General features: G+C 43.1%; 5 protein-coding genes across 7 annotated transcripts; 3 read left to right on the top strand and 2 right to left on the bottom strand.

The window, feature by feature from the left end:
• Nucleotides 1–913: 913 nt before the first annotated feature.
• On the bottom strand, nt 914–67,072 carry LOC311110634 (TATA-binding protein-associated factor 172-like). The gene is made up of 39 exons (XM_084153170.1): nt 66,699–67,072; nt 65,275–65,398; nt 64,488–64,602; nt 63,691–63,834; nt 62,220–62,434; nt 52,304–52,437; nt 51,940–52,069; nt 51,691–51,759; nt 46,608–46,697; nt 46,404–46,499; nt 44,955–45,131; nt 44,319–44,459; nt 38,241–38,365; nt 37,779–37,899; nt 37,400–37,504; nt 34,694–34,843; nt 34,328–34,473; nt 27,691–27,865; nt 27,210–27,413; nt 25,598–25,774; nt 23,781–24,024; nt 23,384–23,568; nt 23,137–23,293; nt 22,778–22,887; nt 22,155–22,356; nt 21,731–21,879; nt 20,821–20,973; nt 12,412–12,533; nt 6,181–6,348; nt 5,960–6,037; nt 5,741–5,870; nt 5,075–5,216; nt 4,719–4,849; nt 4,235–4,357; nt 3,456–3,608; nt 2,983–3,191; nt 2,474–2,633; nt 2,052–2,222; nt 914–1,914 (listed from the first exon to the last, which is right to left on the bottom strand). Exons 1-39 carry the CDS (start codon nt 66,710–66,712, stop codon nt 1,768–1,770), a joined length of 5,586 nt encoding a protein of 1,861 aa, XP_084009296.1. The 5' UTR covers nt 66,713–67,072; the 3' UTR covers nt 914–1,767.
• On the top strand, nt 66,371–74,743 carry LOC311110632 (protein CC2D2B-like). The gene is made up of 12 exons (XM_084153166.1): nt 66,371–66,434; nt 68,316–68,462; nt 68,560–68,633; nt 68,718–68,795; nt 68,968–69,060; nt 70,364–70,487; nt 70,647–70,783; nt 71,257–71,385; nt 71,569–71,778; nt 71,889–71,980; nt 72,071–72,211; nt 74,629–74,743. The coding sequence occupies exons 2-12, from the start codon at nt 68,402–68,404 to the stop codon at nt 74,723–74,725; spliced, it is 1,236 nt and encodes a 411-aa protein (XP_084009292.1). The 5' UTR covers nt 66,371–66,434; nt 68,316–68,401; the 3' UTR covers nt 74,726–74,743.
• A 202-nt stretch (nt 74,744–74,945) lies between these two features.
• LOC311110554 (protein CC2D2B-like) lies at nt 74,946–88,742 on the top strand. The gene is made up of 23 exons (XM_084153061.1): nt 74,946–75,018; nt 75,198–75,375; nt 75,559–75,712; nt 75,943–76,087; nt 76,283–76,385; nt 76,588–76,791; nt 77,047–77,133; nt 77,304–77,398; nt 77,930–78,091; nt 78,538–78,654; nt 78,870–78,893; nt 79,128–79,224; nt 79,385–79,483; nt 81,107–81,283; nt 81,566–81,592; nt 81,701–81,910; nt 84,338–84,427; nt 84,619–84,732; nt 86,068–86,202; nt 86,672–86,785; nt 87,021–87,079; nt 87,214–87,391; nt 88,083–88,742. Exons 1-23 carry the CDS (start codon nt 74,981–74,983, stop codon nt 88,305–88,307), a joined length of 2,832 nt encoding a protein of 943 aa, XP_084009187.1. The 5' UTR covers nt 74,946–74,980; the 3' UTR covers nt 88,308–88,742.
• Nucleotides 88,743–88,790: 48 nt separating this feature from the next.
• On the bottom strand, nt 88,791–104,647 carry LOC311110633 (cyclin-J-like). 3 transcript variants are annotated; one of them, XM_084153167.1, is made up of 6 exons: nt 104,475–104,647; nt 103,489–103,579; nt 98,397–98,607; nt 97,989–98,288; nt 90,160–90,319; nt 88,791–89,869 (listed from the first exon to the last, which is right to left on the bottom strand). In XM_084153167.1, exons 2-6 carry the CDS (start codon nt 103,555–103,557, stop codon nt 89,521–89,523), a joined length of 1,089 nt encoding a protein of 362 aa, XP_084009293.1. In that variant the 5' UTR covers nt 103,558–103,579; nt 104,475–104,647; the 3' UTR covers nt 88,791–89,520. The 3 variants fall into 3 exon arrangements, with proteins under 3 accessions (XP_084009293.1, XP_084009295.1, XP_084009294.1); XM_084153169.1 differs by having other exon boundaries at nt 98,530–98,607; nt 104,475–104,563; XM_084153168.1 differs by having other exon boundaries at nt 103,489–104,567.
• Nucleotides 104,648–112,487: 7,840 nt separating this feature from the next.
• LOC311110734 (zinc finger protein 518A-like) lies at nt 112,488–118,713 on the top strand. The gene is made up of 3 exons (XM_084153294.1): nt 112,488–112,622; nt 113,766–116,381; nt 116,595–118,713. Exons 2-3 carry the CDS (start codon nt 113,780–113,782, stop codon nt 117,356–117,358), a joined length of 3,366 nt encoding a protein of 1,121 aa, XP_084009420.1. The 5' UTR covers nt 112,488–112,622; nt 113,766–113,779; the 3' UTR covers nt 117,359–118,713.
• Nucleotides 118,714–119,415: the final 702 nt, after the last annotated feature.

Here is a 119,415-nt window from a genome sequence, read left to right as displayed (position 1 = left end):
GCAGTTGACAGTGAGAGGACGTTTCTTTTTTTGCTAAGTTTAGGTGTCTGAGGAAAGGTACCACACCCAACCTGCTTCAACAGATAAATCATTGAGAAGTACAGCCTTATTCCCTTGCAGGTAAGGGGCTGATGCAGCAACTGAAGCCCTGTTTATACCTGGTGACAAGCGTCCTTTTTCCTGATCTTGTCCACATTTTGAGACAGGTGTAGACGATTAAAATACGTTGATCTGATCTTCATGACACCCTCCGGATGTAGTCGGGATGCATTGTGTCTGGATATCTTACAAGCGTAGATGGATCTGGGCCCGGTTTCCCAAAAGCATATTTAGGCTAAACTCATCGTTCGAACCGTCGTAGGAACATTGTTAAATCTCCGAGCTGTTTCCCAAAACCATCGTTACTAAAGTTTCACTTGAAAAAGCTTGTTTACTGCCTCAGACCACTCATGGAACAGCTAAGTGCGTCGTTAGATGCTTTCTTGCACTTCCGCGTCACTTTCGTCAAGTTTGTATTTGCCCTCTAAAAAGTAAGGTTATGATGCAGATGATATGGCCTATGGTGCCTTTTGAGAGTAAAGGGAATCTGGATTCACAAGGTAGTTTGTTCTCCCTACCAGATGTGTAGCAGCAATGTGTCTGAAAGGTTTGGGAGTCAGTAGTTAATGTAAGCAATTGCACTAGTTTGCCCATCACCTGCTCAGACTAAAGCTCTACTATTATTGACAGTGTATAGTCATCTTTACTTTGTCCCGATAAACTGTTCATTCAGAGCTAATCTCAGTGCCATCATTCCTAAATGCAAGTACACACCCTCTACTGGCCATGTTCAAAGTTATAGACAGTGTTCTTCAATCAACATAGGAATGCAGTCTATGGGGACAACAGAGTACGCACAAAACAGGACGCCCACTGAAAGGTCTAGAATTTAATATAACTATCAGTTTAAACAAGAAGTAACAATTAAAGAAATATTTACAGGTCTGCATTTTCTTAAAACTCTGACAAGTCCCCTTGGGGGGCCAGTTTCAGTTTGGCCCCACGGTATAAGTCCCTGTGAGGCTGCTTCAGTGCAGTGCCATTTAGAGTAACATTTCACAAGGTTGGGGAGGAGCAGCACTGGCCATGGCCACAGCTTTTCCAATCCTGTGCCAGACCAGCCAACTGATCGATACAGAGTTCTGTGGCGAGAAAGGTCAAGTGAATGTGCTTACACAGGACATGTGTGGGGGATGAGTCATCTATAGTCACAGGTATAAAACCCAAAACACCCCTACTAGCCGGTAGCAACAGTACAATCCAGTAACCAGCTATAAAGAGCCAGCACACTAGTGTGTGTGTGTGTGTGTTCCTATAGGATGGCTTACAACCATCCTTGCCCCCCCCCCGTTCTTTCTTTCTTTCAGTCACACATCTTGTTTTTGGCTATAATGTCAATATAACACTGGTAGTCCTCTAAAAGTGGGTGTGGGAGTGCTTTAAGACTTCAGTTTAGAAGGCGGACCACCACAGGGCTGGAGTGGTCTCTGGGTAGTCCCAGCTTGCTGCTCCACTGTACAGGCAATCTCAATGAGAGACTAGAGGACCCTGCTCCACTGTCCCCCTGGGACAGGAGGGCACACATGACTAAAGGTGGGAAGGCTGTCTAGTAAGTGGGCTTTGGGGTAGGAGAATACTGAGGGAGCCATAGGGATAACCAGCATCAGACTGGCAGATGGCACTGAACCCTGGATGGTTTAGTCTGGCTAGGTAAGAGGGGCTAGGAGGTTAGTGGAGCGAGTGCATGAAGCTGTCCAGGTTGTATTCGGTTTCGTACTGCTGCTGGTCCCACAGGTCCCCCAGGCCGTCCAGCACGTTCTTAATGGAGGCTTTCCCTCCGGAGGATGACGACTCGCCCTTATCATCCTTACCATCCTAGACGGAGAGAGACAGGTTGGAGAGATCGAAACATACACACAGTAGAAGTAGAATGGCTAAGAAGACAAAGAGAAATAAATAATGCACGTGTATAAGTGTGTGTGTGTGTGTGTATCCAAGTGAGTGCTACTGACCTTGTCCAGGGTGAAGAGGTTGAGGAGCTGGTCGGTGCCCATACTCTGCAGACTGGCGTTCTCCTGGCTGATGACCGTGTTGGCGATGCTCATCTTGAACTTCTGCAGGCCCATGATCTTCTCCTCCAGGGTGCCACGCGTGATCAGACGATACACGTTCACCACGCGTTTCTGCAAGAAGAGACACACCATTACAAAATGTGGCACTTCTCACTACGTTGACTGCCAACCGCCAAGCCTGTGCGCGTTTGAGATGAACTACGTTGCAGTTGGATGAGTGATTCTGCGCCTCTGCTTACTCAAAACTGATCCACTCAAACATGCTATTGCCTGATTCCCACTATAGGGCTGAACCAAACCACACTGCGCTGGCCTGGATATTTGATTTGACATTGTGTGTCCATGCAGAGGCACTAGAGTACCTGTCCTATCCTGTGGGCGCGGTCCATGGCCTGTAGGTCTCTCATGGGGTTCCAGTCATGTTCCACAAACACCACCGTGTCGGCGCCGGTCAGGTTCAGACCCAGACCACCCACATGGGTGGTGAGCAGCAGCACATCAATAGAGGGGTCGTTGTTGAACCTGAGAGCGAGCGTGACGGAGCACAGTAGAGAGACAGCGACAGAAGGGCAGTGCCATTACATTCAGATGAGATTTGTGAGTGACATTTCAGCAAAGAACGCACTGACTGTGCCGGAGTCTGGTGCCCCTGACTACACATACCCCCTGGTGACGTTGGTTCAAGCCTCAGCTCAGCCTACTATCTATGCCCAGTAGCTCCCGATCTCCTTTAAACACAACTTTTTAAAAAACACGGACTGCTGGCGTCACTACTAATGACAGTATTCCAGGCTTGATTGACACCAACGCCATTTATTTGCATTGTCACACACAGGACCCAAAGACTCCCTCCATGCTCCTCCCTTCTCACCTGGAGACGATGGCGTGGCGCTGGCCCGCCGGGACGCTGCCGTCCAGACGCAGGTAGGCGACGGTGGGCAGCTGGGGCTTGAGGAGGTCGTGCTCCACGATGTCCAGCATGCTCTTCAGCTGACAGAAGATCAGCACTCTGTGCGGGGCCACCACCGCCTCTGTGCCCTCCGCTGAGCCGCCGCTGCCCAGACCGCAGTCCAACAACAACTGGTCGAGGGGGGGGGAAGAAAAAAAGCTCAGTATAACAATTTACTCACTGGGTGTTTTTATCTGTAAGGGTTGAGTAGTATGGACCTCACTACTATCCCAATAACCGCCACTTCTGAAGCAGAGAAGATTGAGGGATAGTAATAGAATGGTACGTGAAGGCAGAGCGGGGATCGGGGTGGTGCGTGGCTGAGATTGGGTTTAGTGTGTAAGGAATGGGGAATGAGTGGCACCCAGAGGTGGGGTATAGGGGTAGAGTGGTACCTGTTTGAGAGCTGAGAGTTTGGGCGAGTGCTGGATGTCTCGGAGGCTGGAGTGTTGGGCTGCCAGCTGGTCTGTGATGCGCTTGTACTCTGGGTGCTGTGGCAGCAGTACCAGGCTTGGGTGGTTACACAGCTTCCTCAAGTACTGCAGAGCCTGGAGAGGGAAGAGGATGTAGATAACAAATTCCAAGTATGGTGTATACGCACAAATGTATATTGTGTCCTATTTCACACATGTACGTTATACGCATGTGTGAATTGGAAATGTGTGCCGAGGCGGTGCAGCAGTCTAAGGCAGTGTTTCCCAAACTTGGTCCTTGGGCCCCCATAGGCGCATGTTTTGGTTTTTGCCCTAGCACTATACAGTGGATTCAAATAACTAACTCATCATCAAGCTTTGATTATTCCCCCGAGACACCCTCGGAGAGTGGGGTCACGGTCAGAGTCTGCCATTATCAACAGCGACCCTGGAGAAATTATGGTTAAGTTCCTTGCTCAAGTGCACAGACAGATTTTCCCCCTTGTCGGCTCTGGAATTCGAACTAGCAACCTTTCGGTCACTGACCCAACACTAACCGCTAGGCTACCTGCCGCCCTCTAGATATACCATATCAACCGGATCATGCATGACATATTGTTTCGATGCAGGTCACATGTGAGAAAAGTGGCAAAAAAGGCCCCAGAGACAATCCCAAAACTAAAAAGAAAGCAGTTACATACATTGACGTGTGTGTGTGTGTGTGTGTGTGTGTGTGTGTGTGTGTGTGTGTGTGTGTGTACCTGGAACACGTGGCCCGTGGCCTTCAACTTGGGCTTCTCCTCCTCGTGGATGGAGGCTGTAGAGATGGTGTCCTCCACACTGACCTTGGCCCGGGACTTGGCAAAGTCCTCATACAGCTGAACCTGCAGACAGAGAGGGAGAGAGAGAGAGACACGTGTGTTTGAGGGGATCAGTTTGAGCAAGGTAAGGCGCAGAATTGCTCATCTTAAATCATATAATGAGTAGTTATTATGTGATCAGTGATTTCTGTCTGCAATGTAGTCAATCGCAAAATCGCACACAGATCAGGCTTTCATTTCATGGATTGTAACATGAACATTTGTTGCAGCAGCCTCAGATTTACTTGATATGGTGACTAGATATTGGAATAAACCCAGGGTAGGCCATCACAACAGACATAAGCTAATGCTGTCCTCTTCATATTAAAAGGCCATCTACATGACGTTCTAACAGTGTTTCAGAGGTGGGTCCTCCATGGTGTACCTGTAGAGGGCTGAGGTTGCAGTAGTAGTCCTGGATGATCTTGGGGGGCAGGTCCTGCAGCACGTCCTTCTTCATTCTCCTCAAGAGGAAAGGCAGCACCTGGCGATGCAGCGCCTCCATGGCCAGCACCCCTGGAGTGGAGGAGCGCAACACCGTCGCCACAAGAAACAAAAACACCGTCAGATTTTTGTATTTATTTTTTTGCCGTGAAAAATCATAGTGTCGCAATATCGTCAGACTGGTATTGTCACAACCCTAGTGCCAAATGAACAAGACCCAGCTTCCGTGCAATCATTGTTAGGCCCTCGTGGCTGGTGACTACACCAACATCAGAACAGAGGAACATCCGATCTTACCGGCCTCTTGCTCGCGTGACGAGCTCTTGGCGTCACGGCTGGCCAGGATGGGCTTGCCGTAGCGGGCAGCAAACTGGCGCTCTGTGCCCAGGAAGCCGGGCATGAGGAAGTCAAAGAGCGACCACAGCTCCAGAACATTATTCTGAGGAGAGGTGGTAGAGGGAGAGAAAGAAAGTGAGAGAGTTGTGTTAGACTGAAATAAATGCTGCGACTTGGAAGTGGTCTGACTGCTTGGACTGAACTCATCTATAAAAAGAAGTCTACAGCGGCAGACTGGACAATAGGCATTCACTGAATCTTAAGTACATCACTATTAATGTCACAGGCTTGGCATAATGTCCTTATTTCATTTCATCCACTAATACACCCATCAATGTAAAGACAATACTGCCAACCGCCCCACAGAGTGGAGGAACGAATCATTAGGCCAGAACAGATAAATGATTAGGCAACATTGATTTGATGCAGTGAGCACAGAACATTAACAGGCTCAAGAGGATCATGGTCTTACATTAAAGTTTAGTACAAAAGTGTCAAAACAAACACACACACTGCAACATATGCATTTCCACTGCAGATGCCTTTGTACATTTTAGTCCGTAAAAAAATTAGCAAAGTTTCACTCAGGAAAAAAGGCTCCTTATCGGCTGAAGAAAATGCCCCCACCTGGATGGGCGTTCCTGATAGGATGACTCGGAAGTTGGCTGCCAACTGCTTGATGGCCTTGGAGAGCTTGGTCTTCCCGTTCTTGATCACATGGCCCTCGTCAAGGATACAGTAGTTGAATTTTACATTCCTGAAAATGTAATATATTATTTATAAAATGACATCCACTATTCCAAATGAGAGATGGAGAAAACACATTTCTTTTTTTTAAATAATCACCTAAAAAAGTCAATGTCGTTTCGTACAACATCGTACGAGGCAACTATTAGGTTGTGCTTTTTCACTTGATGCTGTAACCTGCAATAGAAAAAACAAGAACTCATGTATTATTTTAACCTCATAATAATTTAAACAAATGATGCTGTGTTCTCCTACGCAACCTCTCTGTGGTGGAATAACGTGTATGTTTGGGTGGGTAAGGGTCAGTCTAGGGGTCTTACCGTGCTCGCTCGTTGGGGGGTCCTGTGTAGTGCAGGGGGTTCAGGTACTCTTTGGTGCAGAACTTGCCCACCTCGTCCACCCAGTGGCCCGTCAGGGTGGGGGGGCACACCACCAGAGAGGGCAGGGGGGTGCTGTCTGCTGCCTTGGTCTTGGCATACTCCTGCGCCCTGCACACAATTAATATAACTCCTTCAACAACAGATGTGCTGACGGTGTATAGTTTAAAGTCAAAACAGTGGACACGTTCCAGGACGACTACATTGCAGTTGCCTGCCAGATTTCACAACGCCTGGATAGGTATTTAATCCAATCAAGCTTTATTTATATAGCACATTTCAGGCATGGATGCAACGCGCTTCACAGAAAAACAAAGGGAAAACATAACTATTTACTACATACACCTTTTTTTAATGAAAGACTAAAAACCACCTTAAGGAAAAGCAGCGCTAAAAAGGTGCGTTTTAAGATGCCTTTTAAATATGTCCACAGTTTCTGACCCCCTCAGGTTCTCTGGCAGACTATTCCAGAGGCTAGGGGCATAGTAACTAAAGGCTGCCTCTCCATGCCCTTGGCTTTGGGATAGTTAAAAGGCCAGTGCCAGAGGACCTGAGGGACCTACTGGGTACATAACTAAAAAGCATGTCTGACATGTATTGGGGTTCCACAAATGTGGATTGATTTAAAAACCAATAGAAGAATCTTAATTTATTCTAAAACCTACAGGCAGCCAGTGCAGACACATTAAAACCGGTGTAATGTGTGCTCTCCATCTGGTCTTGGTCAGTACCGGTGCTGCAACATTCTGTATGTTTTGCAGTTGACAAATGGCTTTCTTGGGTTGACCAGACAGGAGAGCATTACAGTAGTCAAGCCTGCTTGTAATTAAAGCATGGATGAGTCTTTCTGTATCAGCCTGAGAGAGAAACGGCCGCAACTTGGCAATGTTCCTCAGGTGGTAAAAAGCTATCTTGGTCACTCACACACGTGTGATTTGAAATAGAGTTCAGAATCTAAAGTTACACCTAGGTTTTTTACCTTTACTGTCCTGAATTAGAATGTGCGGCCAGATTCTCTCTCTATGCTTTGGCTCCAAGAATAAGTGCCTCGGTATTGTCTTGATTTAGCTGGAGGAGGTTGTGAGCCATCCAAGTATTTAAAATCACCAATACAGTCTAATAATTTATCTATGGAGCTAAAATCCACAGAAACTTAAATTTGTGTATCGTCTGCATAGCAGTGGTGGCAATGCTGTGCTTTCTGATAATGTTGCTAAGGGGTAACATACAGTGCATTCAGAAAGTATTCAGACCTTAACTTTTTCCACATTTTCTTACGTTACCTTATTCTAAAATGTATTAAATTATTTATTTGTATCAATCTACACACAAGACCCCATAATGACAAAGCGAAAACAGGTTTAGAAATGTTTGCAAGTGTGTGTGTGTGTGTGTAATATATATACAACAAAACAAACAGAAATACCTTATTTACATAAGTATTCAGAACCTTTGCTATGAGACTCGAAATTGAGCTCAGGTGCACCCTGTTTCCATTGATCACCCTTGAGATGTTTCTACAACTTGATTGGAGTCCACCTGTGGTAAATTCAATTGATTGGACATGATTTGGAAAGGCACACACTTGTCTATATAAGGTCCCACAGTTGACAGTGCATGTCAGAGCAAAAACCAAGCCATGAGGTCGAAGGAATTGTCTGTAGAGCTCCGAGACAGGATTGTGTCGAGGCACAGATCTGGGGAACGGTACCAAAAAATGTCTGCAGCATTGAAGGTCCCCAAGAACAGTGGCCTCCATCATTCTTAAATGGAAGACGTTTGGAACCACCAAGACTCTTCCTAGAGCTGGCCGCCCGGCCAAACTGAACAATCGGGGGAGAAGGGCCTTGGTCAGGGAAGTGACCAAGAACCGGATGGCCACTCTGACAGAGCTCCTCTGTGGAGATGGGAGAACCTTCCAGAACGACAACCATCTCTGCAGCACTCCACCAATCAGGCCTTTATGGTAGAGTGGCCAGACTGAAGCCACTGCCCAGTAAAAAGGCACATGACAGCCCTCTTGGAGTTTGCCAAAAGGCACCTAAAGGACTCTGACCATGAGAAACAGGATTTTCTGGTCTGATGAAACCAAGATTGAACACTTTGGCCTGAATGCCAAGTGTCACGTCTGGAGGAAATCTGGAACCATCCCTACGGTGAAGCATGGTGGTGGCAGCATCATGCTGTGGGGATGTTTTTCAGCGGCAGGGATTGGGAGACTAGTCAGGATCGAGGCAAAGATGAGCGAAGCAAAGTACAGAGAGATCCTTGATGAAAACCTGCTCCAGAGCGCTCAGGACATCAGACTGGGGCGAAGGTTCACCTTCCTACAGGACAATTACCCTAAGCACACAGCAAAGACACTGCAGGAGTGGCTTCGGGACAAGTCTCAATGTCCTTGAGTGGCCCAGCCAGAGCCCGGACCTGAACCCAATCGAACATCTCTGGAGAGACCACAAAATAGCTGTGCAGCGACGCTCCCCATCCAACCTGACAGAGCTTGAGAGGCTCTGCAGAGAAGAATGGGAGAAACTCCCCAAATACAGGTGTGGCAAGCTTGTAGTGTCATACCCAAGACGACTCGAGGCTGTCGTCGCTGCCAAAGGTGCTTCAACAAAGTATTGAGTAAAGGGTCTGAATACTTATGTAAATGTATTTTCATTTGACTTATTTTTACATTTGCAAAAACATTTTAAAAACAGTTTTTGCTTTGTTATTATGGGGTATCGTGTGTAGATTCATGAGGGGAAAAAACAACTTGATCTATTTTAGAATAAGGCTGTAACGTAACAAAATGTTAAAAGAGGTCAAGGGATCTGAATACTTTCCGAATGCACTGTATATCAAAACTCATCAGGTCTTGCTTGACTGATACCCAGCCTAATGTTTGTGATCTTATCTCAAACTCATCACACTTAAGATGTGGAGGAAAGTTCAGAGACTTGCGGGGGTAGGATTTATCAGGCCATCAATGGTAGAGAAGAACACTCAAATTTTTCTGATTATTAGTGATCAAGTTAGAAAAATGTACCCGTCTGGCATTTCTAATTGCCTTGGTATATATGCCAAGTTGCACTCTCAGAATATCATAATTGAACAGAAACTTTGACTTTCTCCACTTCCGCTCTGCAATTTCTTATTGATTAGTTTCCTCACTCATCCAATGGGCTCTCTGTTTGGATGTGGCCTTTTTCAACCTTACTGGAGCTATGGCATCAATGGTTGCCCTTCATTTGCTATTAAAGTTAACTAAATCACCACAAGAGGAAAGCAGAATAGGTGATGGTGTATTGTTCATACACACAAAATCTGTAGCAACTTCAGAGGTAAGATAGCGTTTCTTAATAAGGTATTCAGTATTACTGGGCAGTGTAAGGGGCAACAAGGCAGTAAAAAATACACAGTGGTGATCAGATAAAGCAACATCAACAATAGAGGATATGTCAATAGAAAGCCTCTTGGTAATAACCAGGTCCAGAGTATGGCCACGGTTATGGGTGGGTCCAGTAGCATGTTGGATAATAATAATAATAAGCCATTTAGCAGACGCTTTTATCCAAAGCGACTTAGTCATATGTGCATACATTTTTACGTATGGGTGGTCCCGGGGATCGAACCCCCTACCCTGGCGTTACAAGCGCCATGCTCTACCAGCTGAGCTACAGAGGACCACTTCAGAGGATAAAGTCCATAGAGCTCAAAAGATTCATCAATTCAATGGCCTTGGAGTCAGCCTCTGTCAACATGAATATTAAAAATCACCCAACAATGATTTGATCATAGTTCAAGGACAATAGACTATAGTTCAAAGAAATCAGTAAATAAAGTGGGGCAGTGCTTTGATGGCCAATGCAGGCTTATAGCCAGCACTGGTGGCTGACATTTAAACAGCAGAGCATGATGCTCAAAATACTTAGTCGCCAAACGACATGTCTTTACAGCTGAGAGCATTAGTAAAAATAGAGGCTGTCACCCCACCCTTTCCCCCTTTTCTGATAGAGTATGAAAAGCTGTAGTCCGGGGGGGGCCTTCAGTAAGAGTAGCACTACAATCTGAAGCAGCCATGTTTCAGTGAGAAACATTTACATTTTAGTCATTTAGCAGACGCTCTTATCCTTACAGTTAAGTGAGTGCATACATTTTTTTAAATATTTATTTTTCATACTGGCCCCCCGTGGGAATCGAACGCACAACCCTGGCGTTGCAAGCGCCATGCTCTACCAACTGAGCTACACGGGGCCCAAAAACATGCAATCAACTTTGTGCTCTGTAATGAGGTCATTCACGAGAAAGGTTTTACTAGTGATTGCTCTAACATTTAAAAGCGGCATATTCAATGAGTGTGGGCCTCTCTGCCCCTGGGGCATCAGCCTCGAGGTAACCAATGGAACAACCACCAAATGATTAACGTTACAACCAGGTTTTCTGACAGTCTCCAATTTATCAGAATGGTAGGAGATGACAGTTTGTATAAACTCACTAGAAGGCAGCGTTAGAGGAACATAAATTAGGTTACTCACAATAACCATAGTGCCATTTCTATAGGAGTTGATATGGTTTCCAAGTCCTCTGTTGCTTATTCTGACAGGGAGGACTGGAGTACTACCAGACCCTGTCCGTCAGTCTAAAACAGTTCGCGATATTGCTGGAAATAATCCTATAACCCCTGCGGTTAGGGTGAATCCAGTCTTTTAAAAGTGCTTGTTGCTCCCACAGCAAATCAAAGTTGTCACAAAAGGAGACATTCCTGTCCTTGCAAAGTTTCTTCAGGTACTCATTTAGGGCAACGAGTCGGCTGAAACGCTCCGAACCCCTTCGATAGAACGGGAGGGGGCCAGAATTAATTATTCTCTTCCCTGTGCTAGCGAGGGTGTTACAATTTATTTTGTAGTACTCCCTCAGATCGCCTAAACGAAGGTAATTAAACCCTATGCGAGTGACGATGTCGAATAACAGCGTAGTTGGCCAGAACCGTAGGCAGGAGGGAGTTAATGTTATGGAAACAGGCTCCTGGGTGACAATGGTCTTTGGGTTGGTCCACAGACTGTAGGCAGGCCAAAATCTCTCACCGTCGAGCTGCCCACAATGATGGTGGTCGTGATGGAATCCGATGGTTAAGGAAGAGGGGGAGTGGGATGGGACTGCCTCAGGCAGGGGGGGATGGAGACTTCGAGCCAGGCTAGCCTGATTCTTCGCACCAGCAACAGCGGATTGCGTCGGAAATCCCAGGAATGTGGTGGCTGGCCCGAGACCCTTCTGTCGTCTTGGGTCAGCAACCTGCTGAACTGTGGTGGCCATGTGGGAGGGTGCCACTGGGCGGCCACTGGCTGTTGGTATATTCCCATGATCCGTGCTGACTCCCGGGGCTGGTAGAACTGTCTCAAGCGGGGCAAAGCTGTTTGATAGCTGAATCGGATCTTCTCGGATAGATGAAGGGTGGCCAGACTGCCTCCCCGATCTCCTACGCCTTGCGAGATCCAGTCGCCCATGGGCCGCGGAGTTGAGCTTAACATCTGTCCGTTGGATTGGGACAGATCAACGCTGCCCGACTCAACGACAGCTTTGCTATAGGCATTTAAAACAGATTCGGTTTGCCTGGGCTACAGTAAGGTTGGTGTACTTAGAAAATAGGTAATCCTTTTCTCATAGCCAGAGGATCTCTTCCCTAAGCTGCTTGATGGTGGTGCATTTAGGGCAGACAAATCCCTGTCCATTTTTCAGTTCCACAATCTTGTGATTGTGTGGAAATCATCAAAACACCTAAAGCATTTGTGACCAGCCCTGGGAAAAAACATCAGTGGGCTTGCACTGCTAGCGTTAGCCTGCTCTGTTTTCATGACGGCTAGCAGCTAACTGCTACTTAAGAGGAATCCGGGACGCAAACTTGCAGTCCCAGTCGTAAAGGCTAAACGCATTGCAGAATCCAATAATAAAAAATAACTAGGATAAAGAAATATTTAATGAAAACGATTTCATAAAAAATGAACCGAGTGTAGACTGTAGACCGTTCTGTTGCGTGCTCGGATGACGTCTGGTAACCACATATGCTATAGCAATCTGATGCTCGACTGCAGTCGATGACATGGCATGCAACCATTGGATGATGCAAACAGCGCAACTGCAATATAGTCGGCCTGGAACACGACCAGTGTGTGTGGTCATGCAGTTAAGTACCTGAGGTAGTGGTCCCCAGCAAGGATGCAGATGGACTGCAGGGTCTTGCCCAGGCCCATGTCGTCACACAGGATACCATGCAGCTTGTACTTGTTCAGGAAGGACAGCCAGTTCACTCCGTCCTGGAAAGATCAAAGTTATTGAAACGGTCCATCAAATTATTCATTTTAATAACCTTGTCAAACATTTTACATACTAGCTCTGGCAGAGAGGGACAATGATGTGATGCAAATGAGCTGTTGCACTGCATTTTATGCCACACCTTGTGAAGTGATGAGTGAAAGGATTCATACACAAACATTGTCACTGTGCTGATATTTTGCATATGACTACATCGCAGGCAGAATCACTGATCTACAAATCACTTTTCCATTAGAGAGAGATGGAGGTTGGGGACATAGCCCATCCATTTCACCACTTTAAAATGTGTTCTGTCCTAAAGCCATTTGTCAGCAGCAGCCGCCCTCCCTGCAACATTTAAAGCAAACCCTATTTGTAGAGGCTGGCAGAAGACAATGAGACCGAAGATGAAGTGGAAAGTGCTGAATTGCTTGCAGAGTTCTTTAACTAGTTAGAGACAAGGCCATCCCTCATCCTTTAGTCCTGGAGCATATCTGAGGAGCAGTGGATGTCACACACATGCTTTCCAACCCTGTTCCTGGAGAGCTAGGCGTTACTCTTGACCCTGATCTCTCTTTTGACGAACATATCAAGACTGTTTCAAGGACAGCTTTTTTCCATCTACGTAACATTGCAAAAATCAGAAATTTTCTGTCCAAAAATGATGCAGAAAAATTAATCCATGCATTTGTTACTTCTAGGTTAGACTACTGCAATGCTCTATTTTCCGGCTACCCGGATAAAGCACTAAATAAACTTCAGTTAGTGCTAAATACGGCTGCTAGAATCCTGACTAGAACCAAGAAATTTGATCATATTACTCCAGTGCTAGCTTCCCTACACTGGCTTCCTGTTAAGGCAAGGGCTGATTTCAAGGTTTTACTGTTAACCTATAAAGCGTTACATGGGCTTGCTCCTACCTATCTTTCCGAGTTGGTCCTGCCGTACATACCAATACGTACGCTACGGTCACAAGACGCAGGCCTCCTAATTGTCCCTAGAATTTCTAAGCAAACAGCGGGAGGCAGGGCTTTCTCCTATAGATCTCCATTTTTATGGAACAGTCTGCCTACCCATGTGAGAGACGCAGACTCGGTCTCAACCTTTAAGTCTTTACTGAAGACTTATCTCTTCAGTAGGTCATATGATTGAGTGTAGTCTGGCCCAGGAGTGTGAAGGTGAACGGAAAGGCTGGAGCAACGAACAGCCCTTGCTGTCTCTGCCAGGCCGGTTCCCCTCTCCACTGGGGTTCTCTGCCTCTAACCCTGTTGCAGGGGCTGAGTCACTGGCTTGCTGGTGCTCTTTCATGCCGTCCCTGGGAGGGGTGCGTCACTTGAGTGGGTTGAGTTACTGACGTGATCTTCCTGTCTGGGTTGGCGCCCCCCCCTTGGTTTGTGCTGTGGTGGAGACCTCTGTGGGCTATACTCGGCCTTGTCTCAGGATTGTAAGTTGGTGGTTGGGGATATCCCTCTAGTGGTGCGGGGGCTGTGCTTTGGCGGAGTGGGTGGGGTTATATCCTTCCTGTTTGGCCCTGTCCGGGGGTTTCTTCGGATGGGGCCACAGTGTCTCCGGACCGCTCCTGTCTCAGCCTCCAGTATTTATGCTGCAGTAGTTTATGTGTCGGGGGGCTGGGGTTAGTTGGTTATACCTGGAGTACTTCTCCTGTCTTATCCAGTGTCCTGTGTGAATTTAAGTATGCTCTCTCTAATTCTCTCGTTCTCTCTTTCTCTCTGAGAACCTGAGCCCTAGGACCATACGTCAGGACTACCGGGCATGATGACACCTTGCTGTCCCCAGTCCGCCTGGCCTTGCTGCTATTCCAGTTTCAACTGTTCTGCCTGCGGCTACGAAACCCCTACCTGTCCCAGACCTGCTGTTTTCAACTCTTAATGATCGGCTATGAAAAGCCAACTGAGAGACCTGAGCCCTAGGACCATACGTCGGGACTACCGGCCGTGGTGACTCCTTGCTGTCCCCAGTCCGCCTGGCCTTGCTGCTATTCCAGTTTCAACTGTTCTGCCTGCGGTTATGGAACCCCTACCTGTCCCAGACCTGCTGTTTTCAACTCTTAATGATCGGCTATGAAAAGCCAACTGAGATTTATTCCTGATTATTATTTGACCATGCTTGTCACTTATGAACATTTTTGAACATCTTGGCATGGTTCTGTTATAATCTCCACCCGGCACAGCCAGAAGAGGACTGGCCACCCCTCATAGCCTGGTTCCTCTCTAGGTTTCTTCCTAGGTTTTGCCTTTCTAGGGAGTTTTTCCTAGCCACCGTGCTTCTACACCTGCATTACTAGCTGTTTGGGGTTTTAGGCTGGGTTTCTGTACAGCACTTCGAGATATTAGCTGATGTAAGAAGGGCTATATAAAATAAAATTGATTGATTGATTGAGCTACTGTTCTGTAGATTTTCACTCCAACCCTAATCTACCGCTGCTGAATGCCTCTTGATTAGAGTTTAACCAAGAGGCATTCAGCCATGGCATTGTAAACATTCTTGTTTGGTTAGCTAGCTGCTAGCTAATGTTAGCATAACTAGCTAGCTCCTTCTGTGCAAATGATGTTTTTGCTGTTATCTAAAGAAACGCCCTGGAAATGTGTTTATGGTTGAACTTTATGTAAGTTTTCCTTCAAAATTGTTGCTCAAAGCTACACGCATAATGGTTGTTTAAGCACCACAAGAGATAGACTGCTCTACACAGCTGCTAGCTGCTGAGACCGAGAGCACACTGCACAGCAGGGTTGTCACTAGTTACCACAGCCACAAAGTCAAAATTGGCTATATAGTAAAAATTCATGAAAACAAAAAATCCCTTTTTGGTCTTAATTTAAGGTTAGGCATAATGTTAGCAGTGTGGTTAAGGTTAGGGTTAAAATCAGATTAAGAAATTATAGAAATAGCCAAAAAATATATATAACTAAACCAAGATATACCACAGCCTGTCGTTTCCAATTGGAACAAATGAGTCATAGTGGGCAGAACAAGCAAGGAGGTTGGCAGAGCCAAGCACGAGCTAGCGAGATCCTATTGGTGCGTTCTAGCATGCATCTGCATATTTCCGTTAGGGAACACCTCCTCCGTGAAGTGCACGTGTACAAATATCGGTGAAATATCGGTCTCATTGTTCTATCTGTGGATAAGCCATAATTATTACTTTGTGCTTGTGGTAACTAGTGACAACCGCACAGCAGAGCTCGTTGTGTGTTGCGCTTAAAAGGGTCTGTGCAGAAACACTGACTTTCTGGTAAAGAAATTGAATTGTTTTAAGATGGTTATACCATGGATCCTTTAGCTATTTGACTTTGAATTTTAATGACCTCTTCAGGTATAAAAAAAATTATATATATTTTAAATAAAATAAAATATTGAATTTGGCCTACTACTATAGCCCATAGAAACGCATTGAATAACACATTCCTAAATGGCATAAAATAGTCCAAATAACTCATAAGGAATGCGATTTAAGCGTCTGTTCTATATCTAGGAGATATAAGAGAGCTCAGGAAATATTTTAGTTTTTTGGACACATATTTAACCCCTTATTTTTGTTGGCACAGAACTACCTCCATCCGTTTGTATGGGTTACCTTCAGACGAGTCCTGTGACACTTGTGGGGGTCGTAGAGCAAAACAGAGAACCCCATGACGTTTGTGAGAGTCCCCCCTTTCCATAGAGTCAAACCGTTCGGACACTACAGTTTGTGAGAAGACTAATTTTCGGGATGTCTCATGGTCTGACAAACACTGCTGTAGTTCTGCCACCTTCCATCGCAGATGTGGAAGGCCGACATCCCTAGCTCAAATATATATCTCTAGCTTAAACTGACGGATTTTGATGGGGATTTTTTTATTATTATGTTAAACAGGTGCGTCAATAGACTTAAGGATTAACCGTTAGTCCCCACAAAATTATCGGTCTATAGGTTCATTTGTATAATTTTGTGGAATTAAATTGTGTCAGAATATAACAAATCTCGTCACTCAAAAAACTGGAACAGTGTTGGATACGACCAGAATTATTATTTTGACTAAAATTGTAATGTACAGTGAGTTTGAGTTAGAAAGTAGCTTGCGTAACGTCAACTAATGCTCAGTCTCTAGTCAGAGCGCGCTGCGAGCAGAAACCTGTTGCTAGGCAACTCAGACAGGCTGAAGCAGGGTGCAATGGAGCAGAGACAGAAAGGAGAAGCATTCTAGTTGTTGCATGTTTAGATTTCCCCTCTTTCTACATTAACAGAGATATTCATCTCTGTCACATGAAACCATCTTTACATGGTCTGCTTCCTTACAGAAGTTGTACGTTCAATAATATGAGACGATCGGCTTCCTATTGTCCATGTTTTTAAAGCTCTTAATTTCCATTCCTTGTACCCATGCTAGGGTGTTAGGTCACGTGACAATCTTGACTGAGAATGCTGTTTCACTCTGGTGCTCACTTTATAAATCATATTTTGATCAACTGTGAATTTAAATAAATGTAAATCTTCCTTAATATGTTATGAATAATGTGTAAATGTCAATTGCTCCATCAGTGGGGCCAGAGCGGTTTTACGCTTCTTCTGACAACCACTGTTCGCGTTCTCCTGAAAATACTGCTTTCACATTCGTCCATTTTGGGAGGTGTTATCTTGTCCAATCATAAACGAGTTAAGTACCAACTCGAAGTATACAAGTTGACTGACGTCGAAGGAGGTTTGTAGAGAAAGCTAAAAAAATGCTTGAGTGAGAAGGAAGCAAGCTTTTATCTACACTGTTTGACCATATAGATCAGATTCTTGGGAACATTTTGCTATGCTGCGGTCAAGATTTCATGCAATCTTACAATATCACCTTTGCTAGAGTAGCTATCAGGAAGGTTAGCCACCGCACACAGTTTTAGAGCAGGTGGGCAGAAGAAAAATAAGACGTTGAGTCAAATTACTGTTTCTGTTACAAGCACACTAAAACCCTAAAGGTATGACCTCTGGTTAGTACTGTAGCATATGTGTGTGACTAATTGCATTAGTAGGTCAAAATAAATAACTTAAGTGGAAAAATACTAATTGGTCAATGATTCATTGCATGCAACATGAAATGTATACATGTGCATACCGTAACACTTCTGTAGCTCAGCTGGTAGAGCACGGCGCTTATAACGCCAAGGTAGTGGGTTCGATCCCCGGGACCACCCCATACACAAAAAAAAAATGTATGCACGCATGACTGTAAGTCGCTTTGGATAAAAGCGTCTGCTAAATGGCATATTATATTATATTATTATAATTAATAGCCCAGGCTTTAATTTGCTTCAATCACTGGACACAACAGGCGCTTTCTAGAGACAGACTTCTATATTTCCTTAATGTACACAGCTTTTGTTCATTTGCATAGTTAATTGTTTATTTCCAGCATTCACTACCAGCATTTTAATCAATTTCTTCATTTCCTGCACTAATGTGTAATGATTTACACACTGTCACGTTTTTTTTTTTGTCTTAGTATGCTTTAAAAAAAAAAAAAAAAAAAAAGACAGAGTAATTATCCTGACTGTGCATTTGTCAGTTCTTACTTTCACCACTAGACGGCGATCAGACGATTTCTTGGGGTCTGTATTCCCGAAGTTGTGTTTTTGTGCTTGCCAGTTAGCTAGCAGCCAAAAGCTAACAGTTACTTACTGCTGATAAAAATGGCTGATTGCCATAACTATTCCAAGTCACTACTGAATTATGTAATGTAACAAATTAAACATTCAACCTTGTAAACAATTAATGGTAACCTAATCACCATTTAATTTAGACAGGGCGTTGATTTAAAACAGGTGTTTACTTGCTGAAATGTGTGCCGTTGCCAGGCTACTGAAAAGGAACAGGTGGCTATTTGTGTTTAATTGAAGTTTTCCGGTATGTATACAGTGCATTCGGAAAGTATTCAGACCCATTGACTTTTTCCACATTTTACAGCCTTATTCTAAAATTGATTAAATACTTCCCTCAATCTACACACAATACCCCATAATGACAAAGTGAACTGGTTTTTAGAAATTTTTGCACAAGTATTCAGACCCATTGCTATGAGAAATTGAGCTCAGGTGCATCCTGTTTCCATTGATCATCCTTGAGATGTTTCTACAACTTGATTGGAGTCCACCTGTGGTAAATTCAATTGATTGGACATGATTTGGAAAGGCACACACCTGTCTATATAAAGGTCCCACAGTTGACAGTGCATGTCAGAGCAAAAACCAAGCCATGAGTTCGAAGGAATTGTCCAAAGAGCTCAGAGACAGGATTGTGTCGAGGCACAGATCTGGGGAAGGCTACCAAAAAATGTCTGCAGCATTGAAGGTCCAAGAACACAGTGGCCTCCATTCTTAAATGGAAGAAGTTTGGAAGCACCAAGACTCTTCCTAGAGCTGGCTGCCCGGACAATCTGAGCAATTGGGGGAGAAGGGCCTTGGTCTGGGAGGTGACCAAGAACCCGATGGCTCCAGAGTTTCTCTGTGGAGATGGGAAAATCTTCCAGAAGGACAACCATCTCTGCAGCACCACCAATCAAGCCTTCATGGTAGAGTGGCCAGATGGAAGCCACTCCTCAGTAAAAGGCAGATGACAGCCCGCTTGCAGTTTGCCAAAAGGCACCTAAAGGACTCAGACCATGAGAAACAAGATTCTCTGGTCTGATGAAACACATATTTAACTCTTTGGCCTGAATGCCAAGCGTCACATCTGGAGGAAACCTGGCACCATCCCTATGGTGAAGCATGGTGGAGGCAGCATCTGGCTGTGGGGATGTTATTCAGCGGCAGGGACTGGGAGACTAGTCAGGATCGAGGGAAAAATGAATGGAGCAAAGTACAGACAGATCCTTGATGAAAACCTGCTCCAGAGCGCTCAGGACCTCAGACTGGAGCGAAGGACAACGCCCCTAAGCACACAGCCAAGATAACACAGGAGTGGCTTCGGGACAAGTCTCTGAATGTCCTTGAACCCGATCGAACATTTCTGGAGAGACCTGAAAATAGCTGCGCAGCGACGCTCCCCATCCAACCTGACAGAGCTTGAGAGGATCTGCAGAGAAGAATGGGAGAAACTCCCCAAATACAGGTGTGCCAAGCTTGTAGTGTCATACCCAAGAAGACTCGAGGCTGTAATCGCTGCCAAAGGTGCTTCAACAAAGTACTGGGTAAAGGGTCTGAATACTTACGTAAATGTGATATTTACGTTTTTCATAAATGTCTAAAAACCTGTTTTTGCTTTGTCATTATGGGGTATTGTGTGTAGGTTGATGAGGGAAAAAAACGATTGAATCAATTTTAGAATAAAGCTGTAACGTAACAATGTGGAAATAGTCAAGGGGTCTGAATACTTTCCAAATGCACTGTACATATTTAATTTTAACATGCTCATAATATGTATAACCCCTGAAAATGTCATGTTGATAGAACTTTCCTATCTTGAGATATTTTAGTTTCTGTATGTTAATCTGAATCTACCGGTGTCATTTTGGTGCCATTTTTGGAAAAGGCTTTGCCATTGACCGGTGCATTATCTCCTGCGACCTTTCGACCCAGAATTCGGTTACACAAATTGTAATATCTCAGCAATGGTAATGCCCACAGATATTAAACAAAGTGCACTGTGCTGAGAGTTGTATCATTTGGTATGCTCAGTTCAGCAATGTTATTTTACCCTCCTAACACCCTACCCATGCATAGTACTTTGTTGTTCACCTCATTTTACTGTTTGGAACAAATGTAACCGTTTGTTAACCGATTAATGGAGGATGGTTTGTCGGCTGCAAAATTGACTGATATTTGCATCCCTACTTTAGCTGTAAGCTAGCTAGCAAAGTTAGCTTTATGTGAATGCTGAATGTTATTTTGCTAGCTACTAGCTAGCTAACGGTATCTTTCTTTGTGAAGTGCTCTAGCCTGTATGGACATTGCTTTTCCGAACTGTAAATTAATTTAGAGTTCAACATTTCTGCATTATTGAAGTGTGATAAATTATGTGCAGCATGAGTGGGTAGCAAGATCCAGCCTATAGGTTCCTCGATGAAAGGCTTAGTAGCAATGAGTGAGTTGTGCCGGCTGTAGCTTGCAGCAGTTTGACACAAGAGGCACAGTGCGCTCGCGCTATAAAGGGGATATCGGCTGCACCTATAGCCAAGGACTGTTAGCCGATAAGACTATGAAAGGGCTAATATCGGCCGAAAAATATCGGCCCGACCAATTGTTGGTAGAATTCTAACACCCACAAAATGTAAATGCACAAAGAAAAAAAAAGGCCATGTAAACACACACCTGCTGATACTTGCGGAGCTCAGCCTTGATGGGCACAGGGATCTTGTAGTTCTCCAACTTCCTGCTGTCCAGCAGCTGCTCCATGAAGTGACGCTCTCTGGCCTTCTGGCGAATCAGATCATCCGACATGGTGGGAGGATCCGGGATACCCGCCTGAAAAAATAAAAAGTTCAGACTCAAAACTCATACCCTTTTCACATCACTAAGCTGAACCAAGCCCAGCTGTACTTTGCTGGCCTGGTTTCACATCCACCATAGTTGCTGGAACCTTGCTGGAAATAATGAGAAAATAAAATATCTGAGCTCAATACAATTGGGGTTTGCATGATAGTGTGAAAAGGGTGTAAGACATCCAAACAAACATTACCAGCTGCAAAAGCCAAGCCTCCTAAATGTTTTATATGGGAGTCAACTGTGCGTGTCTCCGTCTGGGAGGTAATTTGGCTGACATTGAGCCGTCCCGGTTCTGCAATGCGCCGATTTCATTACTCCCACTTAATCTTTCTGATTGAAGTGAACAAATGAACTGACAACACTTAACCGCTGACAGATGTCAATGTCGCCATCAATAAAAAATGCCCAACTTCATTAGAGCACACACACCCTCCAAATGACCATCACATAAAACAGCCCCGCTATTCAGCATAGGAAAACAGTGAGATACTGCCCTCTACTGGGCAAAAGGCAAATAACCATATTGCACAGTAGGAAGTAACACTGCAGATAGCATGTATATGGCAGATATAGCGAGTGTTTGAAATCGACTACACTGCAGTCGGACTGCGCAGAATCACAGATCTACAAATTACCTGGCACCCAAAAAAGACTAAACTACACCCAAATAACTACTTGCTCAAACAAATCTCCTTAAAATATACTGACTGTGCTGTATTGTTGTGTGTGTGTTTACCTCAAGTGGCAGCAGGCGGATGAGGGTGGCGAAGCACTGCGTGGCCATGAAACGGACACTGTCACTGGGGTCACTCATGCGGCCCAGCACCGGCACCACCAGCAGCACAATGTACGGCACGATGTCCACATCCAACTGCTCCATCACACCTGGGGGGGGTTAAGGGGTCAAGGACAACCAACCACACGACACCCACTCCCCTGGTTTCATTATTACACCCATTCTTTCAGTTACATCAGGTCTTGTGGGGTTATGGGTTCGATTCCCGCTGGGGTCACATATACAACAAATTCATTCATGCACTCAATGTACTGTTGGATAAAAGTGTCTACTCCATGGCATGTCATTTTTCCATCTTACATAAAAACATTGGTTGGTAGCCCATACATGGGAACATGTCTGACTGACATCGTATGAAGGATACAGGCCATGGCCTCGATGGCCCCCTCCTGCTTAGTGCCATCCTCGATGCACCCCAGCCAGGGCAGCACGCGCTCCAGGAACAGGTTCATGGTCTCCATGGTAGCGATCTTACTGAGCACGCCAACGCAGCGCGCCGCCATGTGACGCACGGCCGTGTACGGGTGCTGCAGACAGGTGAACAGGTGGGGCAGGTGCTCCAACAACTGAAACACACAGGGGAAGAACTTACTAGACAGACAATACACTCCAAAATCAAAGTGTCTGATATTTTCATGTCAAAGTCCTCTGTTGAGATAAACACACGTACCAGGCCACATGGAGGTGTTTTGGATTGTGGCAGGTGATGTACATGCCACTATCCAAAACACCGCCACGTAATTTCCAGATACCGGTGCTCATCTTCACCATTAATTTGGGCTTGAGGCATATAGTTGGACCTACACAGCAGATGGTGAGGGATGTGGACTCATCTTGACCGACTACTTTTGAGGTTTGAAAACATTGGAGAAAGTTGTGTAATTTCCCTTTAAATGAAAGAGAGCTTTGAGAAGTCAATCTTTTACTGGAGTTTGGTAGATAGGGCGTTGGTGGTTCTACTAGCGAGACTCCTGCATGTTGTCTTACCAGAGGTTTGAGCTCGGGGGCCATGGCCCCAGCCGTGACCTCCAGCACCTGCAGAGAGTTGACCAGCTCCTGGGCCGCAGCATCCCCCCTCTCCAACTGGAGCTTCCCATCTACAACACCACAGAGCAGAAATGCATCAATATCTCTTCATTGTTGACGACACACACAAGCGGTATATGAAGATGCCCATCTAGAAGTGGACAGCAAATAGCAATACATCTTGGTCATGTTCATTAGGCACCAAATGGACTGAAACTGGGAAGGGCTACCTTTCCTTGTCCAATAAGAAACTTTTGTTTTCAGTTACGGTGATCCCTAATGAAAATGACCCATATGATCTAATGAGTAGTGTAGCATACCGATGCCTTGGTTGTCCTCCACCACGGCCCTCAAAGGTCCCACCACAGACTCCCAGAGGTATGGCAGTGACCCCGTCAGCTCCTGGCCAAAGTGCCTGGCAACCGTTATCAGGGAGAACTCGGCCCCTCTTCTCTGGACGAGACATGGCTTTTTATTCTGAAATGGTCAAAAATAAACCATCTTCATCAAGAACAGTCAATACACAGGTAAATGTTCGGGTAAACGTTTGCTCCCTCAGTCACCCACCTCATCAGTGTCTGTGGTGATGGTGCTGCCGGGTGGCAGTTCAGTGGTGGGGGTCTTGGGGGTTTTGGGGGTGGGGCCCCTCTTGCTGGTGATGACGAATGCTGCCCTCTGGTGGCGGTACAGGGTGATGATGCCCTTAGTCTTATTGACCATGTGGTGCATGCATTCTTTCTCCGACATGCCAGCTAGGGGTGAGAGAGAAAGGAACAACAGAGTGAGTGTCAGAGGGTTCTATGTCAAATCTGTTTCTGGCAGCCACAACCTCGTTAGTGTTAATCTGGGTCATGTTCATAAGGCACCAAACGGAACAAATCTGACTGAAACAGGGAGGGACCATAAGATCTTCTCAGTTTTGGTCTACATTTCACTATGGTGTGTTGTGTAACCCATCCCATACCTCTAGCAGTCTCCTGAATGGGGGGCACGGGGCAGGCCGCGGAGGGCGTGAGCAGGGGGTCCACACAGACCGACGAACACAGGTTCTTGACGATCTTGGAATTGGGACATGGCTGCCTACCAGCACACTGCTGCAGCAGCTTGGCGATGAAGGAGGCGGCGTAGCCCTGAACCAGGGTGTTCTCCTCCCGCTTAGCCGCCTCCATCAGCGGACGCACCACCGGGTTCAGCTTGTCTGGTAGCGCCTGCAGGTTGGGATGTGGGAAAATGAAAATGAGCGTTTGTTTCTTGGACAAGTCCAAATAGTCTGTTTTAGTCTGTTTGGTGCCTAATGAACACAACCCAGATTTAACGCTGTACATTTCAGTTTCCATATACTCCATGTACTTCTCTGGCTAATATTGCTGATATCAATACTAATACTATGCATTTATACTGAACAAAAATATAAACGCAACAATTTCAAATATTTTACTGAGTTACAGTTCATATAAGGAAATCAGTTCAACTGAAATAAATAAATTAGTCCCTAATCTATGGATTTCACATGACTGGGCAGGGGCGCAACCATGGGTGGACCTGGGAGGGCATAGGCCCACCCACAGCGGGAGCCAGGCCAAGCCAATCAGAATGACTTTTTCCCCCACAAAAGGGCTTTATTACAGACAGAAATACTCCACAGCACATTTCTGGGATTTTTTATTTCAGCTCTTGAAACATGGGGCCAACACTTTACATGTTGCGTTTATATTTTTGTTCAGTGTAAATGAGGATTAAAATACATGAATACTGAATAAAACAGCAAATAGAGACAATGACCTAATCTGGAATGCCAAATAGGCCTTCAATTAAGAATATAATGCAAAACAATGCTTTGGCTAAACAGGTGAGCAGAGGGGGAAAAAAATACTTACAAAATGGTAAATCTACACTGAGTATTTTTATTTTATCTTTATTTAACTAGGCAAGTCAGTTAAGAACAAATTCTTATTTACAATGACAGCCTACACCGGCCAAACCCGGACGACGCTGGGCCAATTGTGCGCCACCCTATGGGACTCCCAATCACGGCCGGCTGTGATACAGCCTGGAATCGAACCAGGGGGTCTGTAGTGACGCCTCAAGCACTGAGATGCAGTGCCTTAGACCGCTGTGCCACTCGAGTATACCAAACATTAGGAACACTTTCCTAATATCGAGTTGTGCACCCCCCCTTTTGCCCTCAGAACAGCCTCAATTCGTCAGGGCATGGACTCTACAAGGTGTCGAAAGCGTTCCACAGGGATGCTGGCCCATGTTGACTCCAATGCTGCCCTCAGTTGTGTCAAGTTGGCTGGATGTCCTTTGTGTGGTGGACCAATCTATATTTACATTTTAGTCATTTCGCATGGGAAACTGTTGAGCGTGAAAAACCCAGCAGCGTTGCAATTCTTGACATAACCCGGTGCGCCTGGTACCTACTACCATACCCCGTTTAAAGGCACTTAAATCTTTGGTCTTGCCCATTCACTCTCTGAATGCCGAACATACACAATGTCTCAAGGCTTAAAAATCCTTCTTTAACTTGTCTCCTCCCCTTAAACTACACTGATTGAAGTGGATTTAAGTGACATCAATAAGGGATCATAGCTTTCACCTGGATAGTCTGTCATGGAAAGAGCAGGTGTTCTTAATATTTTGAACACAGTGTAATGTTTTAAAGTACAAAATATTTAAAACAATTTGAATAGGTGTCGATATCCAGAAAGCAAAGTATCGATAAAGAAATAAAGTTGCCAGTATCAGTCAGCAGTATTAGATGACGTTGGTGCGGACTACCTGCAGGTTGACCACGGCGCAGGCGGTAAACATGTGGACACGCAGGTGCAGCTGCTGCCACTCTACACCGGTCTCGCCCACCGTGGACTGGGCCTGCTGACGCTTGCTGTCCAGTGGCTGAAACTGTTTGGACTTCATATCCAGACCCACGGTGGACTCTGCGAAGATGGTGGTCACCTATGTATGGAGGGAATAGCAGAAGATGGAGAAGGTGAGTAATAACATTCCTAGGTTTGTCATCGTTCAATACAATGGAGTTTAGCCTCCATTAACCTCAATAGGGTCTATAGTTTAATTCCATTTTGGAGTTTAGGGAAATGGAACCGATAGAGAACGACAGATTCAGGGCAAATGGATCTGTTTACAAAACAATCATTCCATTACCAATGTTCCAACATAACAGATTAAAACCAGAGGTCCCAATAACACAGAATTCAGAGTTTTTCACGCAGATAAGATAAAACAGTAAATAATATATTGCTGTGTTTTTTTAACGCAGGCATTTTGTAAATCTAAAAATGGTTCTCATTGTTATTTCTGCTCGCTTCAGTCCATCAGCTGCACTTTTCCACTCGAATGACAAATCTTGCTAGTCTTCAAACCAATAAAATTCCTGCATTCAGAAATGTGCTCTTGATCAGCAGACAGTGCTCGGACTGACGTTTACGTTTCTCCGGTGGTTTTAGCAAGTTAAAATGCAAGATTAACTTCAAGCAAAACATTAGGAGCTGATGGTCATGCATCGTCTATGCAAAAGATACCGTGCTCTTTCATTGTTAGCTCATTTACTTATGCGTGGCTGCTAACCAAATAGCGTAGCACTTCTGTTGTCCTCTGAGGAAAACAAAGCTATTCTCCCGAATGTTTAGTAGCATTAACGTTTAGAAAATGCAGGTTTCTGAAACCTAATGCAATCCCTGGAGAACATTAAATATTGAATCATAAAACATGAGTAATGACTTCAGAGAGCTCAAAATGTATTCTGCTAAATGCTGCATTTAATCTGTGTTGAGAATGTAGGTTATGAATCTATGAAGACTTAACCAACGTGGTAAAAACACGGGACTAGTACTCTTAGTATAAGCATCCTAAACTAGGATAGTTTTTTTCTCCCAGCATAGGAACAGTGACAGTTGAAGAGGACCAGAGAGAGTCTATATTAGTACACTACAAGTCTCAGCACAACCCTGTTTCCGTGGCAGACGGGCACAGGGCCTTCTTCCCAGACAAGCGAACACACCACAGAGAAAGCACAAAGCACTATAGTAACCTAACTTTGCGAAATGAGAGCATAAGGTGCCCCAGTTATGTTCTGTAAAATCAAACATGTCGAATATTATAAGTTATAGTAACTTGATCCCCACTGAGCTTAGACTGAACCAGGGAGATGGAAAGTGGCCAGCAGGTGGCCCAGAGGTTAGCGAGGCGGACCTGTAGCCGGAGGATCGACGAATCGAATCCCGGAACGGGCAATAAAGAAATGCGGTCTGAACTGGCAAGAGCAGAAAAATGACTTCTGACAAATAGACAATTTAAATCCACAATGTAATTGATTTGGCTGCCATTTCATCTCATAGGGATGCTACACAGATAGTGTCAGTGTCGTCCTCACCAGTTCGTTGGCCTGGTCGATAGTGAACACGCTGCAGTTGAGGCGGTCGCGCACGTCGATCTGAGCGTCGGCCAGCAGGGCGATGAGCTGCTTACACTCGTTCTGCATGCGTGTGAAGGGAATGGCGATCTCATCATAGTACAGCTGCTCTGACAGGATGGCTAACAGGCGAGGCTGGACCATGGCTGACACCACCTGACACTCCTGAGGCGAGAGAGGGAGGAGGCAAGGTTTCATTTGACATTGGCCGGAATTCAATGAAACTACAGTTTGCTGATATCATGTTGGCTATCTACAGTACACCTTGGACGTCGGCTCAAGCAGAAATTTAAAGTAAAATCGCCCTGCACAGGTAGTTTGTGTTTGTTTGAATCCCGGCCATAAAAGTCTAAAAAAAAGTCTAAATCTAAAATAAATCCTGACAGAATTGTGGTGAACAAACAAAACAATCTGACGAACGAAAAAGAGACTGGGGCCTTACCTTCTGCACGGCGGCCCACTCACAGAGGACCAGGGCCACAGCGATGCGCTGCAGGGCAGACTTGGAGTTGAGGTGGAAGAGCAACAACTGGCCCAGAGACTCAGCCGGCCGGATGTCCTGGGAGGACGAGTTGAGCTGCGGGTCGCAAATACACCTACACAGGGCCCCCAACAGTCTGAAGTAGAAAAATATTTTACAGGTTCATAATTTATGCAAATGTTGTAACTGGATTTGTCCCAATTCCACCATAGTGTTTATTTTTCCCCTTGCCTTCTTTTGTCAAGAAAACACAAGTTTCATACTGGTTAGTTCAATGAGGAAAACACGCTGGGATGTGTGAAACGTTTGTATCTCAGCCGCTGCTAAATCATTGCCACCACTCTCCAAAAAATATGATTTAAATTGTCTTTTTGAATAATTTATCATGATAGTAAAACGTTTTCAGTGTACACTTAAATTAATAAAGCCTAATATCAAGTATGTAGAAAAGCTATACATTTTTTTAATAACATCTTTGAGAATTAACAATCACCTAAATAAAAACCAGACAATCAGGGAGAACTTGTCATGGCATAGGGCCCACATTGATTTTGTTATAAATGTTTGAGTCACTCAGATTAGCTTTAGGAACAGTGTTGTTCAATAAAATCCCAGGGAAAACACTATCAATCAACATACAGTGCATTCGGGAAGTATACAGACTCCTTGACTTTTTCCACACTCTTACGTTAAAGCTTTATTCGAAAATGGGGATTAAATTGTCCCCCCCCCCCCCCCCAATCAATCTACACACAATACCCCATAATGACAAAGCAAAAACAGATAATTTGAAATTTTAGCAAATTTATTTAAAATGTAAAACTGAAATATCACATTTACATAAGTATTCAGACCTTTTACTCAGTACTTTATTGAAATCACCTTTGGCAGCGATTACAGCCTCGAGTCTTCTTGGGTATGATGCTACAAGCTTGGCACACATGTATTTGGGGAGTTTCTCCCATTCTTCTCTGCAGATTCTCTCACTCTCTCAGGTTGGATGGGGAGCGTTGCTGCACAGCTATTTTCAGGTCTCTCTAGAGATGTTCGATTGGGTTCAAGTCCGGGCTCTGGCTGGGCCACTCAAGGACATTCAGAGACTTGTCCCGAAGCTACTCCTCCGTTGTATTGTGTGCTTAGGGTCATTGTCCTGTTGGAAGGTGAACCATCGCCCCAGTCTGAGGTCCTGAGCGCTCTGGAGCAGGTTTTCATCAAGGATCTTTCTGTACTTTGCTCCATTAATCTTTCCTCTCGATCCTGACTAGTCTCCCAGTCCCTGCTGCTGAAAAACATCCCCACAACATGATGCTGCCACCACCATGCTTCAGCGTAGGGATGGTGCCAGGTTTCCTCCAGGCATGACACTTGGCATTCAGGCCAAAGAGTTCAATCTTCGTTTCATCAGACCAGAGAATGTGGTTTCTCATGGTCTGAGTCCTTTAGGTGCCTTTTGGCAAACTCTAAGCGAGCTGTCATGTGCCTTTTACTAAAGGCGTGGCTTTTGTCTGGCCACTCTACCATAAAAAGGCCTGATTGGTGGAGTGCTGCAGAGATGGATGTCCTTCTGGAAGGTTCTCCCATCTCAAGAGGAACTCTGGAGCTCTGTCAGTGACCATTGGGTTCTTGGTCACCTCCCTGATCAAGGCCCTTCTCCCGATTGCTCAGTTTGGCTGGGCGGCCAGCTCTAGCCTCTTAAATGTAATGGCAAAATGTAGATTTCTGCCTAAATAGACATACCCAAAAGTGACTGCTATTCATGTGGAATACATGATCTTGACATGCAAAAACTTGGTATATTTGGAAAGAAGACATCTGGGAGATGCTGAGGAAATGATCAGTAGATAGGATACATAGTTCAGAATACACAAGATCAAGCACACACAAAATATGTTTTTTTTATTTTGAAAGTCATCTTTCATTGACAAGCTAAATTCAGCAAAAAAAGAAACGTCCCTTTTTCAGGACCCTGTCTTTCAAAGATAATTCATAATTATCCAAATAATTTCACAGATCTCCATTGTAAAGGGTTTAAACACTGTTTCCCATGCTTGTTCAATGAACCATAAAACAATTAATGAACATGCACCTGTGGAACGGTCATTAAGACACTAACAGCTTACAGACTGTAGGCAATTAAGGTCACAGTTATGAAAACTTAAGACACTAAGAGGCCTTTCTACAGACTCTGAAAAACACCTAAAGAAAGATGCCCAGGGTCACTGCTCATCTGCGTGAACCTGCCTTAGGCATGCTGCAAGGAGGCATGAGGACTGCAGATGTGGCCAAGGCAATAAATTGCTATGTTCGTACTGTGAGACGCCTAAGACAGCGCTACAGGGAGACAGGACGGACAGCTGATCATCCTCGCAGTGGCAGACCACGTGTAACAACACCTGCACAAGATCGGTACATCACACCTGCAGGACAGGTACAGGATGGCAACAACAACTGCCCGGGTCACAGCAGGAATGCACAATCCCTCCATCAGTGCTCAGACTGTCCGCAATATGCTGAGAGAGGCTGGACTGAGGGCTTGTAGGCCTGTTGTAAGGCAGGTCCTCACCAGACATCACCGCAACAACGTCGCCTATGGGCCCAAACCCACCGTCGCTGGACCAGACATGACTGGCAAAAAGTGCTCTTCACTGACGAGTCGCGGTTTTGTCACCAGGGGTGATGGTCGGATTCACATTTATCGTCAAAGGAATGAGGGTTACACCGAGGCCTGTACTCTGGAGCGGGATTGATTTGGATGTGGAGGGTCCGTCATGGTCTGGGGCGGTGTGTCACAGCATCATCGGACTGAGCTTGTTGTCATTGCAGGCAATCTCAACGCTGTGTGTTACAGAGAAGACATCCTCCTCCCTCATTTGGTACCCTTCCTGCAGACTCATCTTGACTTGACCCTCCAGCATGACAATGTCACCAGCCATACTGCTCGTTCTGTGCGTGACTTCCTGCAAGACAGGAATGTCAGTGTTCTGCCATGGCCAGCGAAGAGCCCGGATCTCAATCCCATTGAGCACGTCTAGGACCTGTTGGATCAGAGGGTGAGGGCTAGGGCCATTCCCCCCAGAAATGTCTGGGAACTTGCAGGTGCCTAGGTGGAAGAGTGGGATAACATCTCACAGCAAGAACCGGCAAATCTGGTGGAGTCCATGAGGAGATGCACTGCAGTACTTAATGCAGCTGGTAGCCACCAGAGATACTGACTGTTACTTTTGATTTTGACCCCCCCCTCCCCCCCCCTTTGTTCAGGGACACATTATTCAATTTCTGTTAGTCACATGTCTGTGGCACTTGTTCAGTTTATGTCTCAGTTGTTGAATCTTGTTATGTTAAACGCAGTTGACAGTGAGAGGACGTTTCTTTTTTTGCTGAGTTTATAAGTGAATTATTGATGACTAGAGCTGGAAACACTTCAGATGGCTTCCACAACATGTGAACAATATCAGGAAAATGGGATTGATAGACCTAACAACTAGAAATGGGCAGATGTTTTAGTAAGTGGTGTCAGGTGTGGTCACGGGACATTTCCTAGTGTCCCTAAACCTCTCCAAAGTGGCATGTCTGTGAATTCCAGTGCTATTACATATTCGCAATCCCTAAATGCCATTTCTTCAGTATAAAAAACAATTTCTACCATATCAACCTCACTCAAACATTGTAGTGTTGTTATGGGGTATCCAGGGTACATTCAAGTGTCCTTTCAACCTCTCCAAAGTGTCAGAATGTGGTAATTGCACTGTTTATGCACACTGGATGTGCCTAAAAGTGATTGCTCACTATAAAAACGAAGTTTCTACAACACCAACCTCTCTCAAACATTGTGGTGGTGTCGTGGGACATACAGGGGATATCCAAGTGTTTTTTCAACCTCTCCAAAGTGCCTGAATGTTTAGCCTAGGCATATCCAATGTATTGGTCAAACATACAAATGAACTGTTCACAAAAACAATATAAAAGCAACAGATATTTTTATCCAGTTTTTTATGTATGTCTTATCAAACAAACTTGGTTACACATGTGTCCTTCACTAAAAAAGGTGAAAAAATAGAAATAAGCTGAACTATTTACAAATGGCATTAGTCTTCATTTACATCCCAGGTGTAGATGATTAGATTTCACTTTCACCATAGCTTGTGCATGTCGTGATAGTCTTTGAAGCAGTCCCTCTCTGCCAGGTAAACAAAAAGCGAACTGGCATTTCGGACAGAAGAACTGGCATTTCACCCTCCCCCCCACCCTGGGTTTTGTTGTGCCACAAGCCCCCATTGTCTTTTTCAAGAGGTCTATGAAAAGCATTGGACTAGTATAAAAATTGTCCACAAAGAGCTTGTAATCACTGCCAAGTAAAGGGAAGTCCATCAACTGCATGACAGAGGCAGAGGCAGAGGCTGTAGGCAGAGGCTGGAACGACTAGCACAAAGAGCTTGTAGCCCCATTTGGTCAGCTTATTTTTCATATATTGCTTCAAGCCAATTCAAGCATTTGAGGCAACCATGCGCTCATCTACAGATAGACTTTGAGCAGGCTGGAAGTAAGTTTTGCATGCCTCTACCATGTCATGATAAAGGGGCTTGACTCTTGCAAGACGATCACACCCTGCAGTCCCCTTCTTCTGGTCATTCTCCTGATCCTTTTGTGGGTCACTCTTGTGAAGAGTACGGTTGACAGCCAAGAATCGGTTTTCACTCATGATGGAGGTGGGGGAACTTGAACCGATAGAGTGGGGACTTGCTCCAGTTGTCAACTAGTCTTGATACCTTTACCAGTCCCATGTAAATCACCAAGGAAATGTAGTTGAGCATGTCACCCATGGTGATAGGTTTCCAGGACATCTTCCTTCCCCCCTGCTGCTTCTTGTCCCCATACTTGTTGGTATGACTAATTATTGTTCCCAGTACAGAGGTGGTAAAGTAGAGCTGAAACAGCTGTAAGGGTGTGTATGTTTCATAATATAATTTAGCAGACGCTTTTGTCCAAAGCGACTTAGTCATGTGTGCATACATTTTTTTTTAACGTATGGGTGGTCCTGGGGATCGAACCCACTACCCTGGCGTTACAAGCGCCATGCTCTACCAATTGAGCTACAGAGGACCGACTGGTCGTTTTGGTTTAAACCTAAATTGTTCTGGCTCCACATCATCTTCAAGGACCGTATGCCACCTGTCCTCAGTTTCATCTCCCTCTGTTGTGCTGCTTCCACTGCCTCTCCCTCTCCTCTGTAGAGGCCTAGATCTCCTCCCTGCCCCTGCACCTCCAGATGAACTGGCAGAGAGGGGAGTGTTGCCAGGGCCTGCAGTGGGGGAGGTTGAAGAGGAGTGGGGTGTTTGCGGAGTAGTGGATGTAGAACCATCAGACGGGGTGATTGACATAGCAGTGGGGGGTGAAGACCAGCGGGGCGAAATTGCTGGGGAGGGGTGGCTCCCAAACGTCATCATCCAAATCCTCCACTCTGTGGTGAATAAAATAAAGGGATATATTGTTGTAAGACACACAGAATTACAGTTGACTAAATCTACAAAACATTACTGTAAAGTAAAAACACCAAGCCTAAACTTTACCTGTACAGTGACTCACATCGGTGTGAAGCACACACACGATGCAAACTAACACTTTGCAGAGGTGAGAACCACAAAAACAATGGCCATGAGAGTTTAGTGGCCTCTCCAAAGTTACAAGGATGAAACTTAGAACAGCAAACTAATATGAAACACATATAATTCCAAAGTAGTTATTTTCTAACATTGAAATTACTTGTTACATAGGCATATGTAAACTAATTCCAAAGCAACAAAAGCAGACAACTTATAAAATGAAATACATATAGTAAATTAGCTATATAAAGTGAATGAAAATAAATTTACTTACAGATCTAAAAGTGGATCCAATCCTTCCAGAAACCAATCTTTGTCGGCCGAGTCGAAATCGTCGTTGTCCAAATTGCTCCCCGATCCGACTCCAGTATTTTATTCAAAGCTTCTATGTCGGTATACTTATTCATGGCTGCTTTCTTTTTAGGTTCCTGTTCAATATTCATAGTTTTTCCCTTTACATTTTTTTATTGAGAAGCCATCTTTTATACTAAGGCGATTAAATTAAAGCGATGAAATCTGTTTACAATGTAATGTAGCGTGCTCAGTGAGTCTCGTCTGAGCCAGGTAGCAATAGTTCGCATTACGCATAAAAAAGGTTCTAGGCCTTGCTGTGTCCCACCCAGGTCAACTGCATATCCCTGGAAAGCTTCTCATTGGCTACAAGACTGTCAAGGTGCCATAGTAGTCAATCCCCTGTGTAATGGATGCCTACAGCACGTAAGCAGGCAACATATTTTTGATGCATAAAGATAGTCACTCGGTGGACATTCAATGTTTTACATCGAAGTCATACATCATCAGATAACATTAGCAATAGGCTAGATTTGTTCCTACCAACCTAAGGATTAATTTGATACACACACCCCCCCCCCCCCCCCCCCCTTTAGTCTCTCAGGATCCAACCGCTGCCTTTTGTCCCAATTCTACCATTTAGTTATTTTTCTAAAATATCTCTAGGGATTAAAATTAGATGGAGAAATAGAAACAGGGAGACTAACTTGGCGGCCATGAGTCGAGCCCGTGTCACCACATAGTCCCGCGTCATTGGGTCCTCGGTCACAGTTTCTGTGCCGGCGATGTACTCCTGAACAGTCTCCTTCACCTGAACCAAGGCTCCCTGGCGAGGCTTCCCACCAGCCTTCTCCTGTCAAACGATATTAGAGAACATCTGCATCAGAAACCTGGGTTAGGTTCAGTGATTTTTTTTGTTGTTGCCCAAAACGGACTGGTACCATCAGAGGTTGTCCAATAAGAACAGTCACTTTTGTTTTCCATTGCAGAAAGTCTACAGTGTGCCCTAATGAACAGCGCCCTAGACTATTTCACATCATCATACCAGACAATATGAGTAACCATCCTCTCACCTTGCAGCGAGACTTGACTTCCAGCAGCATGTTGATGTCTATGGGGATGTGAGAGGCTTGCATCATCAGACAGAGCCAGGCACCCATCCAGGGACAGCTGGCTGCCACCACGTACTGCTGAGGGGCCTGGCGCAGCAGCTCTGTCCACACCTACAAGACAAACTCATTAAAAACAGCAGCCAGGATTTACGGTTGCAAAATCCCTGGAACTTTCAATAAATTCCCTGGTTTATTTAAAAATGTTGTGACGTCATTACGTCCCGCTGTTTTTATCGACACGATCGTTAAATGGAAATGCACCCAAGCAGGCAATAGTCGCATCAGTTTTCTATACATGCTTTCTAAATGTCTACAAAAAAAAAAAAAAAAAAAAAATGAATAAAAAAAAAATCACTGGACAAGTTAATGGAAACATGGCTAATGTCATATCCTGGCTAGGGATACTACAATTCTGTCGAGACAATTGGAACCTGGGGATGATTAGGTGGCCATGATGGTATGAGAGCCAGATTGGGAATTTAGCCAGGACACTGGGGTTAACACCCCTACTCTTACGATAAGTGCCATGGGATCTTTAGTGACCACAGAGAGTCAGGACACGTGTTTAACATCCCATCCTAAAGACGGCACCTTACACAGGGCAATGTCCCCAATCACTGCCCTGGGGCATTGGGATATAGATAGATATAAACTCAGCAAAAAAGAAATGTCCCCTTTTCAGGACCCTGTCTTTCAAAGATAATTAGTAAAAATCCAAATAACTTCACAGATCTTCATTGTAAAGGGTTTAAACACTGTTTCCCATGCTTGTTCAATGAACCATAAACAATTAATGAACATGCACCTGTGGAACGGTCGTTAAGACACGAACAGCTTGCAGACGGTAGGCAATTAAGGTCACAGATATGAAAACTTAAGACACTAAAAGAGGCCTTTCTACTGACTCTGAAAAACACCAAAAGAAAGATGCCCAGGGTCCCTGCTCATCTGCGTGAACGTGCCTTAGGCATGCTGCAAGGAGGCATGAGGACTGCAGATGTGGCCAGGGCAATAAATTGCAATGTCCGTACTGTGAGACGCCTAAGACAGTGCTACAGGGAGACAGGATTGACAGCTGATCGTCCTCGCAGTGGCAGACCACATGTAACAACACCTGCACAGGATCGGTACATCTGAACATCACACCTTCGAGAGAGGTACAGGACGGCAACAACAACTGCCCAAGTTACACCAAGAATGCACAATCCCTCCATCAGTGCTCAGACTGTCCGCAATAGGCTGAGAGAGGCTGGACTGAGGGCTTGTAGGCCTGTTGTAAGGCAAGTCCTCACCAGACATCACCGGCAACAACGTCGCCTATGGGCACAAACCCACCGTCGCTGGACCAGACAGGACTGGCAAAAAAATGCTCTTCACTGACGAGTAGCGGTTTCGTCTCACCCAGGGGTGATGGTCGGATTCGCGTTTATCGTCGAAGGAATGAGGGTTACACCGAGGCCTGTACTCTGGAGCGGGATTGATTTGGATGTGGAGGGTCCATCATGGTCTGGTGCAGTGTGTCACAGCATCATCGGACTGAGCTTGTTGTCATTGCAGGCAATCGCAACGCTGTGCGTTACAGGGAAGACATCCTCCTCCCTCATGTGGTACCCTTCCTGCAGTCTCATCCTGACATGACCCTCCAGCATGACAATGCCACCAGCCATACTGCTCGTTCTGTGCGTGATTTCCTGCAAGACAGGAATGTCAGTGTTCTGCCATGGCCAGCGAAGAGCCCGGATCTCAATCCCATTGATCACGTCTGGGACCTGTTTGATCGGAGGGTGAGGGCTAGGGCCATTTCCCCCAGAAATGTCCGGGAACTTGCAGGTGCCTTGGTGGAAGAGTGGGGTAACATCTCACAGCAAGAACTGGCAAATCTGGTGCAGTACATGAGGAGGAGATGCACTGCAGTACTTAATGCAGCTGGTGACCCCACCCCCCCCACTCCCTTTGTTCAGGGACACATTATTCCATTTCTGTTAGTCACATGTCTGTGGAACTTGTTCAGTTTATGTCTCAGTTGTTGAATCTTGTTATGTTCATACAAATATTTACACATGTTAAGTTTGCTGAAAATAAACGCAGTTGACAGTGAGTGGACGTTTCTTTTTTTGCTAAAATTAAATTTATTTTAGGGGGACAAGAGGAAAGAGTGCCTCCTACTGGCCTTCCAGCAGCATCTGGTCTCCCTTCCAGGGACCGACCCCGTTTAGCTTCAGAGGCAAGACAGCAGTGGGATGCATGGTGGTATACTGCTGGCAAATAGGATGGAGGAACTTTCCATCCAACCAGAAAAGAAAGGCAAAGCAATTCAGGCATTCTTGAAAGTCAGGACAATCCTTGTCCTGCAAAGAAACATTTTTATAGCTGAAAAAAATGATTTTGCAAGCAGCAGGCATTTAGAATTAAATGTGGAGTGGAGCTTATAGTTACGTGATGACATGACATGATCATGTATTCTAAAAAGTATCCATCATTTGTCGCAATAAAGAGAGACAAAAGAAAACTCCACCACCTGTCGAAAGGATAAAATGTTTATTGATCTTTAGAAAACGTCTACTACATCTGCCGTTTCTATTACACATCAATTTTCTTTGCAAAATTGCTTTTGTCTAATAAACCTGGGTCAATGGAAACCTGTCTAGTGTGGTGTGTGTCTCAAACCTTTTGGATGAGGTCCAGGATCTCCTGATTGCTCTCCAAGATGCAGGACTGGAAGATGTGTCGGAGCATGTCTTGCAGGACCTGGTTGAGCCATAATGCACAGCTCTGGAACAACAGACTTCAGTTATGAAAACGAAGAGTTGTACTCATACATAAGCATTCCAAAAATTGGCCCAATCTCAAAATCGACTCCAAGACCCTAACGCCCCACGTGTGTTGTTGACCTGAGAGGATTCGATTGGTATAAGCAATATGGTTAAACCTCCACCTAGCCCATCAAGGGGCAAGGCAGAGCTATTACCTTAATGCCAGATCTACACTAGTGCATAGGGGTCTATTTAGGATTGGGCCATTGACATAGTTTTCTTTTAAAACCCACCTGGTCAGCTTTGGATAGTAGGGTGAAAAGGGTCTCTAGTGCGGCCCGTCTGACTGATGATATGGTGTGTCTAAGGAATGGCCAGACCCGAGGGACGAGGACCGTTAGGGACTGCTGCATGCTGGAGGGACAAAAGAGAGCATTGTTAGGCCTGTCAACCCTTGCAAAAGTTGTCCTCAGTACATGCAAAGCACACTAGACATTTCATTGACAAAGGGAACTAAAAACAACAATTCTACACCTTGTTGTACTTAAAACAAAAATAACCACAACAAAAAAAACGTACTTGTTTGAACGTTTCTCAGCCATATAAAACACCATTGACTTTACAAGACATCTGCTCTTTACCACAACAATTGTAGATCTTCATCGGAATGTTCCTTCAAGTACAAGATGTTCATGATTTCCATGATGAAGTGGGAGAGGTTATCTATCTGTACAGACAGGAGAGGAGTCACTCACCTGCACTGTCGGACTTGGGGGTAAGTGAGCAGAGAGGACAGTAGGGTCATGATGCTGTTGGTGGAGGCAGTCAGGTCATCCAGCTCCAGGAGAGCGTCCCACAGGGAGTTCACTATGAACGGGACCTGAACAATAAAGAGAAAAAAAACTGTTTTATGTAGATCATGACTGCAGAGACAACTGCTATGGTTCGCACAGCACTGAATAAAACAGAGCAAATAAACTCAACCTGGGAAAACAAAAATGAGTATTTCTTATTGCATACAGTGCCTTGCAAAAGTATTCACCCCCCTTGGCGTTTTGTCTATTTTGTTGCATTACAACCTGTAATTTAAATGGATTTTTATTTGGATTTCATGTAACGGACATACACAAAATAGTCCAAATTCGTGAAGTGCAACGAAAAAATTTATAACGGAAAAGTGGTGCGTACATATGTATTCACCCCCTTTGCTACGAAGCCACTAAATAAGATCTGGTGCAACCAATTACCTTCAGAAGTCACATAATTAGTTCAAGTCCACCTGATCTCAGTATACACACAGTTTTTCAACCACTCCACAAATTTCTTTTTAACAAACTATAGTTTTGTCAAGTCGGTTAGGACATCTAATTTGTGCATGACAAGTAATTTTTCCAACAATTGTATCACAATTACAGTGGGTCAGAAGTTGACTGTGCCTTTAAACAGCTTGGAAAATTCCAGAAAATGTCATGGCTTTAGAAGCTTCTGATACGCTAATTGACATCATTTGAGTCAATTGGAGGTGTACCTGTGGATGTATTTCAAGACCTACCTTCAAACTCAGTGCCTCTTTGCTTGACATCATGGGAAAATCAAAAGAAATCAGCCAAGACCTCAGAAAAAGAATTGTAGACCTCCACAAGTCTGGTTCATCCTTGGGAGCAATTTCCAAATGTCTGAAGGTACCACGTTCATCTGTACAAACAATAGTACGCAAGTATAAACACCATGGGACCACGCAGCCGTCATACCGCTCAGGAAGGAGACGCGTTCTGTCTCCTAGAGATTAATGTACTTTGGTGCGAAAAGTGCAAATCAATCCCAGAACAACAGCAAAGGACCTTGTGAAGATGCTGGAGGAAACGGGTACAAAAGTATCTATTTCCACAGTAAAATAAGACCTATATCGACATAACCTGAAAGGCCGCTCAGCAAGGAAGAAGCCACTGCTCCAAAAACGCCATTAAAAAAGCCAGACTACGGTTTGCAAAGGCACATGGGGACAAAGATCGTACTTTTTGGAGAAACGTCCTCTGGTCTGATGAAACAAAATAGAACTGCTTGGCCATAATGAACTTCGTTATGTTTGGAGGGAAAAGGGGAAGGCTTGCCAGCTGAAGAACACCATCCCAACCTTGAAGCACGGGGGTGGCAGCATCATGCTGTGGGGGTGCTTTGCTGCAGGAGGGACTGGTGCACTTCACAAAATAGATGGCATCATGAGGAAGGAAAATGATGTGGATATATTGAAGCAACTTCTCAAGACAGTCAGGAAGTTAAAGCTTGGTTGCAAATGGGTCTTCCAAATGGACAATGACCCCAAGCATACTTCCAAACTTGTGGCAAAATGGATTAAGGACAACAAAGTCAAGGTATTGGAGTGGTCATCACAAAGCCCTGACCTCAATCCTATAGAAAATGTGTGGGCAGAACTGAAAAAGCAATGCTACCAAATACTAATTGAGTGTACAGTGAGGGAAAAAAGTATTTGATCCCCTGCTGATTTTGTACGTTTGCCCATTGACAAAGAAATGATCAGTCTATAATTTTAATGGTAGGTTTATTTGAACAGTGAGAGACAGAATTACAAAAAAATCCAGACAAACGCATGTCAAAAATATTATAAATTGACTTGCATTTTAAATGAGGGAAATAAGTGTTTGACCCCTCTGCAAAACATGACTTAGTACTTGGTGGCAAAACCCTTGTTGGCAATCACAGAGGACAGACGTTTCTTGTAGTTGGCCACCAGGTTTGCACACATCTCAGGAGGGATTTTGTCCCACTCCTCTTTGCAGATCTTCTCCAAGTCATTAAGGTTTCGAGGGTGACGTTTGGCAACTCGAACCTTTAGCTCCCTCCACAGATTTTCTATGGGATTAAGGTCTGGAGACTGGCTAGGCCACTCCAGGACCTTAATGTGCTTCTTCTTGAGCCACTCCTTTGTTGCCTTGGCCGTATGTTTTGGGTCATTGTCATGCTGGAATACCCATCCACGACCCATTTTCAATGCCCTGGCTGAGGGAAGGAGGTTCTCACCCAAGATTTGACGGTACATGGCCCCATCCATCGTCCCTTTGATGCAGTGAAGTTGTCCTGTCCCCCCCAAGAATTGAACCCTGTGGCACCCCCATAGACTGCCATAGGTCCAGACAACAGGCCCTCCGATTTGACACATTGAACTCTATCTGAGAAGTAGTTGGTGAACCAGGCGAGGCAGTCATTTGAGAAACCAAGGCTATTTAGTCTGCCAATAAGAATGCGGTGGTTGACAGAGTCGAAAGCCTTGGCAAGGTCGATGAAGACGGCTGCACAGTACTGTCTATTATCGATCGCGGTTATGATATTGTTTAGGACCTTGAGCGTGGCTGAGGTGCACCCATGACCAGCTTGGAAACCGGATTGCATAGCGGAGAAGGTACGGTGTGATTCGAAATGGTCGGTGATCTGTTTGTTAACTTGGCTTTCAAATACTTTCGAAAGGCAGGGCAGGATGGATATAGGTCTGTAACAGTTGGATCTAGAGTGTCACCCCCTTTGAAGAGGGGGATGACCGCGGCAGCATTCCAATCTCTGGGGATCTCAGACGTTATGAAAGAGAGGTTGAACAGGCTAGTAATAGGGGTTGCGACAATTTCGGCGGCTATTTTTAGAAAGGGTCCAGATTGTCTAGCCCAGATGATTTGTAGGGGTCCAGATTTTGCAGCCCTTTCAGAACATCAGCTGTCTGAATTTGTGTGAAGGACAAGCGGGGGGGGGGGGCATGGGCAAGTTGCAGCGGAGGGTGCAGAGCTGGTGGCTGGGGTAGTGGTAGCCAGGTGGAAAGCATGGCCAGCCGTAGCAAAATGCTTGTTGAAATTCGATTATTGTAGATTTATCAGTGGTGATAGTGTTTCCTAGCCTCAGTGCAGTGGGCAGCTGGGAGGAATTGCTCTTATTCTCCATGGACTTTACAGCATCCCAAAACCTTTTGGAGTTAGTGCTACAGGATGCAAATTTCTGTTTGAAAAAGCTAGCCTTTGCTTTCCTAACTGCTTGTGTATATTGGTTCCTAACTTCCCTGAAAAGTTGCATATTGCGGGGGCTATTCGATGCTAATGCAGTACGCCACAGAATGTTTTTGTGCTGGTCAAGGGCAGTCAAGTCTGAGGAGAACCAGGGGCTATATCTGTTCTTAGTTCTGAATTTTTTGAATGGGGCATGCTTATTTAAGATTGAGAGGAAAGCACTTTTAAAGAACAACCAGGCATCCTCTACTGACGGAATGAGATCGATATCCATCCAGGTCAATTAGGAAGGCCTGCTCGCTAAAGTGTTTTAGGGAGCGTTTGACAGTGATGAGGGGTGGTCGTTTGACCGCGGACCTGTTACGGACGCAGGCAATAAGGCAGTGATTGCTGAGATCCTGGTTGAAGACAGCGGAGGTATATTTAGAGGGTAAGTTAGTCAGGATGATATCTATAAGGGTGCCCATGTTTACGGATTTAAAGGTTGTACCTGGTAGGTTCCTTGATAATTTGTGAGAGATTGAGGGCATCTAGTTTGGATTGTAGGATGGCCGGGGTGTTAAGCATATCCCAGTTTAGGTCACCAAGCAGTACGAACTCTGAGGATAGATGGGGGGCAATCAATTCACATATGGTGTCCAGGGCACAGCTGGGGACTGAGGGGGGTCTGTAGCAAGCGGCAACAGTGAGAGACTTATTTCTGGAAAGGTGGATTTTTAGAAGTAGGAGCTCAATCTGTTTGGGCACAGACCTGGATAGTATGATAGCCTGCAGAGCTCTATCTTTACAGTAGATTGCAACTCCACCCCCTTTGGCAGTTCTATCTAGACAGAAAATGTTGTAGTTGGGGATGGACATTTCTGAATTTTTGGTGGCCTTCCTAAGCCAGGATTCAGACACTGCTAGAACATCAGGGTTGGTAGAGTGTGCTAACGCAGTGAATAACTCAAACTTAGGAAGGAGGCTTCTGATGTTAACATGCAAAAAAAACAATGCTTTTACGGTTACAGAAGTCAACAAATGATAGCTCCTGGGGAGTAGGAGTGATACTGGGGGCTGCAGGGCCTGGGTTAACCTCTACATCACCAGAGGAACAGAGGAGGACTAGAATAAGGATACGGCTATAGGCTTTAAGAACTGGTCTTCTAGTGCGTTGGGTACAGAGAGTAAAGAGGGCAGATTTCCGGGCGTTGTAGAATAGATTCAGGGCATTATGTACAGACAAGGATATGAGTACAGTGGAGGTAAACCTAAGCGTTGGGTAACAATGAAAGAGATAGCGTCACTGGACAGCAATATGTGAGTCAGAGAGCAGTTCGAATTGCTGCTACAGCACAGGCTAGCAGGAAGCATGGCTGTTGTTTGCGTGTGCTAGCGGGCCGGGGTTAGCAGATGGATCATCGTGGTCGTCGCAACGGGAAGCCTGTTGAAACCACAGACGATTACGTCGGCAGACCAGTCGTGATGGATCGGCGGGGCTCCGTGTCGACTCTAGGAGGTCCCGTCCGGTTGACAGAGGGGTAGATAGCCGGGAGATGGGCCTGACACGAGGCTAGCTCAAGGCTGATTAGCCAACAACAACATCCATTTGGTTGCAGCTAGCTAGTTGCGATGATCCGGAGTTAAAGGTCCAGTGATTCCGGCAGAAAAACCGATATGTTCTGGGTCGATAACACGCTGTGCAGACAGTGCAGACTGGCCGATAATAGTCCAGGCTAGAGCTGGCTGGTAGGTAGTGCAGGCCACAAACAATGGTGAAAAACTAGTTAGCTGCCTACTCCCGTCCGGTAGACAGAGAGGTAGATAGCCGGGATATGGGCCTGGCTCGAGGCTAGCTCAAGGCTAACTGGTGCTTGCTTCGGGGGCAGTGGTGATTAGCCAACAGCAACATCCATTCGGTTGCGGCTAGCTAGTTGCGATCCGGTGTTAATGTCCAGTGATTCAGTTATTCCGGCAGAAAATCCGATGTTCTGGGTGAAAACTGCTAACGGTGGCTAATAGCTAGTTAGCTGGCTAGCTAGTTTCAACTGGAGATTCTAGATAAAAGGTAAGTCAATAATAGAATCCATTCCACATTGAGTGAGGCGGGTTGCAGGAAAGTATATTTAGTAGAAGGATGAAAAGTGAGATAGGGAAATATGTACGAAAAATACAAAAAACAGGCTATTTACACGGACACACACGACCGCACTGCTACGCCATCTTGGATGCAAAGTAGCTAGTAGTCTAGCTTACTGTTGGCGTTTTGGAATAGGAAACAACTGAACTAGGCCTATATGAGCTTGTTTCAGATCTGCATCCCTAAACTAATCCATCAAGTTAAGTCTGACTACTAGGCTACCATTTATTCAACATGCCTCGTTGACATTGGTGAACTGACTATTATTATGTCATTAGCAGCCTACTGTTGACATACAGCTATATCAAGAGGTCAGATCAAGAACTGATTAATTAACATAGACTTAAAAGATTAGTAGGCCTAACATAACTGTTTGTTTCCATCCACGCAGTAGCACACACTGAACTACGATTAGTGCTATCCGGGATCAGAGAGCTAGAGATGCGTCAAAAACCAATGTGCCAACTAGAAGCCTATTTTTGCGTATTTTAGGGTAGTTTTTCGTACCAGCGTACTTCTACCTCAAATTGCGTGCATGGTGGGCAAAATGTGTGCAGGTTGGCAGGTCTGAAGAAGTATACAATGACAGCAAAGGCAAAGCCATGGGAGAGGCATGACTATGTGAGAGGTGAGGTTTGAGAGAGGCTAAAGGGCAGTTACGGTGACCAGATGGAAAGAGTGACTGTGGTGAGGTGCTCCTGTCTGACCTTGTTGGGGAGTAGCTGCACTAAGCCATCCACCACAGGGATGAGGGCCGAGGCCGCCACCGCTCTGACATCATCATCCAGGTCCTGTAGCCCCTCCGTGATGGCAGGGAGCACCCGTGGAAGCAGAGCGGATATCAGGTCCTGAGAGGAAAGGGGGGGGGGGGGGGAGAAAGCAATGGAGCGAGAAAGAAGGTTATAGAAAGACAATGAGTGTAGTCCAGGGATTCAGCCACAGGCCGATTTTTTTCTGGAGTGGCTGGTCGGGGCCCGGAACATAATTACTAATAATTTGTAGATTGCAAATTGACCATAAGAAGCCCAAACAGATAATATTTGACTAAACCATCATAATTTAAAACATGAATGTAAATACTTTGGATTAGATTTCCAAAATTAAAATCACTTGGAGCCGATTTGCTGGTGTTTCTAGTCTTTACTGTCCCCCAATAAAACAAATCTAATATATATTATTATTTTTTGCTTAGAAAACTTGGGGGACCAAATAAATGAACCCGCGGGCCAAATTCGGCCAGTTGGGGAACCCTGGTCTAGTCTATACATGTATAAAACTGGATAACACACATCATGCATGGTGGGCAACAGAGGCAAGCAGACAGGACAGGAGGTTATTGGTACCTGTCGGACTGCCAGGCCATACTTGATGCCCAGAAGACCCCCGTGCCGGACCTCCCACTGGTCCTCCGTCAGCAGCTTCAGCAGGATGTCTACTGTCATGGCAACGGCGCAGTCAGTCATGTGGCGCAAGGCCACGCCCAGTGTCTGGGCACAGGTCTCTCTAACCGGAGCCACCACCTGACCAGAGAGTAGAGACAGCATGTTAGACATACAGCAAAGCCTGACTCGTAAGTGCCGTGAATAGGGTTGAACAATTCTGTAAACTCTTGCATTTTTTAAAACATTTATGCAATATTGTTACCTTACCCTAGAGCAGTGGTCACCAACCTTTGAGTTAAAAAAAAAATCTCATTAAAAAGATTGACATGACTTAACATAAGCCTATTCAACATTAACCAATTAAAAACAGTTCTGTAGCAATGAGGTTTGTGCAGTAGGCTATTGGCCCAATACATCACTGCATATTGGCCATGCTTGAATTGCTTTTCTCAGACCATTTTGAAATTATATATATTTTTTAAATTAGGTATATGATCACACTTTTTTATTTTTGTGGACTGATGGCCTACATCTGATGGTCAAGTCTGAGGGGAGGGAGGAAGCAGCAGTGAGGCTGCCTCTCACCAGACTCAAAGTCCCTCCGTCCTCCCTCCCTCCGCTGAGGAAAGGGGACAGTCTTCTAGCTCATGGCGAAACTCAAGTCGCACTGCATTATTTCTGCCTCATGCACAAATTCATGTTGTTACTCCTATGACCAGAGAAAGTGAAATATTCCTCGATATTAAAAAAGACAAGCCACTAATGATAACAATGCAAGCTTATCGGAACACTTTGCTATACACATTCGTTGCAGCTGCAGTGCTGGTTTTAGCGTGTGGAATTAGGGAGAACGCACATTACGGCTTATAAAGGTGTTGAACAAAGCGTTGAAATTGCGGAATAACTTACAAATAAAAACAGAAGCTCTTTGCTGTATTCATTGAGTCGCTCTCTAGTCATTTTAAAAGTTCCGAAATCTCAGTATCAACTGCATTCAAGGCTTCTTTTTCCAGTCTACGGCTCGAGGAAACTGTGCAGACGCCGTGATCTGAGCCATCGGATTGGCCAGCGGTAGACCTATAGGTGCACTTGATTTTCTCTCTGGGCCTGCCGGGTAGGCGAAGTTCCACCTTCAGACACACGAAATGGTTCAAAATGGGAACACTTTGCCTTCCCAGCGCTACGGCTGCTGAATCAAGTGCACCTACAACCAACAGCGCGAAACAAATACAAAAAATAGGAACGCAAAGCTTTTTCTTTTTACATTTGTTTAGTGATCGACTAGGAATTCCTTGGAGATCGACCGGTTGGTGACCACTGCCCCAGAGGGAGTAAATAATGAAGTCTTATTGAATTAAATTCAACCACCCCACTCAATAGCACGGTAGGGTGGTATGCTACAAGACACACCTCATCAGAGACAAAATCTCCAAAACGGTCCAGAGCAAAGACACAGAGCAGCCGGATGACCACGTCCTCCAGCCACTCCTGGTGGTGCCGCGCCATCTGGAAAAGGTCAGACATCTATTGTGGTCAGATATATTATAGGTAAACTGAAATATTAATGTTTGGTTTGTATGGAGGTTGCATAGAGAGAAGAGTCAGATACAGTACCTGTTCTGCAGTGCATCCCACCAGCTTCCCTCCTCCAGCACCTTGAGACTTGAGGATCTCCCTGAGGCCTGTGCCTGCTCCGTGTCGAATCTGGACACACAGACAGAGCACTAGTAGCTGCACAGCTCATTTTAGTGTCAGTCTAAATGCTGCCCCTTACGTGTTTATACATTGGATCCTTATAGAACAATTACACTGAACAAAAATACAAAACGCAACATGTAAAGTGTTGGTCCCATGTTTCATGAGCTGCAATAAAAGATCCCAGAAATGTTCCATATGCACAAAAAGCTTTTCTCTCAAATGTTGTTTACTTCCCTGTTAGTGAGCATTTCTCCTTTGCCAAGATAATCCATCCACCTGACAGGTGTGGCATATCAAGAAGCTGATTAAACAGTATGATCTTTACACAGGTGATCCTTGTGCTGGGGAAAATAAAAGGCCATTCAAATGTGCAGTTGTTACAACACAAAGCCACAGATGTCAAGTTGAGGGAGCATGCAATTGGCATGCTGACCGCAGGAATGTCCAAGAGAGCTGTTGACAGAGAATTTATTGTGACATTTCTTTGCCATAAGCCTACGTTGTTTTAGAGAATTTGGCAGTACGTCCAACCGGCCTCACAACCGCAGACCACGTGTAACCACGCCAGCCCAGGACCGCCACATCAAGCTTCTTCACCTGCGGGATTGTCTGAGACCAGCCACCCGGACATCTAATGAAATTGTGGGTTTGCACAACCGAAGAATTTCTGCAGAAACTGTCCGTCTCAGGGAAGCTCATCTGCGTGCTTGTCGTCCTCACATGTGTCTTGACCTGACTGCAGTTCAGCGTCGTAACCGACTTCAGTGGGCAAATGCTCACCTTTGATGGCCACTGGCGAAGTGTGCTCCCAGTTTCAACTGTGCCGGTCAGATGGCAGACAGCATGTATTGCATTGTGTGGGCGAGCGGTTTGCTGATGTCAACATTGTGAACAGAGTGCCACATGGTGGCGGTGGGGTTATGGTATGGGCAGGCATAAGCTACGGACAACGAACACAATTGCATTTTATCGATGGCAATTTGAATGCACAGAGATACCGTGATGAGATCCTGAGGCCCCTTGTCGTGCCATTCATCCGCCGCCATCCCCTCTTGTTTCAGCATGATAATGCAAGGGCCCATGTCGCGAGGATCTGTACACAATTCATGGAAGCTGCATACTCAGACATGTCACCCATTGAGCATGTTTGGGATGCTCTGGATCGACAGTATTCCAGTTCACGCCAATATCCAGCAACTTCGCACAGCCATTGAAGAGGAGTGGGACAACATTCCACAGGCCACAATCAACAGCCTGATCAAATCTATGCGAAGGAGATGTGTCGCGCTGCATGAGGAAAATGGTGGTCCACCAGATACTGACTAGTTTTCTGATCCACGCCCCTACATTTAAAAAAAGATATCTGTGATCAAAAGATGCATATCTGTATTCCCAGTTAAGTGAACCCAATAGATTAGGGCCTAATGAACTCATTTCAATTTACTGATTTCCTTATATGAACTGTAAATCAGTAAAATCTTTGAAATTGTTGTGTTGTATGTAATGGCGACTGAGGGGATGGCTGCCGTTTTACAGGCTCCTAACAAACTGTGCTATTTTTTGTGTTTTTTTCACATGGTTTGTAACTTATTTTGTACATAATGTTGCTGCTACGTCTCTTATGACCGAAAAGAGCTTCTGGATATCAGAACAGCGATTACTCACTTCGAACTGGACAAAGATTTTTTCTTTAATGAGTCCGACGCGAAGGATATAGTGCTTCCGAGACCAGGCCCAAATCCCTGTCATTCGTGCGAAGAAAAGACGGAAATACAGGGGGCGGAGATCGGGGTGCATTGTTAGAATTTGTCGCGAGTGGGTAACCCGCCTCTACCATCCGTTCTACTGCCCAACGTGCAATCACTGGAAAATAAACTGGATTATCTCCATTTGAGACTATCCTACCAACGGGACATTAAAAACTAATATCTTATGTTTCACAAGTCGTGGCTGAATGACGAAACTGATAATATACATTTGGCTGGGTTTTCTGTGCATCGGCAGGACAGAACAGCTACGTCCGGTAAGACGAGGGTTGGGGGTGTGTGTCTATTTGTCAATAACAGATGGTGTACGATGTCTAATATAAAGGAAGTCTCGAGGTATTACTCGCCTGAGGTAGAGTACCTGATGATAAACTGTAGACCACACTATCTACCAAGAGAGTTAATGTATATTTTTCGTAGCCATCCATTTACCACCACAAACCGATGCTGGCACTAAGATCGCACTCAACGAGCTGTATAAGGCCATAAGCAAACAAGAAAATGCTCATCCAGAAGCAGTGCTCCTAGTGGACAGGGACTTTAATGCAGGCAAACTTACATCCGTTTTACCTCATTTCTACCAGCGAAAATAAATCTGACCATAATTCTATCCTCCTGATAAGCAAAAACTAAAGCAGGAAGTTGTCAGATGACGCAGATACTACACTGCAGGACTGTTTTGCCAGCACAGACTGGAATATGTTCCGGGACTCATCCAATGGCATTGAGGAGTATACATTTTTGACATTATTTTTTTAAAAACATTTTAGTCATTTAGCAGACGCTCTTATCCAGAGCGACTTACAGTTAGTGAGTGCATACATTATTACATTTTTTTTTTTTTTTTCATACTGGCCCCCCGTGGGAATTGAACCCACAACCCTGGCGTTGCAAACGCCATGCTCTACCAACTGAGCTACATCCCTGCCGGCCATTCCCTCCCCTACCCTGGACGACGCTGGGCCAATTGTGCGCCGCCCCATGGGTCTCCCGGTCGCGGCCGGCTACGACAGAGCCTGGATTCGAACCAGGATCTCTAGTGGCACAGCTAGCACTGCGATGCAGTGCCTTAGACCACTGCGCCACTCGGGAGGTGTATACCACCTCAGTCCACCTCAGGTGTATACCACCTCAGTCACCGGCTTCATCAATAAGGGCATCGACGACGTCGTCCCCACAGCGACAGTACGTACATACCCCAACCAGAAGCCATGGATTACAGGCAACATCCACACCGAGCTAAAGGCTAGAGCTGCCGCTTTCAAGGAGCGGGACACTAATCCAGACGCTTATAAGAAATCCCACTATGCCCTCAGACGAACCGTCAAACAGACGAACCGTCAAACAGGCAAAGCGTCAATACAGGACTAAGATTGAATCCTACTACACCGGCTCGTCGGATGTGGCAGAGCTTGCAAACTATTACGGACTACAAAAGGTAAACCCAGCAGCGAGCTGCCCAGTGACGCGAGCCTACCAGACGAGATAAATGCCTTTTATTCTCTCTTCAAGGCAAGCAAAACTGAAGCATGCATGAGAGCACCAGCTGTTCCGGACGACTGTGTGATCACGCTCTCCGTAGATGATGTGAGCAAGACCTTTAAACAGGTCAACATTCGCAAGGCCGCGGGGCAAAACAGATTACCAGGACGTGTACTCAGAGCATGCGCGGACCAACTGGCAAGTGTCTTCACTGACATTTTCAACCTCTCCCTGACCAAGTCTGTAATACCGACATGTTTCAAGCAGACCACCATAGTCCCTGTGCCCAAGAAAAAGAAGGTAACCTGCCTAAATGACTACCGCCCCGTAGCACTCACGTCGGTAGCCATGGAGTGCTTTGAAAGGCTGGTCATGGCTCACATCAACACCATCATCCCAGAAACCCTAGACCCACTCCAATTCGCATACCACCCGAACAGATCCACAGATGACGCAACCTCAATCGCCCTCCACACTGCCCTTTCCCACCTGGACAAAAGGAACACGAGAGAATGCTGTTCATTGACTACAGCTCAGCGTTCAACACCATAGTACCCACAAAGCTCATCACTAAGCTAAGGATCCTGGGACTAAACACCTCCCTCTGCAACTGGATCCTGGACTTCCTGACTGGCTGTCTACCCCAGGTGGTAAGGGTAGGCAACAACACGGGGGCCCCTCAGGGGTCCGTGCTTAGTCCCCTCCTGTACTCCCTGTTCACCCATGACTGCGTGGCCAAGCACGACTCCAACACCATCATTAAGTTTGCTGACGACACAAGTGGTATGCCTGATCACCGACAACGATGAGACAGCCTATAGGGAGGAGGTCAGAGACCTGGCAGTGTGGTGCCAGGATAACAATCTCTCCCTCAACGTGATCAAGACAAAGGAAATGATCGTGGACTACAGGAAAAGAAGGGACGAACGCCCCCATTCACATCGACGGGGCTGTAGTGGTGTCCACATCACCAACAAACTATCATGGTCCAAACACACCAAGACAGTTGTGAAGAGGGCACGACAACACCTTTTCCCCCTCAGGAGACTGAAAAGATTTGGCATGGGTCCCCAGATCCTCAAAAAGTTCTACAGCTGCACCATCGAGAGCATCCTGAACAGTTGCATCACCGCCTAGTATGACAACTGCTCAGCATCCAACCATAAGGCGCTACAGAGGGTAATGCGTATGGCCCAGTACATCTCTGGGGCCAAGCTTCCTGCCATCCAGGACCTATATTCTAGGCGGTGTCAGAGGAAGGCCCAAAGATTGTCAAAGACTCCAGTCACGAGTCAGAGACTGCTCTCTCTGCTACCGCATGGCCACTTGGACTATTTACATTGACCCCCCCCCCCCCCTTTGTTTTTACACTGCTGCTACTTGCTGTTTATCATATATGCATAGTCACTTTACCCCTAACTACATGTACAAATTACCTCGACTAACCTGTACCCCCGTACATTGACTCGGTACCGGTACCCCCTGTATATAGCCTCTTTATTGTGTTACTTTTTATTTAATTTTTTACTTTCGTTTATTTAGTAAATATTTTCTTAACTCCATTTCTTGAACTGCATTGTTGGTTAAAGGCTCTTAATTAAGCATTTCACAGTAAGGTCTACACCTGTTGTATTCGGCGCATGTGACAAATCAAATTTGATGTTGCGTTTATATTTTTGTTCAGTGTACATAAAGAGTTGTAGGATTACAGATGACTTGAACAGGTCTGCTAAGACTAGGAAGGTCATTACCTCCCATGAGGGGTTGAAGAGGTCGTTACAGAGTTCATCACAGAAGCTCTCCAGGGGCCACTCCTGGGTCTGGAAACAAAGCACAAGATGAATCAGAACTTCTCTTCAATGTTTGGACAAAGACACTGATTTTATAACTATCCAGTCTGTTTTTCAAACGCCTAGTACATTGATTCTCAAGTTCTGTGTTAAATAGTTTACTTTGACCGTATTCTTTAAAGGAGCTTTATCCTTGCTGACCAATCTTACCTCTTCCAAGAGACTGGAGTTGTCTGGAACGTTATCAATTAAGACTTTATGCTCCGTTGCCGGTTGATCAATGACTACGTTAGTAGTTTTCCTGCGCTTCTCCTCAGGCTCCCCCTCAAAACTGTCATTACTGCAGGAAGAAAAATATTGATCTGTGATTTGATTTCCCAACGCAGTCTTCAAATGAAGAAAGACCTGCATTATACAATTCAAATGGAAACCAAAGAGCGAAACACCTGGGTCTTGTTCATTAGGGCAAACGTAAAATGGTGCATTTCTTATTGGACAAGCCTTCACCTTCCACTCAGTTACAGAACCTTTTGGTGCCTAATGAACACAAAGTTTTGGAAGAAATAGGTCATACCTTCTCTCGTTGGGATCCAGGTCTCTGGATCGTTGCTTTGCCACTAGCTTGGCCATCCTCTTAGCCTTGTTCTTCTGCCGGTTGCTCATGCCCGGTCGAAACTCTGAGTCTATTATCTCTGCTGCCTGCATGGGCTGAAAAAAAGATAAATTACAATTGAAAATGAGTCTCTATTGATAGAACAACAAAACAATGTAAACTTACTTTCAGACAAAGTAATAAGCTACAGACATCTTAAGATGGGAGTCATTAATTTATCTGACCAAAGAGAGATTGTTCCTCAGACAGGGAGCATAACATTGTGTTTTCTTCTAACAGTGACAAATATTTATTAACAAAATGTGCACAGATGACATCCCTAAGTGAAGGCTCTGTCGTAGCCGGCCGTGACCGGGAGACCCATGCGCCGGCGCACAATTGGCCCAGCGTCGTCCAGGGTAGGGGAGGGAATGGCCGGGAAAGGGATGTGGCTTAGTTGGAAGAGCATGGCGTTTGCAATGCCAGGGTTGTGGGTTCGTTTCCCATGGGGGGCCAGTATGAAAAAATAAAATAATGTATGCACTCACTAACTGTAAGTCGCACTGGATAAGAGCGTCTGCTAAATGACTAAAATGTGAAAGACCGCACATAATGACTCGAACCCTTGCACGTTGAAAGGTGCAGGCCAGATAAGACATTGGGTGGATCAGGAACTCTGCCGTCTCTATCTACACTAATGAGATGAAGATTCCAAGGAAACAGTGTGAGCCTTTTCAAGTATGCGGATGACATGGCGGAGAGCAGCTTTGTGGAGAGCATCCTCACGTTCACTATGACAGTCTGGTATGGCAATCTGAATGTGAGGAGCAAAAGCAAACTGACCAAAATAGTAAAACACAGCCAGGAAAGTAATTGGTCGACCACAGGCACAGTTGAGCAGTGTGCTCCACAACGCAACCAAAAGGAAGGCACTGGCTGTCGTTGGCGACCCCTCCCACACTCTGCACCTTCAGTTCGAGAGGCTTACCTCTGGCCGGCGCTTCAGAATGCTCAAGGCAAAGAAGAACGTGTTCAAACATTCATTCGTTCCTTGTGCGGTTGGACTACTAAAGGCAACGTAAATTGTATCGGTATACAGTGCATTCGGAAAGTATTCAGACCCCTTGACTTTTTCCACATTTTGTTAAGTTACAGCCTTATTCTAAAATTGATTAAATTGTTATTTTTCCCCCCTCGTCAATCCTTTGTGGTAGCACCTTTGGCAGCGATTACAGCTTCGAGTCTTCTTGGCTACAAGCTTGGCACACCTGTATTTGGGAAGTTTCTCCCATTCTTCTCTGCAGATCCTCTCAAGCTCTGTCAGGTTGGATGGGGAGCGTCGCTGTACAGCTATTTGCAGGTCTCTCCAGAGATGTTAGATCGGGTTCAAGTCCGGGCTCTGGCTGGGCCACTCAAGGACATTCATAGACTTGTCCTGAAGCCACTCCTGCGTTGTCTTGGCTGTGTGCTTAGGGTTGTTGTCCTGTTGGAAGGTGAACCGTCACCCCAGTCTGAGGTCCTGAGTGCTCTGGAGCAGGTTTTCATCAAGGATCTCTCTGTATTTTGCTCCATTCATCTTTCCCTCGATTCTGACTAGTCTCCCTTTCCCTGCCGCAGAAAAACCTCCACACAGCATGACGCTGCCACCCCCATGCTTCACCGTAGGGATGGTGCCAGGTTTCCTCCAGACGTGATGCTTGGCATTCAGGCCAAAGAGTTCAATCTTGGTTTCATCAGACCAGAGAATCTGAGAGTCCTTTAGGTGCCTTTTGGCAAACTCCAAGCGGGCTGTCATGTGCCTTACTGAGGAGTGGCTTGCATCTAGCAACTACCATAAAGACCTGGTTGGTGGGGTGCTGCAGCTATTTTTGTCCTTCTGGAAGGTTGTCCCATCTCCACAGAGGAACCAATCACATTTTATTTATAAACACTTTTTACATCAGCAGATGTCACACAGTGCTCTACAGAAACTCAGCCTAAAACCCCAAACAGCAAGCAATGCAGATGTAGAAGCACGGTGGCTAGGAAAAACTCCCTAGATGAGCTCCATCAGAGTGACCATCGAGTTCTTGGTCACCTCCCTGACCAAGGCCCTTCTCCCCCGATTGCTCAGGTTTTCCAAACTTCTTCCATTTAAGAATGATGGATGCCACGGTGTTCTTGGACCTTCTACGCTGCAGACATTTTTCCCCAGATCTGTGCCTCGACACAATCCTGTCTAGGAGCTCTACGGACAATGTTGAGTCGCATTATAAAGGGTCTGAATATTTATGTAAATAAGGTACAGTGGGGGAAAAAAGTATTTAGTCAGCCACCAATTGTGCAAGTTCTCCCACTTAAAAAGATGAGGCCTGTAATTTATCATAATAGGTACACATCAACTATGACAGACAAATTGAGAAAAAAAAAATCCAGAAAATCACATTGTAGGATTTTTAATGAATTTATTTGCAAATTATGGTGGAAAATAAGTATTTGGTCACCTACAAACAAGCAAGATTTCTGGCTCTCACAGACCTGTAACTTCTTCTTTAAGAGGCTCCTCTGTCCTCCACTCGTTACCTGTATTAATGGCACCTGTTTGAACTTGTTATCAGTATAAAAGACACCTGTCCACAACCTCAAAAAGTCACACTCCAAACTCCACTATGGCCAAGACCAAAGAGCTGTCAAAGGACACCAGAAACAAAATTGTAGACCTGCACCAGGCTGGGGAGACTGAATCTGCAATAGGTAAGCAGCTTGGTTTGAAGAAATCAACTGTGGGAGCAATTATTAGGAAATGGAAGACATACAAGACCACTGATAATCTCCCTCGATCTGGGGCTCCACGCAAGATCTCACCCCGTGGGGTCAAAATGATCACAAGAACGGTGAGCAAAAATCCCAGAACCACACGGGGGGACCTAGTGAATGACCTGCAGAGAGCTGGGACCAAAGTAACAAAGCCTACCATCAGTAACACACTACGCCGCCAGGGACTCAAATCCTGCAGTGCCAGACGTGTCCCCCTGCTTAAGCCAGTACATGTCCAGGCCCGTCTGAAGTTTGCTAGAGTGCATTTGGATGATCCAGAAGAGGATTGGGAGAATGTCATATGGTCAGATGAAACCAGAATATAACTTTTTGGTAAAAACTCAACTCGTCGTGTTTGGAGGACAAAGAATGCCGAGTTGCATCCAAAGAACACCATACCTACTGTGAAGCATGGGGGTGGAAACATCATGCTTTGGGGCTGTTTTTCTGCAAAGGGACCAGGACGACTGATCCGTGTAAAGGAAAGAATGAATGGGGCCATGTATCGTGAGATTTTGAGTGAAAACCTCCTTCCATCAGCAAGGGCATTGAAGATGAAACGTGGCTGGGTCTTTCAGCATGACAATGATCCCAAACACACCGCCTGGGCAACGAAGGAGTGGCTTCGTAAGAAGCATTTCAAGGTCCTGGAGTGGCCTAGCCAGTCTCCAGATCTCAACCCCATAGAAAATCTTTGGAGGGAGTTGAAAGTCCGTGTTGCCCAGCGACAGCCCCAAAACATCACTGCTCTAGAGGAGATCTGCATGGAGGAATGGGCCAAAATACCAGCAACAGTGTGTGAAAACCTTGTGAAGACTTACAGAAAACGTTTGACCTGTGTCATTGCCAACAAAGGGTATATAACAAAGTATTGAGAAACTTTTGTTATTGACCAAATACTTATTTTCCACCATAATTTGCAAATAAATTCATTAAAAATCCTACAATGTGATTTTCTGGATTTTCTTTTCTCATTTTGTCTGTCATAGTTGACGTGTACCTATGATGAAAATTACAGGCCTCTCTCATCTTTAAGTGGGAGAACTTGCACAATTGGTGGCTGACTAAATACTTTTTTTCCCCACTGTATATCTACATATATTTTTGTATGTAATTATTTTAGCAACATTTTCTAAAAACCTGTTTTTGCTTTGTCATTATGGGGATTTGTGTGTAGATTGATTAAAATAAACAAATAAAAATCTCATCAATTTTAGAATAAGGCTGTAACGTAACAAAATGTGGAAAAGGAGAAGGGGTTTGAATACTTTCCGAATGCACTGTATATGCATCTCCTCATAAGAAACAAGTCTCCCATAAGGACCTATAAGCTCTGCCCATTAGATTTTCCACAAATGATACTTTTTGTAAAACACTACTATTCTTCCTTTCTATATGATTTGATTACATTTCATAGACGCCTGGTCTTTCGTCATGAAACTTTGCACAATGATGTCACTTCGATTGACCACGTTATTTTCGAAATGACGCATAATATTGTATACTACCCTCAAAGTACATTCTGGGTTCAAAACAAGAAGTCCTACAAACACAAGCTTAGTACTGATAGAAAAGTAAGAGCTGTGGGATTATGATAAAGGTGTCAGAAACAATGTCACCACTACAGAGCCCTACATTACAAGATGGTGCCGACAGACAGTCACCCGGTTTCTAGATCCTTGCAAAGACGGTTTTGATCACGTGGACTGGGAAATGTTCTGGGTTGCCTCAGAATAGTATCGATGTATACACCGACTCAGTGACTGGGTTCATCAGGAAGTGCATAGAGGATGTTTTCCTACTCTGACGATTAGAATTTAACAAAACCAAAAACCGTGGCTAGATGGCAGCATTTGTGCAAAACTGAAAGCGCGAACCACCGCATTTAACCACGGAAAGGTGACTGGAAATATGGACGTGTACAAAGAGACCAGCAATGACCTCCGTAAGGCAATCAGAGGCAAAACAACAGTACAGGGACAACGTGGAGTCGCAATTCAACGGCTCATTCGTGGAATTTCTTTCCTTCTTAATGCATTTGAGCCAATCAGTTGTGTTGTGACAAGGTAGGGGGGTATACAGAAGATAGCCCTATTTGGTAAAATACCAAGTCCATATTATGGCAAGAACAGCTCAAATAAGCAAAGAGAAATGACAGTCCATCATTACTTTAAGACATGAAGGTCAGTCAATTCGGAAAATGTCAAGAACTTTTAACGTTTCTTCAAGTGCAGTCGCAAACCAAGCGCTATGATGAAACCGGCTCTCATGAGGACCGCCACAGGAAAGGAAGACCCCGAGTTACCTCTGCTGCAGAGAGAGGTAGAGTTCATTAGAGTTAACTGCACCTCAGATTGCAGCCCAAATAAATGCTTCAGAGTTCAAGTAACAGACATCTCAACATCAACTGTTCAGACGAGACTGCGTGAAATCAGGCCTTCATGGTCAAATTGCTGCAAAGAAACCACTACTAAAGGACACCAATAAGAAGAAGAGACTTGCTTGAGCCAAGAAACAAGAACAAATGGACATTAGACTGGTGGAAATCTGTCCTTTGGTCTGATGAGTCCAAATTTGAGATTTTTGGTTCCAACAGCAATGAGTTGGACCGCAGAGTGAAGGAAAAGCAGCCAACAAGTGCTCAGCATATGTGGGAACTCCTTTAAGACCGTTGGAAAAAGCATTCCTCATGAAGCTGGTTGAGAGAACGCCAAGAGTGTGCAAAGCTGTCATCAAGGCAAAGGGTGGCTAGTTTGAAGAATCTCAAATATGTTGTTTTCATTGGTTTAACACTTTTTTGGTTACTACATGATTCCATGTATTATTTCATAGTTTTAATGTCTTCACTATTATTCTACAATGTAGAAAATAGAAATAAAAGAAAAGCCCTTGAATGAGTAGGTGTGTCCAAACTTTTTACTGGTACTGTATATTTTTTATACCTAATGGTAGCGCTCTAAACATTCGTAAATTCCCATAGGAACACAGACATTAAGAAGTGCAGGCCATGCTTTAATTTTTCATTTTTACATACATATGAGAATGTTGAAGTCTACCTATCCATTGATGTAAATACATCCCCTGTCGGATTCCCAGTTCGTCAACTAGATCGCAGTAGGTGATCACATGACGTCTCTTGGCCACTTAAATCCAGTTGCGTCTGGTTTGGGTAGTTAGTCACTAGCTAGGTTTCCATCCAATTGGCGACCGAGTTTCATGTGAATATTCTAAAATCAGCATAAAAACAATATGCACATTTCCCACCAGACATGAGTTTTCATCCAGTTTACTTGTTGCGGATAAAAGGCTGTGCGTGATGATGTAGTGCACATAAAAATAACTTATGGTTAAATTCCAGGGAAATTTGTATTAATGTACCGAAAGTTAAAATGGGATTATCCTATTTTCAACTCTACTGATGGTTTTCAAATCAAATTTTATTGGCCACATGCGCCAAATACAACAGGTGTAGACATTACAGTGAAATGCTTACTTACAGCCCTTAACCAACAATGCATTTATTTTTTTATAAAAAAGTAAAATAAAACAAAAAAAAGTGTTGAGAAAAAAAGAGCAGAAGTAAAATAAAATAACAGTAGGGAGGCTATATACAGGGGGGGTACCGGTGCAGAGTCAATGTGCGGGGCACCGGCTAGTTGAGGTAATATGTACATGTGAGTAGAGTTAAAGTGACTATGCATAAATCATTAACAGAGTAGCAGCAGCGTAAAAAGATAGCAGAAAGAACAGTCTATGACTAGGGTGGCTGGAGTCTTTGACAATTTTGAGGGCCTTCCTCTGACACCGCCTGGTATAGAGGTCCTGGATGGCAGGAAGCTTGGCCCCAGTGATGTACTGGGCCGTACGCACTACCCTCGGTCACTAAAAATGTTTTATATAGCAATGTTGCACGACATACCAAAACTTCTGTACTTTTCCGATACTAGAACATGAAAAACAGTTATGTACTAGAATGTTACATCTGTCAAATGTGTCTCATGGATCAACTCTGTCCATCAGTGCAGCCGAGGTCCCCCTTATAGTGCGAAAAGCACAGTGCCTGCTCCTCTTAGCCTGCAATGTGAGTCTGGGCTGCATCATGTTAGCTCCCCACTCATGCTGCACGGAAGTTAACACACTTGAATAATGCGACATTGCATGTAGACATTTTGAAACTGTTAATTACTGTTATTACGGTACATTGCAAAATAATGTCCATACAGGCTAGAACACTTTAAAATGCAAGAAGATACCGGTAGCTTCCAGTTTTGTAGGCTAACTTTTCTTGCTAGCTTACAGCTGAAGCTATCAATTCACTATCCAGGTAATTTGTGTGTGATATATGCAAACCATAATATGCTGATTTCAAAGCTGATGGCCACCAAAACCAAATGTTTTTTTATTTTTTTAAGTCGCTCTCTTACGTCTCTCCCAAAGATGATCTATTGCGTCAGCGAACTGACTCTGGGCCGTCCCCCTCTTGCCTCGTAAATTACATCATTACTGGTTTAAGAGACAGCGTGCACTTATCAAATAAGCTACTTCTATGCAAATGTTGTTGATCCGTACAAAAATGTATGTCCCAAATGGAAGGGAAACAGATTGTCATCTGTATCCTCATGAAAATCAGCCAAAACAAGCTCAAAAACTCAATGCATGCACACTCCTATTGAATATGCATTCATGTGAATAGGCCTAGGCTTACCCAGTTCATCAAGAGATTTACCATTCAAATAAATGATCACCATTATGTTATGTAGTTAGATTGTTTTTACCAAAGTAAATTTGATTGTATGATTGATTCATTAACGCATACATGGCTGTCTCTGAAAAATGTTGACGTAAATAATGTCAAACGTATTGATATTGAACTCAAGAGATGCCCAACGATTGAACAGAGCAGTAGCTGAGTTTCTGTCTGGATCAAGTGCCATTCTGTGACTTTGGTTAATATGCCTTCTTTTTTTGCAGCGGTATCGTTTTGGTATTGAGTATCGTGATGGTATCAAGAATTGTGAAACTAGACCTGGTATCGAAGTAAAAATTCTGGTTTGTCTTCTTTGCCTTTCTCCCATAATGCAGCTCATCTATTTTGACTGATTACGTAACTACGTATCGACCATTATATTTAGACCATTATGTTACTATCAGTATAGTCTAGCGAGACTATCAGTATAACTGTCCGTTCTCTGAGTTCGTTCTGACAGCCCGTCCATTGTGAGCTATCAAGTTGATTTCCTGCGAGAAAAAAAAAAATACTTAATTGTTTCTCTCTCTCCCCCCCTCTCATTAATCCATGCAACATAAATGTGAATAATTGTCACTCATCGGCCCCAAGGGGGTCCTTGTTTCCTCAATGCCTCTCAAAGCTCATTGGAGGAGGTGGTCTGAGGGAGGGACCTTGGATCCTATCCTCCAGTGAGCTTTGAGAGGCATTGAGAAAATAGGGACGGAGGAAGCAAGGATTTGACGGCCAGTAACGTTTTCATACAGTCTATGAGCCAAAGCATGTTATGTAAGGACCTCCTCCAATGTCTTCCTACTGGACAACCCAGTCATAGTTGGACAAGTTACAGCATGCCCCCTCTGGCCTCTGTCCAAGTTTGGTTATACATAGCCAGGTAATGCCTGAAGGGTCAAAAATATACCTGGCAATGCTGTTTGGTGCTGAAAGAAGCACCAAGCTTCTAAGCCCAGCTTCACACACCGAGTATGGTTACATGCACACAATAATGTGATTATTGTGGATAGTCATAATATAACAGTTTGATTAAAACATTTACATGATTTGCGAGAACAACGATTTCCCTAATAATCCTGTTTATATGGACACATCTGAAATCAGGCTACCTGATGGCACTCTGATAAATGCAGATAATCGCCAATCAAGATAAACGTTCTACCACTGCGACCATGGTATTTTTGGGAAGCATATTGGATTCCGAGGTCGGACATATAAAGTTTGTATGTGAAAACTACTTCTAAGACTCATTCATTCAGTCGTCCCGAACTCACTCCACTCGTGCTAAAGAGGGAGGCTCGCTCAGCTGGTGCTAGCACATGTGCAGATCAAATAAACAGCTGGAACGACGATTTAAAAATTACTCAGAAAACCAGTTGTCCAAAATCGGCGTATGCTTCCTTCGATTTTGACCTTACGCCGAATATGATGAGCAGAGTGAGGTGTTTACATGACTATTGCGTAATCTGCCTACTGCCATAATCAGTTTAATATTGAATTATTACTGTGCATGTAAACGTACTCACAGTCTGCCACTGTCGTGACCAGGATGAACCTATACTTAGAAAGCTAAGTTAAGGGCCTCCCGAGTGGCGCAGCGGTCTAAGGCACTGCATCGTAGTGCCTGAGGCGTCACTACAGATCCGGGTTCGATCCAGGGCTGTGTCGCAGCCGGCCGTGACCGGGAGACCCATGAGGCGACGCACAATTGGCCCAGCGTCGTCCGGGTTAGGGGAGGGTTTGGCCGGTCGGGATGTCCTTGTCCCATCGCGCTCTAGCTACTCCTGTGGTGGGACGGGCGCATGCACGCTGACAGGGTCACCAGTTGTACGGTGTTTCTTCCGACACATTGGTGCGGCTGGCTTCCGGGTTAAGCGAGCAGTGCATCAAGAAGCAGTGAGGCTTGGCACGGTCGTGTTTTGGAGGACGCATGGCTCTCGACCTTCACCTCTCCCGAGTCCGTACAGGAGTTGCAGGGATGGGACAAGACTGTCACTACCAATTGGATATAACGAAATTGGGGAGAAGGGGTAAAAAAAAATTACAATAATAGAAAGCTAAGTTACTGGGAAAGGATAGTAGCCTGCACTTGATGTTACCCAGGATGAGTTCAGTAGTGAGAAAATGCTTTGCATCAGTGAGAGATTACTTGGATTTATCCAATAAGAATTTTCATTTTCCGTTGCAAAATGTTCTACAATATTTTTTGTTGCATGGCCTAATGAACAAAACCCTGGAGTCAAGCTTCATAGGATGCTGTTCAAAGTTGAAAGGAATTACTGACTCCATAACTTGGAGCTCAACATACAGCAGCAGCGTAAAGGAGGAAAGTTGGAAATGGTGGTAGTGTGACCTACTCACCACGTGGTTGCCGGTGCTGGAGCAGGGTTCAGAGCCCTTCCCTCCCTGTCCCTGGGCCTTAGGGCCACTCAGCGTGCAGGTGTACTGGGTGTCCAGGTCCTCATCGTTGAACAGCTCCATCGTGTCCATGCCGATGGCGGCACCCATGTCCAGTCCCAGCTTCCTCTGCAGCAGCTTCCTCTGGCGGGCCAGACGCTCTTTAGGGTCCACCTCACCTGGCAGGGGAGAGCATAGAGAGGGTACGGTGCTTGTAGATAATACCAACTCTGGAGAAACTCCCATTTATGTAGAGAACACACGGACACTTACGGCTGGCTTCCCGGACACAGATTAAGCCCCTAGTCCTGGACTAAAAATCTCCATTGAATGCGTTTTAGACCAGGACTAATGTGTGTCCCCGAAACCAGCATTTAAGGTATAAATGAAGGCTTCATTCTGCATGTTCCTGTATTTAGGGGACGTAAGTAGGGAGGTAGACTGACAGGAAGGCAAGTGAACTAGAGATCAGAGTATTGATTAACAGCAGAGGTCAGGTAAACTGTACTTTCACAGGCTGCAGCCACAATATATCAGAGGCACAAAAGTCACTCTGGACTAGTGTAGCAAAGCACACAAACATTAACTGTGACAGGACCTTGAACATATGAAAGAGTAGTGAATACTAGGAGGACTACAGGAGGCTGGGGGAACAAAAAATAAATAAAAATGATTATGAAGTTGAGATAGAGAACAAAGATTGGAGCCGTTTGAATTCAAACTCGTCACTTGGATCATCACATCGTCATGGAAAAGCAAACGAGAGCATACAGATCCAAATGGTCTAAAGGAAAAATCATATGGGCCCTGGTCCAAAAAGAATGCTATATATAGGATTATGGTGCCAGTCGGGAGAGATTCAGAATGCAACATTGAAACTAAATCCTGACACCCTACAGTGTCAAATAATTGTTTGGAGTCAGGCACAAGTTTCACAACGAATGTCAATACAGCGGCTGACTCAATCTAAGCATCTGGCTACTTGTTCAACAGAAGCACAACCAGACATAGCCTATCCATGTGGTCACATATCTGATTCTCCCATAACATTCCTTCTAATTGGATAATAACAGACACAAACCAACCTATTAGGAGCCTCACTGAGCACAGGTGTTCGTAGGAGGAGTTAAGAGTTAAAAAGCAGATGTTTACCATTCTGGCGGTTGGGGGGGTGAGAGAGACGTTGGCTGGGTGGGGTTGGGGGAATGGGATGGGAGGGTGGGGGTGGAGGCCTACTGTTTTAATGTTTTATTTTCCTGTTTATACTGAATGCATTACTTAAACTTTAAAATATGATCAAAATTATCAATACTTTGTAGTTATGTACCTTTTGTAATGTTTTCATGTTTTCCTCTTCTGAGTGGCAGCCCACATGTACAATATATGAACTAATATGGAATATGACATGATAATATTGATAAGAAAAAATGCATACCAGACTTGTCATCTTGGACCTCAAACTCAGCACCGGCAGAACCCAGCAGAGAAGCACCATGTTTGAGCAGGCGGGAGATGTCGAAGCGGTAGAAACTCAACCGGTCAGAGGAGGAGTCTTCTGGGGAGAAGTCTGCACACGACTCTGGAAGAGAGAGACACGAATTCCATTTTAATCATTTAGCAGATGTTTTTATGCAGAGCGACTTACAGTTTGTGCATTCAAGATAGCTAGGTGGGACAACCATATACCACAGGCATAGAAAGAAAATTCTTCCTCAACGTAGCTATCAATAGAGTCAGAGCTAGAATGGGGGGGGGTCAAGAAAAGGAAAAACTTGCACTTTACTTGCCAGTATCACTTGTTTATTTCAGCTTACATATCAGTCCCTCAGCCTTCGTCAGGGCTTTTTTAAAGTACAAAATGAGGAAACATGCACCTTGAGTGCTTGATTGCTGATGAAATGTCAAGGGTTTCATTTCGATGCGTGACATGAGCCCGAACCGCTTTAAAATGTGCCTGCCCACGCCTACACACTCAAGTGCCTCGTCACCTCCTGTCAATGGTTACTTAAGAGCAGTAGAGATGCAGCGCTAACATCCCAGTTACATAACAACACCCATCATTACACCCATTCCTGATGGCTAAAACAAAGCTATAGAGGCCTTTACAAAGGTAATTTAAATGCTAATCCTTTGTGTAATGGCACGTTAAGGCTTTACTTGTTACCTGCTGTCAGGATTAACAAAATACAGGCAGTTGGCTGTGACTAACGTGGCAGGTTGAGGTTGGTTCACCTTCTTTGGGCTTGGGTGACGGGTTCCACTCTGGGATATTCTTCACAATGGCCTCCACTGCCTGACCCGCAGCGATACGCGTGTCCCAGTTTGGACTTCTCAGGTACGTCAACACCTGTAGGTTATGGGAAAGCGAGAAAACATAAGACTCATAGGATGTAACACATCTCAATCAAATAGGTATCAGGTCCCGTGTGGCTCAGTTGGTAGAGCATGGCGCTTGCAACGCCAGGGTTGTGGGTTTGATTCCTACGGGGAACCAATACGAAAAATTTATGAAAATGTATGAACTCACTACTGTAAGTCGCTCTGGATAAGAGCGTCTGCTAAATGACTAAAATGTAAAAATTTAAATCAGATGGTGGGAACTTATGCGCTATTCCAGGTCAAACAGTCCACTTCTTTAATAATCACTTCAACATTCCCTGAGGCAACAAAGACAATGGGCTCTGCAACAGTCTATGACCTTTACGGGCCACCAGTTAGATTTTTCCAGACAAGGTAAAGGGGGGGGGGGGGGGTGGGGGTTTGCAAATCTGTATGGGTTTTTAAAGTATGGATGCCCTTTTGGCAGCACTGCAGGCAGATGGGTGGGGAGCTGACAACAATGTGGAATCCCTGGATCGTATTCATTATTGCACATCGTAGCAAAATGAAAAAAACATTTCTTAAGTTCAAGTAGTCTCTCCCTGTTTCAGTCTTCTTCCTTTTGGTGCCTAATAAATACAACCTTGATGTAGATAGGGACCTGACTGTGGGCACTGATGAGGACAAGCCCAGCACCCACCTTCGACAAAAGGTTGTTGAGCTCATGCGGGTGGAGTTTGACCACATCTCCTAGCTGTATGGCTGCAGCCTTCCTCGTCACCGGAGTAGTCCCAGTGTCAAGCAGGATGAATAGACGATCAAGCCTGGAGGACGAGAAAGAGTGGGAGAGAGAAAAACAAGTAGACCATAAAATAAGCTTATGCATGCATTGGTCTACATTGCATATGAGAAGAGACTTGTGAGAAGTTGCATTCATTTTTTTGCATTTCCAAATGTAACAAAAGGATATCAACTTCACGGAGCGGGAACTTGAACTTCTGCTTTGTGAAATAAGGTGTATATACACACTTCAGTTTTGCAGATTGCATTGTACATGGCACTAGGGAGGGCACTTCAAATCCAAACCATTAAATGAGTTATGACATCAATCCATCGAACCTAGAGTATACTGTGCATATTACTACAGTTTGATACGAGTATTGAACACATCTCTGCTAAAAATAAAACCGAGGGCCATTAAAAATGGCAATGCTGTGCAGTGTGGCAAAATGCCCATCCCACTCAAAGTAAAACAAATCCAACATAATCTCTAGGCTACAGATTAATACAATTGTGGTTAAGCGATGTATACATATTTTTGGGATTAGGAATAGTTTAGGCATGGAGAGAAAAAGTATTTTCCCCTTTGAGCATTCAATGCAAATGATCAGGGTGGAGCATTTAGGATTTGTTATTCATTGTTATTGTACTACCAACTAGTTAATTTCATATCAAAAGGAGGATGTTCAGCAGATTTAATATACAATGTGCATATCATTAGAATTATAGTTTCATAAATTGGCTGGAGGGTAACTGTCAATGAATCATTGCATCCAGGTAGCATTCAGTCACCTCTGGTAGAGATATATATATATATAATGCATTAGCTGAAGGCTTCAAATAGGCATCCTCTTGCGAGCCTGACTAGACAAACTCAGACACACGATTGCCCATTATATTATTTAGCCAACTAACTTACACATCAAATATGACACGAGGGAAACAAGCCACCGTACAATAACCATACATTTGGGAGACTAATCTCATCAAAATAATCTCTGGATGAAACACAAGAGCGATAATCTAATTTGCAAGATGACAGACTGGCACATTTGCAAGCAGATTGCACTTCAATTAACGGTTAGCTAAAAGTAACTTGTCTCGTTGAACATATTAGCAAGATCAATTGTATGCTATACAGGTCTGCTAGTAGCTAGCTAAAAATACATAACGTTAGCTAATTGGCAATAGCTGCTGTTTTGTAGATGCTAGCTAGCTCAGTAAAACTGGCTGGCTAAATAAAATAGCTAAAAAGCTAGCTACCGTTAATTTAGTTAGAGCTAACGTTAGCTAGTTATTACCACCATGCATTTTCATACTAGTTGGCTAGCTAGGGAATCTCACCTTGACACGGCCATGACGATTAATTGAATGCGTAAATGTGCTCTTTTGTGATCCGCATTTAACAGAAGCGATCATTTATTTAAAGTTATCCTCTTTACTTGACGCTAATCCAATGCGATAGCTAGCTAGCCTAGGCAAAGGAGGCCCTGGTGCGTCTCTCTTTAGTCACACAGCTCACCACCCGAAACCAGTCGAAATGAGTTCATCAAATCATGGCTTCAAAGTAGGTCCCTCTTGTCTCTTCAATAACTTCTTCCTAAGTTAATTGCCATTTATTAAACTTATATCACCTTAAACCTTGTATTAACCTTCAGCACTACTCCCAGATAAGTACTTTAATCTAATACGATTTAAAGAATAGTTTTGCTGTCCGCTAAAGGGAACCCAGGAGGCTGATTTTATATGAGGAGCCATCTTGCATTTATTCCTTCCTCCATAGCAGACGCCGGCTGATTGGTTAGAAGCCATTTCAGCGACCAATCAAAAATAACATTAAAGAGGAAGGTAGGAAGATAAAAAAAAAAATCCTGGCATGAAATATTTTTTTTTCCTTTTGAATTGACAAAAGCCCGCCCACGCACCTTTCATTCACCAGACAACCTTTACAATCAGGTCTGTACAATGCATTTACTCAATGGTGCAACTCAAACCATGGTGATAGCTTTGATAAAACTAATTTATTAACATAACTGTACATCAAAGCTCCATCACCAAGTATTTTAAACTTTCTTCAGAGTCACAAAGTTTAATATTTCAAGCTGCTAATTAAGCAAAACATTTTGAAATGGTCTAGCTACATTTTATACATTCTTGAAGTGTCCAGCTTGCTAAATTTGTAAATAAAAATAAATAAAAATAATTCAGCAAGCAGCCAAATCTGGCGGTCGTAGCTGAGTTTCAGAACCAGGAGCTGACCAGTGCTGAAACTGCCAGCTCGTGCAAAGACGAGAAAGTTGATTTAGCTGTGTGGCCACAGCTAGCTAACACAGTGGAGCAGTGAAATTATGGCGAAGAAATCTCATACTTTTGTTGGGTACAGTAGCTATGTTGCATAAAAATAATAGCTAGTAGCTAGATTTATGGTCAATCAGCTGCTATCTAGCTACAGTGAGGGAGCTGTCTAAAGCAAAGCCAATCAAGTTCTAGCTAGCTAACTTTGGCTGGCTAGCTATGCATTTGGCAGGAACCTAGCTAGCTAGCAAACTAGCTAACGTTACTAGTAGCTAGCTAGCTATGCTGAGGGAAAATATTATAATAACTAGCCAACCCCTTTCATCTGTGCTGAGAGTAACTAGCTAGTACTTATCAATTGGTTGTTATTTTCCTACACTTTCACTGATGGTATTATTAGTCTTTTCTCAGAGTTTGTTTGTTTGATCTAGTTTGTTTGTTTGTTCTAGTTTAGCTAAAGTATTTTGTTTATTTGATCTCATGTTTATTTGATCCCAGGGCTACCATGGACCATGCCATGGCATGGTGACCTGGCTGCCAGGTCTCACTAGACCGTAAACATCATCATGATTATGATGAATCTCCTCCAGATGTAGCCTAACATGTGGTTCTAGGATATTCAACTGAATTTAATAAATGTATATCTAATTTTTCCTCAACTTCAAGGTGACGCTTGAGGAAATATGAGGCTTGTGGCTATAACTTGGCAATAGTGAAACAGTTCTGTATGACATATCCATTTGTTTGTGAGGATGACAGAGGAGAATAAGGAAAAGCTTCAGCTTCAAGATGGAGTACACATCCAAGAAAGGGGTATTGGCATACTGCTTTAAAAAAATCATTTTCAGTAGAGAATTGTGCATTTGATTGTTGTTGTGTTGTGTTTACTGACTCCGCTTGGTTTTGACAGTGATACAACATCCCCCTCATATCAGGCTCAGCAGAAGTCAAGAAAGAGGTAGACTCATGCTCCAGGAATACAAGGTGAGATAGTTTTTATTTCCACTAAAGCTATAACCACGATATGTGAAAAGGTTGATCTTGTCATTCTTATGTTCCCTCATCTAGTTAAAAACCCTTCAAAGTAAAATCAATGTTGCAAGAGAAGTGAGAATAAAAGAACCTCAGAAGATTGCTGATAAGCAGGTAGGGAAAATACAGGTCTTGTCATTTGTGCATTATAGGCTAGAAGTCTGACCAGGGTATTGTGCCTGGCTTTCATCGTTTGGTTGTACTATTGATTTGATACATACTTACTTAAATGAGAGAGTGCATTTCTCTTATAATCTGGCCTGTCTTTGTACTATTTTCTTTTAAGTCATGCTCAGAGGAAGAAGCCTATCGATTCTTCTGCCATGAATTTGATGAGTTGGAGAGGAATGGACCTACCACTGGAACACTCTCACAACAGGTAGCCCAACCATAGTGAAGAATATACATTTGGTGGAAAATGTACAAAGATAGCTGTGATCATAAATGTATTAAAGGCCCAGTGCAGTCAAAAACATGATTTTCCTGTGTTTCATATACACTGAGTACAGGGATGCTGGCCCATGTTGACTCCAATGCTTCCCACAGTTGTGTCAAGTTGGCTGGTTGTCCTTTGGGTGTTGGACCATTCTTGATATACACAGGAAACTGTTGAGCGTGAAAATAGTTAATTGACCAATAAGAAAGAGAGTTTCAAACATCTCTGCCAATAACAGCACATTTTCCCCTCCCCACTCAGACCACTCCCAGACAGTCCTAGCAAAATTCTTGCTTGAGAAATTGCTCTTTGCTAAGAAGCTATTTTTGTTTCTTTTTTACCATTTTAATTGAAAACAATCACAGTAGCTAGGTTTCCATACAATTGGTGACAGGTGTTCATGCAAATATTCAAAAATCAGCATAAAAACAATACGTGCATTTTCCCACCAGGATGGTGATGACGTAGTACACATAAAATACCTTTAGCGGTAAAATTCCCATGTACCGAATAAAAAATCCAAGTTAAATGGGTTTTTATCGTATTTTCAACTCTACTGATGGTTTTCTCACAAAAAAGATGGTGTTATATAGCGTGTGCCCACTCTGTTATTGGCACATGCTCTCTAGCCAACAGCTCCCAGATACAGTGCAGGTAGCCCTATAGCCTACATTATGAGATTATTATGGACAAAAAAAATGCATTTGTCAAACGGCAGCCAGGCATCGATGATCATGTCACCAGAATTAGACCCTCGATATATATTGGAAGGCTCATCACCTTGCACTTTCACCATCCTGTGAAGTTCATCATAATTTAGGGAGGACCACACAACATGTCATCACGTAAACTCCAAGTTTACTTTGATATGATGGTTATTATATAAATATTTGCGCATAAAATTGTTTCCACCGACATTTCTCGCATTATACATTTTACCGACAAAAAGATCCCACCTTGGTTCGGGTATTTTGGAAAGTTTACCGACACATTTTCTGTTTCCATCAGGCCTGTCATTACATTTTTTAGCCGACATGTACTTTACTCGCATAAAAAGTTTGGATGGAAACTTGGTTAGTAAGGTACTTAATTGTTCCCCAGAAATTATTTGATATTGAGATACAAACGGCTGCATTGGACCTGTAAAACATTTTGTCATTCACCTATGTAACTGTGTTATGAAGTTGCCGCCACAATATTAATGTGCAGCCATTATTGAAACATGTTTATTTTGTTTCCATAATAGAGTGGGATAGATACTGTCATCGATATTGAGAATGTGGATGAGTGTCATAATCCTCTTGTTCCTGGAGATATTGAGACCCTTGATGTAAATCCAGACCTTTTATTTGTGCCCAGTGATTTACCAGGTGATGTAGGCCTACAGCCTTTATATTATCATTTTGAGATGGAAAGGATATACCTAGTGTTGATGTTTAGTACCTAATTGTTGCTTTTGTTGTTATTATAACTGAATGTGAAGGAAATATAATTTTAAAGTGAGAATAATTAGATTAATCTGATGACAGTAAACCAAATGAGGATTATACCAAGGTATTTGAAGCCCCGTTTTCTGGAGGATGAAGGATTTTATGTCTGTGAGAGACCCCAAGTGCCGAGGAAGATGATGAACAAAATGGACAACCGGCTGATTGAAGAAGAAAAGGTATTGATTCATGTTAGATCGATAATAAGTACATTCCGTTACGTAATCACAATATTTTCCATTTTGTATTTCAGTATGTTTAGGGAGTAAAGGTTGACTTATATTGAGTGGTTACATAATGCATATTTGTAATAATTTAATCGCATCATATGAGCAGCCTTTTCACGGCTCTCTTTAGAATTATGGTTATGAAACATGTGTTACGCAATATCTAAAAAGAGCACAGGAATGAGGAGTATTCATGTTCACATTCAGATTTCAACAAATGGTGCCTTTTACCATTCAGGAAATATATGGAATCGGATCTAATGAAACATTTTATGCAATGCTTAGCTAAATGACTAAAATGTAAAATTGCTGATATAAAGGCACATTACATTTGATCTGATTTTATCTACAGCAAAGTACCACGCTGACCTTTTTCTTGTGTAAGCAAAAGTGAGCAGAGATGCTGTCCATTTGTTGTTGTTCAGGGACAGTCCTGGTTTGGAGAGAATGGTTGCGTGATTGCTATTCCGGACCCAATCCAGAAGTATTGGCATTGTAAAGTAGATTTCCCATTCTCAAGCCAGTCTCCTTGTCTGGCCACAGTGCACATAAGGGTGAGTCTGTCCTTGAGTGTACTATGTGTGATGTAAAATGTGTAATGTTGTACTGTCTTATGAGTGGAATGGCTTGTTACATATAAAGTCCCTCTTTTCAAAGACACTTGACCTAATTCCACCTGTCATTAATACCATGCTTGAAGCACCTACAGCAGTCAGTAACACCATGTCCCCTTACAGCCTGATAAACTGCGAAGTGCAGGATCTGTTGTCTCTAATGCAGAGGCCAGTGCAGGGCTGTGGCAGCTTGACCTGAACCTAGCCAGGCTGAATTTCACCCACCATCCCCTGTTCTGTACAGAGCATGTGTTGGCTCAGAGACTGTATGAGCTCTATGAGCGTTATGAAACCCGTGAGATGAAGGGTGCAACTACCTTTCTGCGGGAAAAGGTACAACACTATCATTAGATTTACGATTTAAATCATTTGGGGAAAGTAATGCAGTCATACAGTAGTATATTGTTAATCTGAAGAAAAATAATTGTACCTCACACTGGTAGCTAAGGGGACTGAGGAAGTCAGAAACAGCCTTGACCACCACTGATGAAACTGCTCCTGGCTCCAAGTTACGGGATCTGAGACAGGAAATACGGTGAGAGGGATTTCTGTTCTAAGAAATACGATTATTTACTGTACCTATATGTTTGTAAAGGTATTGCTGTAATGAATCTGCTCACTGCAGAAAGACCCATGTAGCACTGAAGAATGAGAGGCAGGCAGACATCTCTCTGGTGAGGAACATTGTTGCTGCTTGGAAGCGCATCAAAACCCTCAGGGCCAAGAACGGCTATGTGAGCACCACTGTGAAACTACAGCTGCATAAGTAAGCATCATTTGTATTGTTTTGACATACACTACCAGTCAAAAGTTTGAACACACCTACTCATTCAAGGGTTTTTCTTTATTTTTACTATTTTCTACATTGTAGAATAATAGTGAAGACATCAAAACTATGAAATAACACTTATGGAATCATGTAGTAACCAAAAAAGTGTTAAACAAATCAAAATATATTTCAAATAGCCACCCTTTGCCTTGATGACAGCTTTGCACACTCTTGGCATTCTCTCTCAACCAGCTTCATGAGGTAGTCACCTGGAATGCATTTCAATTAACAGGTGTGCCTTCTTAAAAGTTAATTTGTTTGAGCAAATCAGTTGTGTTGTGACAAAGTAGGGGGGGGATATACAGAAGATAGCCCTATTTGGTAAAAGACCAAGTCCATATTATGGCAAGAACAGCTCAAATAAGCAAAGAGAAACGACAGTCCATCATTACTTTAAGACATGAAAGTCAGTCAATTCGGAAAATGTCAAGAACTTTGAAGTTTCTTCAAGTGCAGTCGCAAAAACCATCAAGCGCTATGATGAAACTGGCTCGCATGAGGACCGCCACAGGAATGGAAGACCCAGAGTTGCCTCTGCTGCAGAGGATAAGTTCATAAGAGTTACCAGCCTCAGAAATTGCAGCCCAAATAAATGCTTCACAGAGTTCAAGTAACAGACACATCTCAACATCAACTGTTCAGAGGAGAACGTGTGAATCAGGCCTTCATGGTCAAATTGCTGCAAAGAAGCCACTACTAAAGGACACCAATAAGAAGAAGAGACTTGCTTGGGCCAAGAAACACGAGCAATGGACATTAGACCGGTGGAAATCTGTCCTTTGGCTTGGAGTCCAAATTTGAACCGCTGTGTCTTTGTGAGAAGTGGTGTGGGTGAACGGATGATCTCCGCATGTGTATTTCCCACCGTAAAGCATGGAGGAGGAGGTGTTATGGTGTGGGGGTGCTTTACTGGTGACACTGTCTGTGATTTATTTAGAATTCAAGGCACACTTAACCAGCATGGCTACCACAGCATTCTGCAGCGATACACCATCACATCTGGTTTGGGCTTAGTGGGACTACCATTTGTTTTTCAACAGGACAATGACCCAACACACCTGCAGGCTGTGTAAGGGCTATTTTACCAAGAAGGAGAGTGATGGAGTGCTGCATCAAATGACCTGGCCTCCGCAATCCCCCGACCTCAATCAAATTGAGATGGTTTGGGATGAGTCGGACAGCAGAGTGAAGGAAAAGCAGCCAACAAGTGCTCAGCATATGTGGGAACTCCTTCAAGACTGTTGGAAAAGCATTCCAGGTGAAGCTGTTTGAGAGAATGCCAAGAGTGTGCAAAGCTGTCAACAAGGCAAAGGGTGGCTATTTGAAGAATTTCTAATATAATATATATTCTGATTTGTTTAACACTTTTTTAGTTACTACATGATTCTATATGTGTTATTTCATAGTTTTGATGTCATCACTATTATTCTACAATGTATAAAATAGTAAAAAATAAAGAAAAACCCTTGAATGAGTAGGTGTGTCCAAACTTTTGACTGGTACTGTAGGATAGGCCTATATATACTGTACATGCAAATTCTGGCCATAAAGTCATCGGTCATATCACATGAACAACACACATCGAGCCTCGTTATTGTTATTTTATTGTGTTACTATGTCCTTTTTAAAAAATTTTGCAAATATTTTTCTTAATTTTGTAACTCTGCATTGTTGGGAATGGGCTCGTAAGTAAGCATTTAATGGTCAAATCTACATCTGTTGTATTCCGTGGATGTAACCAATCAAATTTGATTTTGATTTGATTCATATTACTTCACCCTCACATTGACTTTTAAAGTCATTGCAAAGCATACAGGGTTTATCATCTTAAAGTAGGCTATTCATGTGTTCAGCATTTAGGATAGGGCAGTTGTTACTATAGATATACTAGAGAACGCATCTCCTGTCTTTACAATGGCTGCTTCTGTGGCAGAGCCATTTAAGGCTACATCTATTTGAAAGTGTTCCATTTCTTTTACTTCTATGAGTGTTATGACAGTTCGTAATGAAACTGAAAAGGTGCATACTATCACTTAGTGTGTTGTAGTGGGTATAGTCTGAACAGGTATAAAGCCAAGGTTGGTGATTTACTGCCACTTGCAGTTATGGAATGTTTGCTCAGGAGTATAATCCATTGGCTGATCCCTCCTGCTGACCTGGATGGAATTCTGTGAACCTTGCTTAACCCATAGCAAGTTCCATCCATTTGACGAATGGCCCTCAGTGGCACTGCCAATGATACCAAAAAATATTTGGGTCAAGTGTGCCCTCTATCCAACTCTATGGTTGTAACCGGGAAGTATTTAGAAAGCAGTGCAATTTATCTTTTTCATTGAAACTAATCTCATTCACAGAGTGAAGGCCAGGATCACCGACAGCGCGACAAACAGAACTGGGACAGATGAGCACATGAAAGCAAGCGTCTTCTCTCTTGACAATCTCTTAACATAACTGTTATTAATAAACGATAGCAGTACTGTTTGTAATAACCTTTGTTGCATAGTTTTTCGCGTAAACATCATATTGCAGGCAAGGCTCTACACAGATGGAGACGTAACGATCAAGCAGCACTACCTGTGCAGGGAGCTGAAGGAGCTTAAAGAAGAGGAGATAGACATCCCTCCAGTTCCAGGACAAGAAGAGGAGACGTTTACTGATTCTGTCAACCAGAAGGCAGATCAGTTAGATGTAGTTCCTGTTCTTACTATGTGTGGGGTGGTCACTCCAACCTCTAGCTGTGCTCCGTAAGATTCTCTTCAGAAACATTTAAGCTAGTTGTTTATTCATTCACTGGAAATGTTTGTTTTTAAGACTACCCAGTTGAGAGTGGACATGGCACTTACTTTGGCACTGACTGATATATGATCATGTATTTTGATGTTATCGATGTATTCAATTTGTTCATATTTTATTTATTTTACAGTGATGAGAAGGTTAGAAGATATGAACTGGCCAACCACAAAGTATCAGTGAACATATTCTATAATGGAAAGCATGTGTCTACGTCCGAGCCGTCCACGTTCGACAGTGACTTCAGAGTTCAAATTCAACAGATGTTCAACATGCAGATAATACACAGCCCAGAGAACATTATGCTTGAGGTATGTTTCTCTTGCTGTCAATAATATTGTTAATTTGTTTTTTGCTTTTGAGAGATGCTATATTCTTACATTTTTCCAGTAACACTTAATGTGAAGGTACACTTTATAAAGAATGTGTTTCAATGGGCTTATAAGTAGTTTATAAACTGTTAATAATTTTGTTTTGTAAATTCACAATTGCAGATTTGTGAGACGGTGAAACACAAGAGCACTGTTGTGGCCAAAATATATGTGCCCATACCAGACAGGAACATGCTCTCTAGCAATGCTACAATGGAGAGGTCAGAGTTCAGCAGTGACAGAACCATCAAGGCCTACTACGCTGGTGTTGGGAGCAGTGAGTAACGTTGTAGCTATGGTTTGTGATTATTTGGAAGATGTGATATTTAGCATAGGTGAAATTGCCACGGGAAGGGGGGACATGTAACACTTGATATTTAGTGATGAGCTATCCTGTGAAAGTCTATTAAGAAAGTTATGGTAATGTAGCTCACTATGTGTTTTTTTGTTGTTGTATGAGGATAATGTCAACCCAGGTCTTTAGTGACAAAGCAATGGTCTTTTTAGATGTCCCATTCAAACTAGAGAAGGAGGATACTGAGGTGTGCCTCATGACCTCTGGGAGACTGCTGTATGTCCTCTCCTGGGCTGTGGATGAGAGTGGCTTTCCCATGGCGCCCACTGCCCCACCACACAGACCCAGCTTCACCAGGTGAGTCTGAACAACACCTGACTGACTTCCACAAGGTTGGCCTTCTTCGCACGCACGCACACACACATACATGCTCACACGCACGCAGGCTCGCACATACACACACACCTCTGTTTGTCTGTTACCTTATGAATTGAAGGCTTTTCTTAAGGCTGTCTTGCAATAGAAACCCTAACCATGTTACATTGCCTGTAGACCAATGGTCAGCGGTCCCAATGCGAGTAGGCTTGAATGGATCAGGGACCTTCAGTGTGACCCCAACCACCCTTCTAACACAGAACTCACAGAACTCCTTAGGGTGAGTGTTAACACTAGACTCAGAACCTCCACTTGTATTCTATCAAAATAAACCCAATGTTGTGTGGTTGATACAAAACATTCAGTGGTTGTCATGGATTCGAATCAGGAAACAGCTGGAGTGCTGAAACATGAAAGCTTGCCCGGAGCACTTGGTTTGAAGTGGACGTTTGAAGTAGCATCTCATATTGTTTGACCAATAGGAGGCCTGTGAGCAGAGAGACAGAGCCACGGGTCACTTCCGCCTACATGCCCTGGAGGAGGAGTTTGACTTCACCACCGAGGAGCAGCTGGAGAAGTCCAGACGCTTTGGTCTCCTGCAGCTGCGGAGCTCTCATGCTGTGGACGTCAGCCTCTCCAAACCCATCCCTCTCCACGACAGAGACATTACTGAAGCCATGTTCGCTGTAATGCCCTTTTCATTATTAGCCTGGTTCCAGATTAGTTTGTGCTGTCTTGCCAATTCCTACAGCATGGTCATTGTCATGCCAATGTTTGGCTATACACAGCATGAACAGATCTGAGACCAGAGTAGACTACTTCCTCATCCCTATATTCTGCAATGTTTTGGCTTGGTTTCATAAATAGTTTCATACAGGTACATACTTTACTCTCTTCATGCAATAACTTTGTGAGACTTTTGTTACTTTGTTGTTTCTCAGGATTATGATGCATCCCCAAGTCTGTTCCTTATGGATGAAGACCCTATCACAATGCAGAGAGCACGCTCTATCCACTACATCCAAAAGGTACTCTTCTTCCTTCTCTAGATTATTTAATCTGTAATTAGCATTTGATCATGTATGTCTGTGTTCACAGCTTACTCATATGATATGTTTGATATATGAACACGGGCTAACGAGTAGCAATTAAGACGTGTCATTTTCGATTGTCATGTGAGCTGTAATTGTTTTTTTAGGCGTTGAATTTGGCACGAAAGAAACTGTTGAACATCAAGAGGAAATACAAGTTCTCTGATATAGTCACTGAGTACCAAGAGGCAGATACAGTGACGTGAGTGTCTCTTTTTCTCCTTCACACCTCTCCGCATACAAATGGTGTTGCTGTACAGCCCACAAACCACGTCATAAAGACATCTAAAAGTATCTTTAGCTCTTGAGGCTTCTGCGAAATGGCAGACATAATAATAATTGAGTAGGTGCTTCTATTTGTCCTATTTCAATGTGTTTTTTTGCATATCCCATTCTCCCTGAGACACCGTCGGAGAGCGGGGTTGTCACAGCCAGGGTCTGCCATTCAACAGCCACCCTTGAGCAATTAGGGTTAAATACCTTACTCAAAGGCACATCGACAGATTTTTCACCTTGTCAGCTCTGGGATTTGAACTAGCAACCTTTCGGTTACTGGCACAACGCTCTAATTGCTAGGCTACCTGCCACCAGGCTACATGATGATACATGTCTCTATGTTTTGCTCGGACACTTCTAGAATCCTAGCCTGGAATCCAAACTGATATGCTTTGTTTCACCATTGAAATGGAGCATATCCATTTGGATTGCAGGCTAACACTCTCCACCCCATCAGGGAGTTCGACTGGGACATGTTCAGACTGAAGCGACCTCTCCGGCCTCAGCGTGTGAAGACGAAGATCATTCCTACCTGCTCCCTCTCAGACGGGGACCTGAGGATCCGTGTTGCCATCAACAATGCCCAGGCCCTGCCTGTTCGCCAGGAGGCTTTCCTCAAGTATTGATCCAAGTTCTACCCATCCTACTACTTTTACAACTACAGCTTCTAACGTCAAACCTATGCTATTACTATAACAAATACCTCAACGTCTACTATCATCACTTTACAGTACACCCAACCCAATACTACTTATACTATTAGCTGAACATATTCTCTATATCTACAAAATAGTTGGCAACAACCCCACAATGGCAGATACTTCAGCTTATCATGCCTGCAGCTATCCTTATCCTAATATAATTCTCACTGTACAATGCGTGATGTAACGGTCCTCTTATCCAATTCTAGCAAAGATAATTTTTTAAAACTGAATTTCCTCCCCACTTGACAACCATGCTCATAGAGAACATAGTCAAAAATAGACACTACTTTATATTTCCTTGACAGCGCAGGTCCATCTGTGTGGAAGCAGATCTAAGGAGTTGTGTTTTGTGTACCTTTAGGGAGATTCACGCAAGAGGCTCCTGCTGTGCTCTGACTAGCAGCAGCAGACACAACATGACAAGCAGCTCAGAAAAGGCTGTTCTACAGGTAAAATTGGTAGAGGTAGCACATATTTGGTGATAAAATATCACAGACAGAGGTGATCAGTGTCAACAGCATACTGTATATTGAAACAGAATTCAAATTGCATTGACAGTCAGATACTACATTCACTTATTTTCCTGATAGCTTTTTTTGTCATATAGGCCACTGACATGACATGCTGTATATATGGCAATATGCTTATGTAGGTTCATAACAGTAGGTTGAGTTTGTCCCATGGTTGTGCCAGGCTCAGGTTCAGCCCTTCGTTGAGGTTAGGTTTCAGGAGACAACGTATGAGAGCAGCATAGAACAGGGACCCAACCCATGCTGGAGGGAAGAGTTCACCCTGGAGTTTAAGTATGACACCCGCTACTGTCCTAATTCACTTTTAATTCCATCTCCAACTGGTTCAACAAGTGAATACTGTACATCCTTACACATAAACCAGTACTGTTCATGCTAATAAAAGAAAGTTTCAGAAATGTAAAATGTAATGTTCTCTCAGATCCTTAGGGGGTGATTATAGCCACGCAGCCCTTTCCAAAGTACAAGACAACATTGTCATAAACGTGTTTGATGAGATGTCCTTTCAAGTCATTGAGGTACTGTAAGCCTCAACTATGAAAGTACAATCACTGTTCAAAGGCCACTTCAAATCACAGAGTGAACCGGAAATCAACATTCTGTCTCTCCATCTCCATCTCCATCCCTCCCTTACTCTCTTTTTTCTGTCATCTTTCATCTCACCTGTGTGAAACCCAGAGCAGTTCTCTGAGAGGCTGTGGCACCCAGGTGTTCTCTGGCAGACAGTGGCTGGGCTCAGTCACCTTACCCTTCAGATCTCTGCTGCAGCAATCCAAGGTACTGTTCCGCACACACACCTTCAGGTTCTGCACAAGCCTGATAAAAGGATTGAAAGTCTGTCAGCTTTGTCCAACTTGGCCTAGTAATGTTGATAAGCTGCTGTGGTTGCTTACTGTGTGTAATAGAAACAAAGAAAGGCACAGTAATGCCGAATCGTTGGTTGTTTACCCAATAAATTACTGGGAGTTTATACATAGAGTGTGATACTCTCTTTGTTTTCATAGCTTCCAGTTTATTCACCGTTAGTCAGCACCTCTATACTAAATAATGTTCTCTGGGTGGGCGCCAGCTCATGCTTTTTGTCTTCTCTGCAATCTTAGAAAAAAGGTGCTATGTAGAACCATATAGGGTTCTTTGGCTTGTCTCCATATGGGAACCCTTTTTGGTGGTAGGTAGAATCCTCTGCAGAGGGTTCTACCCAGAACCCTCTATGAAGGGTTCTTCATAGAACCCTCTGTAAATGGTTCTACTTAGAACCCTCTATGAAGGGTTCTTCCTAGAACCCTCTATAAATGGTTCTACCAATAACCCTTTTATCATCTAAAGGTTCTTCCTAGAACCCTCTATGAAGGGTTCTACCGAGAACACTTTTATCTTTGAAGGGTTCTTACTAATTTTAGAACCTTGTATGAACGGTTCCACCAGCTTTACTATTACATTCTTTATGACAATACATTACATATCATAAGTCCTTTCTTCGAGGGCCTAGTTATACCCTAACCCAGTTGTGATAGGAAACTCCTGGTTTTAAAGACCACATCAGGACTGCAAGTCACATTATGCTGGCTTGCAAAGTGATGTGTAATTCCTATTGGAATCCCGCAACCTGCATTGAGATTGACTGCCAGGATAGGGAAGATTGGTTAATGAGACTACCTAAACCATCTAAACTGGAACAGCCATCTCAGTAACGGGTGCAAAAAGTCCAACTACTAACAGATTGGATTAGTTTAGAAAAATGTATGTTATTTGTCTTTGTGTAGCACAACATGAATCAACCAATCAATGTGCATGCAAAAACACAGATATTGAAACAAACAGTTCTGAAAATCAACCTGCAATAGAGCATGTTGAGAAATATTCTACACAGAGTAAAAATGACACAATCACACTAAACTCTGGTTATTAACACCAACACTGCGGTTATTTTACACCACTTAGTGTTAAGTTAATTTAACTCCTGAATCAACACTATGTACACTGAAAAACAACACTAGGTAAAACTGGTCAATTTGCTGTGTACCATACAATACATTGCTGGTTCACTCATAGTCCCTTCTGTTGTCCTACTCTCTGCTCAATAAATCACAGAAAATACTCATTTGAAAGACAGAAAATCATGGCAAAGATATCAACTATATCAGGACTGTATATGTAAAATGATTAAGGTACAAGATACATGCACAAATATTCCCATATAGGTATAGTTTAAAACAGTCTACTAAAGTTTAAACACTGAGTTAAACAGTAAATGCTCAGGCACTATTTAAAAGAAAGGGTTCTTCAGATGAAAACGGTTCTTGGTAGAAACCTATCCCTCTGCAAAGAATCCTTTTGGAACCCTTTTATCTAACAGTGGCATATCAGCAGTCAATTTGCCCATATCTTATATTTTGATAGGTGTATGAGAAACTGACCATCTGTACCCCACCGACCCTATTGGGCTACACATGGACAGGGGAAGATATGGTCAATGACCAGGGCATAGAGATACCCGCGAGAAGAAATACCAGTTTCATTAATGTCTTCATCACTTTGGATCCAGCCATCTCTCTGAGTGATGACCAGATGGCAAAGGCAAATTATTTTAATGTTTAATACTGTTTAATATTAAAGAGGTACTATGTTTTAAAACCTCTTTGCCTTCAACTAAAAACACTTCATTGTTGTTATTTGATTTAGACTTTTGCAGTGGAAGATATTGATCGATAAGATATGGAATATAATTATTTTAATCAGCATCCATTATCTTGATGTGCTTATGTTTAATGTCATGACTCCTGTGATTGATAAGCAATTGTACAACTGTATAAGAACACACATCCATGGAAATGTACTATTTGCCCTATTCACATTTAGGATGGTGACCAGAAGCCCCTTTGGCTGGTGAGTATCAGTCCAATTTGTATTGCTTATCCTAACTGATGAGTCATCCTTTTCCATGTACTGCTGTGGCTCCTACTGAATTCTGTGTTTGTATCTGTCTCCACATAGTTTTCCACAGACGAGGATGAGGACTTGCTGGACTTGACCTATGAGTATGAGAAGCAGTGTAAGGTGGCAGCAGGCCGGGTGAAGAAGCGAGTCATAACCACAGTGATAAACAGTGAGGGGAAGTTTGTCCTGGCACACCGGTTCTTCAAGCCACTTCCTCCTCCACAGGAAGTTGTACTGGACACCCCCGACAATAACATGTCTGTTCTAGTAAGGCTCCAACATAACTAGATCTGGGTTCAAATACTATTTGAAATCTTTCAAATACTGAGCGTTTGCTTTAGTCTGCCTGGAGTGCCAGATGGGTGGGGTTTTCCGTTTTTTAAACTTTTATAGACAAGCTCAATCAACCCTAGCGAAAGTATTTCAAATTATTTAAAATAGTATTTGAACACAGGTCTGACTATAACATCACTATCATTAGAATGATTAAACCCATAACGTTCATGTCTAAAATATATTTGGTGTAGTTTACAGGCCCAAAAGTGAGTCATTAGCACATTAGTCAAAACATTTAGTTGAATCATTACACAAAATTGGTTTGGATGTACTAACATTTTCCAGCTAAAGACATAAACAACATGGAATCGTATGAAAGCACAGTTGTATTCATGCTTTGGAAGTTGTACTTATTTGGAGTTGTTTGGATGGAACTCAGTTAATTTGTTTATATGCATTATATTAAAGGGCAATTCACCCACTTTTCAACCTCATATTCATCATCTCCAGCGCCAAACCAGTGTCAAAATATGTGAAAACAGCATGTTGCTATGATCTGTGGTTAAAAAGATAAGGGCCTAAAAAAATGCTTCTCTGTGACATCAAAGGGTAGGATAGATTAAAAGTAACAAATAGTGATTTTCAAAACCTGCAATGAGTTTCTAGCCCAAGGGAGGGTATTATGTTGCTCCCCATGTCACCGCGAATCTCATAGTGTTTTAAAATGTTTTAACGTTTGATGATGTCAATGGGTAGAACTTTTTAAATGTATATTTATTTCCTAAGAAAAATGTGAGAGACGGAATCTAAAACAAAAATCCAGAAAATCACATTGTATGATTTTTAAGTAATTCATTTGCATTTTATTGCATGACATAAGTATTTGATCACCTACCAACCAGAAAGAATTCTGGCTCTCACAGACCTGTTAGTTTTTCTTTAAGAAGCCCTCCTGTTCTCCACTCATTACCTGTATTAACTGCACCTGTTTGAACTCGTTACCTGTATAAAAGACACCTGTCCACACACTCAATCAAACAGACTCCAACCTCTCCACAAGGGCCAAGACCAGAGAGCTGTGTAAGGACATCAGGGATAAAATTGTAGACCTGCACAAGGCTGGGATGGGCTACAGGACAATAGGCAAGCAGCTTGGTGAGAAGGCAACAACTGTTGGCACAATTATTAGAAAATGGAAGATGTTCAAGATGACGGTCAATCACCCTCGATCTGGGGCTCCATGCAAGATCTCAACTCGTGGGGCACCAATGATCATGAGGAAGGTGAGGGATCAGCCCAGAACTACACGGCAGGACCTGGTCAATGACCTGAAGAGAGCTGGGACTACAGTCTCAAAGAAAACCATTAGTAACACACTACGCCGTCATGGATTAAAATCCTGCAGCGCACGCAAGGTCCCCCTGCTCAAGCCAGCGCATGTCCAGGCCCGTCTGAAGTTTGCCAATGACCATCTGGATGATCCAGAGGAGGAATGGGAGAAGGTCATGTGGTCTGATGAGACAAAAATTTAGCTTTTTGGTCTAAACTCCACTCACCGTGTTTGGAGGAAGAAGAAGGATGAGTACAACCCCAAGAACACCATCCCAACTGTGAAGCATGGAGGTGAAAACATCATTCTTTGGGGATGCTTTTCTGCAAAGGGGACAGGACGACTGCACAGTATTGAGGGGAGGATGGATGGGGCCATGTATCGCGAGATCTTGGCCAACAACCTCCTTCCCTCAGTAAGAGCATTGAAGATGGGTCGTGGCTGGGTCTTCCAGCATGACAACGACCCGAAACACACAGCCAGGGCAACTAAGGAGTGCCTCCGTAAGAAGCATCTCAAGGTCCTGGAGTGGCCTAGCCAGTCTCCAGACCTGAACCCAATAGAAAATCTTTGGAGGGAGCTGAAAGTCCGTATTGCCCAGCGACAGCCCCGAAACCTGAAGGATCTGGAGAAGGTCTGTATGGAGGAGTGGGCCAAAATTCCTGCTGCAGTGTGTGCAAACCTGGTCAAGACCTACAGGAAACGTATGATCTCTGTAATTGCAAACAAAGGTTTCTGTACCAAATATTAAGTTTTCTGATGTATCAAATACTTATGTCATGCAATAAAATGCAAATGAATTACTTAAAAATCATACAATGTGATTTTCTGGATGTTTGTTTTAGATTCCGTCTCTCACAGTTGAAGTGTACCTATGATAAAAATTACAGACCTCTACATGCTTTGTAAGTAGGAAAACCTGCAAAATCGGCAGTGTATCAAATACTTGTTCTCCCCACTGTATGTTGACACAGGTATTGTGCTGGAGATAATGAAAATGCGGTTGGAAAGTAGTGGAGTTGCCCTTTAATTGATTTAAATAGGCATTATGTTGTGCTCTTAATTTTTTAAAACTCTGTATAACCCAGGAGAGGGTGGCAGCCTTTGTGTCCCTGATTCCCACCTTGTCCTTCCCATCTGACGTTGGTGACAGTGGGGACATGTGGCTCACCTCAGAGGTAAACAAACAGACCATGTTGTAGAATTAACATTTTGTTTCACAGAGCCAAGAATTAAAACATCACTTATGTTCAGCAGATATTAAATACCAAGAAAAATACTAGGAATTATCAACATAGTTTGATCAGCTTGTTGTTAACCCAGTGGTGCTTTTTCATTCCTTATTGTACACCTTTGCTATACACAATAGCAATGCTTGGAGCTGGCTATGGGAAACGATGTCAGTTTGGCAGTTCTGCTGTGCAACTTCTTTCATGACCTGAAGTTGAATGGGTGGCTTCTCGTGGGAACATCTGTCATAGAGGTAACAATTGACATGTCCTGTTTAATGTCCATTGCCTTCAAAAAGTATTCACACCCCTTGACTTTGTCCACATTTTGTTGTGTTACAAGGTGGGATTAAAATGGATTTGTCATTATTTGTCAATGATCTACACAAATTCTAACATTTGAAAAAAACAAAACACTAATATATCTTGATTACATAAGTATTCAACCCCCTGAGTCAATACATGTTAGAATCACCTTTGGCAGCGATTAAAGCGGTTAGTCTTTCTGGGTAAATCTCTAAGAGCTTTGCACACCTGAATTGTACAATATTTGCACATTATTATTTTTAATGTCAAGTTGGTTGTTGATCATTGCTAGACAGCCATTTTCAAGTCTTGCCATTGATTTTCAAGCCGATTTAAGTCAAAACTGTAACTAGGCCACTCAGGAACATTCCATGTTGTCTTGGTAAGCAACTCCAGAGTATATTTGGCCTTGTGTTTTAGGTTATTGTCCTGCTGAAAGGTGAATTTGTCTCCCAGTGTCTGTTGGAAAGCAGACTGAACCAGGTTTTCCTCTAGGATTTTGCCTGTGCTTAGCTCTATTCTGTTTATTTTAACGTCACCATTCGCCTAATGGTGAAATCCCTGAGCGGTGTCCTTCCTCTCGGGCAACTGAGTTAGGAAGGACACCTGTATCTTTGTTGTGACTGGGTGTATTGATACACCATCCGAAGTGTAATTAATAACTTCACCATGGTCAAAGGGATATTCAATGTCTGCTTTTTAAAATGTCTACCCATCTACCAATAGGTGCCCTTCTTTGCGAAGCATTGGAAAACCTCCCTTCTCTTTGTGGTTGAATCTGTGTTTGAAATTCACTGCTCGACTGAGGGACCTTACAGATAACTGTATGTGTGGGGTACAGAGATGAGGTAGTCATTCAAAAATAATGTTAAACACACAGTGAGTCCATGCAACTTATGTGCATTGTTTAAGACGTTTTCTGTTATGTGCCCTAATGAACACGACCCTGCTCTCATACAATGGGGAGGTTGTGATAATTTATCAAAATTAAAACTAAAAACATAATTCCACTTTGACATTATGGGGTATTGTGTGTAGGCCAGTGACACAAAATCTCAACTTAATTCATTTAAAATTCAGGCTGTAATACAACAAAATATGGAAAAAGTCAAGTGGTGTGAATACTTTCTGAAGGCACTGTATACATAAAACAACACAATGCACTCCCGTCCAAATCAATGTATTTGCAAGTCAGCTGAGAAAATAGACTACACCTTTAGTGCAATGTATTTAATTGTATTCATTGAGGGCAACACAGTAGCATTCATGTTTTGTTTTTTCAGGGAGAGACCACGTATGTCCTTACTCAGGAGAACACTTGGTTTGTGTTGTGGAACCCCAGAGATGGGAAACACTACCAGTCATACGACTCCTTCTGTCCTCTAAAGACTGTCGACTGTCTGGTCAATGGTGAAAATGTAAGCGTGGAGTCCATAGACATGGATACCCTCCGTTTAATTTGATGTATTATGTCATCCACTCAGATGTTGTGTATTTGAGTTTAGTCAAAGCAGAGGTGGTCAAATCAATAACTCCCTGTCCCAAAGTCCACTTCCCAACTGCTGTTCCTTGTCCCGGCACATGCTGTTTGTTATGCTATTGTTTACTATGCTACTGCGTTGTACCAGTTATTCAATGTTACATTTATGTAACAGTGTCATGAGACTGTGTTGTGACCTACAATCACTGTCAGTGATTGATACTGCTACATCATTATATGACCAACACGTGCATTCTATGCAAGTCTTGTTCACCAGGCGTGTGGTGCGCTAAAACTGTTGAAAATGATTATTGTCAACAGCCGCTATCTTGACTGTCTTAAAGTTTTTAGGTGACATGTCCATTGACCATAAATGTCATGTGCTTGATCTGACTGATGTCTCTCAGGTGTGGTTCCATCTCCAACCAACAAGAAAGATGCCCATCACTTTTGACGTATCAAATAATGCCACATGGAAACCCTTATTCCCCAAAGGATTCAACTCTGACAAATCCTCAATGGTATCTTGAACTTAGTGTTTTGCTACTGTAGTGTTTTTGACAAAACATAAAATGTAAGATACGGTTCCAAACATAAGAGCCGTAGGTTTTCCTCATTGAGAATTAGTGACATCTAGTGAATAGAAGTGAAATATTTGAAAGTAGGTCATATTTGAAGAACATAACTTATTACTTATATTGAGTCAACTACGCACAGGAAATAAAACTGCCCAAGGCTAACTGTAAAATATTTCAGCCAACAGAAATTAAATACCATCCCTCTCAAATAGATCTGGTCAATCTCCTTCAAAGAAGGTATGTTAATACGATTCTATATTTAATTAAGGCTATGCATTGCTTTTATCTTAAATGAAATAATTGTCCTGTATTTCACGCTATGGTCTTATCAGTCCCATCCATTAATTAATGAATTTCATTCTTCAACACAGGATGGAGATGAAACTGAAGAGTTGTGTGATGGACTGGAGAAGCCCCCACCCTACGCGCTGGAGCCCCCGCTGCGCAGTCATGCTCTCTGAGGTCATGCAGAAGCTTGAGAGGAACCCAGCCCCTGACACACTAGAGCTAGAGATAGACAGGGTCCTGGACACCATGAAGGATTACAAGGTGAAATAGGCCCACCCGTAACCCTCTTTAATAAGAAAGGGGAATCAGAGTGGATAGTGTTCATTAGGGACCAAATGGACTGAAACAGGAAGGGACTACCTGGACGTTTTCTGTTGTGTGTCCTGATGAACAACCCTGCTCTCGTACAATGGGGAGGGTGTGATGTTTGGGATTGTCCTTACATTTGATAGAAAACATGCAGGCCTTGAGATAATAAAATAGGTGGATACTGTTGTAAGACTTGCTACATGACTGATGACAGTGACCATTATTGGGTATACAATCAGAAAAAAATATTGAAAATGAAGATTAACAAAGTGTTTCCCCTACAATTTGTTTCAGCAGCAGTGGCAAATGTAGCGGGAGAAGGTCACTTCTAGTGACATTAAAAAGGACAGTCTACTCCAAAATGAATTAAAATTGACACCATCTGAAATATAGTTTTCCCTTTAAAAGCATTATAACCTGTAGCCCAACTGATGCAGCATAACGGCTTTAAATAAATAAGCTGAAAAAGCATGGGCTGCCCATCTGCATTTACATAATTGAAAAACTCCAATAGACTCAATGCATAAAACGCTACTTACTACAAATATTAGTTGTAATTTGACTCTGATCTTAAAAGCGCATCTCGGCAGAAATATAAAAATAAACTATGTAAAGGGAAACACTGATTAACTGTGTTTTTTAGGTGACTGGCTTTCCCATTCATATGGCCTACCAAGACATGAGCACAGTGATCGAGGCGGTCTACAACACCAGAATCCACAGCACTGAGATCCCTGGGACAGAGTTTGCTCTCTCCACATACATCCACCCATACCCCAACCACATCCTGTCAGTGTGGATATTCCTGGCAACACTGGTCAAACACCAGCATGGAGTGTTCTATGTTCCTTCAGTACACGAGCACTGAGACACCCTGGTTGTGTTCTTAGGCACCAAATGGAAGAAAACTGACTGAAACAGGGAGGGACTACCTGGAACCCTTTTTTGTTCGTTTTTTTGCATGCCCTCATGAACAAAACCTCTGCCTTTCAGGGTCAGCGTTTCTTAGCAGCTACTACTGTGGGAAAGGAATGCAGAATGAGTCAGACCAAGAGATAATCCACAAACCTGTACATAGTAAATTAATGGAAATACTGTACAATAAAGTTGTCCATAAATATGCCAGCAACAAGAACCTATATTTGTTAAACCCTTGATTAGCACATCATCTGGTATTCTTTCAAGTTCACAATGTGGTTTGTGAAATGTTTTAGGTAATATTTGTAGGTGTTTTGTGTTGATGGTATGCATAAAGGCTTGTAGGCCAATTGATATACATACTGCATACTTTACTGGCATAAACAGTATACCAACAATATGATGTGTTATTAAAAATAAACCAGAAGAAAAGTACAACTGACATGCATTTTATTTAAAAGTACCATCTTAGACGTGCACAGCACTCACTGCCATTCCGCATACATAGGAAGGCGTTAACATGACACATTCCCTCCAAATTAGTGCTCGAAATACAAAACAAGAATGCAAAATATACTTACTGAATATTGCAGAGAACACTGTTCAAGAGCAAAGGTGCGGGTAGCCAACATTAACATTTGAGGTAGTTTATGGCAGAGTGATGCGTGGTCCTCTATCAAACTACCATATCTTACTACAAGCTGAAAGTAATCCCTCAAGTTCAATACTGATACAAGATTCCCATTATTACTCATGGTGGAAGGGAACAGAAAGATAATATACATTCAATGCTTCTGAGGTAGCTTAGCTTAAATAAATGCAGCACAGTCTCTTGTCTATAGTGCAATTAAATTATAACTAAATGCAGAGTGTTGGGAAACCAACCCTTTGCACATGACAAACATGCTTGGTGATAACTCAATCATATTGGTTTAAAAAAAAAAAAAAAAAAAAAACACCTTCGGCAGGTTAGCAATTATATTGCACATTTGTGGAATCTTATATTGCACATCTTACCATAGAAGAAAGTGCTTAATATCATCATAACTTCTCAATTAAAACATGCCTGGTCCTGCTAATTAGTCTAATCCAAAGAGACATCCTACCTATCCAGTCGCTCGCACTTTTACTCCCCATACTGCTCTACCTTGGAGATTCATCCATCACCTATCAAAACAAGGAGCAGCACAGGTATAGTGCATATTGACCTGGTAGGCTCTGCTTGGAATGCTGGCCTTGCCATCCAGAGCAGCAGAGATGGTCTGGGGGTGGCTGTGTGGTGGGGCACCAGGGCCCTGCAGGGTGGCAGATATGTAGGAGGCCGGGCCGTGGCCTGGGGCTAGGGAAGGCTGGAGGGCCTGCTGAGGGTACTGGATGCTGGACTGGTGCAGGTACTGAGGAGGCATGGTGGTGGTTGTCTGGCAAGGGGTATGGTACCCAGTCTGGCCCGGCTGCTGACCGGGTGGCTGGCACGTCTGCTTGTTGGCCTCCTTCACGTCGCTGTCATGAGCACTGCCAAAGAAAGACCAAAAGTGACCTTCAAAACGACTAACCCATCAAGCCTGCAGCACATTTCTACAACCACGTTCCTAAGATTATGGCAAGAGTTGACTATTCTCTCAGGTTGCATCAAGGTCATTACGCACCAAACAGACTTAAAAGAGGGGGACTCCCTGGACTTGGCTGGCCAATTTTTAAAACATAATTTTCCGTTGCGAAACGTTTTTGATAAGGCGTGCCTTAATAAACACGGTCCCTGGTGTTAAGCAGGCAAGAGAGCCCAGCTGAGGACAGACACTCACATTAGCATTTTCTCTACACAGGGGACAAGGTGATCCCAGCTGTATGCGGTGAGGCGCTGAAGCTGAGGAGGCCAGGAAGGGGACAGGTGCAGGATGATGCGAGAAGCTGCCACACAGGCAGCTGCCACCAGTGAGGGGGCGAACCTCAGAAACGCATGATCTGGAATAATAGCAAGTCATTACTCATCACCATGTATTGCACCAGAATATTGTGCAACAAGCCTAGCTGCGTCTTTCAACTGCAGGCTTTAAGTGTAAAAGGTGACGTTATGCTCTCTTAAAATCATATTTTCAGAAGGCAAACACTGGTTCGAAAAACCTTGAAATACCAGTTATATGATTTACGAAAAAAATATGTGGATCCCCATTAGCTGTTGAAACATAGATATAAAACATGACATTAAATGGACAAGCACAGCAACACAAATTAAAACTAAGTACACATCAACTAAAGAACACCACGAGAAAATAAAGAAACATTTAGAAATTAGCAACACTAAATCTCAAATGCTTTGGTATGTAGACACTTGTCTGTTGTAGCTAAAGAATACAGTTACAGAATACAGTGTGGGTGTATAGATCAGGGCTCTCCAATCCTGTTCCTGGACAGCTCCTGTACAGTCGGGGTCAAACGTTTTGAGAATGACACAAATATTAATTTTTCACAAAGTCTGCTGCCTCATGATGGCAATTTGCATATACTCCAGAATGTTATGAAGAGTGATCAGATGAATTGCAATTAATTGCAAAGTCCCTCTTTGCCATGTTAAATGAACTTAATCCCAAAAAAAACATTTCCACTGCATTTCAGCCCTGCCACAAAAGGACCAGCTGACATCATGTCAGTGATTCTCTCGTTAACACAGGTGAGTGTTGACGAGGACAAGGCTGGAGATCACTCTGTCATGCTGATTGAGTTAGAATACCAGTCTGTAAGCTTTAAAAGGAGGGTGGTGCTTGAAATCATTGTTCTTCCTCTGTTAACCATGGTTACCTGCAAGGAAACACGTGCCGTCATCATTGCTTTGCACAAAAAGGGCTTCACAGGCAAGGATATTGCTGCGAGTAAGATTGCACCTAAATCAACCATATATTGGATCATCAAGAACTTCAAGGAGAGAGGTTCAATTGTTGTGAAGAAGGCGTCAGGGCGGCGCCCAAGAAAGTCCAGCAAGAACCAGGACCATCTCCTAAAGTTGATTCAGCTGCGGGATCGGGGCACCACCAGTGCAGAGCTTGCTCAGTAATTGCAGCAGGCAGGTGTGAGTGCATTTGCATGCACAGTGATGCAAATACTTTTGGAGGATGGCCTAGTGTCAAGAAGGGCAGCAAAGTAGCCACTTCTCTCCAGGAAAAACATCAGGGACAGACTGATATTCTGCAAAAGGTACAGGGATTGGACTGCTGAGGACTGGGGTAAAGTCATTTTCTCTGATGAATCCCCTTTCTGATTGTTTGGGGCATCCGGAAAACACCTTGTCCGGAGAAGACAAGGTGAGCGCTACCATCAGTCCTGTGTCATGCCAACAGTAAAGCATCCTGAGACCATTCATGTGTGGGATTGCTTCTCAGCCAAGGGAGTGGGCTCACTCACAATTTTGCCTAAGAACACAGCCATGAATAAAGAATGGTACCAACACATCCTCCGCGAGCAACTTCTTCCAACCATCCAAGAACAGTTTGGTGACGAACAATGCCTTTTCCAGCATGATGGAGCACCTTGCCATAAGGCAAAAGTGATAACTAAGTGGCTCAGGGAACAAAACATCAACATTTTGGATCCATGGCCAGGAAACTCCCCAGACCTTAATCCCATTGAGAACTTGTGGTCGATCCTCAAGAGGCAAGTGGACAAACAAAAACCCACACATTCTGACAAACTCCAAGCATTGATTATGCAAGAATGGGCTGCCATCAGTCAGGATGTGGCCCAGAAGTTAATTGACAGCATGCCAGGGCGGATTGCAGAGGTCTTGAAAAAGAAGGGTCAACACTGCAAATATTGCATAAACTTAATGTAATTGTCAATAAAAGCCTTTGACACTTATGGAATGCTTGTAATTATACTTCAGTATACCATAGTAACATCTGACAAAAATATCTCATAACACTGAAGCAGCAAACTTTGTGAAGACCAATACTTGTCATTCTCAAAACATTTGACCACGACTGTAGAGAGATCCTGGATGAAAACCTACTCCAGAGCACTCAGGACCTCAGAGACTAGGGTGAAAGTTAACCTTCCAACAGGACAATGACCCTAAGCACACATCCAAGACAATGCAGGAGTGGCTTCTGGACAAGTCTCTGAATGTCCTTGAGTGGCCCAGCCAGAGCCTGGACTTCAACATCTCTGGAGAGACCTGAAAATAGTTGCGCAGCAATGATCCCTATCCAACCTGACAGCACTTGAGAGGATCTGCAGAGAAAAATGGGAGAAACTCCCCAAATACAGGTGTGCCAAGCTTGTAGTCATACCGAAGAAGACTCGAGGCTGTAATCACTGCCAAAGGTGCTTCAACAAAGTACTGAGTAAAGGGTCTGAATACCTATGTAAATGCGATATGTTTTTTATTTGTAATACATTTGCTAAAATGTTTGCTTTGTCATTATGGGGTATTGTGTGTAGATTGATGAGGAGAAAACATTTAATTCATTTTAGAATAAGGCTCTAACAAAATGTGGAAAAAGTCAAGGTGTCTGAATACTTTCCGAATGCACTGTATAGGCCTACATTTGCGCGCAGGCCAGGTAGCCTAGGCCTACTTCTGTGTAATCAGGTGTGCATCCTTACTCAAAATTGACAGGAGCCCTTCAAACAAAACACAATTAATAAATTGACAACTTGTAAATGGAATGAAATAAACAAAAACTTGTTTCTCACAAGTGTTGCCTAGGTTGTGCGCACTGCAATGAGAACTGTAAAATACGAATAATATATTGAATGAATTAACAGAAATTACAGTAACCAAACAAACTTTGCAGATTAGACATGGGAATTAACGGTAACTGTATTTCTGGCCATCCCTGTGGCCTCCGCAATGGATTAGTCCACTGAGACAGGCATCAATCAAGACATGTGCCATGAAACATATTTATTTTTTATAGCAACTGCTCTACAAAAAAATAAATAAAAAATGCGTCAACCAACAGCCTATCGACCAAACAATCGACTAAATGGGGTCCGCCATCATTTCCCCACCTCTCCCACACTAACTTTTGAAAATTACAATGCTTTTCTTTCATTATTAGCTATTTTATGCATGAATATGATGGCTCAGTTTGTTGGCATTTATTTCATGCCTAATTTTGCCAATGAAATCGCTAAATAATTAAATGTTAAAATAATTGCCAATGTCTAAAGGATTTGTCATGAATAAGCCATCTGATTCAATGAAAGATGGAGTTGAATTTGTCTTTCTTGCCATAATTTCATTTAAAGTACTCCAAAGGTTTTTTCAATCATACATCCATCATTTAATTTATCTTGGTTTCTTAATACAATTTATTATTGGTTGTTGAGTTTAGTCACAATTTCTCAATTTACAATGTCTGCCAATCAGATGTGGAGACATCCTTACTTGGCTCTCCTTTGCATCATTTCTCTAAACAATACAGCTTTTAAATTCCTCAACAATCCAGGGGGGTTTAACAGTTTTAGCATTCAGTTTCTTAATAGGTGCATGCTTATTGATAACTGGAAGAAACTATTTCATAACTGCATCAACTGCAGCATCTGGATGCTCCTCATTACACACATCAAACCAACAAATCTTCAACATAGGAATCACTAGAACATCTTCTGTATGATCTCTTACACACTATTTTAGGCCCAGCCTTTGGAACCTTGGCTTTTCTGGATATAGCCACTACATCCAATGGGTGTGGATACAGCTTTAGAACAAAGTGCTGCAGCATTAGTAAAGATATGATCAAATCACTTGGACGATGTAGTTCCTGTACTCTTTGTAAACACTCTGGCAGGTTGATTGATAACCTGAGTCAGATTACAGGCACCGGTTACAGTAAGAAGCTTCCTATTGAGCGGATTGCTTGATGAAAACCAGCAATCAGGTCACCCAGAAAATAGACCTCTATTAGCATCACACATTATCAAGCATGTCACACATACAGTTGAAGTCGGAAGTTTACACACACTTAGGTTGGAGTCATTAAAACTTGTTTTAAAACCAATACACACATTTCCTGTTAACAAACTATAGTTTTGGCAAGTCGGTTAGGACATCTACTTTATGCATGACACAAGTCTTTTTTCCAACAATTGTTTACAGACAGATTATTTCACTGTATCACAATTCCAGTGGGTCAGAAGTTTACATACACTAAGTTGACTGTGCCATTAAACAGCTTGGAAAAGTCCAGAAAATTATGTCATGGCTTTAGAAGCTTCTGATAGGCTAATTGACATCATTTGAGTCAATTGGAGGTGTACCTGTGGATGTATTTCAAGGCCTACCTTCAAACTCAGTGCCTCTTTGCTTGACATCACGGGAAAATCAAAAGAAATCAGCCAAGACCCCAGAAAAAAAATTGTAGACCTCCACAAGTCTGGTTCATCCTTGGGAGCAATTCATCCGTACAAACAATAGTACGCAAGTATAAACACCATGGGACCACGCAGCCGTCATACCGCTCAGGGAGGAGACGCGTTCTGTCTCCTAGAGATTAATGTACTTTGGTGCGAAAAGTGCAAATCAATCCCAGAACAACAGCAAAGGACCTTGTGAAGATGCTGAAGGACAAAAGTATCTATATCCACAGTAAAACGAGTCCTATATTGACATAACCTGAAAGGCCACTCAGCAAGGAAGAAGCCACTGCTCCAAAACCACCATAACAAAGCCAGACTACGGTTTGCAACTGCACATGGTGACAAAGATCGTACTTTTTGGAGAAATGTCCTTTGGTCTGATGAAACAAAAATATAACTGTTTGCCGATAATGACCGTCGTTATGTTTGGAGGAAAAGGGGGTAATCAAATCAAATTTTATTGGCCACATGCGCCGAATACAACATGTGTAGACATTACAGTGAAATGCTTACTTACAGCCCTTAACCAACAATGCATTTATTTTTTAAAACAAAAGTAAAATAAAACAAAAAAAGGTGTTGAGAAAAAAAAGAGCAGAAGTAAAATAAAATAATTGTAGGGAGGCTATATACAGGGGGGTACCGGTGCAGAGTCAATGTGTGGGGGCACCGGCTAGTTGAGGTAATATGTACATGGGTAGAGTTAAAGTGACTATGCATGAATAATTAACAGTAAAAGATGGGGTGGGGTTAGGGGGGCAGTGCAAATAGTCCGGGTAGCCATGATTAGCTGTTCAGGAGTCTTATGGCTTGGGGGTAGAAGCTGTTGAGAAGTCTTTTGGACCTAGACTTGGCACTCCGGTACCGCTTGCCGTGCGGTAGCAGAGAGAACAGTCTATGACTAGGGTGGCTGGAGTCTTTTGAGGGCCTTCCTCTGACACCGCCTGGTATAGAGGTCCTGGATGGCAGGAAGCTTGGCCCCAGTGATGTACTGGGCCATACGCACTACCCTCTGTAGTGCCTTGCGGTCGGAGGCCGAGCAGTTGCCATACCAGGCGGTGATGCAACCAGTCAGGATGCTCTCGATGGTGCAGCAGTATAACTTTTTGAGGATCTGAGGACCCATGCCAAATCTTTTCAGTCTCCTGAGGGGGAATAGGCTTTGTCGTGACCTCTTCACGATTGTCTTGGAGTGTTTGGACCATGATAGTTCGTTGGTGATGTGGACACCAAGGAACTTGAAGCGCTCAACCTGTTCCACTACAGCCCTGTCGATGAGAATGGGGGTGTGCTCAGTCCTCTTTTTTTCCCCTGTAGTCCACAATAATCTCCTTTGTCTTGGTCACGTTGAGGGAGAGGTTGTTATCCTGGCACCACACGGCCAGGTCTCTGAGCTCCTCCCTATAGGCTGTCTCATCGTTGTCGGTGATCAGGCCTACCACTGTTGTGTCGTCGGCTAACTTAATGATGGTGTTGGAGTCGTGCCTGGCCATGCAGTCATGGGTGAACAGGGAGTACAGGAGGGGACTGAGCACGCATCCCTGAGGGGCCCCCGTGTTGAGGATCAGTGTGGCAGATGTGTTGTTACCTACCCTTACCACCTGGGGGCGGCCCGTCAGGAAGTCCAGGATCCAGTTGCAGAGGGAGGTGTTTAGTCCCAGGATCCTTAGCTTATGATGAGCTTTGAGGGCACTATGGTGTTGAATGCTGAGCTGTAGTCAATGAAAGGCATTCTCACGTAGGTGTTCCTCTTGTCCAGGTGGGAAAGGGCAGTGTGGAGTGCAATAGAGATTGCATCATCTGTGGATCTGTTGGGGCGGTATGCAAATTGAGCGGGGTCTAGGGTTTCTGGGATAATGGTGTTGATGTGAGCCATGACCAGCCTTTCAAAGCACTTCATGGCAACAGACGTCAGTGCTACGGGTCGGTAGTCATTTAGGCAGGTTATCTTAGTGTCCTTGGGCACAGGGACTATGGTGGTCTGCTTGAAACATGTTGGTATTATAGACTCAGTCAGGGACATGTTGAAAATCTCAGTGAAGACACTTACCAGTTGGTCAGCACATGCTCGGAGTACACGTCCTGGTAATCCGTCTGGCCCTGCGGCCTTGTGAATGTTGACCTGCTTAAAAGTCTTACTCACATTGGCTACGGAGAGCGTGATCTCATAGTCATCCGGAACAGCTGGTGCTCTCATGCATGCTTCAGTGTTGCTTGCCTCAAAGCGAGCATAGAAGTGGTTTAGCTCGTCTGGAAGTCTGGTGTCACTGGGCAGCTCGCGGCTGTGCTTCCCTTTGTAACTTGCAAGCTGAAGAACACCATCCCAACCGTGAAGCACAGGGGTGGCAGCATCATGCTGTGGGGGTGCTTTGCTGCAGGAGGGACTGGTGCACTTCACAAAATAGATGGCATTATGAGGAAGGACATTTATGTGGATATATTGAAGCAACATCTCAAGACATCAGTCAGGAAGTTCAAGCTTGGTCGCATATGGGTCTTCCAAATGGACAATGACCCCAAGCATACTTCCAAAGTTGTGGTAAAATGGCTTAAGGACAACAAAGTCAAGGTATTGGAGTGGCCATCACACAGCCCTGACCTCAATCCTATAGAAAATGTGTGGGAAGAACTGAGAAAGCGTGTGCGAGCAAGGAGGCCTACAAACCTGACTCAGTTACACCAGCTCTGTCAGGAGGAATGGGCCAAAATTCACCCAACTTATTGTGGGAAGCTTGTGGAGGCTACCCGAAACGTTTGACCCAAGTTAAACAATTTAAAGGCAATGCTACCAAATACTAATTGAGTGTATGTAAACGTATGACCCACTGGGAATGTGATGTAAGAAATAAAAGCTGAAATATATCATTCTCTCTACTATTATTCTGACATTTCACATTCTTAAAATAAAGTGGTGATCCTAACTGACCTAAGACAGGAAATGTTTACTAGTTTGAGTTTAAATGTATTTGGCTAAGGTGTATGTAAACTTCCGACTTCAACTGTATTATCCAGATACTGACTTAACACTTGGTGGCCTAGAGCAGCACCCTAAAAGAAAACGTTAGATGAGGCAGAGGTGAACCTGCAACCATAACACTTCAACAACAGTAGACATGAGATCCTCGCTAACCTTTACAGGAATATGGCTCGGAATATATGCAGCAACACCTCCTCCATAGACATTCCTGTCTCTTCTGTAGATGTTATATCCCTGTATTGCTACTGCTGTATCAAATGAATTATCTAAGTGAAGCAGCAACAGATAACTTCCACTTGCCTTGAAGGGAGACCTCCAGGAAGTAGTCAGCATACTTTGTCATGTAGAGCACAGTCTTCTCCAGGCATGCCATGGGCCAGCCATCATGGAGGTCTGCGTCGTTGACAGCGATGGACAGGTAGTACTCTATGAAGTGTGCAGCTGTGGGCAGGTACAAGTTCCACTGGAAGGTCTCCAGCAGGAGGAGCTCCATGTGCAGCAGTCCCTGCTTGGTAAGCACCAGGTTCATGGAGCTCATGCAGCCCAGGCTGTTAAGAGTCTCCAGCTTAGGAACCCGGTCCTCTCTCTCCTCAAACTTACCTGCAGAGGGGGGGGGAAATAATCACATTATGAGTTTATAGGCTAGGTGGACCACAGCAATTGGAAGTTTGGCCAAGCAGAGGCTTGCAAGGAAGCAGTCAAACTTACTAGCCAAAAGCAAGCAGGAGAGTGCGACCATGTGAAGCTGTTGCACCGTTATATCATAGCGGTCCATGAAAAGGTCCAGCAAGTAGACGGCAAGGTGTCTGGCTGCTGGGCACAGCCGGTAGCGATTGCTTACGATAGCTATGAGGTCTGCAAAGTAGCGCCTGAGGTTGAGCTGGGGGGACTGGCCTTTGTAGGAGGGCAACTTGATTTCCTGAAAAAAAGTGCATGTCATGTTACGTTATAAGATATGTAATCTTGGACACCCAGATCTAAAATCCTGCGTAATTGCTTCAGATGCTCTATTAAAAAGGTCTGGGGGGAGATGTATGAGAAAGGATACTAAACAAGACTAGTGAAGTCCCCACCTTCCTAAATAGAAACTCTCAGACCGTTTCAGGTAAGTCTATGGGCCAGATGTCCCCTCCCCTTCAAACATTCCAAAGATGCACAAGCACCTACGAAATCGTGACTGTCCAAATGATCAGTGACGAAAAATCAGGGCACCGGAACCAAGTTTCTTGTTAGTCGTCGCATCCAACAGTCTGTTGAGACGCTCCGATACCATTTATGTTACGTTCTGTCCACGAGAGATTATGTCCGCATTTTAACTGTTGGAATCATATAAATAAAATGTGTATTGCGATTCACTTTCGTCTGCACCTCCCTCGACTTCACTCCTCAACTTTTGTCTGCAGTCGGTTGCTTTAGCCTTACCACTCAAACGTGCCCAATATCAAATAATTTCTAAGTAGCAATTAAGCACCTTACTGTGATCGTTTTCAATTAAAATGGTCAAAAATAAACAAATTCCTTCTTAGTAGTGTTGCACAGTATACCGAAACTTCTGTACTTTTTCGATACTATAACATGAAAAACTGTTAGATATTAGAATGAGTTACTTTCGTTACTTCTGCCAAATGTGTCCCCTTATAGCGCGAGTGCACCATTCATGCCTGTCGCCTGCTCCACTTACTCATTGCTAGAGCACTGGGAGTCTAGACTGCAACATGTTAGCTCCTCACTCATGCTGCATAGAAGTTGCTGATTGTCACCAGAAACTTTATTAATTCACTTAAAAGCTGCAATATGTAAATTTTTGGGCGACCTGACCAAATTCCAATACAAATGTGACAGATCTCTCATTGAAAGCTAGTCTAAGAAGCGGTAGATCTGTTCTACGTGCGCTATTTCTATGCTTCCCGTTCTTAAGTTTAGTTTTTGCGTCTTACTTTCAGTTTTGTACAACAGCTTCAAAAAACTGAAAATATAATAGTTTTGGTTATTGAAAATATATATTTCACAGCAGTTAAGATGGTACAATAATTCTCTACACTATATATTACTTGTTTTTTCATCAACTGAAATTAGGAGAACTTAGAATTTTAGCAACCAGGAAATGGCTTTGCAATTTCTGCATATTGCACTATTAAATCGTCTCTCCATCACATTCAACGATTACAGAGGTATAATAAGAACTGGAGACTGTGTCCAAGATGTCCAGCCATTGTTTTCAATGTAATCTACTCACGTTTGCATTCGCTGATTCATGGACCATCTATATCTGGTTTGCATCCGGTTTATACAGACCAACATCACATGCATCTTAGCCCTTGGTGCGCACAGGGAGCAGAGCGAGCAGCGAAGTCATCACTTAATCCAAAAACAGACTTTGGATGAATATAAACAAAAAATATATAAACGCAACAATTTCAAAGATTTTACTGAGTTTCAGTTCATTTAAGGAAATCAATCAATTGAAATAAATTGTCTGTGTGAAGTTGCTGGATATTGGCCGGAACTGGAACATGCTGTCGTACGCGGCGATCCAGAGCATCCCAAACATGCTCAATGGGTAACATCTGGTGAGTATGCAGGCCATGAAGAACTGGGACATTTTCAGCTTCCAGCAATTGTGTACAGATCCTTGCATTATCATGCTGAAACATGAGGTGATGGCGGCGGATGAATGGCACGACAATGGGCCTCAGGATCTCGTCAAGGTATCTCTGTATTGAAATTGCCATCAATAAAACGCAATCGTGTTTGTTGTCCATAGCTTATGCCTGCCCATACCATGACCCCATTGCCACCGTGGGGCACTCTGTTCACAACGTTGACATCAGCAAACCGCTCGCCCACACAACACCATACATGCTGTCTGCCATCTGCCTGGTACAGTTGAAACCGGGATTCATTCGTGAAGAGCACACTTCTCCAGCGTGCTAGTGGCCATCGAAGGTCAGCATTTGCCCACTGAAGTCGGTTACGACGCCGAACTGCAGTCAGGTCAAGACCCTGGTGAGGATGACATCATTACTGGGTTTTATAAAAAGTAGAGACTGCTACTTCACCGCAAATGTTGTTGTTGATCAGTACAATAAAATAAGTCCCAAATGGAAGGGAAACAGATTGTCATCTATAGCCACATGAAATCAGCGAAAACAAGCTCAATAAATCCAATGCATGCACACACACTCCTATTGAATATGCATTTACTTGTATTGTGAATAGGCCACCTAGACTACATCTTGATTTACCTAGTTTATCAATAGAGATTTACCATTCAAATACATTATTACCATTGTTATGTAATTAGATTGTTTTTACTAAAGTCTAATTAATTGTATGATTGTATATTTGCTTAATTAATGCATACAGGACTGTCTCTGAAAAATTGACATCAAATTTAAAATGTAGTGATATTGAATTCAAAAGATGTCCAACGATTGAACAGAGCAGTAGCTGAGTTTGTCTGGATTAAGTGCCATTCTGTGACTTAGTATAATACTCATTTTTTTGCCGTGGTATCGAGTATCGTGATACTAAACCTGGTATTGAAGTCAAAATTCTGGTATCGTGACAACACTACTTTACATTTGATATTTTAGCCATTTAGCAAACGCTCTTATCTTAAGCTAGCTAGGTGGAATAACCACATCACAGTCATAATAAGTGCATTTTTCTAGGAGAGGGTGAGGAGGGGGTGTGAAGGGGGTTGCTGTGAGATTTCTCAAGCAAGAATTTTGCTAAGACTGTTTGGGAGTGGTCTGAGTGGGGACGGGAAAACTGAAAACTAGCTGTTATTGGCAGAGGTTAGGAATTGTCTTATTTGTCTATTAACTAATTTACTCCCTGGTGATGTCACAGACGTCTTTTCAAACAGCTCTTACACAAAAAGGGCATTAACATAACTTTCACAATTTCACAGTATTATTCCAACCTCAGCGTGGGTGGATATATATACACAGTTGAAGTCGGAAGTTTACATACACTTAGGTCGGAGTCATTAAAACTTGTTTTTCAACCACTCCACAAATTTCTGTTTAACAAACTATAGTTTTGGCAAGTCGGATAGGAAATCTACTTTATGCATGACACAAGTAATTTTTCCAACAATTGTTTACAGACAGATTATTTCACTGTATCACAATTCCACTGGGTCAGAAGCTTACATACAAAGTTGACTGTGCCTTTAAACAGCTTGGAAAATTCCAGAAAATGATGTCCTGGCTTTAGAAGCTTCTGATAGGCTAATTGACATCATTTGAGTCAATTGGAGGTGTACCTGTGGATGTATTTCAAGGCCTACCTTCAAACTCAGTGCCTCTTTGCTTGCCATCATGGGAAAACCAAAAGAAATCAGCCAAGACCTCAGAAAAAAAATTATAGACCTCCACAAGTCTGGTTCATCCTTGGGAGCAATTTCCAAATGCCTGAAGGTACCACGTTCATCTGTACAAAACAATAGTGCGCAAGTATAAACACCTGGGACCACGCAGCCGTCATACCGCTCAGGAAGGAGACGCATTCTGTCTCCTAGAGATTAACGTACTTTGGTGCGAAAAGTGCAAATCAATCCCAGAACAACAGCAACGGACCTTGTGAAGATGTTGAAGGAAACAGGTACAAAAGTATCTATATCCACAGTAAAACGAGTCCTATATCGATATAACCTGAAAGGCCGCTTAACAAGGAAGAAGCCATTGCTCCAAAACCGCCATTAAAAAAGCCAGACTACGGTTGCACATGGGCACAAAGATCGTACTTTTTGGAGAATTGTCCTCTGGTCTGATGAAACAAAAATAGAACTGTTTGGCTATAATGACCATAGTTATGTTTGGAGGAAAAAGGGGGTAACTTGCAAGCCGAAGAACACCATCCCAACCGCAAGCACGGGGGTGGCAGCATCATGCTGTGGTGGTGCTTTGCTGCAGGAGGGACTGGTGCACTTCACAAAATAGATGGCATCATGAGGAAGGAAAATGATGTGGATATATTGAAGCAACATCTCAAGACATCAGTCAGGAAGTTAAAGCTTGGTCGCAAATGGGTCTTCCAAATGGACAATGACCCCAAGCATACTTCCAAAGCTGTGGCAAAATGGCTTAAGGACAACAAAGTCAAGGTATTGGAGTGGCCATCACAAAGCCCTGACCTCAATCCTATAGAAAATGTGTGGGAAGAACTGAGAAAGCGTGTGCGAGCAAGGAGGCCTACAAACCTGACTCAGTTACACCAGCTCTGTCAGGAGGAATGGGCCAAAATTCACCCAACTTATTGTGGGAAGCTTGTGGAAGGCTACCTGAAACATTTGACCCAAGTTAAACAATTTAAAGGCAATACACTCAATTAGTATTTTGTAGCATGTAAACTTCTGACCCACTGTGAATGTGATGTAAGAAATAAAAGCTGAAATAAATAATTATCTACTATTGTTCTGACATTTCACATTCTTAAAATAAAGTGGTGATCCTAATGGACCTCAAACAGGGAATTTTTACTAGGATTAAATGTCAGGAATTGTGAAAAACTGAGTTTAAATGTATTTGGCTAAGGTGTATGTAAACTTCCGACTTCAACTGTGTGTGTGTGTGTATATATATATATATATATATATATATATATATATACACACACACACATACACACACACACACACATACGACAATCACATTTTTGACTTCACTATGATCAGCCATGTATTGTAGGCCTGTGTTAATAGAATATATCAGGTCACCAGCTCTCACTTTGGGAATATTACACTAATGTAGGCAGTTATTGCCTCCACTTTGAAATATGACAGCATACTTACTTTGTAGCGCAGAGCCTGGTATATATCTCCAGCAAGTTGTCCTTTCCACCATTGGCCCTCAAGCTCCATTTAATCGAACTTGTAGGAATTTCTTGAGGCACAAATTGTACAGTCTAAAGATGGTAATCTCAAAACTTATGACAACAGTTGAATATTCTGCATAGCTGAAATTCCAGCAGTGAACAAAGATTGTCTTATTTTCCCTCCGCATTTTCAATGAAAAGGTCAAGTACAGCCATTGTCATCTCAATATCAAATAATTTCTGGGTAACAATGAAGTACCTTACTGTGATTGTTGTCAATTAAAAAATGGTCCAAAAAAAAAACTAAAATACCTTCTTAGCAAAGAGCTATTTTTTCAAGTAATACATTTTGCTAAGGACAATCAGGGAGTGGTCTGAGTGGCGAGGGGAAAACTGAAAACTAGCTGTTATTGGCAGAGATGTTTGGAATTCTCTCTTATTGGTCTATTAACTAATTTACCAGGCAGGACAAAACTCCATCCCACCAAAACAGTCTTTCAAAAACAGCTCGTACATTATCATAATTTGCACAATTTCATAGCAACATTCCAACCTCAGTGAAGAAATATATATAAAACACAGGAAAATCACATTTGACTGCACTGGGCCTTTAAGAGAAATTAAGGTTAGAAAACGCAAATATTAGCCAAACCAATAGTAGCTATTCAGCAATTCAGGACACACTCACCAAGCCAATTAATGACCTGGCGGCCGTAACAGTGTAGACAAAACCGCTGTGTGTAACATGAGATCATTTGTGCAAACGCAACTACGGAGGAAGTAATATACTAACTGCTACAAATTCACACACATTTGACAAACCTCAACATTGATTTCAAGATGATCAGCTTGAGGTGACTATTGGCTACTATCCTACATAAAAATGACGTGTTGAGTCAAATATCTATTTAACATACGGCCAAAAGTTTCAGACAAACCAATCCCCAACGACTCCAGACTTACCCCTACACGCCACACTTAAAAGCGTAGTACAACTATAAAGCTGACTTTTGCTCAAGAAACTCGATATAGCCGTGAGTTTTCCAGTTGACATAAAGTTATGATTCTTCCATTGTTGAAGATACTCGAGTCAGTCGATGGCAGCTCAGCTCAGGCATGCGAGCAGTCCCAAGAGTGGTGCTGCAATGGGAACTCATGATAAAACGTTCTCAAAGCACTGCTGCCAATTGAAACTCACCTTACACACCAGAGACATCCAATCACTGGCCGGGATTCATAGACGTCAACAGGGATAACGTTTTGGTCACGGTTAGTGCAATCCGGGATTCCTTGGAACGTCCATACCTAACCTTAACCCTTAACCTAACCTTAACCATAACCTAACCCTTACCTAACCCTAAAATGAACCCTTACCTTAACCATTTTACATTTCAACTTCAATGGGGTAGGGACCTCCCAAGGATCTGTGATAGGATGGGCCTTTTGGTCACAACTGAGTCAGAAATTGCGGGAAGAAACCCCTAAATAACGGATCATGTCTGCGAAATAACTCACATTATTGTGAATTAGAATCAGATCTGGAAATAATTATTTTTCTGGAATTACCTAACGTTTTCACTATATCTTTTACTAACCTGATATAATTATGAAATTCCTTCTAATACAACGTAGCCTTTAATATTTCTATAACTCTTACTCTAAAGTAGGCGGTGCAAGTTATTTTGAATAAAGAAAGCTACCCCATGAGTATAATCTGCTATTACATCAGAACAGGACATTTTTCCTGTTCTTTTTTCCATTTCAGAATAAATAAACTTAATGTGTGAAATGAATGGCTAGAAAGTAATGTATACTGAACAAAAATATAAAAGCAACATGCAACAACTTCAAAGATTCGAATGAATTACAGTTCATATAAGGAAATATGTCAATTGAAATGCATTCATTAGGCCCTAATTTATGGATTTCACATGACTGGGAATAAAAATACAGTATGCATCTGTTGGTCACAGAAATTAAAAGATAGGGGCGTGGATCAGAAAACCAGTCAGTATCTGGTGTGACCACCATTTGCCTCATGCAGCGTGACACATCTCCTTCACATAGAGTTGATCAGGCTGTTGATTGTGGCCTGTGGAATGTAGTCCCACTCTTTTTCAATGGCTGTGCGAAGTTGCTGGATATTGGAACGTGCTGTCGTACACGTCAATCCAGTGCATCCTGAACATGCTCAATGGGTGATATGTCTGGTGAGTATGCAGGCCATGGAAGAACTGGGACATTTTCAGCTGCATGCTGAAAATGCTGAAACATGAAACATGAGGTGATGGCGGCAGATGAATGGCACGACAATGGGCCTCAGGATCTCATCACGGTATCTCTGTGCATTCAAATTGCCATCGATAAAATGCAATTGTGTTCATTGTCCGTAGCTTTTGCCTGCCTATAACATAACCCCACCTCCACCATGGGGCACTCTGTTCACATCAGCAAACCGCTCGCCCACACAACGCCAACGTCTGCATTTGTGAGGCCGGTTGGACATACTGACAAATTCTCTAAAACGACGTTGGAGGTGGCTTATGGTAGAGAAATTAACATTAAATTATCTGGCAACAGCTCTGATGGACATTTGTGCAGTCAGCATGCCAATTGCACGTTCCCTCAAAACTGGAGACATCTGTGGTATTGTGTTGTGTGACAAAACTGCACATTTTAATGGCCTTTTATTGTCCCCAGCACAAGGTGCACCTGTGTAATGATCATGCTGTTTAATAAGCTTCTTGACATGCCACACCTGTCAGGTGGATGGATTATCTTGGCAAATGAGAAATGCTCACTAATAGGGATGTAAACAAATTTGTGCACAAAATCTGAGAGAAATAAGCTTTTTGTGCACAAAATCTGAGAGAAATAAGCTTTTTGTGCGTATGGAAAATTTCTGGGATCTTTTATTTCAGCTCATGAAACATGGGACCAACACTTTACATGTTGCGTTTTATATTTTTCTTCAGTATAGTAATCCACCCAAAACAGTAAACATGCATTGATAATAACCAATGATAGGTGGCGACATCAACCACTTATGAGCATTTAGTGCTTTTTACTTCCAAAAAAACAGATGAAGATTGTCTCCCACAATGATTTGCTTCCGACTTCAAGTTGCAGTTGGTGAGGAGCAAAAATATCAAGTCGACAGCATTCAAAAGTTCATGACCTTAGATCACATGGTTGTTGTAAAGGTCATTCAGTGGACACATAGTCGCAAGTCTGAACATTTTTATACCCATAATGCAACAAACTTTGAAAGGTGGTAACCAACGTTGGTCAACGTCTTGACAAAAGTGATCCTCTCGAACACGCCCGTTGTAAATTCATGTCTCCCATTCAAATACAAAAAAGCTAACAACCGGAGTTGCTTCAGCTGGAAGGCCTAAGAGTGTTTGTCACTTGTGTACATTGGAGCAGATATGTAGTGTCCTACGTTCATGATCTGGTGGATTTACAAAGCAGTATAGGAGGAATCAGTTTAGGCTTAGGTCAGAACCAGACACCTCTTAGTGTGCATCGTGCAGTGTTGGAGAGCGACTCTCCATTTGAGCTGATCTGTAATCATGACCCGCTAGCACCTCCCCCGTTCAGAGGGGAATGAGGCAACCTCACAGAGTTACACACAAGGATACTTTATTTACATACAACAGACATCGAATGGAAATGGTGGGAATGGTAGTGTTTTTTAAACATGCCCAGCACACCATCCCACAGAGATATGATTGAGATATTACTGTGTAGGACAGAGGTGAGCTTTGCTATTCTCTCTGCCACTGCTTGGAGGAGACTGCAGAGATCTGAGTGTGACCATAGAGATCCTGTTACTTGTTAAATTTACAACTTATCTAAGTACTTGTTGCATTAACAACTTGTCTAAATCCTATCATCAAACGAGTTCAGCCAGTGTTGGCTGTGGATTGACTGCATTGTTTGAATGGAATGTTGGCATATTGGCAGTTAATTCGAAAAATGTATGGAATCGTTCATCTAAAACTGTCTGGCTAGACCACTCCAGGACCTTAATGTGCATCTTCTTGAGCCACTCCTTTGTTGCCTTGGCCGTGTGTTTTGGGTCATTGTCATGCTGGAATACCCATCCACGACCCATTTTCAATGCCCTGGCTGAGGGAAGGAGGTTCTCACCCAAGATTTGACAGTACATGGCCCCGTCCATCGTCCCTTTGATGCGGTGAAGTTGTCCTGTCCCCTTAGCAGAAAAACACCCCCAAAGCATAATGTTTCCACCTCCATGTTTGACGGTGGGGATGGTGTTCTTGGGGTCATAAGCAGCATTTCCTCCTCCTCCAAACACGACGAGTTGAGTTGATGCCAAAGAGCTCGATTTTGGTCTCATCTGACCACAACACTTTCACCCAGTTCTCCTCTGAATCATTCAAATGTTCATGGGCAAACTTCAGACGGGCCTTTATATGTGCTTTCTTGAGCAGGGGGACCTTGCGGGCGCTGCAGAATTTCAGTCCTTCACGGCGTAGTGTGTTACCGCAGAATTTCAGTCCTTCACGGCGTAGTGTGTTACCAATTGTTTTCTTGGTGACTATGGTCCCAGCTGCCTTGAGATCATTGACAAGATCCTCCCGTGTAGTTCTGGGCTGATTCCTCACCGTTCTCATGATCATTGCAACTCCACGAGGTGAGATCTTGCATGGAGCCCCAGGCCGAGGGAGATTGACAGTTATTTTGTGTTTCTTCCATTTGCGAATAATCGCACCAACTGTTGTCACCTTCTCACCAAGCTGCTTGGCGATGGTCTTGTAGCCCATTCCAGCCTTGTGTAGGTCTACAATCTTGTCCCTGACATCCTTGGAGAGCTCTTTGGTCTTGGCCATGGTGGAGAGTTTGGAATCTGATTGATTGCTTCTGTGGACAGGTGTCTTTTATACAGGTAACAAGCTGAGATTAGGATCACTCCCTTTAAGAGTGTGCTCCTAATCTCAGCTCGTTACCTGTATAAAAGACACCTGGGAGCCAGAAATCTTTCTGATTGAGAGGGGGTCAAATACTTATTTCCCTCATTAAAATGCAAATCAATTTATAACATTTTTGACATGCGTTTTTCTGGATTTTTTTGTTGTTATTCTGTCTCTCACTGTTCAAATAAACCTACCATTAAAATTATAGACTGATCATTTCTTTGTCAGTGGGCAAACGTACAAAATCAGCAGGGTATCAAATACTTTTTTCCCTCACTGTAGCTAACAAACATATAGTGCAGTGAAAAAGTATTTGCCCCCTTTCTCTGTTTTTTGCATATTGAATGTTATCAGATTACATTTACATTTTAGTCATTTAGCAGACGCTCTTATCCAGAGCAACTTACAGTTAGTGAATACATCTTTTTTTTTTTTTTATACTGGCCCCCCGTGGGAATCAAACCCACAACCCTGGCGTTGCAAACACCATGCTCTATCAACTGAGCTACATCCCTGCCGGCCATTCCCTCCCCTGGACGAATTGTGCGCCGCCCATGAGTCTCCCGGTCGCGGCCAGCTGCGACAGAGCCTGGATTCGAACCAGGATCTCTAGTGGCACAGTTAGCACTGCGATGCAGTGCCTTAGACCACTGCGCCACTCAGGAGTACAGATCAGATCTTCAACCAAAACCTAATATTAGATAAAGGGAACCTAAGTGAACAAAAAAACACAACAATTACATACTTATTTCATTTATTTCATTAACAAAGTTATGCAACACCCAATGCCCCCTACACTCAATAACTGGTTGTGCCACCTTTAGCAGCAATTACTTCAACCAAACACTTCCTGTAGTTGTTGATCAGTCTCTCACGTTGCTGTGGAGGAATTTTGGCCCATTCTTCCATGCAGAACTGCTTAACTCAGCGACATTTGTGGGTTTTCAAGCATGAACTGCTCGTTTCAAGTCCTGCCACAACATCTCGATTGGGTTCATGTCCATTCTAGTATTCTAATTCCTAATTCTATGAGTATGACCTGCAGAGCCAGAAGGATGGGCTGATGTCTGGCCCCCTAGCAACAGCCCCTAGCGACCAACCAGTGGCCATTGTCATAGATGTGAAGGGCCAGTTTATGACCCCCTAGCCTGCTAGGCTCCTGCCGGGGGAGGGACGTCTACTGAAGAGTCAGAAAGTTTGTGTCTCTGAAAGAGGGCTGTAGACATGTGCAAGTGCAATGGTCAGGTGTGAGTGTAAGGGTATTTTCTTTAGTGCTGCCACTTCCCTGCATGTAGAGAGCATGTCTTAGGCTGGACACAGTGGTTGTCTGGATCGTTAGTCCCCATTGACTGGTGTTCACCCGTGTTCCCATTATCAAACAGTTGGGAGAAAAAGCTGCTTTTAAGTGTTGACAGATAAAAGGCTGTAGATCTTCCGAGTGACAACAGAGTGACAAGAGTATTCATATGTGTACTGATAATTAGGAGTACAAAACTAGGGTATTTGGTGCAGTGTGTGGGATGGTGTTAGAGTCACCGGCAGGGAATTTGTAACATGCAGTGGCTCATGAGATTTAAAGGGCTACTGCACTTCCTGATTTGGTCTCGTTTTAGATTTGGTTCATTAAGAAATGCTTGCGGCCATGGCTAAATTCATACGTGAGTTGGTTTCGGGGTGTGGTTTGATGTGGGTGTCTCGTGTGTGTTCGCAGGTGGGAAGAGTTAGCCAAATGATTTCGCCAATTAGCTTCAGCTGGCTCCTGTGCACCCGTGGCAAAGTTGGTTTGACTTTGGATAGCCTATCTCTGGGGATAGTTAGGGACCGTTAATAAATTACACAATGTAAATCTGACAATATTTTAATGTTGCACAACTTTTTGTTGTCTCATTAAATGCTTTCAATATTTCAGTATTGTTCACACCGTCTTAAGCCTCATCCCCACCCATCTCTTTAAGAATTAAATGAAATTTTGGCGCTAGCAGACTTGATATCAGCCCCACAGACCTCCTGAAAGCAAAAAATACAAGAACATTTTCAATAAATATGCATGTGTTTGTCCGATTTGGACACAGATTATACCAAACGAACGGGCTGCTCAATTCGCATCGGTTGGTGTAGGCCTATTGTTTGTCCATGTCCGACAGAGGGGGCCAACACTACAAGTGAAATTAATGTAAGTAATGTAAGTACCACAAACATTTTGAGATTTTTGGGGGAGAATCCATGTACTTTCTTGCACCATCTGTTTGAAACATTATATGGAAAGGATTCAAAGGGTGAAAAGAAAAGTTAATTTACATTTAAAATGTGAATACATTTTTTATTTGATACTCAATATTATTTTTTAGAAAAAACATATTTCTATGATGTATTTGAGGCTGTGCCAATTGAGTACGTCTCACAGAAATATGGAGCAGTCCACTGTATTCTACAGCTCTCCAGCTTTCTGTGGATATAAAGGTTTACTAGTCTTCATGGCCCTCTTTATATTGACTTTTATCCAGCATAGCAAATACAGTATAGGCGAAAAATCTCTCCAAGGTGGTCAGCTGAATTAAAAAGAGAGGGACAACAATGTTACAGGCGAAAACCCAGAACAGGCTATGAGACTTCTCGAAAACCTGCTGAGTCATTTCGGTAACACTTGCACATATAATGCATCATGATGTGGTTATTATGCACCGTAAGACTTGTCTTAAGCATGTTTTACCCCTTATAAAGTCTTATTATAATTTCATAATTATCCTCACAAAATAACACTTATTTTGAGTCAATTTAAAATGTCCTACATAGAGACAACTTATTATAAACCTTAGGGTATTATAAGATATTATAACTCCTCCTACATGTTTGTAACAAATAATAAAGCATTACTATAGGATTTAGGTAAAGTATTACCATCATTTCAAGCAGCTAAATTAATGTATTCACAGATTTCAAAGGAGGACTGTTGAAAAGACTTCAATTAGCGCTGTATCCCAAACATGTCTTTAACCCAAATCCCTGATCTGTTAGTCCAACCCCTTTTCCATTGCCCATAGCAGCAAAGGACATGGGCACGTACCCTCCTGCTTCCTCCATCCAGAAGCTTTAGTCTCTCATGTAACTTTATCAGCAGGCTTCTATGGTCTGATTGAGGCACCATCCCACCCCCTGACACCAGTGTAGCAAAGAGGCAATCTGCGACTGCTACATCCGTTTTTTGAATTTTAAATGAATGATACATACCCATTGATTATTGAAGAATATTACTTATAAATGCCTCATGACCTTAGTTAACTGTCGTACCTCATCAGAACCCAAAATATAAGCTTGTTTAACTCCATTGTTTGTAAATAATGCAATTGTAAACAAACACAGTATAGCCTCAAAACATGGTTGACACTATAATGTTGATATCCTGGATGGTCTGTCCTTGCATCCATAGCTCTGTCTATGATTTTGAGAGTGGTTACATTTCTCCAGGTCCATCCCTCAGCTTTTTCCCAAAAAGTACCACTTTGTTATTATTTGAACTGCAGATTGATTGTCCCTTTAAGGTGGTCAAAAGGGGATTATGCAATTCCTTGCTTATTAACAAATATATTACCCAAAAAGACTATCACATACAAGTGAACATTTACCGAGCATTATTTACCTTAAATTGTATTATTATTATTATTATTATTATTATTATTTTAAAGGGTGCAATCTCGCCCCCAAAAATGTTTTGCATAATAATATTTTCACGGAAAGCACAAAACACCAGGAAGAGATGGGCCATATCACCCTGTTCAGTGAACAGTAGGCTATTTGGAGAGAAAAAGGAAGTGTAGCCTAATTTTGTTAAGACTCCCTCGAACAGTAATAACACTGGTATAAACTAATGGAGGGCACGTGTCTCAAAGTTACAGTAAAAAAATGACTATATCGACTCGCGATATAATAAAACACGCTTGGATAGTCTACTTCAGCCGTATCTCTGTCATGTAGGCTAAAAGCGGTACATGATCCATTATTCATCCGTTCTGGCACTCTGCTGAAGAGCTCTCCTGTGCGTAATCCCCGGATGAAGCTGTCATGGCTGCCATTCGCTGAGCTGTCAAACCTACAAAAGAAATGAAAAAACCAACCGAAGTCTCGAATTATACATCGACGTTGTCCAATTGTATCGGAGCTGTACTCTGCGGTAAATATATTTCGGTTCAGATACATTGATGATATTAACTTTTTGTCATGCATTTTTTCTTTCCACTTTCTCACATGAGCTGTTTATGTATATTTCATTCAAATCAATAAACTGCCATGTCAGCCAGCGGTTCAAAAGCTCATACTTCACAGTAAATGTTTTACAAGGCAGTGAGGCAAAGGTGATGATGAGTGATGGTCAAAGCAAAATATGAATCGCTTTTAAACAATACATTCACGCGTTTGTTTGTTACATGTTAATGAAGCTTCTCAGTCAGTTTGTTTTGTTCAAGCCGAACAGCACAACATAAATGGCTGACAGCTTTGATCTAATGCAAAGCTAACAGTAACATTCTGTAATAACCTTTCTTTAGCGGCAAGCAACCAATTTAGCGTTGAATATTTTCTTCTACTGAGACCCATAGGGAACAGGTGGGCTTGTTTACCTATTTCAAATGCAAGTTTGGTCAGATTTGGTCAATTGTAGCAAGTCCTTTGGTCAGTCACATTGAGAAACTTGCATGGCACACCATTTGAGTAAACGATAGCCTAATTGAGTTATACATTTCCCCTATAGTAAATAGTCTCAAATGTAATTAGGCTACATTGAATCTGCAACAGGTGGATCAGGATGACCCATGATGTGGGTTGTGAGATCATGCACTACACTGGCAATTAGTCACGCAGGTAGGCTACAGAGTAGTTTTGAATTGAGAATATTGCTAGTTACTAGCCTTATAGTGAAGACTAAGGTTTTGCATTTTGCATTTATTGACTGTGGTAAGAACAAAGGCAAACATAACACAATTCTAGTTGACATAATTGATTACAGATCAGGATAATTTGATGACCATTTCAAACATATATCCTAATATATTATTTTCTCAGGTCCGGTCTCTGTGTGGGCTGTACACTGTAGATTCTGAGTGAACATTTGCATATGATCTTTGATGGTTGCCAGTTTACAGACCAGGATATTGTTGAGTTTGGTGAAAATGTTTTGTGCTATTTAGGCATCTTCTTTCAAAAATATGAAGCCAAGTTAAATCAATATTGTTGACTGTTTATGTGAAAATGTTTTTGTCTATAATGAATTGCTGGCTTGCAAATCAATTGTCGATTGTTTCTTTTAAATCTGTTACAGAGGCCTGAATTGACATGGATCCAGCGCATGCTGAATTAGATGTCCCTGCTGGAGGTAATAGTAAAGTTGTCGATGATGAGGACAAAAATTGGCACAAACGACTCCGTCTCAGGAAAGCTGCCGATCAGCCCCCAACTATGCAAAGTGAAGATAAGCATTGGCCAAAGAAGATAGAGGACAAGGAGAAAAGCACAGAGCAGAGGTATTTGAAGAAGACACCCCTTAAAGCACAAAAGAGTCAACATGTGACAAAGGTTTATGGAAATATACTCAGGTTTAGATGTTTTGAATGCAAAGGCAGCACAGAATTCAGCCCTAATGACTTACTGAGGCACTTTCAGGAAACTCACCCAGGAAGCCAACCAATCTTTCCTTGTGACATTTGCAGTTTTATTACACAGGAATTCTCCCGCCTTCAAGTTCACCAATTAGGCCACAGAGACACTTTTGTCAGCTGCAACATATGCAATGACAATGTCCAGCGCACTCTCTTGCAGCTCACCACACATTTAAACATGCACCACAGCTTGAATGGCCACTACTCTTGCGAGAAGTGCAAGTTCTCCACAAGAGATGTAGGAGCATTTTTGGAGCACATGTATCTACATAACATGATGCCGCAAGCAGGTGGCATGGCTGATAATTCAAATCCTGCTGACCCGGATTTGCAGAGACATCTCATGGCCAAAACAGCACAATTCCCCTTCAGTTGTCAGTTCTGTGACTATAAAGCGCTTCGAAAAGATATCATCAGAAAGCACATGGCCACCATCCATAGTAAAGAGACTAGCCAAAAAAACAAGCTGAAAATGAAAGAGTTTGGTCCTAAAACAGTAGATAACTCATCCCCAAGACTGAAGCACACAGTGACAAGGAGTACAGTGAGGGAAAATAACTGGATGTCACAAGGCTGTCTTTCTCTGTCGGGGGAAGGATTCCTGGATAAATATTGCAGATTGTCAAATCCAGAGAGGGCTTTGGAGGAGACCCAGCAATTTTTAGAGAAGTCTGTTGCTGCTGAAGCTCTTAAGACTGTACTTTCAAATGTACCCAAAGCCATGACTTCCTTTTCAAACTCTGACAACTGCATGATATCCAACCCTGGATTCCCAAACACAGGCAAGGACCTCACTGTCCTCATGCTCAAAAACAAGATTTCAGTTCCTCCGAATGGCACTACTGAAGCAATTGGTTTAAAAATGGTGGAAGGCAAAAAACATTTGGTTCTCAAGGTTACACCATCAACAAAGCAAGAGACCACTGACACAACAAAGACGTCATTGTGTGTCACTGAGCAGGAGTCAGAGAAGATTGCTTCTCAAACTAGTGCTGGGGACTCTAATGCAAATGGATGCGAATCAAATTCAATTATCCCTCCAAAGACCAAGCCACCCAGTTGGCCAGGATCATTCTTGACACAAAATGATGTTGCCACTATTTCAACCCTAAATGAGTTAGTAAAATATGATCAAATTCAAGAAAATAGAGAGAACCAGGAAACAAGGGTTGGCCAAGTGCACAGAAACAATGCAGAACCCAAAGATGTGAATCACTGTGAAGACACGGCAGATGAAATCAAAATGTCAAAGTTGCCAAAGGAGAAAAGTAAAAAGGAGCAAAAATCCTTTCCTGAAGCTCTGCGCTCTTCCAATACTATGGGGGACAAAAAAAGGGTGCGAAAGAAAGTGGTCGGCTCTAAAACTGTAGAGAAAGAATCATCACCAGCATTAAAGCTCCTCCTGAAGAAGAACCCAGTTAAGGAAATGCAGTGGATGTCACAAGGTCCTCTTCCCCTGTTAGGAGGAGGTTTGCTGAATGATTGCCACAGTCTAGAGCACCCACAGAAAACTTTGGAGAAGACACAGCAATTTCTTAAAAGAGCACTGTCAACTGAAAATGGCAAAAAGAAACAATCCAAATGTCCCAAGACTGACCAGAAACACAACTCCAATGTGGTCACCAGGTCATCAAAGTCAGAGGGAGGCCTTATTCAAAACCCTGGACATTTCAGCCCCAGAGGTAACAACCTTAGTGCCCTCATGGTAAAAAATAAGATTTCAGTTCCTCCCAATTGCATTACAGAGGCCATTGGTTTAAGAATGGTGGATGGCAAAAAACATTTGGTTCTCAAGGTTACACCATCAGCAAAGCAAGAGACCTCTGACAAAACAGAGGCATCCTTGCATTCCATTGAGACTAAAGAAGACAACACCGCATCTAAAACTTGCACTATGAGCCAGAACAGTTTAGTCGTTGTCGATAAAAGCCAGCCAAATTTGAAAATCGCTCCAAGCACCCCAACAAACAGTAGCCTAGAATATCATTTCGAAAATGTGGAGCTTCCAAACACTGTCAGTTCTGAAAACACAGGAGGAATGAACAATGGCATGGATTCTCATGTCCTGGATGGCCAAGATTGTTCAAGGGTAGGCCTACCTCATGTATCTAATGGAGCCAAATCAGCTGGAAATCATTTGGGCCAGATGACGGAGGAGAAGTTGGAAGGAGAAGCTGTGAACTATAACCAGCCTGACCTGGAAGGGGTTGGACCTACAGAAGCTCAGGTCATCATGATGTCTCCCTCCCCCATACTCCATTTCCTTACTTCCCCACAAGGTAACCAAAACTATCTTACTGAAATTAATAAAACTTGATTTGTTAAATGTATTTCCAAATATTTACTTCTCATTACCTGTCATGCATGATTCTGTCCATGCCACTCTATGCTTTCCTGACAGACAATAAATGGAGTCAACATTCTTGTATCAGTTTACTTCTCTTTTTTACTGGACTAATTGTGCTTTGTTCTCTTTTTGAATATTTCAACAGGTATAAAAAACTTGTCAGAGAATCCGGTCAACACTCCAGATGTTTGTTTTCAGGACTTTCCCCCCAATACCACGCTAAGAGATGTAGGAGAACAGGAGGGCTTTGACAGGATATGCCTCTCACCGCAGAAAAATGAACAGACAGTTAGAGGGAAGAGGCAGAGCGAGCTATCTACAGAAGACTCCCCTGAGCCCCTCTCAAAAGCCTTCCGGAAAGTTGTGGGAGAAGAAGAGGCCTCACCAGCAGCGGTGCATCACCGGGAGCCAGGCCCTAGAGATGTGGAGAGGACCCTGAAGCTATTGCCATTAAGTCTCACTCAACTCATTACACGTCCAAGGGGAGACCAGCCTGTTGTAGTGCTAAATCACCCAGACACAGACATTCACGAGGTCACAAATATCATGGAAACAGTCCACAGGTACAAAGGAGAGGTCCAAAAAGTAGTGCTGTCTCGAAAAACAGTGAAGGCCCTTGCAGCCATGGGTTGTGATATGTTTAGGGCAAATGCCCCAGCGAATGAACGTGGGTGGCCTGAGAGCAGAGTGAAAGAGAGATTCATCTTGAAAATGAAGCTGAAAAAGATGAGCAGAAAGAAGTACAAAGTGGTGAATGCAATCTCACACAGCACTGAGCCGCCATTAAGATTTAGCTGCTGGTTTTGTGGCCGAGTCTTTAGTGATCAGGAGGTCTGGATTGGCCATGGCCAGCGCCATCTGATGGAATCTACTAGAGAGTGGGATAGGCTGGAAAGTGAAAAGTCATAAATGTCACCTACACTGGATACAAAGTTGAGAAAGGTGCTCCTGTACAAAAGCAATGGACAGAAAATATGATAGATGGAAATGATCTTAATTTCACTGTCTTATTAGAGAAATAATGTTGATAATAATGACTTAATAAGTGTCCAAAATCAATATAACTTAATGTGAGTTCTTCCAAAATACAGGCCTCTAATAATAGGGCTCTAGTCATTTGTGCATTTTCCGTTGCTCAACTCGAAGTATTTAATTTGAAACCCACTTATTTTTCAGTGCTATCATCATTTTAGATTGGAAGCAATCTATTTGTTGTTTCAGTTATGTCTAGCCAAGATGCAATGCTATTTAAGTTGACCTAAGTGCACTGTCATAAGGAATCTTTCACAGAACACTGTAATAAGGACACAAATTAGCACACCCTCAGAAGCTCTAAACATGAAAATGTAATGTTATACGGGTATGCATAGTGTGTGTGGTAAGGGTATTCATTTGGGAGGGGATGGCAGATTTCCTTTGTTACTAGGCTATACCAACATTGTTTAAAAAGCTATTTTATTTGACGTTTTATTTCTGATTTGCATTGTACACTGTTTTCTTTTTTTTTTTTTCTGTGATTGGCCATAGAAAATAGTGAATGTGTTTGTTTTGTTTGTATGCATATAGTACTTAAGAAAAATATTAATGGTTTCAAATATAGTATTACACCTGTGTGGGGCTCATTTTGTTAAGTTAGTCTGCGATAGTAGCAGGAGTAGTCTAAAGAATATACCTTTTTATAATGTTTTATAATATTGTGTAGGATGGTTGACTGATGGCATTTGTGCATATAACAATGCTGGTTTTACATGCAACAAATATTGTTTTTCTGAAAGAAATTCCAATTGTGACTTGAAATGATAATCTGTTTTTTAATTGCACTGTGAACGGACAGTGAATATTTATTTCCATTACTTCACTTTATGAATCTTATCACAGTCTTGATACATGTTATTGCATGTATCCTTATGTTCTGATGATATCACAGTATCCATGGCAAGGGCTCCTTTTACAGTAGTTAGTCAGCCCAGGACCATTGATCAAGGCCCAAATCACAAATACACATAGCACATCTTTCTGAGCATACCCTTTCTTCTTGCACACTTCAGCATTAGTCACCCATCATTTATTTCTTCAGATCAACAGAAAATAACTGGTTTGTAGTAGTATTTAGAAGTCAGAGAAATAAGTAAAATTCTGACCTAGAAAACATTTGTTTTTCACCAAGTGCCTGACCTTTTTTGTTACACAATGAATATGTATTTATCTTGAAACACCTGGTAGCATTATGTGTTGAACAGATCAATAAATACGAATAGTTTGACAATATATGTGTGATTCTTGAACATGTGCAGGTGTAGGATCTTAGTTTTTCTCGATTGCTAAGACACTTTAAATTAAACTGGGGTCCACTTGATCTCCATCATAACCTAATGAGCACAATAGTATTATTTTTTTGCAAAACTGTAAGTAATTTCTCATTGCTTTCACACACAATGCAAATGCTAAGCACATTTTTGCAAAGCAGTAAACACAACTCTCTACAAAAGACCCTAAACTCAGTTGAGTAAATTATGACAAACAAAATTATACATTTGGTCATAGCTGATACAAATTACTCCCATGAATGTGAACCTGTGCAAAACTTCTTTGCAAAATTGTTCAATCAGCAATCAGTCCTTATTCATGCCTAAAAGATGTCACCTGTTTGCAAGAATGGACCAAGTAAGAGGCTGAGGGCAAGGACAAATGAGAGGTAGAGGGGCCCATAGAGGAAGATAGTTCAGCTCTCAGTTAAAATGGATAAAGGTAAAATAAAGCCTTTCTGGATATTCATGGTCTTTGGTAAAAATCATTTTAGGAAAAAAGAATACAGCCCCTGCTGTGATAATGTTTACTTGCCTTTTATAGTGCATACTATAATTATAGTATCAACAAATGGCCCAGACAGTTAGTATTTATTGGGCCATTCTGTAACGATTGATTGATATAACTTTTCATTAGATGACAAGTTGTATGTTTTGATG

This window comes from Coregonus lavaretus (genome assembly GCF_964263955.1).
Source record: "Coregonus lavaretus genome assembly, chromosome: 36".
NCBI classification, from domain to species: domain Eukaryota; kingdom Metazoa; phylum Chordata; class Actinopteri; order Salmoniformes; family Salmonidae; genus Coregonus; species Coregonus lavaretus.
This window is presented reverse-complemented; position numbering and strand designations above follow the sequence as displayed.

What these genes read in the sequence shown, in the direction of transcription:
- LOC311110634 (XM_084153170.1), bottom strand. An exon ending in GGTCCAAGATGACAAGTCTG is followed by an intron (nt 62,435 to 63,690) that starts GTATGCATTTTT and finishes CTCCCCTGCCAG; the next exon opens with GTGAGGTGGACCCTAAAGAG. An exon ending in CATTCAGGAGACTGCTAGAG is followed by an intron (nt 23,569 to 23,780) that starts GTATGGGATGGG and finishes TCTCACCCCTAG; the next exon opens with CTGGCATGTCGGAGAAAGAA.
- LOC311110632 (XM_084153166.1), top strand. Translation starts at nt 68,402, where the DNA reads ATGACAGAGGAGAATAAGGAAAAGCTTCAGCTTCAAGATGGAGTACAC. An exon ending in AGAAGATTGCTGATAAGCAG is followed by an intron (nt 68,796 to 68,967) that starts GTAGGGAAAATA and finishes TTTTCTTTTAAG; the next exon opens with TCATGCTCAGAGGAAGAAGC. An exon ending in TGTGCCCAGTGATTTACCAG is followed by an intron (nt 70,488 to 70,646) that starts GTGATGTAGGCC and finishes ATCTGATGACAG; the next exon opens with TAAACCAAATGAGGATTATA.
- LOC311110554 (XM_084153061.1), top strand. Translation starts at nt 74,981, where the DNA reads ATGTGTGGGGTGGTCACTCCAACCTCTAGCTGTGCTCC. An exon ending in CCAACCTCTAGCTGTGCTCC is followed by an intron (nt 75,019 to 75,197) that starts GTAAGATTCTCT and finishes TTTATTTTACAG; the next exon opens with TGATGAGAAGGTTAGAAGAT. An exon ending in TGGGAACATCTGTCATAGAG is followed by an intron (nt 84,733 to 86,067) that starts GTAACAATTGAC and finishes TTGTTTTTTCAG; the next exon opens with GGAGAGACCACGTATGTCCT.
- LOC311110633 (XM_084153167.1), bottom strand. Translation starts at nt 103,557, where the DNA reads ATGGAGCTTGAGGGCCAATGGTGGAAAGGACAACTTGCTGGAGATATA. An exon ending in CTCCTGCTTGCTTTTGGCTA is followed by an intron (nt 98,289 to 98,396) that starts GTAAGTTTGACT and finishes CCCCCTCTGCAG; the next exon opens with GTAAGTTTGAGGAGAGAGAG. An exon ending in TGTGTAGAGAAAATGCTAAT is followed by an intron (nt 89,870 to 90,159) that starts GTGAGTGTCTGT and finishes TTTCTTTGGCAG; the next exon opens with TGCTCATGACAGCGACGTGA.
- LOC311110734 (XM_084153294.1), top strand. Translation starts at nt 113,780, where the DNA reads ATGGATCCAGCGCATGCTGAATTAGATGTCCCTGCTGGAGGTAATAGT. An exon ending in TTTCCTTACTTCCCCACAAG is followed by an intron (nt 116,382 to 116,594) that starts GTAACCAAAACT and finishes ATATTTCAACAG; the next exon opens with GTATAAAAAACTTGTCAGAG.